Source organism: Haliaeetus leucocephalus, unplaced genomic scaffold, assembly GCF_000737465.1.
Source record: "Haliaeetus leucocephalus isolate CR32 unplaced genomic scaffold, Haliaeetus_leucocephalus-4.0 Scaffold101, whole genome shotgun sequence".
In the NCBI taxonomy this organism is placed as follows: domain Eukaryota; kingdom Metazoa; phylum Chordata; class Aves; order Accipitriformes; family Accipitridae; genus Haliaeetus; species Haliaeetus leucocephalus.
The window spans coordinates 269,136-383,652 of NW_010972537.1; the positions used below are offsets into that span (position 1 = coordinate 269,136).

Genomic DNA, 114,517 nt, shown 5'->3' on the forward strand with positions numbered 1-114,517 from the left:
CCCGCAGCCCCCGGCCCCCTGGTGTCCCCAAGCCCAGCCCGGTCCCGCTGCCGGTTTTGAGTCTTGCGTGTGGTTTTGGTGGCAGAGCGCGGCGGCCTCCCGCCCCATGCAACTTCTCTTTTGCTCGGCTGTGATTTCGGCTGGAACCACTGCAGCAAGCTCTGAGGGCAAGGCGTGGAGAAAAAGTTGTTTTCTCTATAGGCAGCCCACCCCCCCCCCACACCCTGTTCTAGTGCCTCTAGAGCAGAGACTTGGCATCAGGCTGGTCCCTCGGGCCCACAACAGCTGCCTTGACTGGCAGGGGTGCTGCTGGCCCGCCGCAAGCTCCCATCGGTTTCACGCACTGCTTTGTCTGAGCGCTCTCGGTAGAGGCCGGGACCTCCGCACCAAAATTCCCTGCGGAGCCTTTGCACTCCGAGCATGCTCTTTTGCCTCACCACGTCGGCATGAGCCCGCTGCATTCATCTTCCCAACAGAGCATGTCCTGGCACAGGACAGGAAAGGCTGAGCAGGCCTTCCCCTGCACCGCTGGCTCCAGCTAGGGCCTGCCAGGGTGCGGAGCACAGACCGGCCATTAGATCTTCCTGCTGTCAGTTTTTCTCCTGCTAGTAAGGAGTCAGAGTAGATGGAGGTGGGAGCAGACTGATTTGAATGTGCTGGCAAGAAAAGGAGAGCGGGGAAGGAGAGAGCAAGGCAGAGCAGAGGGATAAGGCGCTGGTGGAGGAAGCAGCCTGCTGTGCATTGAATTAATTAGCGGTCGTATCGGGGGGGGGAAATGCATCTGATCGTGTAATAGAGGATCCTTATGCAAGGGAACTGGGTGGGCTTGACGCTGCAATTTTAGGGCACTGGTAACAGAGGGCTGGGGGGTGGGTACTCTTTTACATGGTGGAAAGGGGAGGAGAACGTGCTCTACACCTCTGTTTGGGTGGAAGGGAGATATATGGGAATAACTCTAAAACTTCTTTTGAAAATCCCTCAAATTTTCCAGCATCAGAAAGAGCTGCTAAACCCTTTTCAGAAAACAAGTAGTTGTATCTTAAGTTGTTATCATATACTTGCTTGATTGTAGGAACTTGGAAAAAATACAACATAAGTCCCCTTCTGCTGTCTGCCTACTGCTTTGGGCCAGACTATGGGACAGATGATAGCACAGAAAACCCTAACCGTTTAAAAAATACACCTTGAATTCATCAGTATTGTACCTCTTTTTGTGTTCTTTAGCCCTAACTGAACAGGTTAACATAGTGACTGTTACGTGATAGACATCAAACTGTTCTGCCAGGTCACTAAATGTTACGATGTTTTGGGTCTAGACCCTTAATAACTGATGGCTTACAGGGACGGATTTTTTGTAACCTTTTATGTAAAGCTGTCACCACATGCACAGTGCAAGGCCAAGGTGTGTTACTGCACCTGATTTTTGTGACTATGGGTTACAATTCTGGAAGTGAGTCCTAATTTTGACAAGAAAGGACTGGGGCATGTCTTCTTTTAACCTCAACAGGCACACTGCAGGCAACACCAATACCGACTTTTTCATATACTAGCTGATGGAGTACATTGCACTTGTATTTGCTTGGCCTTCTTCAGTTCTTGAGGCCCCTGTGCTGATGTCCTGCTCACTGCTCCCTTTCAAATTGGAAGCGAGACTTACTCTCCTGTCCAGAAACTCTGTTTCATGAGTTGCCTGGAGATTCAAAGCCAGATGCAGATTGGAAGTTGCTATTTCAGGGTTAGTAGAAGAGAGCTTGCAATCAGATGCAGTCTGCATGTTGCTGGCAGCTTCCATGAGGCACTTGGACCCAGGATTCTGGACCAAGGACAGCATTGTAACAAGTCCAATGTGACAGAGCCTGTACTGGAGAATCCTAAAAATAAAAACATGCTAAAAAATCTTCTCCAGTGCTTCGTCCCCACACTTACCCCATTTCAGACAGAAATAGTCTAGAACAGAACAGAATAGTTCCAGTTGGAAAGGACCTACAATGATCATCTAGTCCAACTGCCTGACCAATGAGGCTACTCAGTTTCTAACACTTCCATCCTCCTATCTGATAGACATGCTGAGTAGCTAGGGTATCAGGATGGACTTTCAAGTATTTTTGAAAACTAGGATCATGAAAGGCAGTAATGGATTTAGACCTGGGCTAAAAGCAAACAACTGCTAGACAACCAGTAGTAATGGTGGTAGTTTCAAAATGATTTGTTGTTTGGTTTTTGAAGAACAACACAATGAAAAGTTCTTGGCAGTTGCTTTCTCCCTCAGACATGTTACTACTCTTCTGTATTTTAATGTGTATCTTTCTATCTAAAGCTAACTTTTAAAAAGTCTGTATTCATGTTTGTATCTGTTAATATTTGCCTGTATTAAAGATCTGTGTGGGATGAAAGAAAATTCTGTTCAAGACACAGAGTCAATGAATGAAAATAATGCTTTAAAGCTCTACTGGGGCTTCTGGGCAAAGATCTTACACATGTAGCTTCAGTGTCTCTAAGACAAAAAAATGTTAGTAGCAACAAGCTCTTTCCAGTTCTACACCTAGGCTGCTGAACTGCCAGTGCAAATTTGATGTATTTCCTTCTTGTGCTTTTATGTTATACTGAAATGCATTGCTTGCCAAAAGTCATTCCATGAGTGGAAGTTCATATTAATGTGTAAGCCATAACTCATTGCAAGATAAAAGCTTGACATGGTAATGTATCTGTTTCTCTATTTGATTACAGTAAGAAATCCAATCCAGTTTTGTCTTGGAAGACATTTTCTATTCTTGGTCTTTCGTTTGATTCCTAGTAGATTCTTTTTTTTTTTTTAAAGAAATTTTAGTTGAGTATTCTTCAGAGGCAGTGACTCTTAAACCTAGGCAGGATCACAGGCCCCGATTTCAGCCCAGCAAATCCAGTTCCATTCAATACTTCTGCCAAGTTTTAGGATAAGCTGAACTATTTGGTCTGTACATGGTGTTCTAGTCAGTAACTACTAGCATGGGTGATAGAAGGAGAATTTATAGTTGATTGTCTCAGGCATTTTGTCAGCACAATTCTGTCAAATGCACAGACTTGAGGCCAAAAGTCACTAGCTGGAGAGGATGCTGGAGTGACTGCAGGTTATGGACACCACAACAGAACTTGGTTGCCCTGACCCTAACAAGTAGTGGAGAGCTTGCACAGAGTCAGGAGGTTGTCTTAAATACATCCTAGAGGTGGCTGGAGCTGATACGGGGTGGGGCTTGCACTGAAATGGATGGGGAACCCTCAGAATATTCTGTCCTCCTCAATACCATGGGAGTAGAAATCTTCAGCAGTAAACAAAGCACCGTGGGAAGGCCAGAATAGCAGAGTTTCCACAGTGAACATCTAGCCACAGCCTTAGCTGTCTCACTTTATGATAAGGGGGATCTCAGATTTCTATTTAGGAAGGGCCTAGAAAGGCCAGGATTTGCAGCAGTACCCTAAGATGCAGCATTTTAGCTCTGAAGCTGTTTATTTCAGAGAGTTTACCATAAGAACTGAGCCATATGGATATTACCAGAGACAATAATCAAGAGGATCATCAATGTTAAGCATCAAGGGATGTAAATCTGTTTCAGGTAGTAAGGCAGCGTAGGTAACTGTCACACCATTTCTCCTTCTCCAGCTTGGCAGTGACAAGGAAAATGTTAGTAATGTACTAGCTAAGGCTTTTTCTCCCCAAGGAACCAATACAAACTATTTCTGACCAAGAACACCACTCTACGAACAGCTTCTCATTGTATTTGACACAGTGGGTCAAATTCTTTATTTCTTATGTACAGAAAGACCACAAGTGCTGAGGGGAGTGTGCCTTAGGAATTTGCTGAGGTGGTAAAGCAGCTAGACACTGCAGACTGGTATGGTTGGAGAGTTGACTGATGTACCATTTTCTCTGAGAAGTTTCAATATTCTGTTTTGCCTGCCTTGTAGACTTTTTGTCTCACCCTTGAGCCTATTATCAAATCTGGGCCTGATGGTCTCAGTCAACCCAGAGTCTTAACATCCATCTGTTAGCGCTAAAGCCAGTCTGCCTGGCTCAGTTATTAGGATTAGGGCAAAATATCTTGTGACTTCAAGTTATGTTCTCAACTTAGTCATCATGGGCCCTGGTGTAAACAGTAACTTGCCTTGCCCTTTCCCTCTCCTCCCACTCTAACCGTCAGTTAGGCACATACTGGGACATTTCTGACATGCAGGGCCAAATGCAGCTGCATGTCTTACCCACTTAGTAGCTGCATTGCTGTTTGCTGGATAAAGCAGTGCATTAATTGTAGGCTTTATTGTCTTTGCCAGTTTTACTGGTAACAGTAAGGAAAGGTTATGAACTAACTTGCTGCAAAGGCTGAGCACAAACTAGTCCTTCATTTCAATTAACAGTGCTTCACTGTAGTGAAAGGCCAAGAATTAAGGCCAACTTGAGACACTAGTCAAAATTCCAAATTTGTACCTTGTTGTGGTTTAACCCCAGCCGGCAACTAAGCACCACACAGCCACTTGCTCACTCCCCACAGCAGGATGGGGGAGAGAATCAGGGGGGTAAAAGTGAGAAAACTTGTGGGTTGAGATAAAAACAGTTTAATAATTGAAATAAAATAAAATAATAATAAATTGTAATGAAAAGGAAAATAACAAAGAGAGAGAAATAAAACACAAGACAGCCAAGTAATGCAAATGAAAACAATTGCTCACCACCAACTGACCGATGCCCAGCCAGTCCCCAAGCCATGCCCTCCCCTGCCCCCGCCAACCTCCCCCCTAGTTTTATTGCTGAGCACGATGTCATATGGTGTGGAATATCCCTTGGGTCAGCTGGGGTCAGCTGTCCTGGCTGTGTCCCCTCCCGACTCCTTGTGCCCCCCCAGCCTGCTCGCTGGTGGGGTGGGGTGAGAAGCAGAAAAGGCCTTGGCTCTGTGTAAGCACTGCTCAGCAGGAACGAAAACATCCCTGTGTTATCAACACTATTTTCAGCACAAATCCAAAACATAGCCCCATACTAGCTACTATGAAGAAAATTAACTCGATCCCAGCCAAAACCAGCACATACCTGCATGTCCTACATAAGACACAAAGACATTGATCTTAATTGAGCAGAACAAATTTAAAGGCTGTACAATTATTTTCCTGGATGACATTGCGGAAGACACAGACAACAAGAAATGAGTAATGTTTCTCAGTGGAGAAAATCACCACAGTAGGTAATCTACTTCAAGATCCACATAATGGCCTATAGCTTCAGTGCCTCTGGATCAGGAAGGAATTGAAACCAAAAATGAGGTTAAGTTCTAAGTATTGCAGTGTCTAACTTATTCTTGGCCTTTGGACTGGAATCTTGAAGCATGTCTTTGGTGCCTCAGCTATATGTACAGGTGCACATCTGAGATTAAGACAGACAGACAGAGCGAGCTAGATACTTAAGAATGGGCTCCAAAACAGCTGGCATGCCGTGGGAGAAGGGCACTGCTACAGCTGAAAAAAAAAAAAAGTTGTTTTAAAGCCATCCCTTTCTGGAATTCCATCTCTTACTCTGTGATGTAGGGTGATAACCCGAGACACTTTTTCCTTTAAAGTTGATCTTTCATATAAATATTTAGAAGCTAGTTTATTTGGTGAGGCTGGGGCACCACAGGGTTCCACAATTGCCAGTCCACACAGACAGCACACAAAGTGGACCCTGAGTCACTGGCCCTGATGTTTGCTGCAAGTACTCTTTGTGCAGTTTTAGATGATATAGCTGGTTAATTAATAAAAGGCGTCAGCAGCCATCACAGCAAAGACCGGAACTTGGGTTTCCCCCAACTTTCAGACGGCATTTAAGCCAATGTGGGCGGAAAAAATAATAATAAATAATGTCCTTGGAAGTGAGAAGTCCTGTACAAGGCAGTCCATCTGTACACCATCAGTCAGTCTTCTCCAAAGCTCTTTTGAGCTTCTCTCAGATTGTCGTTGCCATGTGACATGCACAAACTGGGGCAAAGTAGTGCAAACACAGTTATTTAAAACATCGTCGTCTTTATGGAAGCTATCGGATTAGACTGTTGGACTTAATCCCATTTAATGTCTTTAAAGGCTGGGCTCAGAGTGGCAGGGCTGACAGGTGCTCTGCATCGCTGGGAGCAAGCACTCCCACTCGAGCAGGGCACTTGGCACTTGGCACAGCCAAACTCCGTTCCCAGCTTTGAGCCTCTGCTTTTATAGCAGAGGTTATTTTATAATAGGACCTACAGTGGGCATTGGTCTATGTGAATACAACATCTATCCCATATAGTTCGTCATGCAAGCTAAAGGTGACATAATGATCTGCAGGAAGGGGAGGGAGCTCTGTGTCTTCATGATGAGCGAGGCTTGGTTTAGTTACCTCTTGCCTCAGAGGCGACTGCCGGTGTTTTGCCCTCTGCGCTGCCTGGTGAGTGAGGCAATGGTGGCACGTAGCTCCTGTGACAGGAAGAGACGATGACCCTGAGGGGTACTGCTGGCCCAGGGGGTGTGTGAAGCTGGCCGGTGCAACGAGGTCAGTACAGCAATAAGCAAAGCATTTATAATAATAGTGCTGTACTGCTTCACGCTGCGTTCCTCAAGGGGCGCTCAGCAGGCCTCCTAACACCACAGACACGAGCGCGGCGGGTGACTAAACCCGCCACGGTCCTGAGTGGCTCCCCTGAGGCTAAGATGGCGGGGGAGTGGCAGTGGGGGGGCAAGATGGCGGAGGGGAGGGAGGGCCTCACCCCGCCGTCAAGAGACTAAGGAAACCAGGGCAGGAAGCCTCGCGGGGGCATATTTAAAGTTTCCCTGGCAGCGCAGTGAACAGAGACGGGCAAATACGCCCTGAGGTACCGCCACTTCCCCCAACGACAACGGGGGCTTCGCCTCTCCCCCCCCCGCCAGCTTCTGTGGGGCCGGTGGGTCGCCCCATCCCCTGAGGAGCCTCCGGGGCGGGGCTAAGGCGGAGACCCCGCCCCTTTCCCCAGCGCGGGGCGGGGTCTGTCCGGATCGACGCTACTCTTCCGTAAACACCACCCAGCCCTTCCCCCGGCCTTCCCCCGCGGGCAGGGCCCATTCAGCGCGGGGGAGTCCGCGGAACCGTCTTCCTTTGTCATTTCGTATTTCTGCCCGCTTAGAGCCGGGACCCTGGCGGAATGAGGAGATACGGACCGTTTCTGTGGGCACAGGCGCAAGTTGACCCAAGTCCCTCGGGCTAACTCGCCGTTGGCAGGCAGGAAAATGTTACGGGCTCCCCCGTCACCGGCAGAGATGGACGCGCCCAAGGAAGACACTAATAGTCCGGGCTGGGTCTATAAATCGGGGGGGGGCCGGTTAAAGCCCCGGTGAGCGCCGGGCAGGAGGGTGAACTGCTGCTGCCGGGCCGCGGTGAGTGACCGGGGTGAGCAGGGGCAGGGCTGCAGCTGTGCCGTCCGACGGCGGTGCCCTCCGGCACGTACAGGCCGTGAGCTGCGGGGTGAGGCCGGGTCAGAACCGGCCCGGGGGCTGCTGCCTTCCGGGGGGGGGAAGAGTGGCGGGCTGGCGCTCTGCTCTGGTTTGCTGCCCCGGTGGGGCTCCCGCTGCAGCAGGAGGGTTTCGCAGCCCTGTAGTGCATCTCTTGTCCCGTGTCTCCTGGACTGTCGCCGTCCCTTAACGCCCGGTGTCCGCCAGGACGATCCGTCCCGACGGGCACAGCCGCGGCGGTCCGTCCGTCCGTCCCCCCCCGCAGCCCCGCTGCGGCAGCGCAGAGCAAGGGCACCCCGGCTCCCTCCCCGGGGCATGCGGGGTCGGGACGCTTGGAGGCGGGCAGCCTTCCCCGGGGCTGGCAGGGAGAGGGTTCCCCTTTCCCTTCTCCTCCTCCCTTCCTCCCCCCGGGCCTGTCCTTGGAAACGCTGTTTGTTTTGGTCGGCGAGCGCCAAGCTGCTGCCTCTGGTAACTGTTAAAAACATGGGGCCGGGGGAGGAGACAAGGCAGCGAAACAGACGGAGGAAGAGGAGGAGCGGCCGGCGGCGCTGAGGGGAGCCGCCGGGGGGGGAGGGCGGGAAAAGCGTCCCCGGCCTCCCCTCAGGGGAGTCGCGGCCCCTCGTCACGGCCCGGGGCGGTCGCGTTGCCTCAGCGCCTGAGGGGAGGGTCGCTCCCGCCCGCGCACAGACCTTGGGGGACACGTACTCATCTCGCCCTTGCGTATTTTTAAGCCTTCGTCAAGAGAAGTCCGTGTGTAGAGGGAAGAGCTGCGGAACGAGGAAGCTAGAGGAGAGCCATGTCGGCTACAAGTGACAGGGGAACAGAGGCAGCGCGGGAGACGGGGGGCGAGGGGTGCGCGGCAGTCGGCGAAATGTCAGAAATGAGGCGTGAGGGAATTCTGTAACTCTTAACAGAGGCTCTTTGCTGCTCCTGTGCCGCGAGTGCTGGCAAAGGTGGAGTCAGTGAAAGGGAAACTCGAGTCCAAACGAGATTCAGTCGGTGCCAGCTTGAAGATAGTAAGAATGTAAGCCTAGGAGAATAAACAAAGTTAAGGTATTCGTAGTGGTAAAACTGGACAGAGCACTTGAAAGGTGTGCATGGATGGAGGGGCTTACTGGAACAAAGCAGGGCTGTGGAAAAACTTTTCTTGAAGATGGTATCTGAAGGAAAAAAAAGCCTTCCAAACCGTCTTTTTTTTTTCCCACAGGTGCTTCATAAAATAACTTCTAAAGGAAGCCTTCAGGAATAAAAGGCGTGTTTGTGTTCTCTAAAACTAATCTGATCTTGCAATCTTGATCATTTCTAAGTGAATGATCGGGTTGGGTGATGTGACTGTATAAAAGCAAGATGCCTTTAGGCATCTACAGTGTTGCATTCATTACATTGTTACTAAGAAGAATAATCCAAAACTGTCTAAATTGCAGCAGAAACCATGACAATATGGTTCTTAAATTAACTGGAATCTTGGGGTTTGTATGTTTAGAAAATACTTTTTAGCTCGGTGTCCCATTTAGAGTTTATCCTTAAAAAACTGCAGAATAGTACTGATCAGAAGAAAGCAAACAGTGTAATGAAGCCTACTGTCAAGGTATCCAACCTAATATAAAAGCAGACATCGGATTTTTTTAATGCAGGAAGAGTAAAGCAGGTTGTAACCACAGGCTGACCCTTTAATAGAATAGGTAGGATATTAACTGTGTATTAAAACAACAGCCTAATATGTAATACCTAATGAACAACTCAAAAAATAAGAAGATGGTATTGTCTATTCAAGATGGTGAGTTACAAAGAGATCTTGAAAGGCTAAAGGGCTTCTGAAATATTTTTACTTCAGAATGACATTAATCTAAACTTAGAATTACATGTGAACTTGGTCCTTAGTAATTTATGAGAAGCTCTATGCTGTTTACAAAAGCATAAGGAAAAGCAGCTCTTCCAGTCTATGCTACAACGAAAGTATGAACTTGGTTGTTTATTGTTGTAACTAATTAGAAAAGCCTTTTTTTGGTTTGTGCTTCCCTTTGATATGCTCAGTGAATGTACTTTTCTCTAAGCCTTTTAGCTGTCAGGCAGCATATTTAAAAACTGTAGATAGCGTGTCTGGATTCTGCTTGTGTATTCACGTATGTTTACTTTGATGTGCTTGCTGCCTTGTTTATCTTCTAAACTTAGAATTCAGCAATAATGTTCTGAATCTCCAGAATACACCCATTCTTCCTTACCATTCCATTTGAGGCATCCTACTAGGAAATACATATACTGTGGCAAAGATTGCAGTGTTTTTTCAGTGTATCATTTCTTGTTGTATTGTTGAAAATTCTTATTTAAATTAAGCCTTCTGAAGCACTCTACTGACAAGTCTGCTATCTGTACGTGTGCATGTATTGTAGGAACAGGCATGGTCTCGATACATCAAAATATGTCCTGGGCCTCTTTGAAATGCACGTTATTTGTTGCTGAAAGATCCTGGGACGAGTATGTAAAGACTTAATGTATACAGAAATTAAAATTCTACCTTAAAGATTTGGTCTTGGGAATCAAGATTGGGGTACAAAATGGCAATGCTGACTTGCCCCCATGGCTGGTTTAGTACTTCTGTGAGGAGCACCTTGCAAATTTGAATATTTATTAGAATTATACTGACAGTTAAGAGGAAGTTATTGAAATGATGATGTGTAAATTGTGTGAGAATTTGGGGGGTGTTTAATGTAATTTAATTTCTTCCATGTTCTTAACACCTAGACTCAAGCAGCAGACACATCTTGAAGCGCTCTTACTAGGCGAGTGATTTACAAGATCTTTTGGGTCAGTGCACTGCTAACAACGTTAATCAATTCTTTCAATGGACCACATGCAACATTAACCTTTCAGAGGTTAGTTATATATAAATAAAGGGGTTTTAGACATGATTAAAGCCTGGAAATACGGTGTTCTGATGCTGATCCAGAAACAATAGCGGGAGCGTAATAAAAGCTTTGCAGGCTCTGTAGGGTTACTGTATTTAAGTGAGCGGTTCCACATCAAGAACCTGGAGCACATTCTACAGTTAGGTTACTCATCACAACTAGTTTCTAGTCAGTGCTAGCTTTGAGATCTGTAACACTAATCTTAATCAAAGAAATAGTTTTAGTGTCTTGTGTAACATTAACTAGTGACTCATTTCTAATTGTAACTTAAACAAATACAATTTCCAGGTAAAAAATATCTCGGCCTCCTGGTTTTCTAGGTTGTCTTGCAACTCTCAGTCTTGTTTAGTCAATACTATTTTAAATACCTGCGTCTTTTCAGTTGCTTGTTAGAAATTATAAAATTGCTGTTCTAATAAGAGTTACGATGTTAAGGATCACAACTAATGCTTTAAGTCTTGAACCCGTGACCTCTATGTCCTGATCAAAAGTCTCTCTTACCAGCTTCTCCAGTAAAGTAATAAACTGTCGGCTGTGCTCTTGCTGAAGTGATTAATTCTTTTCACAAAACCCAGCATAAAACATTACATAAATAAGGACTCAAATACATCCTCTTTCCTCTTGGGAGAGGAGGAGGGGTAAACATACGCTTAACAAATGTTAATCATCTCAGTTAACAGGGGAGTACTCATCAGTGTAATACCTCATCAAGTTATAAAGGCTTATTCAGGATGAGCTGGTACCCAAGAAATCAAATGCTCGAAGCTGTAACTAGGCGCTAGTATAAAGAAATCTTCATTCTTATTCCCTTTTGTCTATCTCTTGACCCCACAATATGTTGTTCACATAAGTACACACAAAGATCATCCTTTTGCTGCCAAAAGTGGCTTTTTCAAAGTTCAGTAGTTGCCAAGTGTAGTATTCCTTGCCTGCTGAAGTTGATGCAATTTAATCATAAATGAGGTTTTATTACTTAAATTTGCTGATGAAAAGCATTGTTGGCTATGTCTTTTTGTAAAGTCTAGTACAGAATGCTTCGTGGCCATAATCAAAGATGGGCAGCTACTTTTGGTATCTGGGCCAAATTCCTTTGGTGGTAAATATGGCTGACTTCCAGTTTCTCATTTTAATATGATTATGAACATATTTTTCACTTCCTGTCATACAACTATTAATCATCTCTATCGCACTATGCAGCTGTCCAAATTCTCTGCAGTTGCAGATTATCTGCCTGGGAGGCAGTTTCTTTATGTAGACAGAAGCACTGTGAAGCATGACACCTCTCAGTGTTATTTGTCCTCTATGCTGAATGTAATGTTAGAGGCTCAGAGTTACCATTTGACTTAAAACAGAAAACCCATCCACCCTCACCCCTAGGAGGAGTATTTTTTGGGTCTATGCCATTGTTGATCTGATTCTGAGTAAAGACCCACCTAAAGCAGCAGGCCAGACTTTCAGCTACACCCTGTCAGAAATGTAGTTTTCTGAATTATTTGCCTGTTCTCCCCCAGCACTTCTGTGTTTGCTTAAGAGTTGTTACACTCAGTGTAGTCTGTTTGTGGAAGGAAGCTAATTGCTAAACATCACTTGTTGGTGAAGTCAGGTGGGGGATGGTAACATCATGAGGTGCCTTTATGGATGTTGAGAACTTCCAAAATTCTGACAACAAGCAACTTTAGGGGTTACTGTGGGCAGTCTTATTTTTAAATATAACCAATTTACAGACTGTCTCCAACATAACCATTAAGGAATGAAACAGCAGAAGGTACAAAACTTTCTTGCGGAACAGGTGTAGTTTGTTAATAACTGTATGATTTGCATGTCAAGCTAGATCCTTTCTGTAACACCTTTTTAAGAAAGGCAACTATTGTTCTTCATTCACAATATAATGATCGGTATCTGACTTTTGAGAAACAAATGAGCAAGAAAATAGTAAGTGCTTGTTTTACAGGAAGTGTATTTGTCTTTCCAGGTTGTTTACTGTAGCAGCTGAAGTGAATCAGAATGCCTCTCAATGATGACCAGAACAGTGATTCAGATTCTTCACGCCTCTCTGAAAGCACAGCTTCTTCTAGCGACTCTGAATATTCAAGACAGAGCTTTAACAGTGATTCTTCAAGCAAACCCAGTTCCCCAGCGTGTAAGCCTACTTCAACCTTACCTGCATTGTGCATAAACAGATAAGGCTAACTTATCTTTTCTTTTTGCTGTCATGGGTAGAACCTGGGATTCTGAATCTCTGTTTAAGAGTATTAAGAGAAAGGCATGACTTTCTCTCTGTTGTGAAGCAGTGTGTCTCCTTGTGTGCGGAACGCCACCAGCAGCTGTATCCGTGGGGGTCTCCCTGTGCACTCCTTCCCTTCAGAAACTGTAAGAAAAGTGTGCCACCATGGACGTCCTAATCTTGAGCTAATCTTGATGTTGGTAGCAGTCTCCCACTCAAACAGATACAGCTTTGTGCAAAGGGTGGGTTTCTTCTGTTTGCTCCATACACTTAAAAATTAAATCTGTAACTTACAGATTTATAGTATTTACATCAAGTTACATGAAATTAATCTGAAATTCACACTTTTCTCTTCCATAAATATTAGGATCAAACAGAAGACACACGTTTGCACAAGGAAGGTATTTTGAGTAATGATAAATAAAACCTTGGTTAAGATGTGCTTCATGTTCACATCTGTAAGCATTCTCAGACCATGCATACTTTTTAGCGTCTATGTAAGTGAAGTCTTACATTAAAACAAGCTTGTTAGCGGAGCTGCAATTGGCAGCTGGCTCTTTGTCTTTCTTTCTTACCAGTCTTCAAAGGCTTAATTCCAAATACTAAATTAAATGACAGAATTTGGGTGTTTAGAAACCTTGGGAATTTACGCTTGCTTTCCAGTGTAGAGTTTCTGTTATGTTGTTAATACTTATTTGTAAAAAGGGAGTATAACTTATGGTGCATCTGCTATGGAATACAAGTGGGGGGTTCTCAAGCCAGTAACTTCAGAACCTTCTCTACAGGCAGTAAAACCACAATATAGCCATTGTGTGCTCGGAATTATAATGGACATCTGGTATCTGTTATTGCCCATGCTTTTGATCTGGTGGATCTTACAGAACAGTCAATAGGAAATCTATGGAATGCAAGATCCTGTTTCAAAGGAAAAGAAGATACCTTAGTTACGATGCAGAAATATGAAATTGCTCCTCAAAATGTTATGAGGTTTGTGTGGTATTACCCACACACACACACACCCCCCTGATAAGCTGGGAGTTCCCTGAGATGGTGTTTTAAGAAGATATAAAGACCTGGTAATCCTAGGTTGTTTCTTCTAGAGTACTAGAGTCCAATTAGCAAGCAGTAAAATTTAGAAATTTTAATATTTTCAATTGCACTTATCAACTATAGGTATTTGGCTTGAATTGATCTTGTTTGTTCCAGCAGCAAGCCCTCCCAAGACTGTTATTACATTTGATGAACTGATGGCAGCTGCAAGAAATCTGACAGACTTGACTCTAGCTCATGAAATTGCTGTAAATGCAAATTTTTGCATAAAACATGAAGACTTCCCACAGAACAGGTAAGAGCCTGAATTTTGCAAAAAGCAGCACTGGGGCTGGGCAAGAGAAAAGTGAATGAAGCAGCAAATTAAGAAAACCAACCAAAAACCCTCAACCCAAACCATCTTGGAAGGCTATGGATTTTTATCCTGCACCTCCAGGAGCCACTGTCAAAGCTGTCTTGCTTGGAACAAGGGTTGCAGTCCAGCTGAGCTGATACACTGTCCTGGAGTATATTGCTCTGTCTTGAATGTCATGTGGAAGATAGAAGGCTAATGTAATATGAATGCCCATAGTGAAGATGAGTATCAGTCTGTTCTGTGCAGTTCCAAGCCCTGTGGAAAAGATGAAATGGTGGCCACCTATGCAGTTGTATGTAGCAGTGCATTGGTGCCATTAGTGCTAAGAAGACAGAGCTCATCATGAACATATCTCTAATATTAGGCCCAGAAGAGATGCAGAAATACCTGGAGATCCAGAGGAAGTGAGAAGTAACTTCCCTAATGTAGGTAGCTAAAATGTTCTTGCTTACAGACATGTCCATTTTAAAAATGACCCTGGTCTTTACTTTGAGAAAACTTAGGTTAAAAAAACCACAGGTTTTTAATTGCTTAAGTCCCTTAACTGATAATTGGTTATATGACAGAATAGTTTTTGGGAAAGCTTAGTACACAACATGCCAGGTTAGGACAATGAATATAAATTCAGTAAGGAACCTTACATCTGAATTGCCAGGACCACTTTATAAAATACAGGTGTTTTAGGAAAGACTTGTCAGTCTAGACCACATTTTGGAAGCTGATGATCCACAGCCCAAGAAAGATATGGTTGCAGGGCACAATAGCTGGTGAGGTGCGTGTTTCCAACAAGCGATCAGCCTAATCTAAAACACTTCTGCCAAGGATGAAAGCTAGCTGGGAGTCTTTTCTGTATCTAATTGACTTATTCCACAGCTTCGCAGGCACAGTGAAACAAATTGTACACAAGGCGTTTTGGGATCATTTGGAATCGGAACTGAATGAAGATCCTCCAGAATATGAACATGCTATCAAGCTCTTTGAGGAAATTAAGGAGGTAATGTTCCTCCTCCCCTGTGCCCCAGTATTTTTTTTGTGTCAGCTTAGGTACGAGTGTCTCTTAATTCACTGAAGGGTCTGCTAACTCAGTCAAGCCATCACCTTCAAGTTCGTTCTTTCAAGATGAAACTGTGATTATTCAGAACTGCAAATAGGTGTCTTATAGTATATTTATATTAACTGTGAATATGGCCATGAATGCACAGTGTCATGTCCACTCAGCTTTCATTGCATGACAGCTAGTTACAAGACCTCTCCTTTCTCAAAGCTGAAATCTCTACTAGCATCTTTCTAGCAACATACTGTGAGCTTAGGGCATGAACAGGAGTATAAATGTGACTGCACCTGCCCGTGTAGACTTTGATTGTTGCACAAGGGAGCATACAGACCTTCAGTCCTGGCACAATACTAAGTCTTTCAAAAAATTTAAGTTATAAATGTTTGTTTTACAGGGCAGCTTCCCAGTTTTTGGAAGAGTTTCATTGTTGACATGCTTTCTGGCTTGCTGGCTTTGAGCATTTTTGCAGAACTGTGCTGTGATCCTTTTAACAGTCCTTTTTTCCTGGTACCTTAGATAATGTTCAGTCTTAACATGTCTTGTTATAGCTGGTCAGCTACATACACTTGACGTTAATACTAAAATCTTACTTCAGAGTGTTTGCTAAGTGGTTTGGTTTTTATTGATAAGCTTTTCCTTTTTTTTTTTTCCTACCTTCTATTTTAGATTCTTCTTTCCTTCCTGACTCCTGGAGCAAACAGGATTCACAATCAAATTTGTGAAGTTCTAGATACAGATCTGATAAGACAGCAGGCAGAACATAATGCTGTTGATATTCATGGGCTAGCTAACTATATCATCAACACTATGGGAAAGTTATGTGCTCCAGTAAGAGACAACGATATAAAACAGTTAAAAGCAACTGACAATATCGTAGAATTACTGAGGTTGGTATTTGGGTGTTTTTTAGAGGGAGAAACCTCTTTTCTGAAAGAGTACTAGGTAGTAGAAGAGGGAGGTAAAGTCTTGGAAGTTTTAAATTGTGTCAGTTTACATAACACCTGTTTTCAAATTATAGGAAAACTTATTTTTATATAGAAGCACTAAAGGGGAGGAGCTATGACACACTGTGACCAGAATATTATGTGTATCTTTTTAATGAAATGGGTAAAATGCCTACATCAGACACTGCCAGCTGTGAGTATCTAAGGCACTGAACAACAAAATAAAGCACTCTTGCAATAATCTGTGTTTCAGAGACTGCTTTTTCAGTCTTGTTCATCCTTACAAAATTTAAGCAGCACATTTGTACTGTTCCTTCTCGAACTGTTTATTGCATGCTTCCTCTAGGAGGCCGAACTTTGTATTTTAAATCTCTTTAGTTAAGATCTTATTACTTGAATAAAATATTTGCATAAAAGGGCAGAAAACAGTTTACTACTCCTCAGTACACTGAAATAGTAAATGGTAGTTGTTCTCCTGTTTTATTGGAGTTTGGATCATATACAGGAACCAAAGCAACTGGGTTAGAAGAATTGTTTCTCTTGGTGCAATTGGAGTGACTAAAAAATTAAAATCTGTTCATTTAGGCTGAACTGTACCAATTGATACAGTTCTTGAAAACCCTTATCTTTCTTTTACGGGGTCATAGCATTTAGTGATGCTACATATTTATCCTGTTCTCTATAACTTATACCAAGCCTTATAAATAATACTCCTTCAGATATCCTGGAAGACAGGTAATATACCTGTTACACTGAAATACCAATGAAGGAGTTTACTTCTCCTAGAATTGAAATTAAAGTGCTGATATAGGTGTGCCTTGCATGTGGTGGTTAAAATCAATGGGCTATTGTAACTGTTGAATTTTAAACTCCTCCTTTCAGACAAATATTCCGTGTTTTGGACCTGATGAAAGTGGATATGGCTAATTACACAATTCAAAACCTTAGGCCATACCTTCAGCGTAATTTGGTGGACTATGAAAGAACAAAATTTCAGGAAATCCTTGAAGAAACACCAAGTAGGTATCATGCTGTATTTAATTTAAACCTTTCTTTAAAAAGTGGACTATTTAAAGATGTGCTCTAAAATCTATCAGTGGCAGGTAATTTGGAGAAAAACTTCAATTTCTTGTCTGGATCTAATGCAAAAATTATTTGACAGACAAGCTACCAATGGGCAATTGGTTAACTTGCTATGAAGTATGTTTCTTTGTAATCTGGGGTGCTTTCAGACAAATCTGTATTTTCTAAATTGGTTGGTATCTGAAAAATAAACAATGGCTCTTAGCATCTCGAAGCAGAAGCCCTGCATACTGAAGGATGAGACTATGTCTTTTGTACGCAGTGAGTCTGTTTTTAGTCTGAAGTAAACATGTAAAACCAGTTAGTGTGCCTGAAAGCTGGTAAGGGACAGGATTGATTTTTTTTTTATTTTTTTTTTTTAATAAAGAAAAGGTAGGCTCTGAGGAAAACTTAGGTGATGCAAAGTCAACTTGATCCACTATTACAGGTTTTGTATTATATGGCTAAACAGTGCTCAGGAGAATATATTTTCCAAGAAGAAAAAGTAAACTTACTAACATCTGAAACAGGGGCTTCTAAAATGGGAACCCTGAGCCACTGATTCAGCCTGCAATGTTTATATATACAGCCTGAGAAAGAACTCTTTAAAAGCATTTCATTTGCAGTCAATACAGTGTATCTCCCTTCACCTCCACTTTTCAGTCCTGTGCCCCAACTATTAAGTGGCCTCCCTGAAAAAGGGGAAAAAAATGCTTTGTGAACTTGGACTTTGAAGCTTTTTTTACCCCAAAATCTTGGCTGAAGTCTAACAATTTGTTGTTGGGTTTGTACAAGCTAGCTAGAATACTAAGGTGACCAATGGAAGATGCTCAGTGGAAAAAAGTGAGGGAGACAATTTACGTGTGTGAAGACTCAGCTGTCCACTATGTTTGTTGAGTCTTCAGAAGTTCAGTACTCTTGTTTGTGCACAAATCTTTCCCTCAAGCTAGTGCTCATTTTGATGGAAGTGTGCACTAAATTTCTGCTGATTTGCAATGCTTAGGTGCCCTGGATCTCACAACAGAATGGATAAAGGAATCAATAGAAGATGAATTGTCATCTATTTCTGATGAATCTTCATCATCCCCTGGTGCTGATAGTAGTTCTAAACCAACTATTAGTCCTACACTGGTGCTAAACAACGGCTACTTGAAACTGTTACAATGGGATTATCGCAAAACAATTCCAGAGGTAAGAAGTGTATTTCAGTGTCTTCAGATCTCTAGCTATATAAAAACATTGGTGTAGTATAATAATCCTGCTACTGATGACAATAGGTGAAGTATTCTCTTGCACTGCTTAAACTTCTGAATAGTAAATTTGGAATTTGGAGAGTATATGCTAGTCTAGTTTCTGAAATATGAGATGGGCAAGTGAACAGCTAGAAAAGACCGACCTAAAGGTTGTTTTCCCTCTATCCAATCATAGCTCACTAGCTCCACCCTAAGAGCAGTCTTGGCCATGGTCAAAGGCTGGGCCTTGTACTGACAGCACTTGGCTGTCTGTATCTTTGAGAGAACTGACTACAGCATCCTGTTTTCCTAAAAGCAGCAGGAATTGGTGGGATCACTCTCATGTTAGGAAAGGATCAGTAAAAACTTGAAGCCCTCAGAGTAGATATTCACCCTTTCTCAGTGCATGTAAACTATTGCTTCAAGAATCAGTGTTCAGTTTTTTCCCTCCAACTCCTGATTACTGACTGCTGCAACTTTCCATAAAGTGAATTTGAAATTGGCCATCAGTCAGGGCTAAAATTAGCATCCGCAGTGGGTGCCTTAGCTATACTTAGGGTGGCCTGGCAGAGAATTTGCGAAATACATGGGGATGCTTTAGTGCTCTCGGTCAGTGGATGGAAGGGAAACCACCTTATTCTTACCTTCCTTCAAACAGATTTGAATAGGAGTTACACACAGGTATCCTCTGGTGGATCTAGTTTGTCATGCTATGAAATTACTACCAAACAGTTGAATGTTAATGCCCCTGTGCTTCTTAGGAGAGGGATGTGGTTAGGATGAACTCTTTCTAACCTAAAACAAGTCACTCCAGCTACATCTTGCTGTGGGAATTACTTAGATTCTTGGTATGATCAACTGGCTTTTTGCTGGTAGCAGGTTACGTATCACTTGCAGAACCTGCTCTGGTGATTGAACTGGTGGTTGTCAGGCACAGTTGTTCATCACTGTCTATCAGTTACAGATTATGGCATTTTTCAAAGGACAGCTGAATCCAGAAGACTATTCTGTCTGTAACCTTGATCATGACAATGTCCTCCAGATCCCCTGAGCGTTCCACATCATGGGCTGAATTGTTGGTTGCAGATTTGTGAGCAGTGATGAGGAATAAGGTGCAGTGTCCTCAATTTCCTCTGCACTGAAGGCATTACTTTTCTTGCTGCCACAGACTTACTTCTGGTACTCATACATAGTGCCACTTTGTGCAATACTACATATTCGGGGTACTTCAGCTGCTGTCCCTTCTGACTTTGCATATTTGTGATTGAAAATATTAATGCTTCATGACTACATCCTATATATGCCCTTTTACCTGCCTCTCTCCCTCCGTATTCCTAAATTAGTATTATTGTTTCAATTCTAGACTCTAATAACAGATGAAGTTCGTCTTCAGGAGTTGAGAGAAAAGCTCAATCAATTAAAAATCATAGCTTGTGTTTGTCTCATAACAAACAATATGGTGGGTGCAGCAATTGTAGATGTGCCTGATTTTGCTGACCAACTGAAAAGGATCTCTGTTCCTCTTCTTGAAGGCATGAACAAGAAGTAAGGCCTTGTTTTTATCACTTCTCATAATTTTTTTTTAACAGGGAGTACCAGATGGATCTGAAAACCCTTGGAAACAATTCAAATATCATAGTCGGTGCTTGTTAATAGTAGGAAGATAACAAATTTTAATAATCTATATTCCCTTTACAGTATAAGTCTACTGTATGTTAGGCACATGTTTTCAAAGTTACATTTTAATGAAATCTTAGTCTTGATGTTAGTCTACAGAATTTGGGGCCTAGTACTAAAGTTCATTCATACACTCCTAATATTGGAGAGCCTGTGGCAATACATTCACTAAATTGTCTTGCCAGTTGCTTCAAACTTGTGGTAGGTAGGTTCTGCTGCCACTTGCATTACAAGCAAGTCTGATGGGATCTGAAAGGTGTCTCATAAAATAGTTTTCCACTCTGCTTTTTCTAATGAAATGCTGTGCATGTGGCCCAGGAAAACGCCTAAGTATATGAGCAAAATGAACTGGTGTCACTGCTGCACTCTTGAAACGATTTTTCCTGTTTGAATCACAATTGGGTCGTTATTTTATCTTCCATGTGGAGATTTGTCCTGTATCTGGAGATGTACATGAATCTCCAAAAGCAAAAGATAACTTTTCTAAACTCTCTCATTACAGAGAGCAGGTTGAAAATAAAAGGGAAAAGAGACAAGTGAGGTTGCCTTACAACCTATGCTACAGAAACTGCGAAAGTTAACACTTTTCTATTTCTTTCTTCCAGAACTTTTGATTTGAAGGAGGCTCTGAATGCTATTGGTGTCCAGATTTGCAGCAAAGTGAACAGGTCTCTAACTGAAAGAGGTCTTCCCACTCTTAATGAAGAAATGCAGAGTAATTTAATGGGTCAAATCGCTCATATTGTTGAGGAGAATAATCCCGTCAGTTCCTTGATTGGTTAGTAAGATAATACATGATTGTCTTATCATATGTGTCTGTATATAAACTTAACCCCAGCAAGCTTAATCAGCTGTCTAAATTATTTTTAAACACTTCCTTACTGCAGTAAAATACTGGGTCAACTAAGAGTAAGGAGATGTTGTTTACCTATAGATGGTGTTCTTGGTATGCTGCAGAGCATGGTTAGTCATAGCTAGAAATAATTTTAAAAGTGTCTGTACAAACAAGGCTAGACGTGCTAGTATTTTGGAGAAGAATTTGGAAAAATGAGTACTATTCAGTCTCCCTTCTGTCAGTTCTGTGTTTAATCTTAGTGGGTTTTATTTTTCTTTGAGTCTTACTTCATATTAGGTAATGTAACTTGTTACAGCAGGCTTATGCTGTGTCCACCTTGGAGGAACCAACTTTAAGAAGCTTTCAGTATTGTTTCCCACTACAACATGGGATTGGGAAAGAGTAGTTACCTACATTGTTGGATTTTTTTTTCCTGTGCTGATGTGCAGGGTGCTTACAAAGCAAGTATGGCTTCATCCTGGGTTTACATTTGTTCTGAGCATACTTCGTATTCCATTTCAGACAAACGAATCCAGTTCTTCATGAGAAGTTTGCTTGCTCTTCCAAGTTTTCAGAAGTCTATGCCTACTATGCCAGGAGGCCTCTCTGTGATTCAGACGGAGATGGAGTTCATTGGATCTCAGTATGCAAGCATTGTAAACTTTAACAAACAGGTGTATGGACCATTCTATGCAAACATACTTAGAAAACTACTTTTTCCTGAGGCACCAATGGGGAAAGCAGAAACAGAAACACCTACCACTTAAAAACTATGACCTATTTCTGTACCCCTTTTTTACCTTCCAAGACAGTGATCTGACTTCCCCACTAAGAACAGCCCACTCCAGTGACTATTAATGAGAGAGATTTTGTAAAATGTATGCAGATACCTTCTGCAATTCACTGGAAAGAAATTCATTTCAAGGACATATATATTTTAATAGACTAAATTTGTTTAATGGATTATGTCACTTGTAATAGCCAGTGAATTATTAGTTTTCAAGGCAAGCATCTATTACGATTTGCAGTGGGAAAGAGCTGGCAAAGTACTTACTGTTTACCACCATTAAAACTTAATGTTATTTTTCAACTTAAATATATTTACATATAGCAATGCAATTATGAAATGACAAAACAATTGTAGATAAAATGTACTATGCTTACATTGTATTTTTGTAGAGCAACATGTAATAAAACAGTTATGTTTCTGAAAAGACTTTGAAGGAAAAAAAGTATAGCATAACTGCTTTTGTAACCAAAACCAGGTTCATACTAGGCCAAGTTCTGGTACTCTTGCAATTACTGGAACCAGAACTTAGCCTTTGCTATGTTAAGGAATGCCAGTATTAGAAGCTGTTGGGAGTATAGCAGTTACAGAAGAAGCATTCACCACTTACAGTAGGAATCATTCAGAACTTCTCAACTGTAATTGAGATTAATGATAAACACCTAAGAAACATGATGTTGGCAGGGGAGTGGAGTAAATTTCTGTATATAATGTTTATAAACATTTTGTTTATTTAGTGAAGGTCATACAGATCTTAAATCTAATCCCTAATATGTGTATGTACTGATCTTTGATCTTAATGGGTATTAAGTATTGTTAAGTTAGGTCTTTCTGACCTTTATTCCCAAAAGCACTTGAGAGTGACCTTACAGAGTACTATAGAGCAACTTCCCCTTTTATATTCTGTTGGATGAGGGCATAAGCTTTTCAAAACATATTCTTGGGTCTGAAAGAAAGAACCCAAATGATTAGTCATTCTTGAAAATGTGATTAGATTCACTTTTGCTGAATCTGTGAGAAATACTGCAGTTTCCTTCAAATTCCTTTGGAATAGGCCCCAATACTTAATTCCCACTTAAGGCAACAGGAATCTTGCATACAGAAAACGATTAGGCTTGAAATTGAGAAATGTGGAAGTAAATTTCTGTAAGTCTACACAGGCTTTATTTTGCATATTTCAGATTACTGGGAATAGATACTGCTGGAATACATATTATAGACATGTTCTTGTCTTTGAAATTGAATCATAATTTACTTGAAAATGATCTTTTAATATATTACCATATAATAGTCCTTTAAAAATGTCATATATATAAAAACTTCATGTGGTACAAGTTATACAGCTTGTTTTTAATATTTTATATTACAAACTATTTTTATGAAGAGACAAAGAATTGCCCATAAAAGCTTAATGTGTTACACAAACCGTATGTACATTACTATGTCTATCATAAAGGTCTAAAAACCTGGGCATTATTAGCACTGTGGTTTTGTAGTCCATTTTTACAGAATTGTGTACTCTTTTTAGTAAGGGAAGTGACTTCAAGTCAGTTGTTCCTCAGTGTCCAAGGACTTTGGTCACATGTACGTGATAAGAAAAACTTTCTTCAAAATGCCTTTTTAGAAAATAAATTTCTCTAGTGCACTTCTGCTTTATCCCTTGTAAAAACATTGCACAACAGAAAGGTGAATATGTATTTTAAAGGGAACTGTTTCCTGAAGCCTGAAAAACCTGAGAGAAAGGAACTCTTAGAATATAGTAATTGTGCCACTAGGTACAACAGGCTTTCTCAGATGAATATGAAATTTTGATCTGCAATTCAAAATCATCAAAAGAATGCATTTCAAAAGCAATTATGGGGAATTAAATCTTAGTGATTTGCTACATCTTTAGAAATACCTAAACTATTTTGAGCTTCAGCGAAAAGAGGATTTTATGAACATTTGAACATGATTTATAACATGATTATGAACTTTTTATCGTAATACTTTATATGCATTCTATTGTAAAAAGTATCAAACTATAGATCTTTAATGTACTGGGGAAACTGTCATACTAGTTTTTACCAGTAAATACTCAAAAAATAAGGATTCATTGGGTTTTTTTCATGATTTTTAAGGTGACTTGCAAAGGGCATTTTATAGCATGGCCTATGTTTCAAGTGATTGTTTAATGTATCTTAATTTTTATTTAATGTTTCAAACATGGACACTGCATCTGTTTAATGTCATGTGTTGCATGCTGTTTATGCTACCGTGGCTGAAACGTACTTGCCTCTATTCTGAAGTTGTCCTTGTGAAACAAGATGCCATTCTGTAGCAGCTTTCTTTGTTGAAATACAAATATTTGAGGTTTTGTATGCATTAAATTTTGTTTGTGATACCACTGGTGGTGAAAAGTCATTTATGCAAACTTGCTTAAATGTAATGGATTGTTAAATGCCGAAGATAAATGACTGCACTAATAATACGTTGTGACTCTCTTCTTTTTCTGTAACTTCCCAGTTGCAGCTGGAGTGTTAGAGTAGTGACTTTAATCCAGCTGCACAAATAACATGCAAAACAGTCACTTGCTGAAATTGGACTCCTTGGAAGAAGGTTGTACTGGGTTTGCATGGCAAGATTTTGATATGAAGCTGCTAGAACCTACTCCCCTATGTCTGATAGAGCCAATGCCAGCTGGCTCCAAGATGGACCTGCTGCTGGCAAAGGCTGAGCCCATCACTGGTAGTGGTAGCACCTCTGGGATAACAGATTTAAGAAGGGGGGGGACACACCTGTGCAACTGCAGCCAGAGAGAGGAGTGAGAATATGTGAGAGAAAGAACCCTGCAGACCCCCAGATCAGTGAAGAAGGAGGGGGAGGTGGCGCTCCAGGCACTGGAGCAGAGATGCCTGTGGGGAAGAAGACCACGGTGAGGCAGGCTGTCCCCCTGCAGCCCAGGGAGGTCCACGGTGGAGCAGATCTCCACCTGCAGCCTGGGGAGGACCCCACGCTGGAGCATGTGGGTGCCCAAAGGAGGCTGTGATGCCGTGGGAAGCCCATGCTGGAGCAGGCTCCTGGCAGGACCTGTGGACCCGTGGAGAGAGGAGCCTACGCTGGAGCAGGTTTGCTGGCAGGACTTGTGACCCCACGGGGGACCCACGCTGGAGCAGTCTGTGCCTGAGGGACTGCACCCCGTAGAAGGGACCCATGCTGGAGCAGTTTGTGAAGAACTACAGCCTGTGGGAAGGACCCACTTTGGAGAAGTTGGTAGAGAACTGTCTCCTATGGGAGGGACCCCACAGTGGAGCAGGGGAAGAGTGAGAAGTCCTCCCCCTGAGGAGGAAGGAGCAGCAGAGACAATATGTGATGAACTGACCCCAACCCCCACTCCCTGTTGCCCTGTGCTGCTGGTGGGTGGGTGGGAGATAGAGAAAATCAGGAGTGAAGCTGTGCTTGGGAAGAAGGGAGGGGTGGAGGGAAGGTATTTTGTAAGATTTGGTTTTATTTCTCATTACCTTACTCTAATTAGCCTAATTACATTACTACCTAATGTAGTAGGAACAAACATTTTGGAGTAGCTGACTTTGGAGTAAACTTATGTCTGAAAGCTTGTCCTGTCTGATAGAGCTTAGGTTTCCTGTAAGTGACAGTAATAAAAAAAATGAACAAAGAACTTAACCAAACTCTAACAGGTGCTTGGTTTGGAAAGGTAAGAAGGAACTCTTAATCCTCTAACTCCCACTTTTAATTTATGATAGTTTTCTATTGTGGAAGTAATCATGATTTCCAATTACATACCAACTGCAGCTGATGGACCACATTGCAGGGTAGTGGGTCATCGGACTGAAATAGTTGCTTGGTGTGCATGTAGTTAGTTAGATGGAAGGCCATGTAGGATGTTCTAAGATTGCCATGTATTAAACAAACTCTCCAGGCTGACTGTCCGCTTTAGGCAGCAAACTGAATGGAAGTGGTCTGAAATGTTGCTACTGTCATGTTTAACATGGGCCTTTGTGTCCAGGATGTGTGGAGCCCAGAGCAAACTCTTTGAACTTTATTGATGCAGAATCTGAGCCAGAGCAGATGTATGTCCAAGTACTGTTTTCACACTCCGCTTTTAAAATGTACTTAGCAATTACGATATGTGACCTGGCAAAAATTTACTGCCACAGGAACGTGCAAAGATCACTAATGTTTAATCTTCAACTGGAGAAGATGAGTAGTCCTCTATTTGACTGAGATTTTGGTGTCTCTATAGCACTGACACTTAAAAGAAAAAAAAAAGAGTCAGTTTGTAGGTGATCCAGCTACAGCATTCAACACTAAGATCGGAAAAAGACAACAGTAATGCTAAAAGCTTATCCTCCGCGCTCCTTGGCGTGCTAAAAATTGTAAAAAAACCCAGTTTGTACCCTAATTGCTCCGCGCCCTCCTCTCTCACCCCCGCCTGCCTGCTGCCGGCGGTGGGGGGGCGGGTTATGGCTGCCGGGGCGGTTACCAGCTCAGGGATTCAGGGGGGAAACCCCCAAACGCAGGAAGGTATTAAAGACCCCTACGAGGAGGCAGGGCGTTGGGAGGGGGCGGTCTGGAGAGCCCGGCCGGGCAGGGAGAGGCCTGACCGGCCTTAGCAGAGCCCCCGGCCTCCGCCCCGTTGCCGTCTGTGTCTGTGTCTGTAGGGGGGTGCCTGTACTCACCCCCACCAGGGCTCCGTGGGCCCGGAACCTTTGGGCGCCGGGCCGGTGCGGCGGGAGGACGCGTTTAGCTGTTACACCGCAGGTCCCTCGCCCTCAGCCTCCCTTGCGGCTTCTCTGCCGGGCTGGTGATGGAGGCGCTGGCCACGGAGCTGGGGGCTCTGACTCCGGAGCAAGCGGCGGCTCCTGTGAACACGGTGGAGGTTAGCGGCGGGCGGGCGGGCGGGCGGCAGCGGGGGGCGACGGGCCCTCCCGGAGGGGAGCGGGGCTGGGGGGAGCTGAGGTGAGGTGGAAGGAGACCACCTCTCTCCGCGCATGCGCAGAGCGCCCCCACCTGCCTGCGCAGGTGGGCGCGGGGGGGTCTACGGCGCATGCGCGGCGCCTCTCGGCGGGGCGAGGCGGGTCTGTACCTCAGGGAGCTGAGCTCGCCCTCCTGAGGGGCGGCCGCCGTCCTCTGTGTTTGCCCGGCCTGTATCCTGCAAACACGGGCAAAGAGGTGTTTGTCCTCGGCGGCGGCTCCTTTAAAGGTTGCTAATTGCCTCGCGTGGGGAGAGGGAGGAGACGAAGGCCGTGCTTCAGGTCTCTTTGGCTGGACTGGGCTTTTTGTGTAGAAAGAGCGTGTCAGACATGGAGCCCGAGAGCCCCATGCTGTGCTTTGCCATGAATTCCTCTACGTGCTCCTGCACTGTGAGGGGCAACGTTACACCACAACTACAGCATTGCCATGTACTTCTAAATGCTGTGTCAAACTAAGACGATGAGCTGCTGATGCTCTGTGACTACCACAGTGTACTCTCTTCTGGATCTAGGTGATGCAGCCTCATTCTGCGCTGTCTGGTCCTCCTCGCCTTTGCCCTCCACCTGCATCTCTCATCCCAAATGTGGGGTGGGCTCCCCATGCCATGGGGGGAGAAGGTGGGGCTGATACAGGGTCATGTTCCCTGTGATCATCAAAGAATAGAAATGGGGAAAAGTTTGTAGGAACCTTGATATGCTTACACTTGTCAGTACTTTGTTTAGATAGTTTTGCTAATATTTGTAGGAGTTAGGGTACTGGTAGATTTTACAGAGACTCACGTCTGCAAGTGCTGCTCCCAGGACTGAGATTCTTGCATGTATTTTGTGAAGTAAAAGTTGTAGCAAGTCTTCCCTTGCTAAGAATATAACCTACAGTGTTAACAGGAAAAAAAAAAAGTTATCTGTACTTAAACAAGGACATGGTAGTAGGGAATTTTCTAAGAAATATGTATTCTCACATAAGTTGCTTTTAGAAAAGACAATGTCCCATTGTGTCCTGAGTAAATACGGCATAGTACGTATGGCTTACCAGGATGATGCAATTCATCTCCCTGTTTTGTTTCTACTCATCTAGGTTGGCTTTAGACAGTCTTTTTTTTTTTTTTAGCGGATCTGATTTTAAATAATGTTGCTGTCTAATAATTAAAAACAAACAAACAAAAAAGCTCAAGCATCTTAGATGTTTGGTCACTCTTTGGAAAGATATTTCAAACTGTTTTTTGTTTTCAGGAAAAATGGAGACTTCTTCCAGCATTTCTAAAGGTTAGTGTTATGCACTCATTTCATGGCATGAATACTTAGTCTCCTTTCTAACTTTACATTACCCTCTTCTAACTTTTGCTGTTTCCCAGAATACCTGTCCTCACCTTCTGTGTGGTTTTTGCGGGTTTGTTTTTTTTTTGTGGGGGGGGTTTTTTTTTAGTTCCATGCAATTATGGGTAAACTTGTTACACAGATTGGGTTCTTGGTTAATTTACAGATTAATTTGTGAAGACATTGTTTTAGAGGTCGGCATTTTTGTATGGCTGTTCTCAAGGAACAAAGTATATATGTAATGTTTCTAGATTATTTTACTGTTGTAGTGGCACTCAGAGACCATATTCATTGTCTTTATATAAGACGGTGGTGTTAGGTTTGTAGTTGTCTTTGTCATAGGAAGCATATAACCACAGATCTGAGTTCTGCAAAGGCTTAAATATATGTATAGCTTCCCTCGTGAAGTCAGATCTTGACTGAACTCAAAGATTACTAGTGTCTTAATTTCAGTGCTACTCATATAATCTTGTATTAGTTGAAGGCACAGTTCTATATAAAATGCCATTGGATGTAATAACAGGACTAGTTGGAACTGAGGAAGGAGAAAGGCAGTAATGAAATTTGTATCATAAAGGCGACAGGTAAAGTTTGTGATGTACATAGGTACCTTCAGGGAATTGCAGCCACCTTTGCACCCGTCGTCAGGCTTCAGAAATGTTGCCCACTTCAGCAAGGTTCTTTTCTGCCTCACTTTGTTAATTCCTTTCCTTCCCACTTTCAATATGTGCACTCCTCTCTTCGTTGCATCCTTGAGTGTTTGATCCTAGCAGGAAAACAAAGTTCAGAAGTCAGTTACAGATTGTGTACATGTTCACTTTGGTTGAGGACTGTGAAGATGCTTCAGGGCCCTAATGAATCCTGTTTCTGTGTCTCTCCTAGCAACCACATGAATTTCCATCATGAGCTTGAGCTAGTGATATTGTCTGAATTCTTGACACTGTGAAAAAGGGAGGGGTGCTGATTGTGCGGTGCAATTTACTGTGTGCTTTATGCCAAGTGTATCCATCCCGCATTATTTCCAGCTGGTGAACCCTTTACTCTAGGGCTGCTGATGGTGGTCTGGCCTTTCTGTTGCATGTTAGTTTATTTATGCCAACAGTGATACAGTTATACAAAGCTGATGTTGTGCATTACAGTTTCTATGGTGGAGTTTTCTTTCAATAAAGCTGTAGATATTGCCTCATAAAAAATGGAAAGAACTACCAGCCTGATTTCTAGACATTAATAAATCCATAATATTTTCTTGCCTATATCATATGACATGCAATGTTTTTGTAAATTAGGGAAACTCTTATCTAAAGAATTTTTCTCTGGAGTCATTCCTCCTTTGTCTTAACCCATGGAGGCTTCACTAAACAGCTGGATTTGTCATTCTAAGCTTCCCATTTCTTTCTAATAATTGCAGAATGAACTGTTGCCTATCATGTAAACTATATAAATGCATGTTTTCTGTATGAAGTTTTAAGTCTTGTAACGTGTTAGTTGTTACAGGATGTTTCAAAGCTTAAAGCCCTCTGTGAGCATGTAAGCATGTGTCTCGATATCAGCTAGCACTCCTTCCTTTTCAAGGCTGGATTTTGCACTGTAGTTAGGGTAGTTACACCTTTTATTTCTGCAAACACCAATCTATTAAGAAAATGAATGCTTCTTTTAGTATTTCTTCAAGCCATAATCTTTCTTTTTTTCTGTAATCCCAGATCATTTTACTTAGTATAATCTCCCTTCTTTTGATTGCTTTGGACACCTTAAACTCAAATCCTTAAAATGTACCATATCAATTCATTACCTGGGGGAACGGGGTACTGTTTATTCTGTGTGATATTACCCCAGGCATGTTCTCTCTCTTCCTGCCTACAAATCAAACTCAGATTTCTTATGAGTGTCCTGCCCTCCTGTGACTGTTTCCTTGCTTATTGACTTCTCTCTTTCACATCCCACTTCTGTTCTGTCTCCCCTGTCTCATTAGCCCTCCCTCTCATTCTTCTTTATGCCAGCTGCTCTTGTTAGGGTGCAAACAACTTCTTTCTCAAGTAGCACATGTAGTTAATTATACTATAAATGATTAAAATTATTTCAAAATAATGGCAAACTGATAAAATATTTTGACTTGCAATGGCCCTTGTTTGTTTATATGAATTTCAAAGTCTATTGGGTGTTTACTTTGTACAGTTACTGAATTACTTTTCTGACTCAGAGAACAATGATAGCTGTGGTGTAAACCTGGAAATGTACAGTGTAGAACCTGACCAATCATCCAGGCAGTTCTCGGAAGTTTGCCAACTGAAAGAATTTAGCACAGAACCAAAAGCACTTATAAATGCTTGTATCTTAATTTCTGCCTTGTGTGATTAATGTTATTGAACCTAATTTTATTTGCTGCATGCATGTATTTTCCAGGTGAAAGGACTTGTGAAGCAGCACATAGACTCATTCAACTATTTCATCAATGTAGAGGTATGCTTTCTTGGTGGGAAGAGAGTGGCTCTTAGTACTCAGAAAAGGCACATGATTCTATTTTTATTTTTTTTTTCCCTCCAGATAAAGAAAATCATGAAGGCCAATGAAAAAGTTACAAGTGATGCTGACCCAATGTGGTACTTGAAGTAAGCATGAAATGATTTCTATATCAGTAGTAGCATGTGTACTATCTCATGGGTTTGTTATTGGCTATAAAATAGCCAATGGCTGTGTAGGTATAAATCAAGAGAGTATTTTCCATGACTTATCTCTTATTTGGAGCATTGAAAGATGGGAAGATTTAAAGAATAATCATGTGAAGCAGACTTAATAGCCAGCTGTTAACAATAGCTTATGTTACCATTTTTCTGTAATTTAGTAATCTCAGATGAAAATGGGAATTTCTTTTTGTCTATTTGCAAAGGTAACTTGGGGTTTATTGCATGCACAGTTTAAATTTTAAATAACTAGAACACAGCTCAAATATACTGAGTTACTTTGGGAAGAATCATTGCTCACTATTAATCAACTTAAGTTCATCAAAGTAACTTCATTTTTCAGTATACGTAGAATTCTGCTTCCTTCAGGTCACCTGAAAAATATTTGGCTCATTACTCATTTTGGAACTGTTTGTTTTACAGGTACCTCAATATCTATGTGGGTACTCCAGATGTGGAAGAAAGCTTCAATGTGACACGACCTGTATCGCCTCATGAGGTATTAACGTTTGCATCTGTCTGATCTTGGGAACATCTTGGGTAGTAGCTGCATGTAACTTTATTTTGAGTACGTGCCTGCTGCATTAGGTGATGCAATGCATTTGACCATCACTGTATAAAGAAGTCTCAGAGATTTAAACATGATGTAATAAATATGACATTTTTTTCTTTTACTTTTTTCTGATGTGCGAATGGCTGTATTCAGTGTTTCATGGTAGCTGTATTTGAGTGGGTTTCCATGAAAGTAGTGAAAAGTACTTCTCTTGCTTAATCTTGTTGCTCTGCTTGTGACAGAGCTGAAGTCCTCACACTACAATGTAGTGTTCTTTGATGTTTTTATTAACTTCTTTTTAATATTAGTCCAGCTACTGTCTGCACCATAGGTCACTTCAGTCTCCCTTTCCCTTCCAGTCTTCTTTGGGAATGCATCTCTCATTTTTTGCTCACAGTTTTTAAGTCTGAGTCATAGAGCAAACATGAAAACTGTGAGCAGAAATGGATGGAAGTTGATAAAATAATAAGAAACTGCAAAAGAGCGTTAACCTTATGGGGAACATGTTTAACTTCTTTGCACTGCTGTAACCATGTAGGTTAACAAATGGATTGTGTAATTCTGGAATAAAGATGCATGTCGGAGAACAAATGCTGCTGTGACTGACATCAGAGTCTGTTGCTTTTGGCAGGGTATAGGGTAGATTCTGTACATATAAGAAAGCAATAAACTAAGGTAAGGTTTGGACCTTGCAGGATTGCTTCCAGGTATCTAAAGCCATTCACTTCCCTTCAGAGATTGGTCAGGAACGAAGTATTCCTCTCCTGCTGCTATGCTTTGAGATTTATACCGCTGCAACAGAAGTAATGACAACCTCTTTTTGGCCTCAGAATGGGAACTGAGCTTGAAACTTGCAACTTTTTTCCCCCATTTACCTACATATAGCCTGTTGTCAACCTAATAAATCAGTTCATCTATCAGACACTTTTTTCCTTGCTATATAGACTTGATACTTGGAAGTTGGATTGTGGGGGGGGGGGGGTGTTCATGTAGTGTACGTGGCACACTTTAGATTCTGTCACAAAACACATTCAGTGCTTTGGAGAAATTCTGTTTAAAAAGCCATCTAGTGGCTGCCTCTTGTGCATAGCCACGTTTTCTGTCTCCAGTGACCTGACTCAAATCTCATTTAACTCGATGGAAAGATTTTAAGTAAGGCCAGTAACTCAGCCATCAACAGTGCAATTAGATGTAATACAGGACAGTTCATGGATCTCACAAATGTGTAGCTAATGTTGAATCACTAGGTACAAATGTGCACAAAATGCAGTGGGAAGTATTTTCTATGTATGAATGAAATTGCATGCAAAAAATTGTTTGTAACTAACAACTCGTATCCAAGAGTGAAGGTATTAAAATGCTTGCTTACTGTATAATTTTAAAGTATATGAGCAGAAGAGGGCAAAATAAATGCTTCATAGAGCATATTGACCTTTAATTTAGAATAAACTATTCTTGCATCTCAGGTATATCCTCATTGATGCTTAATGCTAGTGCATCATTTCCTCTTTTTTTTTTTTTTCAGTGTGTTACACGTACATGAAGGCCACAGTTATTTTCTTGAATAGGATGCTGATCAGGTCAAACTAGGGGTGCAATTTAAAAAACAAAAAATACCAAACAAAACAAAGGAGATTGGATACTTATGAGTATGTCATTACATTTCTCTGTTAGAGGCTTCCCAAAGACACCTAAAATGATCAGATTTTCATAAGGGTCTTGAGTATTTTACCTATTTTCAATCAAATTTGGGAGTTGTTATATCCTTGGTTTCCTTGAAGATCAAGTTATGCCTGTCTTTGATCTCTAAGTGTCTAATGTAAGGAGAAGTTACATCAAAGAAGGCGATACAAAAATACAAATGCTGGAATATTACAGTATGTAATTCTGATTTTATATCTGTGTCTTGTGTGGACAAAGCACGCACAAAGAATCCCAAAGCCTTTTTTCCCCTAAGTAATAGTAATGAAGCTATCTAACTCTCCTTCTTATGCAGTCCTTATGGGAGTTTCATCAACTGTTCATACAGATGAATTTAAAGTAATTAGAATGAAATATTCTCAGTTACTTTTAAATTCAATGAAATTGCTGGGAGCATAATGGGACCTAGTTTCCTACAAGTCACAGCTTGAAAACTGCTGGTGCACATCGGTATTTTATTACTAGGGAAGTGGTTTACTTTTTAATGTGGAGAGAAGGAGCATACAGTTTGCAATGATTCTTGAGGCATATTTTTCCATACAATTGCATCTTCAATGCACAGCACAATCTTAACTGCCTTTTATTAATGCATAATCAATACACTGAAAGACTATAGAACCATAAATGTACAAGTCTGAATACTGATAATCCTGTAATCCTGGAGCTCAGAGGTATAGAATGCTCAGTGAGGTCACAAATGACCTGCTGTGAGTTGCTCAGTTGTATTCAGCAAACGCAGTAAACCTTGTCTTGCATGAAGATATGCAATACCTTAAGGGCTAGCAACAGAGTCATAGAGTGAGGCTGAGGAGAGCAGACCAGAAAGATTGGATTAGAAATGATTGAGCCTTGAGCTATATAATGTCCTATATATGTATATCCTGCTTCTCTTGCTATCTGAGGAATTTGCAAACCAATTCTGGGAATCTTTACAGGAGGGGATGCTGTAGTGAGGCTTCTGTAAGTCATCTTTAGAAACGGTACCACACAGTGAGATTTTCTCATTCTATTAATAAGGTAGCACAGTGTCTCTTTTACTCTTGTGTGTTTACCTTCTATCAAACTTCATATGACAGCACAACTCTTCAGCTGTTGAGAGTCTTCTTACAGAAAAGTCCCTGAGCTGAGCAGTGCTCTCGGAGCCTGTGGCATAGTATGGTCTTTGTGTCAGCTCTGCTGATTAGGCCTGTTTGTTTACTTGAACAATTTAGAAGTTATGTTCTGCAGTGCTGTCATCTGAAGACACAGATCCACTAGCTGCTTTTGAAACATCACAAGAATTTTATTTGGGTTTTTTTGTTTTGTTTTGTTTTAAACTGGAGACTCTGTCAAACATAGTTCAGGTACCATGAAGAGCTTGGTCAAGCTTCGCTTTGCTTGATTTCTTTGTGAGGACTTACAGGAGGCAGGGCAAACATGGGATGTTTTAAGAGAGACTCTTCAGTTTGTAAGCTAACATCTAACCACGTGACTGTTCTCCTTTTAGTGCCGCTTGAGAGACATGACTTATTCTGCCCCGATTACAGTGGACATTGAATATACACGAGGTAGCCAGAGGATCATACGCAATGCATTACCCATTGGCAGGTAAGATACTGTACGTTGAGCTTCTGGTATTAGTTTTTATTTGCTGCTTTGTTGGGAAGAGTTTTTACTGCAAAATAAACGTGGGCTAACCTTGCTTCCTTGTTAAAAGAAACAGTGAGCATGCAAATCTTGATGAACAGCTCTTCAGGATGGGATTGTTAGGTTCTGTTACAAGATTTCATTTTGCAAAAGCTTTTGGAAATCTGTCTCCTTCCAAAGGATGGATGATGTCTATGTTTGTATTGATACAAAACCAAAGAGGGAAATATATGAAAGAATACTGAATCTGCAAGTTGCATTATTGCAAAATGAAAATAATCATGTTTTCTTTGTAGCCAAATTACTCAGTCTTTCATACATAATATGTAGAGATGCATCTGTGGAAGGTGGATGGTAAAACCAGCAAAGCAAGCTTTAGTTCTTCTGTACAAGGTTAATCTCTCTTTTAAAATTGGTTTGGTTTAGAGCCAAGGCTGAGCTTTGTGGAGAAATGTGAGGATTTTTTTCTGATTTTGTTTTTCTAAAGGCTGTCAAATGACTTGAGGTTATTAGTATTGTGAAGGATATGTAATTTCTTAAAGAAAAAGTAGTGTGCCTTAGGGAGAAAAAGAAGCTCTTAGCCATACCAAAAAGGCAAAATACCTGGCAGTTCTAGAATTTATTGAAGGCAAAATTCCGTTTTAAAGGCAATAAAGATGTCTGTCTTTTGTAGACAAGGTTTCTTAAAGACCGACCCTGCGGGCTTTGAAGGTCGGTGTCTTACAGAGATTGTTTACTGTGTGACTGTGCGTCTTACCAAAGGTGGAATACTGGCAGGAAAGAGAAGATAGATACCTAAGGAGCTACCCTTCTTGTAGTGAAGTTTTAAGTTAGTATATAAAAAAAATATACTTTAACTCTGTTTTTAACTCCTAAGCATGGAAATTGTTTTTAATTTCTTGGAATACTTTTCCACCACTTCATGTTGCTTCACAAAATGCTTGCTGCAGGCTTCTGTACAAAGGCACCAGAGAAATCAGAGCTACTACTGGGGAAACTTCATACCTAGGTTATGCATTAGAGGCAGTATCTGTCTGCAGCCATAATGTGTGATTGCTCTGTGGGAAATCAGATCTGAACTAGCTTTTTCTAATTAAAACTGGTAACAGTGGATCCGCAATGGCATGTTCTTCAGTGCAGACTGTACTGGTTTTGGGGACCAGGAGTCTTTGTACTAGTAATCATTGGCCTTGGTGACAGTGCTTGTCATGGATGCCTGTAGTAGCTGCATAAAAATTAAATAGGAAGTCTTCAGTCTCTGCCGGTAGATGTCCATTTTCAGGTCTCTCTTTTCAAACTACATGTTCAATGAAATAAGGTGGGATTAAAGGAAAAAAGTGTTGTTCATAGCTTGAATGTATTCTAATTACCTTACACGTGTTTTCTCCAGTTTGTTCAGCATGGTTTTTGTTCTGAATTTGACTATTCATGTTTTTCTATCTGAATCTAAAGTAAAAGTGTGCCTGGTTTTCTTGCAGAATGCCTATAATGCTGCGTAGCTCCAATTGTGTTCTTACTGGGAAAACTCCAGCAGAATTTGCCAAACTTAATGAATGTCCTTTAGATCCAGGTACATTTGCATTCATGTTCTTTTTTCCCATCTGTGCTTTTAGTTTTAAATCTTTTTCAGCAAAGAAATACCCCATTGGTATGTTTCCTGCCACTGTGAATTCATTGTGGGAACTTCTCAAGTGTATGCTTGTAACCAAAAGAAATCAGCAGGCTTTTGAAAATAGTAAGAAATGGTTGACAGCATGGAATGTTGGTATTTGAAGGTGGAGTTTTCAACCACAAAAACAATACAACAAAATTTTGAAAAAGTTGAGAAGTGTATATAGCATTGTACAGTGATGTGTTATATGGGAACAGAGATGGAGTTTGTTCATGAAAATGAAGAGGTTCAGGGGAGACTGGAGTATAATGGTGTCCTCCAGAGCAGGCACACTCATTTGTTGCCTTTTGTAAAGCAAGAATAAAGTATTACATGATAATATTTGAAATGTAGAGAGGAGATGAAGGGTTATAACAGGCAACTTCTTTGGTTTTTATCTGCGGCCTTTGAAGCATGCACTGGACATGTGCTGTGCTTGCATGTGATGGCAAGATACAGTGACATGATGTGCTGTGCTGGAGAAACATTAATAGACAGCTACAATTTAAGAGAGGAATCTGTCATGGCTCGTGCAGATTCCTTGTATTGTCTTAGATACAGCAAGGGCATTAAAATAATTTTTTAAAAGTAATACAAAAGAAATTTCTCCTGGAGTGCTGGAGAGATCAAGTTGGTAGTTACAGAAGACTTACTCTCTTTATTTGATATGAAGCATCTGAAATGGCCAGTTCTTTTTTGATGTCCTTATGATACACTCTTCTGACAGGCAATATTTTTACCTAATTTGTAGAACTAACAATTCTGTAACATCTTTTAATAAGTATGGTTACCTTAAGGTTTGGGTTTTTTTACAGCTTTGCAGTTTTTGGTCTGCCTGTCCGAGTACTTCCCAAATAAAGTTTTAGAGCCCAGATACTATGTGTGAGCCTAGCAAAAGTTCTGTTTAGTCCAGTGGAACATTTTCATAGTTACCATTGGTTCCACACAGAGTTTGTTCTTTACTCTTTTAAGGGAGAATTTACTCTCCTGTTTTGTCCTTTGTGTACTTACTCTGTTTACTTTCTAATAATTTATATTCAAAGGCATATTGAAGGAGGTGAGTAAGGTGCAAGGGTACTGACATGCAAAATCTTTCTTTTCAATTGAATAGGTGGCTATTTCATTGTTAAAGGTGTAGAAAAAGTCATCCTTATTCAAGAGCAGTTATCCAAAAACAGAATCATTGTGGAAGCTGATAGAAAAGGCACAGTTGGCGCTTCTGTTACCAGGTAAGTGCCTGCAATTACATACAGGAGATAAAACCAAAGCTTTAAAAGTTCATTGTTGTAGTTGAAGTAGTCACATAGTTTTCTTCCTAGTACAGTTTAACAGGAAAAAACTAGACATTCAATGCCCCTCTCTTGCTACTGTCATTTTGTACACTAAAACATCAGTCCCAAAATCAGTTAGTATAGTATTCCCACAAAAATCAGTGGGAGTTACTCATACACTTCAGGATTCATCCCAGACTAGAAAAAGCAAGTTCTAATTTTTAACATAACAAAGTGCACTTCCTAATTGATGGTGTTTGGTCTCATTTTGCAGCAAGTAACATGGACATTACTGCAGTGGAAAATGGGTGTAACCTTTTGTCTGACTCTAAATCAAATTGGTGTAAAAGTTTTTAAAGGCAATTGAGAAGGAAACAAAAATCAAATATTTTTGTACAACACAATTTATTGAAAATGGCATGGTAGTCTAAATTTGGCCTTTTTGTTGGAGTTTTATTTACATTTTGTTTGCCTTTGGTTTTGTTTTTAAGCTGCATGCTGGTATAATACGGTGCTTGTCACTGTTCGGTGTGAGGGCTGTTTTTTAATTCTCCACAGGCCTCTCACATCTCTCCTAGCTCCTTTACTGTTCCACAGTAAGCATAGATGAGGCTAAACGTACAACACAAAGTACTGTTATTTCATTACTGTTGTTGCCACAGTACCTGTGCACAGTTTGACCTTGCTGGTTATATCCAAGTTGATGATAAAAGCATGCAAAGACGATTTTGAAAAGTACAGGCTTCTACTTGCTTAAGTCGAATATTGACCTTCCCCATCACAGGTCATAATACCCTCTTACCTTGGAGTTACAGGGTGATGTCTGGCTGTTTTAATGTAATTTTAAAAAGAGGTGAAAGTGGGATTAATTCAGCTGAAAGATTGCTCAAGCTTGGTAAGATTTATACAGAAGATTCTAGGAATGTCAGTGCAAACTTTCTGTTGGACATAATATATTTTTTTTTAACTTCAGTTCCACTCACGAGAAGAAGAGCAGAACAAATATGGTTGTGAAACAAGGAAGATTTTACCTCAGGCACAACACTCTGTCAGAAGATATTCCCATTGCTATCATATTTAAGGTAATACAACTGTTGGTTTGGAAAAAAAAAAAGCTGTGCTATAGCTCAAGAAGGAAGATTGGCGGCAGCTCTCAGAAGTTAGTATGTACAGAAGGACTTGGCAGGGCTTAGAGAATGCAAGGTTTTTTCTGCAGGGAAGTCATCCTTATTGTACAGCAAAAAGGAGAAAAAGTGCTGCATTTTTCTGCAAGGAGAGCATTGCTGCGGCAAGACAAATGCCTGCTACCCCCTTACTGTTTTGTAAGGTCCCTCTGCACTGCTGCCTGTGCTCCTGTTGCTACAGAAAGTCAGAAGGCTTTTGGTTTCTTTTGTTATGACCTATGTTGCAAACTTGTGTTAAGGGTCTTTGTTTCTCGTTTTGGTCCTCCTCACCTCCAACTTGTGGACTGCTGAGTAGCTCAACACCCTTTGTTTCAGATCCGGGGACATGACATAGCCGGGAGCTTGTTATACATGACTTCCAGTCATAACCATAAACAAAACCGATAGCCTTTGGGGAAGTCTTGCAATTCTTAGACATATTCTTAAATCCTTTAAGATTACTAGTGAGTTGCATTTCTTGGCAGTTCACTTGCTTCCCCTGTGAATGAGCTCGGCCTCAGTCAGAATACTTGAGAATCCCTGCCTGATTTAGGAGCACTCACCAGTATCTTCAGTGCAGTGAACATATGGACAGGCATCATAGCTTTGAAGCAATCTCCGGTGGAACTGATAAAGGGCTGTGAGAGGCATCAACCCTTGATTCTGGGCAAGAATTGGGGAGTATTTGCCCTGCCAGCTGAGCTGGTGACAGTGTCATGCCTTGGCTGTCATTGCCTGTGAAACTGCCAGAACTGCTTTCTTTCGCCCTCTGCTTCTCTCTTTCATTTTAATTCACTCAAGGGTGCATGTAGCTGAAGGCGTAACGATGATTACTCCCTTTGTGCCCAACAGGACTGGAAGCAGGCTGGTAGCCCATCTGTGTGTGGTATTGAACGCATTGGGCTACAGCCCGTTAAGGTGGGTGGACATGCACTGTCCGACCGTGCCTTAGGCTAGGACCTGTCCTCCCAACAGCTGGTAGCTCCTTCCAGTCCTGTAGGCTTCGCTGCTGCCTGTAGGTTTGCAGCCTGGTGCAGTGCATGTGCAGAAGGAAACTGGGCAGCGCTCTTGGAGGCACTGTTCACAGGGAAGGTGGCTTAGGGCACAAAAATGCCTCTGACTGGATCTAGCAACCAATAGAAGTAAATCCTATAGCTCCCCTTTGGTCTTCACTGTAATGGTTTACAGCTCGGAAGGTTTGGGGAACAGATAGTCAAGGAAATAAATTGCCAGGAGAGGGCAGCACTTGCTCACAGCATCCAAGCAGTTTCTGCCACCAGTGCTGATCTGTTTGTGTTGGCAACTACAGACTTTTCTGTGTTACCACAGCTCTTTGGCTGATTGAGAGTTGTAAGAATCGGTTTTCTTGTAGGAAATGCTTTGGGTTTGGTACTAGAAAATAGTTTAATAATTGGATTTAGACTTGAGAAACAGATGTCTGTTATCTCTGATGAACCTAATCTCTTCAAGTAGTTGGAGAAGATCATCTGGTTTTAGTGACCAATGTTAAAGGAAGTTGAGAAATTATTTGTGGACAGAAATGCACATAGAAGTGTCAGAATTAAGTTCACAAATTTTCTGTTGCAGGAAAGTGTTAATGTGGCTCTTAATCCATTTGCTCAAGTACCAAACAGCTGGATTCCACCTTCACTTACAGACTTTTATTACATTTTGTCACCCCCTGCTGGTATAGATAAATACCTGCTCACAGAAGAGTAACTGCTCTGGGTTATTAAGCCTGAGGAGGTGGTTGTTGGGGTTTTTATTAAGCAGCATTGTACTGACTATTTGATCATTTTCTGACAATGCTTGCTGTAATTATCCCCCTGCCTATATGTATCTTTTATATTCTAGATAACATTGCATAATTTTTCCTTTATTTATTGAATAAGGGGTTACAGTTGTTAGAAGCTCTTGGCCGTAATGCTTTTCAAAGTTTTGTATTGATTTAATCCAGTAGCAAATTAGCTGCACCCACTTCAACTATGCTGAATGTTCCATTCTTGACTGGCACTTAACTGTACTCATGAGTGATCATTTTCTTTACCTTTCCTTTAATGACATGTGAACTTCAGGGATCTTCTGTCCACTTTTGATGAGTCTCCAGCTGGAAACTAAAAAACCCAGACAGTCTTTTCAATGGATTCTTAGGCAGGCACCGGCCTCTGATCTTTCTTTCTTGGGCATTGCTGTAATGCAGTATTACTTTTGTATTTAACTACTAGAAGCAAGCTTACAAACACTATAGCCCTGCAACTGGAAAATCCCTAACTTAGGGATCTCCCTGTAGCCTCAGCTCTCCCACATGGCAGTAGTATACATAGGAGATTTGTTGGAAAAGCAAGGAGAATAATTCCTTTCTGCTGAGACCCAAGCCGTGGGCATGGAGCATGGGTCTTCCTCATTACTCGTAGGTGTTTTGCTTCTTGTATAGATACACATCTGCAAGGGGCAAAGTTAAGCTGTACAGACAATCTAAGGTCTGAAGTTTTGGTTGCCTTTGCCCCCTTAACTTCTACTGTAGCAACTCTTTGTATAATTTCCAATTAAAAAATAAACTGAGAAAGCAATGACAAAAATTTATTGCTCTGCATTTACTCCCAGACCAGCATCCAGGCTGCAACCAAGTTCGACAGACCTCTGTGTTTTGACTAAGAAAATAACTAGTAATTGGTAGAGGGCTGCTATCCAGTGCATGGGCCAGCTAGAGGGGACAGTTTTGTCAGGGACTATCTGAGAGTCAGTGGGAGAAGGTTGGGCAATTTTGGATTGTCTTTCTAGTCCCAATAGCTTTAAATGGCCCAGTGTTCCTGCAGATGACGTAAGGTGTAGAGCAGGTACAGAAAATAATTGTAACTTTACAGAAAAGAAAGCAAGTATTGGAGATCTATGATGTAATGTGGATTTAAAGCTACCGCAACTGTGAAGTGGAGGTGTACTACTATCCCTTAGACATCTTTGTCAAAAGCAAGGGCTGTGCAATAGAGAGTATTACAAACACTACCCTCTGACAGAACTGCGGCCTAAAATTCATAAAGAGCTCCCTAGACTAGAATCTAAGAGCACTTTTGTGTTTCAGGCATGAGTCGTGGACACTTCTTAGCTGCATGCTAGGGTGAGACCTGAACATACAGTGTTCCCCATAATTTTTTTTCTTTCATGGTGAGGAAGGAAACCCAGGTGCATGGGCTGTGGGGAGGGGTGGAAATAGTGTGGATCTAAAGGTCCCTTGATCTGGATAGGTGGGGGGACTGGACTGTGTAGGGTCACCTTAAGGGTGGCATCTGCCTTGCAGTTCATCCTTATCCATAGTCTCTTCTGAACTGCAAGCCTGAATGACCTTGTTCTGCAGCTTTGCTTTTCTGCCAACCAGACCTGTAAGGATCTTTGTGATTGGCATATTCAGTGATTTAACAGCTAGTTGTGCCAAGCACATGTAAGTTGTAGTTCTGTGAAGTTTAACCCACTGACAACAGATAACTGAAATTTGATAGGCTACAAAAGGCATGGTCATGGCACTATTCTGGGACAGGCTTGAAGAGTCTGCCCTTCAGATGTGGGCGAGTTAGTGCTTTGTTGCTGTGCTAGCTTAAACACTTTTTCTTAAACACTTTTAACCTTTCTTCTTGAAAGGACAGAAACATTTGTGCAGCCCATATATATATGTAAATGCAGGTTTTGGTTTGAAGCAGTGATATAAATTGGACAATTTTGCCCCCAAAGTATGTATTTGTTGAGGTTTTTAAAGGGCTGTCAGCTACCTTGTAATGGGAAACAGACACAACTAATTTGCTTCCTGCTTACTGTGTAACATTGCTTCATTACTTAATATACACACGCAACCAGAATGGTATTTAGGATGTCCTGAGTTGACCTGCAACCCCAAGAGACCTTTGTTTTAGCTGTGTGTCAGTTGAGCACAGATCATAGGGCTGTGTGAACTGTGTGGATGGGTTTTTTGAATATGTCAGGCTATGAGCTATGCACGTTTTATCTGGGGGGCTTGGACAGTTTTAGGTAGCAATGAGCATTAGAGGAGGTGTGGAATATTTGTGTAGTACTTCAGGGTGTTTCTATCCTGAAAAACATCAGGGTTACAGGTGAGGTAGAGCTGCTGCTTTTGCAGGGAGCTTCCTACATTGCAGTGAGTTAGAGCTGTTTTAAGGTAAGGGCTATTTTTCTTTTGGGTTTGTAATCTTGATTCGGTAGACTTGAGTGAGTCCTGGGAGCTGAAGTAAATGAAGGTTGCACGCTGCACCAAAACTGGCTGGGGAAGGAAGAGAATTATAAGTAACCTAGGGGGACTTAAAAGTCGAATTTTACAACCTAATTGCTAGGTGAAGTATCTTTAGTTTATGTGGGAGCTATAAGGAGCTGCTCTAGGACCTGAGGCAAAAGATTTGAACAGCAGGTCAAGTTTCATTTTTACAAACCTATGTTAGTCTTGGAGCTGTTAAGAGGCAGCTCTACAGGAACAGCTGAATGGTGGTCTTACTGGATCTGTAGAATTACAGGTTCCCATGGCTGCAGTTTCATAGCCCGTATCTTTTGAATTATGAAAGCTCCAGACCAATTCTGTCTGTGATGTCAACCTTGAACTTCCTTGACATCTTTTTAATCCAGTCATCTGCCTGTCTCCATTCTGTAATTTAGCCTGATGGACTGCAGAACTACATTCTAGGCAAGTGCCATGGAAACGCCTAGACATCATCATTAAGACATGAGCTGGGGGAGGAAGAGCTGGGCTCGCAGTCTCCCATGCACACTCTCTTATATGTACGTGTGTGTGTGCACACACGGGCACATGCACACACACAACGTTTTGGGCAGCAGGAACCTCCCCAGTCCTAGGAAGTGGCTTACCCCAGTTGGACCACTTTCTCCTACTCAGGATGATCTGAATAGTCTGAATGTTCGCTTTGACTTGTCTGCCTTATGTCCATTGACTACTAGCCTTCCAACCATGCTCTTCAATGGCCTGCTACTGTCTCCTTCCTCATCCCTTCACTGCTACTGTTAAGTTATCCCTTTGCAATGTCTCCTTCCCCTCCACTGCCCCCTAAAATTATCCCTTTGTGACATCGCCTTCCAATCAAAAATAAACAAGACATCTTGTCTCCTGCTATGCTTTTATGTTAATTCCCTTTCCCTTGGCTTTGTCCTGGGATCATGAGCACTTTAAGCATAGGACCCATTCCTACTTTGCATGTCCTCAATGTTTCTGTAACACAAGCAACAACCCAGGAGTATTTTATTACTATCCTAGTGATGTTACAGGCTAATTCTAGAGTACTTCTTTGGTTTTGTTTTTTTTTTGTAGAAGTGCAACATCAGGGCCAAATTTACTAAAAAAGAAAGTGTTAAGATTACAAATCTATCTGATATCAGCATGGGCCTGTTGCTTGCCCTGTTAGTGTTGCATGTAGGTGGATTTGCATGTGCAGCTTTGCCCATGATTGTTGAGAGTACAGAGGAGAAGAAATGGGTTTACTTTTAGGCTATTGTATCAGCGCATCTTTTTCAGTCATTTGCCTAGGTTTATAGTTATGACTTATAATTTCCCCCAATTTGCACTTATCTAACAATACAACATATATTTGGTGGTAGATCCCAGCCTTTCCCACACACAAATTCAGAATGCTCAAGTGAGTTTGCTGCTACAAACTTCAACTAGAAAATCTACATGGGCATAATGATATGTCCTGTTCTCATCTTGTTGTCAGACTTTTGATCAGAGAATTCATCAAGTTAGAAGAAATCATCAACCCTTTTTAATTTACCAGGGCTTTCTGTTTTTTGATGGACGAAAGAGCATAGTAAAACTGCAGCTTGACTTTTTTTTTTCCCCACTTGTTTTGTTCACTTTTTACGCGTCTCTTACGATCTGATTGCCATCCTAAAATTAACCTGGTGGGCAGAAATAGGGTTACATCTTATCACCTTGCATTTGATGTGCTTTAGATAAATGTATTCCTGGTATACATGCCTAGAGTGGCACAAAGATTCCCTTAATAACATTTTGTTCTTCTGTAGGCTTAGTGCAATAATTGTGTGAATCCAGTTGTGGTTCTTAAACTGGTTTGCTGCTTAGCTATTTAAAGTTCTAGACACATGGAAAATTACTGTTGTGAAGCTTTCATGGTTTTGTAGAGTTTCTTATGGGTCTGGCTCTCAGGTCATGAGGGATTTTGTTAACTTCTCTGCTGAGGTTTTTAAACTACTGTGTGACCTTATTTAAAAGGGTGAGAAAGTATTATAATATTTGAAAAATGGAGATCTGAACTACAGTAATATCACTTGGGCAAATCCTGGTTCTGAAAAGAGCCTTGAGATCAGAGGGGTGACTACTTAGTGGCAGCAAACTATGATGAAACACTCTTGTCTGGTGAAGTAACTTGTGTCTTGATTTGGAGTTCAAGTCTGTCCGAGATGGTGGAATTGTCATCTGTGCTTTGTGCTAAAACGGGAATGTTCTCACACTGTTATAGGTGTCTGCTACTTTTGCACTGCTTTTAATTTCTAGTAAACCACAAGGTGAAGAGAGAGAGTTTTAAGTTAAAGGAACTTCAACCAACCACTTCTTTGTTGAAAAAGAAAGAAGAAATGAAAGAAAAAAAGAAGAAAAAAAAGGCTGGATACTTCACAATTATAGCAACAGTTTTGCAAGGGGATAGTGTTAGCTAGGTGTTAAGCAAAGTGACACCCAATGAAGGCAATAAGAAGGGAAGGTATTTGTGCATTTTTGAGGAAAATGTGACTTTTTGGGATTCTGCCAGTTTTTAATGAGAACCAGAGTACTAGGGTCTACATAGGCCATTATTTACAATGGTCTTTGTGGCAGGCAGTTTGAAGAATAATATGAATGCAAACGTAACTTCCTCACAAAGTTCTGAGAAACATATTATAACTCAGCCAGAAGAGGTTTAGTGAGATTATTCCATTTCTTGATATGGCAGAGCTCCAGGCAAATGTGTGAAGGGGGGAGCTTTAGCACCATCTGGAATCCACAAAGGCCTTCACTGCTGGCTGCCACCTTGAAACACTTACTGATAGAGAGATTTTTCTAAACCTGTTAAGCGCTTTCTTAGTTTATTAAGCTTTTTCCGCAGTATAAAGTCTAACAAGGTGTCCAAGGATCAGTGAAATAATAGAATGGCTTTCAAGTGGAATTCTGTAGTGAAGTCATCTTGTAAATGCGGAGAGCTGCAAAGGAGGTAAATTGTAAACGTTCCTCAAGTAGGACGTGCTGCATCACAGTCTACTGAGTTTGCAAAATTGCTTGTGGTAAGAGACCATGTGTAATCTTTTAAGAAATTTCACCCTCCTTTATTTATTGTAGATTCTGACTTGGGTTTCGTTGTTACACAGGTAGGGTTGTTATTACCTGGTGGTTTTTTTTTTTTCTTAAGAAAAAACATAGAATTTAACTCCTGTCAGTGAAGAAAAAAAGGCTCTCCAAAAACTGTGTGTGTGTTCCTGCTGCTTATCAAGATTTCCATTTAATGTTCTTCCATAGCTAGAATACGTGCTGCCAGTGCCAGATGGCACAGTTTCTTAGAGAAGAACTAGCTCTTGCTTAGTAGTAACGCAGACAAACAATACCAAATTAGCATAAGCAAATGTCAGTGAGTTAACATAAAGCCTGTGCTATTTCTGTCTTTTCTTCTTTTCCTAGGCCATGGGTGTTGAGAGTGACCAAGAGATTGTACAAATGATTGGCACAGAGGAACATGTGATGGCTGCATTTGCTCCTAGTCTGGAAGAATGCCAAAAAGCTCAGATTTTTACACAGATGCAGGTGTGTCTTTTCACATGGCCAGAGGCCATAAAAATCTGAAGACTGTGGGTATTGACCACTTTGCTGTGTCAGCAGTCAACATACACTTTGTGTTTTGAGGTTTGTTTTTTAGGGCTTATTTTAAGCTGAGGGTTTTTAAGTGAAACTTTGCTCTCATTGCCTAACTGAAAAAAACCCTAACATCAAGAAATGCTTTGTTTACAGAAGTCCAGGGTTATGTTTTAGTGTATGTGACAAGTAGTGATGTCCATAAGATTAGGATTTTTTTGTTGAGGACAATTCCCATTTTTCAAAAAGGAATTGCATACCCCGTTTTGCAGAAGCCCCATTGGTGTGGACATGACCATTTCATCATGAGTAGATGTTCTCCTTCAATTCTAACCTCTTGTGTAAAGCCCACAGTAATAGCCACCCTCCATCCTGCTGAAGACTCATCAGAATTCTCTTCAGCTCATACACTTTTTAATTAGCTAGAACACAGGCCATTTTGCTGGCAGCATTTCCATCATGTACATATTAATCTGCTAGAAGAACCTTTGAAGATTAGTCTTACTTCTATTTCATTCTAAACTGTATTGAACCTTTCCGTGTGTGGTGTTGAGTGCTGTAAATTGAATGGCTTTCTAGTTTACATCTTTTGGGGCTTTTCAGGGTTAGAGGTAGCATGAAGGCCTCCTAATTCAGTCAGAAGAGTAAAATGGTGATGCTGGAGGAACATAGAGAAATGTGAAGCATCCAGGAAAGAAGAAAAACAGAAATACAGAAGTTAGTCTGTGGAAGAAGTGTCAAATGAAATGAAAAAAAAGTGAGCTATTTGGGGAAGAAGGTAACAGATGGAAAGGATAATCTGTCATCTAGTGGAGAGGGTAATTCTTTGGCATAGGGGGCATGGCTTCATTTCCAGGCAAGAACTTCCTGTGTGGACCTGGGTAGTTTCTTTGACTCATGTGACCCTAAATTCAGCTTGATCCCATTTCTTGGACACCTGATAAGAAAGTAAGAATCCATTAATTATTGCAAGGTACTCTTGGAGACACATGTAGATGCCACACAGTAGAGTTTGTGCCTATTAAACAGTGAGTGCCACCTCATGGTTTAATATCTGAATGAAACTTAGCAAATACACAAAAGAACTGGAGATGAAAAGTCAAATTAAATGAACTAGATATTTTTGGAATTTTTATAATCCTTTTTCCTATATCTCTGCAATCCTGTTTCTTTTAATATTGTAGTAATCATGTTCTTTCACCAATTCCCATTCCAAATGTTATCAACATATGATAAACATGTTGTATATTTAATTATAATCAATTGTGTCAATTTTCAAGTTGGTTTTTTTTTTTTTTTTAGCGTCACTTATGTGTTTGGTATTTTTCACTTTGTTTGGAGTTTGTATCATCTGTGGCTAGTGGGATTGCACTGACTGAGGAATATATACAGATATCCATGTGTGTATATTTGTATAGGTTACAATTCTGATATTAACTTAATTGCCCCCCTTGACAGGCATTGAAGTACATTGGAAACAAAGTACGAAGGCAAAGGATGTGGGGAGGCCCAAAGAAAACAAAGATGGAAGAAGCACGAGAGCTGCTAGCATCAACTATTCTGACCCACGTTCTTGTATGTAATGCTTTTTTTTTTAAACTGGAGTAAATTTGTGTGGTTATTTATGGTGTGAGCTTTGTTGGCAGGGAAAAATGATTGCTTTGTAGCTGAGATAAAGTAAATCATCCTCAAAATAAAGGGGAAGATTTGGATTGAGTCAAAAGTAATCTTTATGTTTATGAAATGCTGTACCATTGAACTACTTACCATACGATGCATTTTTTCTGCATAGTCAGGTGGTATCAGCTATTAGTTCAGGACCTTATTCTCATGACCTATACCTTTATTCTGACTTGTTTTCATTTACTATATGTTTCAATGTCACTAATGTATATTACTTTTTAGCATTTTTTAAGAAGGTAAAGTGCACAAATCCCTTTTGTAACTCCTCGGTCAGCCCAGATAACCCATTGATTTAAATGGATGTGTTTGTCTGAATAAGAGCTAAGGACCTGATCCTGAAACATCGGTATGTTTTTCTTTTTTGTTGTTTTGTTTACAGGTGAAGGAATTCAATTTTCGTGCCAAGTGCATATACACAGCAGTGATGGTGCGCAGAGTAATTTTGGCTCAAGGAGAAAATAAAGTAGATGACAGAGACTACTATGGAAATAAACGTTTGGAGTTGGCAGGGCAGGTGAGTTTTTACTTCTGAATGAAGTGCTCTTTTGGGGTTTTGTTACTATCTGCTTTTAAAAGTTGCAGAATAAGGAGCATTCCTGTCTTCTTGATTGAAGTGTTTTTCCTCTCATTTTATTTTTGTTGGCTTTTCTGTGTTGACTCATAGATATGCTTCCCTGATTGAGACTAATTATATCCTCACTTCTGTATTGCCTCTTTATACCAGAAAAAAGGACAGAGCAGTGTAAATACGGCATCAGTTCTAGTTCTATTATAACACTGTTAGTGCCAAGAAGGCAGCAATAAGATCCATCTTCTGGTGTCCCCCTGTAAGCAGCTGGGTAAGGGAATAAACTGGGACTAAGTAGGTGCTTGCATCTCAAGTCCAGACTGTCCCGCTATGGAGAACCCAGCTTGTGCAACTCACAGAACAGCGACTCAAGCCTTCTGTAATTTGGAGAAGCATGTAAGATTGCTTATTTGTTGTCAACTGCCTTTCTAGTCTCTAGAGTAGCATGAATTAACAAAGTAAGTGGTTTAATGTTAACTTGAGCAACTAATGAAAGTGGATTGCATAGACTTCTCTGCTTGCAGAATTTTGGCACTGGAGGTAGAAGCAGTAACAAAGGGCTGTGAAGGAGGGAATGGTTTGAGGTGTCTGACTGGCACCATTCTTTTGCAGAGAGGGTGGCAGTTCACAGCTGTTGGCCAAACTACATTCTCCTAATTGGCAATTTGCCTATCAAGTGAAGGCACTTCTTGGTTACCGTGGCATGGATTTTTTCTTGCCATGTGTGGTTATTTGATTAACCAGTTTAGATTAGGATTGGACTTCTTTGTTGTGCTCTGTATTAACTTAAGTTGGAGTTCTGGCAGTCAGTATCATCTCTGGTTATTGACCATGCTTCAGAAATTCAGGCAAGTATAGATAACTCACCAGATTGGAGAAACTATGCATCTCTGCTCCCCCCATCATTTGCACTGGGATTTCTGTTGCAGCGCAAGTAACAATATCCATTCCTTTTTCTTCATATCCAGTGGGAATTCTCATTGTACTTTTTAAGATGCGTGCTTGCCTATTGTCTCATACTCCTATTCTCCTTCCCACTGTGCCCTGTCCTCTGTACACACACGTGAACACACTCATGGGGCACGCAATCATTTCAGGGTAAAAACGTGTGCTTTGCTTCCTAGTTTTCTGAAGAAACTAAGATGACACTCTTGAACACACTCCAAGCACAAATACAAAGGAAAAAAAGCTTTTAACCTGTTAGGAAAAAAAAATCCTTTCTTCAAACTAATATGTTGACTGTTCATCAAACTTTTATTCTTGTGCTGAAGCAGAACATATTTCTAAAGTGTAAAGAGTAGTAAGAAGACATTAGCACAATACTCTAATGTGGCAAATATTTTAAGCTGTAATGGATTTATTTGGTTTCTGCCATAATGTTGTTGCTGTAGTTAAGTGTGTAATCAGTAAAATCAGTTGTTGCTTTGTCATCGTATTGTTCTTATTTAACTGGATTGAAGGACTAGTTTGTTATTTCCTAATATTTTTAGAGGCAGAAAGTAGAGCAGGTAAAAAGTTTTCTACAAGCTGTAAGGGAAAGGCCTCTGCTCACACTGATGTTAACAACCAAAGTCGTTTTAAATTAACTGGGAAGAGGTTTTAAATGTAGAGGATCATCATAACAAAGCCAATGCGTATTTTTTCTACATCAAGGAGAGCTATGCGGGGGGGGGGGGGGGGGGGAACAATTGTTTAAGAAGGATTTGTGGCCCCCTTGGTTGTTTTAAAAGCTCATTTCAAGCTGAACACTTGAATTCCTCTTTGCCATGTTATCAGTGTAATATTAATTTGATTGGATTACAGACTAAAAAGTGTAGAGATTTTGTTGCCAGTTTCTAAATGTTTGTGTTTAGCTAAAGTTTGTGTGGATAAAATGGTTGGTGGTTTGTTGTGTTTTTTTTTTAATGCCAGCATGTTCCTGGAATAAAAATCCTGTTGATTTAAAATTTGAATAAAGAAAAAAAAAAAAAAAGAGAAGATTCCCATGGGAGGAGAAAAACATAGCGGTCTAAACAATGTAAAGACATAAAAGGCATTGTGTTTATAAAAATGTGTGAAAACAATAGCTGCTAATTTCACACCCCATGGGACAAGAGAGTACGAAATGTGCTTTAGCTTTAGATAACAGAGTTGTATCCACTAGCCAAGCTGGTTTACAGAGCTTTCTCTTAGTCTTTCTGCCACTAGAGGCTCTGTAGGCCAGGTGCCAGCTGAGGTGTTAGCAAAACCTACCGATTTCAGGCTTAATCTTTTCACCTACCTTTTCTCTTTCCTTAATGTGTTCATTATTTGCTAAGCATTACTCTGTTCTTTGTCCTCATTTTTTTTTTGTTTCTAATGCAGCTTGCTTTGTATGGGTGAGATATGGAACAGCACCAAAATCCGGCACCCTGGAAAGCAAGGGATTTCTACCCTGTGACAAAAGAATACCGCCTTGACTTCAGAGATTGCCTAATCCCAGCTGTTCTGATAATATAATTAAGGCTGCCTAATGTCTTTAATTTTGCAACCAGTTTGTGTGAAAGGGAGAATTTGGCACTCTAAAGGCTTAAACGCTAAATAGCAATCTCAAGGCGCCTAATTAGAATTCTCTGACATTAAGCTAATTGGTGAAACTGTATTTCAGCAGCTTAACTTCTTTATTAATTTTTCTTAGGATTTTCAATGAAAATCAATTGATGAGCTGTCAGTATGGTTTTTTTTCTTAAATATAATTTGCTCTTTAGTGCTCCTGTCTGAAGCGGTCTGAAAGGCCCTGGTCTAACTATGAAATCCATTGAATATTATCATTGGCATTCCATCCTTTTTCTTTAATCTCTTGCTCTTGACCTAAATAATGTAGTTATTGTGAGATTCTGCTTTGCCAGATAGTCAGAGCTCTTGCAGACCGAGTGTCTGTGAGTGAAATTAGCAAAGTATGATGCTTTTCAGACTGGCACATATTAGCAAGTTGGTGTACTTGGTGTGTAACTTACTTTATTAGTTCAAAGGAAGAGGAAGGATGGTATAGCTTTGTACTCCCTATGGCATGTGGAATTAGGAGATTTTTTGCAATTTTATGGTCAAGAAATATGAAAACATTTTCTGAGTTAATTTTTTTAAATGTTCTGTTAAATGTTTAAGACCTGCCCAAACCTGTTGAGATCAAATGTATTCCATGATTGATTTCAAAAGAGTCTAGTTCTTATTTGACAAGACTGTCAGACATCTTAAAACTGCACATTCCTTTCTTTTACTTTTTCCCTGCTTTTGAAATACTTCCCTCATGATCTAGTTTTTGGAGACTCCCGGGGGATCTCCTTCCTAATATGATGCTTCCTAAAAGATGCTTTTATTTCTGATGGAAATCTGATTTAAATGAGCTGTGACATTGCAGGTGAGTTGCAGGGGACTGGATTTCTTTTGACCACAGTGAGAGGGTATCACCTTGTAAATGTTAATGGTACTGCAAGGATCAGGAAAGGAAAGAGGGTCTACAACACCTTCCTTTCATGCCAAAGCCAGGTCTAAAAAAAAAGAAACCACTTAAGCAGTTTTCAGCGAAAACTCTTATGTCCAGAGTGGAAATAGGATTCCATTTTTGTCAAGGGTTAGCATACAGTGTGTGTTATCGCTGGTTTTACAATTTGGTGACTGAACACTAAGTGTTCCATATGTCTTGTAGAGTAGACTGTCAAAAATAATCCAGTCTTGCTCTCCATGAAGGCCAGTGGGAGCATTTTATTGCAAATCAGATGTCTGTCTTGAGTTTCCAGGTGTTATTTTTTTATTCCTAAATGAATTTGTGATGCCAGTGAAAAGGGTAGCTTATAATTTAGTTAACTGCTTTACATCTGTCATTTGCCAAATGCTTTGGTCAGCCCAGCTGGGACATGTAGGTAGAAGCAAGCAAATAAAAGCTAGTGGCCCATCCCAGTGATAGAGAAATGAGTGGTCTGCTGCCTTGTTTCCAGAAGGTGAGGAAAAGCTGGGACTATGTCTGTTGGAGACAGTTAAAATTCAGCTTAATTCTGCACATACAGAAATTAAATTGTACAGCTGACTCCAGAATGTCTTGGCTTGTGATGGCTGAATACCTAGCTTGTTCAGCCCTACAATGCTTTGTACACTGGGAACTACCATTTCTGGCATTGGTTAGCTGCCACATTTTCAGTTCTGCTGACACTTGTAGCTGCTGTAAAATAGATTCCCAGGACAGGACTGCCAGGCTTTAGAATTTACACTGCTTGCTTGCAAAACTAATCATTGTGAACACTTAAAATGTATCATGTAATGCAGATTTAAATGTTTTGGGAAGCTATTAGTGTCTGCAAGGAGAGGTTGAGCAAACTGCAGAAGCAAAGCAGTTGGAGAATAAAAAAAAGTCAGATCACAAACTTTGGTAGCCTTTTCCTTGTATGGCTATTTTAAGAACTAGAAGTAATTAGTATCCATATACAGAAAATAATTGGCTTAAATTGCAGCACTTTTGAAGAGTAGTATTGCTGGTATTTTTTTTCAATTCAGCTGTTACATAGCTTCTTTGCTTAAGCTGTAGACTTTTTTTTTTTTTTTTTTAAGGGAGAAATGTGGAAGAGCATTGCACTTCCCAGATAGTAGCACTTCTATATAAGGATGGCAGGTGTTGAACCAGGTGGACTCTCTCTGGGTGTAATTGGTTTTCCGTAGACTGTGATCGGCAGAAAGTAGCAGGATAAAAGCGTATCTGAGTGAGGAAGCTGCGTATGTAACCTGAGATACATCTTGCCAGCTGTCAAGAGCAGAAGTTGCTTCTGGGCCCCTAAAAAAGTCTTTTCTAGTTCTGCTTGTCCAGAAGCAATGGTAACTGTGCACCTTTTGTGCTTAGTCTGGTCTTGCAAACTGTGCACGGCTTCCAAACTCTGTGCTGCTGAGTTGCTTCCCCTGAGGGCCCCTTACAGTCAGTTGGGTGTCTTGTCCATTTTAAGTAGCTCCTGGAAGGGGGCACTTTAAACAGCCTTTTTCACTTTTAATAATAGAATATCTCAAAGTGACTCTTCACTTACTGCTTTACTGCAGTTATTCCATCCAGTATTAGAATAGAAGCTGGTCTTGTCTCCGACTCTTACGTGTGATTCAGGGTTGTACATTTAGGGTATTAAATCTTTAAAAGAGTTTGTGACTCTAGGAAGGAAGAAGTAGATCAGGTGGATTATAATGTAGTAGATTAGGGAAAACAGTAAATGGATAGCGTAGAGATGGATGGGTATGCCAAGATATTGTGAAGGAAGTATTAAAGCAAACCAAAAAGGGATAAATGCATAGGCTTAGACCATTCTTCTACTTAATTTGCTTTCTATTATGAAATAATTTCTCTAATATTGCACCTTAACAAGACAAAAAACTTGTGAGAAAAATATCATTTGAGAAACAGGGAAAATATTTTTTAACTGACAAGAAGTATAAAAGGTAGAAATATTAAAATGTGTGTTTTCCCCCTGCCCCATTTCCCAGACCTGGAGAAGTATAATTTTTCCCTTAATCCAATTGGTTTGTTTTTCCAGCTTCTATCTCTTCTATTTGAAGATTTGTTCAAAAAATTTAACTCTGAACTGAAAAAGATTGCTGACCAGGTAATCCCCAAGCAACGTGCAGCTCAGTTTGATGTAGTGAAGCACATGCGTCAAGACCAAATCACCAATGGCATGGTCAATGCCATCTCCACAGTAAGTATTTTTGTTTTCATTCTAGTATGTAAAGTTTTTCCACCATAGTGAATGATGGAAATGTATAAATTTTGTTCTGATGACTTTACTATCTTTGATCGTAAAAGCAAATCTATTTAACAGTCTTTATAGATTAAAATTGCAAAACTTTGTCATGGGCAGGGCCTTTGGAATTCACTGACGAATCATTGATTATCAAACCACCTTTTATTTCACCATTTATTTCAAAGTGATGATTTAGTGTTTGTGAAGGAATGGTAGAAACAAGCAAATTGAAAATAGCGGTCATGTTTGTGTTTATCCAACTTGCTGTCTTCTAGGTTCTACTTGACTGTGTGGTTGATGGTATTTTTTATTACCTGGATTTAGCTAGGGTCAGGTTACATCATACGTCCAAAAGGTGGTTGAAAAGCAGCAGGAAAACATTATGAGCAGAAGATAACTAGGGGGCAGGGGGAGGGCAGGTAGGCCAAAAAAAAAAAAAAAAGCTGAATTTTGAGTTCTTCACAGGCAGTGCCTTTTTATTCATCTGAAGTTGCTAGTATGAGCAAATTTGCAGCACAACACAGAAATTAGTATTTCTCTGCTAATGATACTGAATTATTTAACAGGGAAGACTGCTGCATGCTGTATTATCGCAACCCCGCCCACCCATAATTAAGCCTTGAAATATTTGTCTTGGTTACATTTTAGTCTGTGTCTGCCTTCTGCTAGAATGGATATTTTAATTTGTGGACAAGAACAAAAATACAATTACTAACTTTGTCTCTTACCTCACGCATCTGCAAGAGCAATTTGTGAGATGATTCCTGAAATCTAGCTACTAGCTTGTAAATGACTTTGAAATCCATGATTTTTTAAGAAATTAGATTAGTCTAAGTATTTTAGTAGCTGGTGAAAATTGTGCAACTTAATTTTTAATCTTTGGAACTCTTGAGAGGGCTTTTCTGCCTAGCATGAAACTGAGGTTTTTCTTCAGTTCTTGTAAACAGAATTAACTCCACAAATTGCATCCAAAACAACCAACAGTCTGTTACTTACAAATCCCAGTGTTAAAGCTTATCACTATTTAATTTTATGAGTGCCCCAAATGTAGTTAAATCTCTACAGTGCACGTAACCAAAACAATTGACAGATTTGTTTCTCTAAATGCTAGTGCTTTCTTCTAGCCGGTGCCAGTTTTTCCATTTGGACTGACAGAGATAAATCTGCAAACTATTCAGTACATATTGTAAAGTCTTCCTTCTTCCACTATCTTTGGACTTTTTTTTACTGCCACATAAGCAGTTAAACACCATCTGCTCTTAAGCATTGAAAATAATTTCTCAGGAACAATGCCCAGTGCATACTATTCAAGAGATTAAGCAAATACCATAAAAATCATTCTTGGAAACGACAATCTCCAATCTCACCAGAATGCTTCAACGATAGTCTCAAAGAGCATGAAATAACTCAGTGGATTCATAATTACACCAGTAGCATGCAAAAGAATTCATAGCACTACTGCATCAACAGTACAGTGCTGTTCAGTGATATTTGCTATAGGTCTTCTTTTTACCCTGGAAAATACCAGAAGAGAGAGTAGGTCAGGCAGTAATGCCACAGACCTAATAGACATTTCAGCATCTGCAGAATCATCCGATGCTGCTGAGGGAGCAACTTTCAGTTCACAGGAGCTTTCAGTAGGAAATTCTCCACTGGGGATGGTCTCACAACAGCCCTGGCCCCATTTTGGGTTTTTTGGACAACTTGTGAAGGAGTCAGTCTGTCACTTCCAACGCACAAAGAATTTTTCATATTATTATATCTTCAGGCAGTGTTTTTACCTCCCCTTTCCTCCAGTCTTTGAGATTTCACAGTCTTCTGGGCAGTGAAGAAGAAACCACATGCTAGTTTAGACTGCAGATGCAATCATTTCTAGCATGAGGAAAAACTACTCATTTATTATATTCTTCCACTTTTATTCTGATAACTCCCAGTCCTTAAAGAATGAAATGGTTAGTGAGTGAACCCTTCCCGAGAAGGTTGACCAAGTGGACAGGTTTCTTTTTACTGACTTAGTGTTGGGCGTTATGTCTTCCCACTTTCTATAACAAGGAAAAAGGAGAAGTTCTGTAGACTATTATATAGTCTTTCCAGTGGAAGCAAATATCAGAATCATTCGGATGGGTGGTGGTTTCTTGCTGTTCATCACAAAATGGGATTGTGCTGTTAATGTATAAATAAAGAAGCCAAGCAAATCACCCTCTAAAAGGATTTCAGTATAGTACAGCAAGTGAACTTCAAATTATTTGTTAGCATTGGTGAGCTGAGTTTATCAAAAGGCTACAGGAATTAGCAGAAGGCAATCCTTGGAAAGCGTTACCTTTGAGATGTTCATTGCATTTGGACTGACCAGTAACACGGTGGCTGGGGTAAATATTAGTAACTGGGACAGAAACTTGCTGTATCCACTGACTCACGTGCTGGGAACTGTACCTGGAGTAGATGTCATGAAGTCAAAAACTGTAGCACCAAATTTCAAGATCTTACAGTAGAGATTATTAAATCTGCTTGGCATGGAGACATAATTGTGTCCTAGAACATTCTCAGAACTCCTCTGGTCTCCTAATTAAAACAAGTGATACTGCCTGTGACAGTCCTGAAACAGGAAACCTCTGACATGTGCATGGATCTTGCATTTCATATTTGGTGTAATCCTACCAAAGAAGTTGGATAGACCTAACCCCCCATGCTCTTCTTCTGTGAGAAGACACATCAGTGAGTCTTCTTCATCTGGATTCTAAAAACAAAAGGCTTCAAGAAGGTACAGATGGCTTTGATGTCAGACTTCTCCAGCATAAGTGTTTATTTCCTGCAAAATTTTCCTGCAAAATTTTCCTACAAAAATAACAAATCACGAAAAAGGCAGAACTGAAAGTTTGTCAGATCTATTGTAAAAGTGTATTTCACTCATACCTTTTTTTTTTTTTAAATACTCGAAAAAATCTCTAAAGGGAGAAGAGAAAATAATTTAATTTAGCTAAATTTGAGTGTTGATTTACCTGTGAGGGACAGATGATGAAGAATCTTTGTGTGATTGAATATACAATAGCAAAAGTATCCTCTTGTTTGAAAGAGCAGTTCTTTTGTTTAAACTTTTTTTTTTTAATACTTAGTACAAGTATGTTATAACTAATAGTTTATATGCAGATAGGTAATTGTTTAATATAAGTGGGCAACATTTGCTGTGCTCCTCAGATAGCCTGCCTAGATACTGAAGAAAGACATGTAGTGTTGAGACAGGGATAAACTGCAATAACTTTTTTTATTTTATTCTACAGGGAAATTGGTCTCTGAAGAGATTCAAAATGGACCGCCAAGGCGTGACACAAGTATTGTCCCGCTTGTCTTACATATCTGCTCTGGGAATGATGACTAGAATCTCTTCTCAGTTTGAAAAGACAAGGAAAGTGAGTGGTCCTCGGTCACTACAACCATCTCAGTGGGGCATGCTCTGCCCATCCGACACTCCTGAAGGAGAGGTGAGGAACTCCTGTTTTGCTTTCAGTATTTCTTGTCCTGAGGAATGGAGACACTGTTTATTTTGAAGCAGGTGATCCTCCATCAGAGGAAGAATACTGATGAGGAGGTTTCTGGAGAGATAAATTATCCTCAGCCTGATAACACAACTTGTGTGTCTTCTCACATCCCAGCTATTTACATCCTATATTGCCTGTATTTACATATATTATATTGTCCTTTGTCTCCTACCTGAATGGACTGGCTGAAAACTGTTCAGAAATCATTTGGCTGCATGAGAATGACATGAGGCCTCCCATTTTTGCAGCAGAGCTACTTGCTCTCTTTTGATCAGAGCAGAAAGAGAGGAGTCCTACACTCTTATCCCTTTGTTCTGTAATAAATGTCCTGTTTTGAAGTTGCAGCATCAACCTGCAATTTTTCTAGAAACATACATTATTATTATTATTATTATTATTATTATTACAGAAACAGCTTTAGCATTTAGCTTGAGGAGGAAAAACACCTTTGTGTGTTTTACTTTAAACACATCATCCAGCTATTTCAACCAAACGATTGATGCTGATGGTCTTTTTTTTGTTTTCCTTTTTTCTTTTTTTTTCCTAAATACAAAGTACTGGGGCAATTCTGAACTTTCTAGCATAAATATGTAGTCAATATGAGCGAGTCTCATTAAGCAGCTGAAATAAAATTGCACTGTATAAGATACTTGGATATTTTTCATTTTAAAATGTTAAAGTTTGTGTTAGAACATATAGGATACCTGGCAAATTGATAGACTGATTTCATATTTCCATTATGTTTCTAAGTAGCTATTGCTTTGAAGAGAGAAATACAGGGTTATACATGGTTGGATGACTTAAGAACTACAACTTCATCGCCTATATTTTTTATTAGTTTATAAATGCTAAAACATTACATTTCAGTGTGATATAGAAAATTCTTCCTTTCTCCCTCCTAATTTTCAGTGTAGTTAATTTGTTTAATTTCTTTGACTTTGTTGTTCATAAGCATGGTTTTGGAAGAAAAATGTATGTATAGTATTAATACTTCGGAATGAAATGGATAAAAGATGTATTTTTTTATTTTAGGCTTGTGGTTTGGTTAAAAACCTTGCCCTCATGACTCACATTACTACAGATATGGAAGATGGCCCAATTATTAAATTAGCCAGTAATCTTGGAGTTGAAGACGTCAACTTGCTCTGTGGTGAAGAACTTTCATACCCAAATGTGTTCCTTGTTTTCCTAAATGGTATGTAACTCTTCAGCAGTCTTGACTCTGATTTGTTGCTGATGAAAAGTTAGGCTTCAGAAACCTTCCAACAATTTTTGGAGCACAGTCAACCACAGATTCCGTTTTCCACGTGTAGATAATTTCATCTGTAAATATTTCGGTAGCGTTAGGCAGTGTAGACAGGCCAGATGATGGCACTTAGTTGTCTGAAGCTGTGTCCTCAGAACTCTGACTGCAGATGTGTGTAGCTGGGAAATTGAAGCTTTTTCAAATTTCAGTACTGTTTTTAAGCACATTTGCATAAATAGGCACAAAAATATGTATATTCTCTTACAGATTTGTTTGCTTTTCAGGCATTCGCCAAATGAGGTGCTGTTCATAAAGTACTTTTAAGAGACTAACGCTGCTACATGTAATAACTTTCATTTACAAATTCAGAGCTTCATTCACATGAAGTATTTAATTTTACAGTAATCTTTATGTATTTTTATATATATATTCATGCAAGTTCATTTAAAAACAGAAAGCAAACATCAATTGTTTGCAAAGTTTAACAATGCTATTCTCTTTAAAACTACCTTTTAAAGGGCAACTTGCTTTGTGAATTATTAGAAAAAATTAGACTTTGGAAAACAGGCCTCTTTTCTTTGTTAAAGGGATGATTCAGCATATGTACTTTGCATCCACATGCTTATGTTCCTTTACAACTGATCTTTTAGTGTTTCTAAATCAACAGGTACTATGATACCAGATTTCAAAATACTGACTTTTAAAAACTACAGCAGTGATTTAAAAATAGCCTTTTGTCAACACCATCCACTTCCAGGGACTAGTATTTAATGTCTGTCACTATGAATAGTTCTCCATTTACCTTTGAATTAAACAGCAGTTGTTCTTCAATCCTGCCTTTTCCCAGTAATATAAAAACAGCACTTGACCAAACTGCATTCCTTTGTTCTGCTTTTCTGTAGCAGTATGTTAAAGATAAGGTTCAGTGAAACTACATGCACTCTTTTTTCTGTCTTTTTATGGCCCAAAGGGGAGTGCAGAGCAGAAATATTGGACTCTTCCTTCACAAGCTCAATCGGTGGTATGGAACAAGATAGTTATGTTCCCAAATGTAGATGATCCAGTACTAAGTGAGGCAAAACAATTTACTGTTCGATCTACTAGTTTGTGGGTTTAATCCATTAAAAAAATTGAGGCTTGTGGATGGCTGACTTGATTCTGATTTAAACTTGTGACCTAAAAGGGCAGCTAATCTGTTAAGTACAAATCCTTTAAGCTAGGAAGACCTTTGTATTGTCTTATAAACTCCCTAAACTATCATGCTTTGTCTCATCCTTTAAAGTTTTGTTTAAAATGACACCATACTTATTTTTATTTTATATATTAAGATGGCTTTGGTCAGGTGACTCTTTAAATGAATTTTACTCTCTTGTTTGTTCATCATGCATCAGAATACTTCAGTATGTGCTGAAGTGCCCTGCTAAGATAGCAATAGCTTGTTGAGCTAAGTTCCTGGAGGAATTCGGGTGCTGTTGTGAGGGATCACATGTATCAAAAATATCAGGTCTTTATAAACTTAATGACAGGGCAGCAGGACAGTTCCTTGGTCTGTTCTTGGAAACCTTGGATCCATTTCAGTACAGGTGAAATTGCAGGCTTCAGAAATGTGTTTTGCTTGTACATTAATTGGTGAATGGGCACCTGAGCAGAAACATACTTGAAGAAAGCTGGATGAAGCATGCCATTTGGTTTCTGAAGCTATTTGGAGGCAAACAGATAGATGACCTGTAAAATTCTGACAGGTTTTTTTGTTTACTAAGAGAAAAAGAGCCAATTCTTATTCATGTCAGAAGAAGGAAATTTTATGACAACTCTTATTATTTGCAAGAGTAGGAAGTATTTCTGTGCATACTAGACATGATCAGAATTTGTAAGTCGAGTTTTGGATATGCAAAGAATGCACTTTCTGAAGTGAAAATGCAAGAATGCACTTTCTGAACTCTTTCTGAATAGGTAACATCCTTGGTGTCATACGTGATCATCAGAAATTAGTGAACACATTTCGGATAATGCGTCGAGCGGGTTATATCAATGAATTTGTTTCCATCTCTACAAATCTTTCTGACAGATGTGTCTACATTTCCTCTGATGGAGGGAGATTGTGCAGGTAAACATCTCATTAGAATTATCTCACTAGTGAACTTAGTATAAACACTGTTTTATGCACTGTAAGTACACTGGGCTAAGACTTTAATAAGTACAGATTTAAGCAAATTCAGTAGGACCTGAGCATCTCTTTTCTCCTTAAATAGCCCTCATTCAGAACAGACAGATCAAAATCAAACCGATTGGCAACTCTAGCAATGTCCAATGTCCTTGGAGGAGTGTTTTACTTCCTGTGAAGCGAGAAAGCAGCAGACACTCACCTGATATCCCATGGGTGTGATATCACATTTTAGAATAAGAAGCTACATTTTGTCTTCAAGGGCCTTTATTTCTGGTGCAAAACTTCCTCAGGCATGTATACCTGTTTACTATGATACCAAAAAGTATGTCTCACAATTTTGGTTTATTTCATTGCTTACCCTTAAGTAGGTAGGGAATTCAAGAAATATATAAGGTAGGTCTCCACCTTCAGGTGCTTATGCTCTTTGTTAGACAGAAAGAGTGCCTGAATAACAGTTATATCACAAAGGAAAGCAAAAAGGAATTGGGTGGCTAAAATGAGAATGGGTGGAACATAACAGTATTTAGAGACAGAAAATCAGGTTGATTTATAGTAGAGGCTAGAGACTCCGGTCAGATTATGGCAGCACTGTGCTAGGTTATTTACAAGTAAAACATCTCTAGGCCCAAGTGATTAGGCTAAAGAACAAGGTATAAAGGATGAACAAAGCAGAGATAGGGAGAGGCAGAATGAGTTAATAAATATATGCATTTTTTAGCATTGACTAGCTGTGTGTGTATTTTGTGTGTAATTTAAAGAAGCAGCAGTCATAACTACAGTTGGCATTCCACCTGATTCATTAATTGAATCTCAGAGCATGTGGAATGCAGTATGAGGTGTGCTAGAGGCTCCAAAATAGTACATGTACAAACCATCAGTTAATCATATCTGGTCAAGAGATCCAGGGTAGGGGCATATCCAGTGGCAGAGAAATCACTTTTGCAGTCAGGGCTAGTATCAGCCATTCTGCAAGTTTGGAGATGCAGCAAGACTTCCGATTTGTAAAATGAAGACAAGTGAAATCGTGGATTTCCAGGAGTTTACCAAGTTTGCTTTGTGGCACCCCCCACCCTGCAATTGTTAGATACCTCTATTAACCATTTAAAAGTGCTCATTAGTCTTCAAACAGTTATTTGGACTTCAGAGTGGACCCCACAAGTATCTTGTAGCTATTTGCTGCTCTTTATAAGAGCAACTTGTCCAAATAGCAACAGCCCTTGACGTTTCATTCTTGCATGCCATCCTTTGTGTCAGTGTTTTCTTGGGGTAAGGAAGCCTTCAGAGATCCATGTGCTGTTGAAATTTATGGATTCATCTGAGGTCACCCATAGTAAATGCCTGTACTTTACACCATGTAAGTAGCAGTAAAATACATTCTTGCATGTGGACACCTGAGCACAAACTGTTCACTCAGTGTTGTACGAAGTCCCTGCAATATGCATAGAACTTAATGCTGTCCTTAGCTTTGTAGTTTGGGAAAGCTTAAATCTTTTAAAGCCATCAACAAAATGTGTAGGTAAAACTTATAAATTGTTAGTTTAAAGATTTGGGGGGCATGAGGGGAAGGCTTTCTCCTCAAAATTGAAATCTTAATTTTTCTTGTACACTTTCTGGGTACTTCATAGACAATATGTCAGTTCAGGATATCTGTGTTATCACACCAAGGTCTGAATAATTACTGATTATATTTATGTGGCTGTATCAGTTAAAGGTGGACAAATTTTAAAAGTGGTTTATAAAATAGATTGTGCATAGACAGGGTTCTTATTGTAAGCATAAATTAAGTTACCTACCTAAGCATTTGCTATGGTAATCTTTTTTTTTTTTTTTTTTTTTAAATTGTAGACCCTACATAATTGTCAAGAAGCAAAAACCTGCAGTTACAAACAAGCATATGGAAGAACTGGCTCAGGGATACAGGTACACAATTCAAGTGGACCATATTCATCCTCACTAAGTAAATACTGTGTGGAAGTACTTCAGTCAGTCAGTATTTCACAATCTTGGGGTTAGCTATGTAGAGGAGAAGTCTACTCTCCTGTATGAATTAATAATCGGTGTATTGGACGTTTTCTGTTTAAAGCCAAATTAAGTCTGGTGGTCTTAATTTGTTACTGCTATGAAATTTGATGGTTACACAGAATAAATACATCTCACAGCCTCATCTCTCTGCAAATGGAAGGCCTGAGGCAGTATCATCCTTCTCCTGATCAAAAAATCAAACACTTCAAAGGAATATCAACTTTACTGCCCTAAACTAGGCACACTCAGAATTAGTTTTGAAACTCCTTGCAAATTCTTAGGTTGGGTGTTTAAAAAAACACACACAAAAGCATTTAAAAGCATTTAAATTTAGCTTTAACTAAATTTTGCAAAACCATCACAAAAACTTACTAGATGACCCTTATATTTGCCTACATTTTTAGGGATGATGAGTACATACAGGAAGATTTTATTTAGTTGTTCAAATAAGTAACATTGGTCAGTCAGATTGTGTGAAGCAGTGAATGGGCAAGGGGATTAATTTAAAAAAATACAGTTTTCTTTAAACACGTAAAATACACAGAACTTTTCATGTAAAAGTATTTCTCTAGCTTAACTTCTACACATTACATTCCTTCAATATAGGTATTATGTAGTTTTATTTTTGCAGAAATATAAGAAAAGACAGTACTTCTAGTGTAATTTTTTTAACTTAACTGCAGGAATTTTGAAGACTTCTTGCATGAAGGCCTTGTTGAGTATTTGGATGTGAATGAAGAAAATGACTGTAACATTGCACTATATGAACACACAATTAATAAGTAAGTATGCATTCAGACTAAACACTGGTACAGTGGGTGACTCTCTGAAATGCAAGCATATTAATAACGTTACTGTTTTCACACATACACACTGCTCCTTTGCTAATGGTTGAAACAACTCCAGATGAAAGCTAAAGAAAGAAATCTGTTTACATACATCCTAAATTATCTATGGGATAGTTAAAAAAATGGTTTAGCTTTTGGGTTTTGGGAGATCTGTTCCTGCTTCTAGCCCTCAAAAATTTGACATATTTAAAGGTATATCCTTTGTTTCTCTGGATGTGGCTTTTTTTTGTTCTAATCATTGGGCTGCTCATTGTAAGTAATTTTATACAATAGGAATCCAGAAGGCAAATGGTTCCACACATTAAATGATGATCTTAGCATGCCATGATTGTCATTTGGAAAAATATCTCTCTCTTATGGCTGTAGAGGGACTCTAGACAGCCAGCTTGCATTGAATGCCTGATAGGCCCTGATAAAAATGTCTGTATCATTCTGTTTATTCTTTACCACATATGTTAAAGCCATTCCTGGTATGTGATTTTCATTTAGAAAGATTTCCAGATTTGTTGTGTTTTCTACATATAGGAAGGACCTGCTGCTTTGTTTTTTTCCCTTTCTCTTGTGACTATGATTGAAGAGCCCACATTAAGGAAGGATTCTTTTAAATTTTTAAGTCCTCCTATCTTTTTACCTTTTTTTAATGTTTCTCTGACAATATCCTGTCAACTGAAGACTTCATTTAAGATGTTAGAGGTTACCTCCATGAAATGTTTGATCAGTAGATTTATGCAGAAAATGCATTTTCTAAATGTTCTGTCCTGGTGAGGTACTCGTGGAAGCCAATAGAAATAAATCATTGATTTCAGTGGAGCTGGATGAGACCTTCAGTTATCTTTAACCTTTGCCAGACGAAATGCATTAACTCTGCTAATTAAATTGTATTGCTCCTGCCCAGGCTTTTGAAGACTTTATCACTTTAAGAAATTACTCTCGCATGCTGTTGGCTGGCTTCTGTATACATGAGCAAAGACGAGCACACACAATTGCTGTCATTTGAGCCAAAATTAAATAACTTCTACAAAGCACCAGAGCTGAAAAGTTTGAGTTTCAGGACACCTGACTCAGCTAGGAAGATGAATGGGGGCATATCATGTGATATCACTGTTTAGTCAAAAATTGGAGGAGACAGTGCACTTCCAATGGACAAGAGTGAGGAAATGACTCCACAATAACCACCAAAAAGTTTGGGAGATTTTTGTGTTGTCCATCAACTTGTTTTGAGTTTAGCTTCAATACTTGTAGCTAATAGTGCCGTAGGTATCTGAGCTTGCACTGTGTGAGCACATTGCTCCTTGTGTTTAGTAATGATACTCCCGACGTCCTGAATTGTGTACCCCCTTCCCCCAGCTGATCAACTTGCATTTTAAATGGTGCGACCATGTTGGTACAACTTGTTCTGGTAATACAACTGATACAATCCACTATTGTGAAGCATCCCATTAACATTCCTGCTTTTGTAATGTAGGCTTCTTTTAGCTACAGTATTCTCTCTTTACCTTTCCAATCCAATTAGGGTTTTTTTCTTTGGAGGATTTGACTCTATTTAATGCGTTCAATTTCTTCCTTACCCATTTGTAACTCTGATTTTCAAACTCAAGAGGTTCCCTTCCTTTCTTGGGCCCATTTCTGCCAGCGGCATTTTGACTTGCAGAAATTGAACTGGTCTGTAAAGTCTGAAGGTCTCTCATTAGCACTGTGGAATACTTCATGAGATACTAGGATCCACATATGTTGCATCTTCTTTGGTTGAAATAGGATTGACCTCAATGGAAAAATACTTTTGTTAAATACCCTATCTGAAAATGTATATGTAGTTCCATGCACTAGTACCTTCTGAAGAAATTCGCTAACTTCACTATCAGTAAGTCTTAAGTCTCTTGTTTTATTGTTTGAGAAGGATCAGCAGTTCTGTGAAGTTCTACAGAATGGGGGAGCAGTCTGTGCTTTAAGTTTGCTACTGGGTCTTGAGACTATTTTGTATTTACTTGACTGCAATTGGGATTCTACTATTTGTATTTTCTTAGGACAGGCTTCAATTAACATAGCTGCTTTTTATCAAGTGGAGAAAAATAGTGGCTATCCTCCTCTGGCCAGCAGGTAATTTTTAGGTTGCTCAGGCATATTTGTGATTTATAAAGATTTCTGGGACTGATAGATAATTTCATTAGGCTTGCTTCTCAGGGTTTCCAGATTTTTTTCAGATTTCATTTTTTCCAGTAGTACATACATTGTTTATGTAAGTTGCTGCTGGTCCTTGTCTTCAGTCTGTATGTACTTGTGGGTAATTGTTCAGCCTTTTTGAGCTTGTGAGGCTTTGCTGCCTTTTGAGTGTTGTCATAATAAAGATTTTTCCAGTCATTTCCTTTGCAAGGTCTTAAAGTTTAGTAATCACATTAATTTGCTTAACTAATTAAAAAAAGTCTTCCAAAAGACTTCCAAGAGAAGTCAAACATTAAAGATGGGATTTTCAGAATGCAGTGGGTTTAGTTGTGTGTGGGAGAAGCAATGTGTGCCTAAACCCAGGCCCTGTGTAATAACTTCAGAACATTATGAAAGATATGCTCTGGATAGGTTTAGTTATAATTATCTTTATTTCAAAATTCCCCATTTCCTAGTTACTTATCTTGATTTTTAAAAGCAGCTCTGGTCCAGCCAAGCTTTATTGTACACTCCATCCTTAGTTATTAGTCACTCTACTTGCATCCCAATGCACACTATGATTTAATTATCTTTATTGAGCATGGGCTTTCTCCTCTGAAGCTCATGCCAGGTAGAACAAATTTTGTTATCTCTCAATCTTTACTCATTGTCCTTGTCTTTTTACTTCTCATCAGTATTGCCTTTTAACAACATAATCACTTTCAACATATTTGCAGAGCTTTTCGAATAGTGTTTCATTATGCCGTATCATCCATGGCACTGGATCTGGTTTGGACACAGATGTTTTCCCTCTATCTGATACTATATAACTGACCTTGGAAAACTAAAATTATGCTTTTATTTTTTTCAATACCTGAATCTGTCTTGCTCTTCCTTCCTCCACCTACCCAGTGGATTTCTAGATCTCTGACATTGGTAATTTGATGTGGAAGACTCTCTCTACATGAGAAGACATTCCTTAAGGCATTTTGAATCTTACTACATAAACTGATGTTTTATTGTCTTGCTGAGCTTCTTCCGCTTGTTGTTATCTGGAGGCTTTTTCTCCATGATGGAAATTCATAAACCCTCATTTATTTCTCCTTCATTTCTTTTCATGTGGAAACACTTAAAGCCAAAAGAAAGTTGTGTGGCTTTTTTTTTAAAATACAAAATAAAAATCCCATAGTGAATCCATATTTTGAGGTCCTACTGACTTACATTTTTCTGAACAGAATTGAATTGAAGTATTATGAGATACTACTAATCTAAATAAATGCTAGTTAAGAAGTTTGTTCACAAGGCTGTTATAATTGGTATTCTTTCTTTTAAGAGATACAACGCATTTGGAGATTGAGCCTTTCACGCTTCTTGGTGTCTGTGCTGGGCTGATTCCATATCCTCACCACAACCAGTCCCCAAGAAACACTTACCAGTGTGCCATGGGGAAACAAGCAATGGGTAAGACTTTTTTTATTCCTTTTTGGAGTGTTACGTAGTTTTTGAAGCTATGTAGAGAAGTGACAAAACAGAGAAATTCTTTCTTTCCTAGTTCACGTAAAAGCTTTGCTAGGAAGAGGAAATGAGCACTTCTTTAGCTTTGAGGAAGAAAGAATTTACCTCTGCAAGTTGGAAAAATTAAAAGGAAAAAAATACCAGTCAGTTTCACTTAATGGAGACCATATCTGCAGGTCTTAATACTTAAAAGAAAAATTGGAGAAACTGGGGCACTATTGCTTTTTTATTGGTTTTTTTTGATAATTGTCATGACTTTCAGGTTTCCAGTGTAGCTGCAGGATTGGCAGTGTTGGGGTTTTTTTTTTTCTTTATGCTATGATGTGCTGTGGCTTTCCAGACAAAAAGAGTTAGAAAGAGTTCTCACAAAGAGACACAGAGCACAGGGAGGAGAATTTCCCTGAATAGTTGAGTAGGTGTCCTGAAAATAAATAAATAAATAGTTACATTGACATTAGAGAATAAGAGGAATCAAAATGTGAAACAGAGTGCTTAGTTACTTGAACACTTCCCACAGCCATAGTTTAGATTTTGGGCTTTTTCTGTTTTGGATGAAGAAGGCAAGTAATGGCCTCTCAGCAAAATGACTGAAATAAAATTAATTTCCTGAGCACTTAATGATTCTTTTTACAAATGCGATAGGTGGTCATTAAAAAACAACCATTTTGTAAATTTGCTGTTGTGGGTAATTGACACTAGGTAAGTTCTAATCCTTCTTTTAATACACAGCTAAACTAGCATTAAAGCATCCAAGTCATATGGCCTGTGATAAAGCCAGAGTGAGTCCCAAGAAGAACCTGCCCAGTAGTACATCAATTCAGACAGCTGTATTCAGACTTGTGCTGTATGTGCCAGTTTTATGTCTTGTATCGATGGCTTGCTTGCAAGTTGAGAGCTACAGTAGAACAACTCTGCGTCATAAAAAACTACCACTTCTGTTAGGTTTACTAAACCATTTGTTTTGTGCTGTGTGTTCAAAACTGAAACACTGCACCTTTTGTGAGACTTCTCCAGCAGAATTGATAGCAAAGTAACTGCCTTGTGCTGAACTGTCATGTTCAGTGCACCAAAACAGCAGAAAATAGCAACAGATGCATGTCCTCCCTTTAAATTAAAAAAAAAAAAAAAAAGGAGCGATGCAATCTTTTCCTTACAGTTCTCCCCCATCCCATTATCCTTCCCCCACCCCTGAGTCTCTATTTTATGACTATTAGTCTCAGAAGGTTTGGTTAGTTACCACACACAGTTAAGCAGGATCAGTGTGTACAGAAAGCCAATTCAGTATCTGTGGAGTTCTTTTGTAGTTTTCTGTGTGAAGGTTTTTTTCTCGTTTTGTTTTGAGTGTCATTTGCAATTCATTGTCTGTGTTTTCTGAGGTTGGTGTATTCAGCTGCTTTGACCCTAGGTCTTGCACATTTAGCTCCTTGGATACAATCCTCTGACGTTCCTGCTGACGCTAGGAACACAAAAGCCATTGAATATCTTGAGCAATAAAAAAAGCCTTTGTTTCGGTTTGTTATGACAAAACACCTGACTCAAAGAATAAGCAGCTAGATAAAAGTACATTTTAAAAGTTGGCACATGATCTGAGCTATATTTTGCCTTGGCTGTAGTATCTGCAAACACCTGAAGCTTTTTGTAATAACTGCTTAAAAAAAAGCCACCGTAAGTGGCAATATGTAGGGGCAGAAAAGATTTTTCTCTGCACGTATTGACCAAATGAGACCTAGAGGATATTCCTGAAACATTACACATACTTTTTTCTGTTTGTATTTATGAAGAGATGTGATATGTAGTGCTTCAAACCCCCACGTTGAACTAACCATCCACCCTTCTTGCTTTCTTTCCCCATCCTGAAATTGCAGAGCAGCTCCTGGTCCAACATTGCCATGTGGAAAGTCTCATGTCCAAGTCCACTGTGTCACTCCCTCCACTGTCAAGTCCTGGGGGCAAGGAGGGAGCCCCGGGGCTCAGACTGGGAAAGGAGAGCCTTGTGCTACTCCACACTGACCCCCTCTGACCACGTCACAGGGCTGTGCCGGCAGCTTTGGACAGTCTTTGCTCTTTTTTGAGCAATATCAAGCTGGGGAAAGGTGTGAAAGCAAAAGTAAACGGAGGGTGGACATCAAAGCTTGCAATGGGGTCTGTAATCCAGTATCCCTGACAAGTGTTAGGTATTAAAATATTAATGTTTCTGCAGGATAACATTAAATGTCCTGAAAAATACGTCCCTTTCATGGGCAGAATGAGACATCTTGTTGGAGGACTAGGGCTGCGCTTAGTGACCAAACTGGATTTCAGTGAAATTAAATTGAAATGAAGTCCCTCTGTTTTGGCATAGATAATTTACCATATGTTCCAGGTTGAACTGTAACACTGTGGGGAAGTTATGATTAGATGGCAAATACAACAGCAGCTACAAGGACCTCAGTTGAACGTTGACGTTTCAGTGCAAAGTTAACAGTTGTAGCTTAAAATCTGAGAAGTATTTAAGATTAAAATACAAGAGTCTGCACTGTTTGCATTCCATGTATTGCTAAATTAACGTTTAAGAGGATCAAAGGCTCCTACAATTAGAGAAATAATTTTAAATGGAGCTTTTCAGTTCCATTAAGACATAGAGAATCAGTTTTACACACCGTACCTCTGACCGTGAAGTGTTGTATAAAAGCCTAATGTAAGAAATGAAAACATACAATTTTCCTGCCAGTAATCCACCATATCGCACGTGTACATGCGCATCTGTGAAAGTGGCAGTGTGGGTACACAAAGCAAGCTGTACGCTCTCACAGCCCAACTGTGCAATGCAGTTTCAACCCAAATGTCATAATGCAAGTCTTGAAGTAAGGAAAGGAGGGTTTGGGTGTTAATTATTACTTTAACCTGTGAAAGAGCAGAAAGTATTTGAGGGGCGGGTGGTAGGTGGGTGAGAGTTTTGTTGCAGAGGTTTACGTTGAAGCAACTTCTTTGATATTACAAAAAAAACCCTCTTACTGTATCACGGACGTTCTGCTTTGTTTCTGTGAAGTAGCAAAGCCCTTTATATACTGCTTTGCCTTGTGCTATAACCAGTTGAATGTGTTAAAATTGAGTTGAAAAGACAAATGTGCTTCAAGGAACCAAATGCTGGGGGTTGTTGGTTTTTGACAGTTGTGAAAGGCTTGTTGGTGGGCTGAGAGCTAAAAGTGCTCCCAAATTTTGTATGGCTAGCCTATTGGCAGGGAATCAAAACAAACGTCAAAGCAAAAGCGGCTATTGCTGGTCATCACAGCTGGACCTGGGTGCTTTGTGGCCTGGGCTCAGTTCTGCCACTGCTCTTGGCGGAGCAGCGTTTATGCTCTGTGACACGGTCTCTTTTAGCCAGCCCTTCTCTCCCTGGTAGCAGGCACAGAAGTGCTGAGGCAGAAATGAGCCAGACTGCTTCCCCCAGTTTACCAGTATCTTTTAACTGACTTCTTAATCTTTCTACAGGGAAAAGAATATTTCAAATGCTGAACATCCAGATCACTTAATACATGTACTGTGGCAATCTCTCTGAGCTGAGTTGGAGCCCCCTCCACAAGGTTCAGTGCAGTGTTTAAAAACTGTACTGCCTTCTCTGTTGGTTTGTGCTCATATGAAAGGACAGAATAGTAGAAAATCCATGGTGATATCAGGAGAAATACAGAAGTACAGCAATTCTTTTCTTGGCATGTGCAATAATAGCTTTTGGCTCATATCTTCAGTAGATTAATTTTGATTGTACAGTTTAATGTTACTGTAAGTAATATACCAGAGAATTGGATAAACACTTCATTTAGCTGGCTGTTTGTTCTGGTGAGTTCTCAAAACTTTCTGGATCAGAATAACAATATCCCATTTATGCTAAATATCAATAGATAGCATTTTTATAGTGATTACTTCACACTGAAGAATGATCAAATGATACTTTAAAAGAAAAAAGAACTTGTCAGGAAATGGAAAAAAGGAAAAAATGCACACGTGCACTGAGAAAAACAAGAAAATGATCTTTGTTGTATCCAGGTCAACCTTGTGTGTTTTGCTTTAAACAGGGCTAATTACCAATGAAAAAAATTGGTTCTTGCTGTTGGGATAATTATAAATGTGGGTCATTGTGAGCAGGGTTTGTTATGGTGAACTTTAATTATACTTTACTTTTGCTTGGCTGTTTGGCTGAAGCAAACAAGGGCTCTGTTCTTTCAGAGAGAAAACAGAAATAAAGCTAGTGACTTCCTTCATTTCAACGCCCACACAGAGGTCTCATCCCAACACACCAGTCCTCAGAAGAAGAGAGCTGCTTCTTAATTTTAATAAGCAGATTGTGGTTTAAGGCTGTGGTTTGTTAGACCAGTCTAAAGAAGGCATTATTTGTATAACCATTAAATCGTAGCAATTAGGGCAAATATTGCTGATATATGATATGCTTTTTGGCTAATTTATTTCACTTGTGCTCTTGAATCGTTCTCTAACCAGTTTCTTGCCTGCTAGGATATCCATTGTTGATATATCTGTATATGTTTTCCACTTGATATGATACAGTATTCAAGCTGTATCATATTCTTCACCATTCCTGAAGAATTGCCTGAATACAGTTTATTATGGAGGCTCAAAATCTCAGTAATGTCAGTTGCTGATGGCTCCTGGTCTGATACAAACAGTAACAGTTCCGTTAGGCTCATCTGAACCTCTGATAAAAATGCCAACTTTGAAATATGTGAAGCATCTGAGAGAGAAATAATTTGCATTACCTGAAATAAGTAAAAGTGTCATCTGTAATCCTTGATACATAGGGGACCTAAACAGATTGTTACTGGGCTATAAAGGACAAGTTTAGCTATGATCAGGTGCTCCAGACTTCATCCCATTTTAGCATCCCCAACCAGTGAACCATAGCAGGTACAGCATATAAGCATCTCGGAGGAGAAGAAAATTGCAGGCATTTCAAAAGTGAAAGTTGGTGTGGCTTACTCAGGAGAAGATTTCTCTCAACGACAGGAAAATGCACTTATCCATGAAACGTTAAAGATGAGCTCTACAGCAGACAACCTATCCTGAAAACACACAGATTATTCATTCTAGGTGCAGAGGGAAAAAATGGTCTAAAACTCTTTAAGTTTTTTATTTGGAAGCCTAATACTTAGGCTAAGAAAATATCAGAAGTAACAGGGCCTTCAGATGCTTGGCCTTACGGGCGGTGATGAGGAAGGTCTTCAGTGTTGATGAATCCACGCCCTACCAGCTTGCTACTTACTGGAGACAGAAGATAGTGCTCAGGGATGATTAATTCCCTTCTCCAAGAAACAGACAGAAAAGCAACTGTTCAAAAGCAAGAGACAAGTAAAGCCTGTTAACTCTACCAAATCCTCCTCAATGTTTGAAAATGCTGTGCCCTTTGCTTCAAATCCACTTTCTAGAACCAAGGAAAGTCCAGGCATGTAAGAGCCGGCTATAACTGTTATTTTCAGATAGTATCTGTTGAACTATCTCCCTGTTCTTGTCCTTGGGAAGGGTAGACCTGTGGTGGTTTAGGAGAGAGAGCTTAGTGCCAAGGACAGGATAGGTCTTTGGAAATGCCCATGATGCTGCCTGGTTTTAGATATTTGATTTTCTAGACATTTTATTTAAATGCAGGCATTTGGAAATTGCAAGTAGATGCATCTAAAACGTGAAGTTGGCCTCCTCTAAGGGCAGATTTGTGTTAGCTGTACTATATTCTAGCTGTGTGAAGTCTTCATTATACACTGGCTATTTTAACCTTTCCTTGAAAGCAGCTAGACTCTGAAATTGCAGGAGAAAATGGAAAGTTTTTGAAAGACTTACCTCCTAAGCACAAGTACTGCAGAATATTTAGCACTTAAAACTTTAACTTTTCAGACTATAATTTCTTAATTGCTTAGAGACATAGCATAGTCCTGGTGCAGCAAACTCTAATAACATACGATTGCCTTAACTTTTGTTCTGCTACACAACGGTTTATGTTTCCCTGCTGGGTGTTAATTATTTTTTCCTCAGATTTCAGAAGACACTTTGGCAGTCTGATGGGACAGGGCCAAAAATTTCAGTCTCAAGCTGGGAGGTCTATACAAAGGATTGAATTCTGAACCGTAAATTTAAAATTAATTTCATGTAAAAAGACAAATATATTGTGAGTGAACTTCTACTGTAGTCTTTCTAGCAATGACGCCTCTAATTTCAGAAAGTAAATCAGTCTTGGCTGCTGCTAACTGTATGCTTTGTTCATGCTTTGTGACATTCTAACACAGGCTGCTGTTGAACTAATTATTGCCCAGAAAAGGAAGGAAATATGATGTGGAAGACACAGAGCTTGATCCACAGTTCCTCTTGAACTCAATGGGAGTCTTTCTATTGATCCTCATGAAATTTTGCATTAGGTCTATGGAACACAAGTTCAGCTTTCCAAAAAAAACCCCTATGGCTATTAGAACAATAAAAGCAAACTTCATACTTGCAGTTTTATTCAGTGTCATGATTAAAAAGAAATCTTTTTTGCATTCAGTTATATAGGACCTGACTTTGATTTCTTTTGTTGTTGTTCTTTTTGTCTTGATGCTTAGGTTTTCTGTGTTTAAGAAAAAATAAATAATTCTTTCTGGAAGCTTAAATTAAGAAGCCACTTACATCTTTATTTAAGTATAATAATGTGAAATTGTTTTGGTTCGTTGTCTTATAAGATTTTTTTTTTTTCCCCTTCTTTTCTTGAAGAGTTTCTATTATTAGATGAAATTCCTCAGTTTGTGGTTTTAGTTAATTTGCATTTTGGTAATTTTTTAGCCAGAACATCCTAGGAAACTCACTAATGTTCACACACTTTTGTTTTTCTTTTACACACAGGTACTATTGGATACAATCAAAGAAACAGGATAGATACTCTTATGTATCTTCTAGCCTATCCGCAAAAGCCAATGGTAAAAACAAAAACAATTGAACTGATAGATTTTGAGAAACTGCCTGCTGGACAGAATGCCACAGTTGCTGTGATGAGCTACAGTGGTTATGATATTGAAGATGCTCTTGTCTTGAACAAGGCCTCTTTGGATAGAGGTAAGAACCATCAATTTTTTCCCACTTCTCTAGTGTGTGTTCTAATAAATGTTTTAATAAACTTACTGTGTCGTGGTGTTGTCCTATAATAACTGTTATTGCAGTTATGAACAGTACATCTCTAATTAAGAAATCGAATTCCAAAACTGCTTTGAATGCTTTTGTTTGTTTTCTGCATGAATAGTGATGGTAATTCCATGCTTCCAATAGTGTGGTGAAGTTGCCAACATGTAAATAAACTTCTGCGTATGGATATTATAAGAAAAAATGGCTAACTTTTGACCTCAAATAAGAAAGTGTAAATGGTCCCTTTTTGAAAACATTTAATTTACAAAAAGCGTAACGTATTAGATAATCTGTTCCGTTGGGCTTGCTTTTGAGATGGTTACCTGAACCTTTGTTTGTTACTGTTAGAGGGGTCTCATTATTTTCACCAGTAACAAAAGCAATAGATTAAATTAGACTTCTGAATGTATTTGGGAAAGGAATGGAACGTGTGGCAATTTGTGTCATTGTGAACTTTTGATGCTCTGAGGGAGCAATAGCAGTATTGCCTACTTTCTGAGAGAAAATAATAGTATTGTCTAAAGCAAAATAATTTAGTGTTTATTCAGAGATAAACTAATGACCGACCTCCTTAAAAAAAAAAAAAATTCGGTGCAGTGTATTTTAAGGAAAAGTACATAAGTACCAAATAGAATGTAACCAAGTGAAACCTATGTTTGTGCCAGTCTAGCCTGTCTCGCTCTCTCCATAATTCTTCAGTGCTTTATGTTAATGCTGCTGGGGGTTGGAGGAGAGTTGCCTGAAAACTTAGTCTCTCTTCTTTCTCTTTTCTAAATAAGTTCCCTTGAGAGAAGACATAGTGCAGTGTGATCAAATTGGTTTTAGTTTCGGGTGGCCAAAATCAGATTCTTCCATCCCTTTATTCCCGCCCCCCCCCCACTCCCTTCCTCCTAGTTGCTAGGCAGCAATAATAGTATTCCTAGACATGTATCTTTGGCATTAATGTCTGCCGCATTTAATTTATGCCTCCTTTTCTAAAACAACAACAGGCATGATTTAAAACTGAATGTTTTCTTTTCTGGTAGACTGGTAACATTTACCGGGAGAGCTGTGGTGCTTGTCAGGACTTACTTGACATAATCTAAAGATATAGATGTACTGTATGTGGCTGCAACCATCTTTCAAATGAACTAAAATAACGTAGGATTATTAGAAAGCCTTGCTCTTGGCTGTCTCTAATTCTAATGTGACAAAAGAGTTTAGTATTGTGGCTAGTTGCTGTGCTTGGAGAGAAATTCTGGAGAGGCTACTTTTCTCATCTAAAACCCAAACCAAACCTGTTTTATAATAATATATGCAATTCAGAATTCTTTCAGCTGGGAAAAAAGTGAGTAATGGGGTGATTATATGAAACAGTCAGTACTTTCCTGGTAGGCTAGCTTGTGTCAACCACAAACATGAGTAAAAGTTCAGGTTTCTTAGAACTTCCGAAAGGAAGAGGTGCTGTGCTCATCCTGTTACAGTCTCTTCTCCTATGTTGTATCTCCCTGTGGACCGCCAAAGGTAAGAGAAATGATGCGTGTGCGTGTGTGCAGAGGTATAGAAGGAGATTAGCACAACTTCAGAATTGGACCGTTGTCCAATGTCTAAAAAAAGTAGCATGCATGATCTGATTTTATAAATTGTGAGTTACTAGGTATCCATGTACAATGTTATGCATATTCAAGATAATGAATAATGTAACTAATAAAATGTAGCTCAGGAGGTGGATCAGCATTCTTGTTTTGTTCTGATAATGTGTTATAAAGAATCTTTGAATGCCTAGGAAGATGAGTTTGTGTTACATTTTAGGTTTTGGAAGGTGTCTTGTATACAAGAACGCCAAGTGTACACTGAAGCGTTACACAAACCAGACATTTGATAAAGTTATGGGTCCGATGTTGGATGCAGCTACCCGTAAACCAATCTGGCGCCATGAAATTTTAGATGCTGATGGTATCTGCTCTCCAGGTATGTCAAACTACGTGTTCAGTCATGGAATGCTCATAATCTGAGGTAGAAATTAATGTTCTGTTAATATTTCTTGTGCACCTTGTTTTATACTTAGTGTAATCATGTTTTTTTCCTTGAAGGTGATAGTATTGTATGGAAAATTTAAAAATGTTAGTTTCTGAAAGCAGTGTGGTACCAGTCGTTGAGGATTTTTTTGTGCATGAGAAAAGGAAGCTTTATATTTAAGTAGAAGAGTGAGTCTTTAACAGTGTGTATCTATTGAAGTATTAGAACTTGTATTCTTACATCCCCAAACTGGCAAACTTTTAATACTTAATTTTTTTACTGTTTGTGTCTCATATGTTCTGTCGTTGTTGTTTTTTAAGGATAGATTCCTTACTATTTTGATTTTGTGTCAAAACCTCCTAGCATGCTGTCAGTTAATGCAGTTTTTTGAGGAAGTAAAACCTTGTGTTTTTAACACTTTAGAAATATGTTTGGAGGGCCATAAGAAGCTAAACACAACTACATTTAGTTATGAGGACAGGTGTGTAACTTTCCAATGGAAATAAGTTTGAGAAAGAATCCTTCCATACTGTCATCCTTCAGTTAGGAAACAGCTTAATAGATCTGCTGAGATCTAATAAGAAAGGTGCTGTAGAAGGCACTAAACTTAATTCCATTAGAGCAACACAGTTGGGTCACTTTTGCTCTTTAACACATCACAATGGAGCTTTCAAAGTTAATTAAAAAAAAAGGGCAAGAATCTTCTGAAGTATTAGGATAGATAGCACTATCCTATCTGAGAGATGAGGGCTGTTCTCAGCGTGTAGGTAAATACTCTCTGAAATAGTTCATGTGGACAGAAGAGACATAGGGTGAAGTTCAGTGTAATTTTGTGGAGGAGGTGGGAGGCAGGTACTTGATGTGCACTAGTATCATTGGGCATGCTACTGATCTGGTTTTCTGTGTGAAGAGCAGGATAAGGAAATGGGGGGGAAAATAGCTGATGTGTGAGACCAGAAGCAATAGGAAAAAGTAATTGCAAAGAGAGGCTGAAAGTAGTCTTGCACAAATCATTGTGGGAATAATGCGATGTCCCGAATTTAGGTGTGCATTTCTAAAATTTGTCAGTTACAGTGTTGCTTGTTAATTTTCTCCATACTTACAGCAGATGACTTCAGATACTTTTGTGTATTCTTTAGACCCAGAGTATGTTGAACAGCTATTCCCATAGTGCACCCAGCATGCAAGCTGTTCTGTTTTGGTTTACCAAAAAAAAGCCAGTTTAATGATTCCCTTACCATGCAATATTTAATAAAATAACATGGCATGCTTCCTGGACATGTTCCTTCTGGTTTGTCTTCCAGATTACCTTTTTTTAAAGCTTAAAATGTATTTCTAACATAGGTAGCCAGATAAGTTTTCATGGTGCTTTTTTTTCTTGTTCTTTGTAGGTGAAAAAGTAGAAAATAAGCAAGTCCTTGTGAACAAATCTATGCCAACTGTGACCCAGACACCTCTGGAAGGAAGTAGTGTGCCTCAGCAGCCACAGTACAAAGATGTGCCAGTAACGTATGTTGCATCATAACTTTATAGTTGGGGAAGGTACATGGAGGAAAGGTATCTGAGAAAATATTCAATTCTAGAAAAGTCAAAGGAATAAACTTCCCTCTGCAAAATAGACCTAGTTCCCTAGGTCTTGATTTTTCACAGGATTTTTCAGAGCCTAGCTTATTTTCACAAGTGCCTAGCCAGTTAATCACTAATAAGTTAGATTCTGACACCTAGATTCTGAAAGGCTGGAATTGCAAAGAGAGGGAGGAACCCTCCTGAAGATGTACATATAGAGAGGAATCACTGAGTAGATTCCCAGGAGAAACTGAGGAGAGAGCTAAGACAGTGGTAGAGGGGAGAGGAGTCGCTCATGGATGAAGAGATGGAGAAACAGGAGAAAAGCAGGATGAGTGAGAGGGCAGAGAACATGTGTGTACTTAGTGAGGGGGCACATCTTCTCCATACCAGCTCCCACAGAAAATGGCCAATGCTGACTGGTGCTCAGTCTTCACTTTGCCAGGCAGAAGGCCAGGAGATGGAGACCTTCCTGTCTCAGAGGCTGACAGTCAGCTCATTCTGGCCACTCTAGTTAGACGTCCTTTACCAAGGCACCAGTGAATGGGAAAGGACAGTCAGTAAGAGTTTTTCTGAACTCTTGTCCTTGTCCTGAAAGAACAGGAGAGGGCTTCTGACGTGTGAGGTGAAAATTTTGCATTAAATGTAAAAATAAAGAAAGAGGGAAAGAAAGAATAAAGGGTTTTTCACTGTTTTGTCAGGAATAGCCTTGACAGTTTGGTAAATTAGAGAGCAAGGCAAGCAATTGGTACCCAGATCAGAAAGGCAGAATTAGCTTTGCTGCACTTCTGTGTGTTTCATAACCAATAGAAAGCTCTAGGTTTACTCCTGCAAGATATTAATAGAGAAGTGAGGCAACAGTGTAATTATCAAGAGCAAAGAAGTAATTCTGCCAGATAGAGGCATGGATCCAGTGCTCCCAGTTTAGGTGTCATAGTTTGACCATCTCAGCTCCTACATAAGGTATTAAAATCTCCTCTACCCTTATTCTGCAATACATATGAAAAAGCTGATACCAGAATAATTTCCTTCCTGCTCTGTCATGCCTATCTTTTTCCTCTCCTTCCATAATCCCTGCATCTTGGACTCTAGAGTTCATCTCTGTATGTGCCTCATACTATGTTCTGCCCTTGGTTCATTTCCACACCTGCACCTGATGCATAGTTTCAGTCGGGATATTATGCCTTAATTTTGTTCTTAAGTACTCATGGTATATGCCTTAAACTCCCTTCTTCAACTATAACTCTCTATTTGGCTTTTGTTTGTTTAACTGAAGATCCAGAAATTTGCACTATACTAGGAAGCTTTTTTCCATGAAGAAGAGCCCACGTGACAAAAAATACACCTTGTTCTTTAAAAGTTCAGCTTAATTCTCCCTTTTTTTCCTATTGTATCTCTTAAGCCTTTTCTTTTCCAGAAACATACCGTACTTTGGAACTTTTTATATATATAATCTTTGCTCCATTGGCCTCCCATATATAAGTTCCGTGAAGACTATAGTTTGGCCAGAAGCTTACCAATACACAGATACTTGTTTGTAACTTATGTTTGGTTCATAGATGTAAAACTCATGTTTTGTCTTCTTGTACTAGCTACAAAGGTGCGACTGATTCTTATATTGAAAAAGTAATGATTTCATCAAATGCAGAGGATGCTTTCTTGATAAAAATGTTGTTGAGGCAAACTAGACGTCCAGAAATTGGTGATAAATTTAGCAGTCGTCATGGGCAGAAAGGTAAGCTACACATTTGATAAAAATAAACACAGGCTGGGTATGCCTACTATACATACATAGTATCATCATGCATGTTTCCATTGATTGGTTCAGATCTTTTATGAATGCAGTGGTAGAAGACCATATCTCTTTTTTTGGTTAACTTCACCTAATTTAGCAATGATGTTTCTGGAACTGAGGAGAGGAACTGGCAAACACAACTCTCTGTTGACTTATGAATCTGGAAAATACTATAGTTGCCCATTTTAAGCAAGAACAGGGTTTTGAGATTTGGTTGGGGTTTTTTTCCAAGTGTGAATTTGGTTTTAGGTGACAGGTTTGTCAGTGGGTTATCAAGAGAGAGATTGGAGGAAAGAGTGAAAGGGCCTATTCTGAATGGACAGAAAAGACCAGGGACGGAATGGGATGTCTGCAAGTCATCTCTGCAGACATATTGCTCTAAATACAAGACTGCAGATAGACAGCTCAAAGCCATGGTGTAAAAGGGAAGCAAATAGGAATGCAACTAGGAGTACACCAGCAGAGTCTGGAAAGAAGGGGAAAATGTTTTTGAGAATACACCTGGGACATGATCTGGGGCACCTCTAGATCTTCAAATCGAGAATTGAAAATGGGTACCTACTAGGAAGCTGTGTGGTGGCAAGTAGCTCTCTAGTGTTAATGTTAATAGTAAGATGAAAATCAGGAGCCTGTTTCCATATCTGTTGAAAAAAGCAGTGGACTCCCTTTGACCTTAATGGCAAAAAAACGTGACTCAGACCATCCTCTCTGAATCTCAAAAGGCTGGGAGGTGTGGGAGGGGTGTTAAGAAAGAAGTGACTGAAAACAGTCTGACTGTAACTGACTTAAAATCATGGTTTGGTTCCATTGGTCTCAATGTGGGATAAGTTTTGACACGTTTTCATCTCTCTGTACACTTGGAAAATCTAGATTATTAGTACTTTCAGCATGACCTCCTGCCTTACTCTATGTGCTGTGCTAAACCTACTACCTGAATGTTGTAATCTTGTTATATTTTTACGTCTTATTTTGGTTTGAGAACATTGCTCGGTCTCTTGTCAGATGTGGTGGGGAGGCAAAGAAGTTGCTGTTATCAAATCCTTTCCATTGCAGCACATACACTCCTTTCCTGTTACTGGGCAAATGTGATACATCTTAATAACTACTGAAGCAAAAAAATTCTTACTCCATTGCTTTGATTTCTGAGGAACTGGAACCGAGCATCGAGTGTAAAGCACACCAGCCTATTATATCTGTAACACAAGTATCCACTACGTCTGTGTGGAGGGCAGAGGGAGGGAACTGAGGAAATAACAGAGGACGCTGTTTAGATTTGAAACACTAATACTTAAAACTAGTTGTAGTCAGTGAACTTTGCAGTAGTACATCAAATTACAATACTAGCTAAAGGATGTCCTGCAAACAAACTGGCCTTTTGTGAGCAGTGTTCTCTTTGTCAGAAGACACGTGGAAGAGAGAGTGCTTTTTGTTAGGAGTAGCTCCCTGAAAGCGTCCATTTCAACATTTTGTGATGTGGTCCCACTCTACTCGTAGCATAATGTTGGGTTTGACCTTGGAGAAGAACCAGAGAACTCTGTGGGCAGATATGCCCTGGAGTCAGTCAGCAGGGAGCTGGTACTTACACAACATCCACATGTAGATCTGAGCCAGTGAAAAGAGATGAAACTGCAACAAATGTCACCAGCACACATCAGTATCCAGCTCTAGAGCTCTCTTAAATGAAGTTTAAACAGAATCATCTCCAGTGTATTCAGTGCCTGTGTGATTGGAAGAGGTATGAAGAGCAGTTGCTTACAGGTGGACCCCAGGCACAAGTACGAAGTCATTTTTATAATGCTCCATACCACTGTTTACTTCTTTACTGACATGTGTAGCCTGAAGTCAAACTTGAGGTCCTTTGTGACCTTCTGGGGCTATGGAAGTACATAAGCATCAGTGGCAATGAGGTGGCCTTGCATAACTGAAGTAAAAGACTGCATCCCCTGTTGTGACATGCAGAGCTAACCACAGTAATCCTCATTTCTGTAGCCTCCAGGTTTGGTGATCAGGACATCTACCTAGAGCAAACCTATCAATCAATAGAGGTGAAATGGGTGCAAGAGGCAGTACTTGATCATAATGTCAGCTGTTATCAGATGTTGCCTCAAGTTCCTGTGTGTTTTCTATGGACTACAGTCAATGCAGGCTTTCTCAGTACATCCAGCTCTCCAAGATCACCCTTATTTCCACAGTGTCTTTCCATAGACCCATAAAATTGGTTCTTGAAACTCTGTATTCTAAAGAAATCCCTCCATTGTTTCTGCTGTCATTAATAGAAACTCTTCTGATAAGCATTGAAATATTTTTCCTGATTGTATTTTCAAGATGGCTTTTGATCTAAAAATAGAAAGCAATTCTCACCGAGTCCCCAAGTAATTTGGAAACCAGTACCTGTTGAAGGCTTCAAAAAAGTAAAGAAGCAACAGTACATTCTTGACTTTCTTTTAAAATCCAGTCTAGTTCTTGCACTACAGCCATAGGATAGTTCTGGTAAGTGAGGGGAAAGATCTTTAGCTTCAGAGGCAAAGAGAAAGAGTTGAGCAGTTGGAACGGTTCAACTGCCCTATTCCTTCCTTTGCTCCAGGAAGATTCTCCTTCAGGAAGATTTTGTGTAGAGTCTCTTTCAAATAATTTTTTAATCTCATACACCATGAAGATGTGCAGTACTTTTAAGCCTATGACCACTTGTAGAGCAAAGTCCATTTCTTAATGTATTTTGAGTATAGAATAAGTAGTCCTTTCTCCTTATAAGTGGCATGTGGCATTTTAGCTGCAAATAACTATGTAACAATACAATCAGTACTGTGCAGGACAAATTTTCTTAACCAGAATTAAAAAAAAAAAAAGCCTACAAATTATATTAAACAAGATGCTCAGGCATTTGCATGAAAAATTTAAGCAGGTAAGATTTTTCTCCTAGTTTGGGCTATTGATGTGCACCTGTTGAAATAGTTAGTTGAACAGGATTTAAATGGAACTGATTTTTCATACCTCTCCAAAAATCAAGAAAAGTGTGCTCCACAAATCTCGGACCATCAGAGGAGAAAAGGTGGAAGTGGAAGAATGACAGAAGGAAACAGGATTGTGTCAGGCAGGCTGCAGTATGGCTTTAGGGAGCAGAGGGCCTTCAAGACCACTAAATGCACATAAGGCATCTCAGTCTAGAGCGAGCTCATTTAAGAGGTCTTGAAGGACGGACATCTCATGAGTACTTTTGCTAGTCATCACCCCCTGATACTCATGGTCAAATGCAGAAACAGCTAATATGCACTGTTTTGGAATCTGGTGGTATTTTCTGTAATATCCCAAAAGCCATAGAAAGCTAGTAACATTTTTTTTTCCAAAATAAAATACCTGTGGAAATCCCATGGTAATGAAAAACAACATCCTAAATGCTCTACGGAACTTTGAGGGTATCCATAATTATGCCTGGCGTTGCATCAGGTTATAATGACGGATCCCCCATGTATCTGTGCTTTGGAGCTGTAATAATAATAAGCTGAAACCATCAATTATTCAGAATAGCAAATGTCCCTTTCAGCTTGGTTCTGGAGATAGGAGTGGGAATGCTGCAACAGTTGTGTTAACAGAGTTTGCAGGCATGTGCTTGTTAGCTGTCCAGTACATCAGTCTGTAGTCATCTCTTGTGATCAGGGGAGTGATCATATTCTAAATTATTACATTCTACTAGGATACATAGCCTTCCTGGTAGTAAACCTCTCAGTTCACTGGCTTGTAGTACATCATGGGAAAAGATGTTACAATAAATGGGAGAAAGGAGAAATGTGCTTAGTGGAGGGGATATATGTATTGGATACCAAGAAAAAAAATACTGACAAGAACAGTGCAGTTCACTGTTTTGCAGCTTCAGTATACAGCAAAGAACCAGATACTGATGGTAATGTTAGATTACAGGCCATGATAGCACTGGAGAAAATGCACGAAAAGGAAAGGGAAAGTCTCCTTTGCTAGCTTGTTTAAAAATACAGCTAGTGTCATCCTTCTCTGACATCAAATTGGGGGAGGATCAGTCATAACAGAGGAATATAGACAATTGTGAAACAGAAATCATAATACTAACAGTTTAGTGTTTTCCATTGAGAGAATTTTTAATTAGCCCTGAATTTGTTCTCTTATCTTCGTCTGAATGCAGGCAATTGCCACTTCAAGTTTAATTTGTGAGTGTTAGCTTTAAGCCCATCATAGGGCCATTTAAACTGATGATGAGCTTAAACTAACAAGTACCTTAATTCAGTGAGAAGGAGAGAAAGCATATTTCTCTCTGTATTATCAATCTTTTCTATGAAATATTTTTATTTTCTAGAAGGAGTGCATGAAGATGAGATTTGATTTTGCGGAATTGTAGTAGTAGTTTTAAAGTAATTAAATATGTGCAAAGTAAGAGATTGCACAAACACATTTCTCAAGTTTTTTTCATAGGCTTTTTCCTATATTCCAAATTGATTTGTATTTCAAAGCTATACTTCGTCACTGGAGCAGAAGGAGGCAGAGTAAGAGAATTGGAAAGTGTCTGGGATACGACAGATTAAATGTCACAAACCAGCTGTAGCCTTTTGTTACAGAAGAGCCTTTTGGTAAATATGTAGGTAGATTTTGTAGGCCTCTGTAACAATATAGATCTATGCCACTGCCTCTGTATTTGCTACCATCTTTGAGTCCTCTCACATGTCAACACGGTATTGGCAAGGGTCACCGCTTCTGGCCTGTCCACCACACCCTCTTTTCATGCAAGTCCGTGTTTTAAGTACACTTCTTCCAAACTGCTTGTAAAAGCTAGCCTTTCCTTCAAGACGTGTCAACAAAGAAGTATATGGGGAGAAGAAAAAAAACAAATGAGGCCCTCGTGTTCTGAAATGCAAATATTTTGCTCTATTTCAATATGCATCTTCAAACTGGTCATTGCAGTAATATCTTTGGGAATGGGACTGTCCCTTTAGTCTATAAAGCCCTTAAGCTTCTGTTTACAAATAAACATCTACCTTCCAGGGAGGATTTACGCTGAGCTATAGGACTTTGCTTTAACTATATTGCATCATATATTTTCCAGAAGGATAAAGAAATTTTTTTGGTTAATTATTTTGCTTTTTTAATCTTGCATTCTTCAAGCAAAGTCACTTTTCAAAGCACAGAAGGCTAAAGGATTGTTAAGCTAAAGAAGCCTCATCTGAGTTCCATACAAACTAAATTATTATATTTCCAGATTTCCTCTTGCTTTGCTACAAGTCACAATGAGAAAAAAGTTGGGCTCCTTTGATGTGAAAAAAAGCAATATATCACTTCTCTGAAAGAACATTTCTCAGTCTCTCATGTGAAAAAGGATTAACACCTCCAACAAAGGTCCTGTAGATCACAGAACTAAGCAGCAATACTGAACAGTATTCCTGAGGAGTGGAAAAACTGTATTTAAGCAAGAGATTGTTTGAACTGGCAAACAGAAGCTTTTTAATAGCTGAAGATCTAAGATAAAGGATTAAACCTTTCTGAAGTATCTGCACTTAAACAACTCCAAAGACAAGGAAGCGAGTTTAAATTCATGAAAGATGGTCTTTGTTTTCCTAAATGAACCATGTTCTTTAGTGTCAAAACAAAATCCATTGACAGCATTGTCAACTACATAAACTTCATGACAATACCGCCTATCTACCAAAGTCTGACCTTGCTTACTTTTAAAAATTTTTACTAGTTTGAGCATCTGCCTTCTGCTTGCCTAACTTCATAGTTGAGAACAACTTCTCTTTCTCCTTTTAATGGGCACTTGTACAGTACGTATAAGCAGAACATGTAAAGTAAGATGTTAATTTTAAATGGCTACTTGTGTCATTTTCCCCCATGTTACAAGTCAGACTTAGTACTTTATCTCTAATAAAACATCAGTGGGTTTATAGGAATTAAATGGTTGAAGTGGCATTAAAAAGAATTTGCTGTTATCGACTGCAGGAATGTGGGCTGATAGTAGTTATTAGGCATCAGGAAAGGTAGGAATTTCTTACTTTATTTTTATCTTCAGAAGTTGAATATAAGAGAATGAGATGTCAGAATGCCATTAAAACTTCTCATACCATTTTTTTTCTATTTATTTTTAACAAAACCACTGCTTAGCTTGCTGACTTAAGAAGAAAATTACAGCATTTTTTATCTCAAGCAGCAAACAGGTAACCTTCTGACCTTTTCAGTAAATCCTCAACTGAACCTCTGAAATTAGGGTGATTTAGCATTTTATGGCACAGAATAAAAATCTCTAATTCTGTTTCCAAATAGTGTATCCTGAACACACATTTTATTAAGCTCTTGACTCATTCAGCCATGTGTATTTTGTAAAGTTCCTATGGTTATTGTTTTACAATAGCTGCTTCCAGAAGCATTGTAAGGGTTTCAATTAATCAGCTCTTTGTGTGCTTCAGACTATGCAAATTTATCACATCAGACCATTCAGCAGCTCATGGGAAAGCAGTGTACAAACTGTATTGTCTTCTAGCACCTCCTCTCATTTAGAGTGATGTTTTTAATAAGAAAACTAATCAAGTTTACTTATGCATTATTTATCTGTTAATTTTAATTCTGTTCTTTACCTCTTATGTCAAATGGGATGTAGCAAGTGATATGATAGATCAGTGAATGATTCAATATTGAACAAAGCTTATGTGATGCAGCACTTTTTTTCTTCTGGACTTGTTTTATGCTTAGTTAGCCAACACAGTATGTAATTAGAGAGTTTTGAAGCAGATGTACATTTTTGTTTAACCTTACTAATTTTTGCACGTCTCTTTGTCACTTGTCCACAATATACAGCGCTGCGTTACAGCTACAACTCCTCTTAATTATGTGACGTAGTCTTATGTCTCAGGAGTATTTGCAAATTCTGGCAAATCTGGTAAATCTAAACCAGACGCCTTTCAAGTTAGTTCTAGCTCTTTTACCACCATATCATTAGAATAAGTAAACAAGCACATTTAGTAATGCGCTTCTTTTTATCTTGCTGATAGAAACTGGTATTACTGCTGCTTCTATTCACTTAGTCTCCTTTGCTCTCTAATGTCCCTCCTGCTGGTAGTAATTAGTTTTCTATATTAGGTTGTTTTGACTTATTTGATGATTTTTTTTCATTTGGCGTGTGTGTGTATAGAAGGCATCTTATCGTAGCCGGTGAAAAACTTTCCCATACTGTTGTGTTTCGTCCCTGCCCCCTCCCTGCCGCCCCCCTTCCCCCTCTCTGCTGAACTGCTGTTTTACCAAGTCTGTGTATGTTCATGTTTGTCAGCAAACTGTAAAAGCAACCACATAAAAGGTATCAAATCTGGAAACCTGAATTTCTCCTGATTAGAAAAAGCAGCTCTTAAAGGACAAAAGTATGGGGGTGAGGGGATCTTTATGCTCTGTCAGGGCCTTGTGGAGGTACATGGGTGTTGAGATGCTGTTGGGATTGATGCAGATAGTGTGTGTGAGGATGGGGGCTATCATGCATAGTCAGAGGGCTGTCATTTATTGGCTGGCATACAATAGCATTGAAAAACACTGCCTATGGCTGTTTTATACTTGCATGTTAAGCCACTGTAGATGTCTGATTTAAGTTTATTCAGATTTAAACTGTTATCCTTGCAGCAAACTGCTGTGCTTAGTAATCTACTTTTTTTTTTGAGAGAGAGATATCTTAGAAGAATTTGCTAGCATTTTGACTAATTTTCATCTAAGCTGATATGAAATTGATATACAAAGTTTTTTTCTAGAATTCAATTTGGTTTTCAATTGAAAAGAAATTAGGTGTAGCATGCTACCGGATCCTTTTTTGCTCAAACATACAAACCGCTTGTTAGTCCATACATTAAAAAAAAATAATAATTTTTTTTTTTTTTTTGTCTGGAAAAATAATTGCAGCCTTTTCTGGTGGTTAATGTTTGATTCTGGTCCTAGATGAGAACTTCAGAGTGTATAGATGAGAGCAGATTCAGCCCCATCACAGTGTAGCATTTAGTCTGAAATTGTACTGCTAAATTTCAGATGCAGCATATAAAAATTGTGAGGGGAAGAGAAATGAATGAAACCAAATTATTTTGTATGTCCTGTGTGAACGTTGGCAAACAATTTTCATGTTATGTCTAACTCAGCAACGATTAGGAAATCTTAATAACCTGTAGTAAAAGCCACAGAGCAAAGTTACCTACTAGTTTGACTCTGTCCTATTTATGAATATTGGATGGGGAGTAGTTGAGCAGCTCAGTTGTGAAATGCAGTTTATACTTGGACAGGGCAACGTTTGGAACTTGAGGCTGTCTTAAATCCAGCCTCTTCTTTTCCTTTACTGTTTATTAACCAGTTGCAAGTGATAACTGCACTTATATGGATTAATTCACTTGATCACTTTTTCGCAGCTGCTCGGGAATGCAGAACTGCTAGGCTTGCCTTTTACTGCCCTGCTGCAAACCCTGGCTCAGCATTCAAGGCTGAAAAAGAGTAGCAAATTCAGGAGCTTACAGTGCAGACCTGCAAGGATTAGTCTCTGAAGAGCTTCTGAAGGCAAGTGACTGCAAAATGAAATAATTTACATTTTTAAATGAATTGCAGTTACTTGCTTTTAGAAGTAGCATTGTATATAGGAAAGATTTCTTTGAGCTTTTTAAACAGTTTTTTATGAGAAGGAGTGAACTTCCATAAAACATAGGGGAGGAATAAGCTTCTCTGTCCTGTTCTCTAAATACACATGGGCATGCTATAGATCTGTTATAAACTCAGTGACTTCTTAAAATACAGAAGCTTAGAATTGAGGTTTTATAGCTTTCTTTTTTCTTTTTTTTTTCTTTTTCCCTTCTGCAAAATAGAAACTTTATAAATGGCCTAGTTAGCTTCACATTGCTGGATTCTGTCTAAATATTTTGTTTTTAACTTCTAAGCTCATTATGCTGTCTTTGTGTTAACTTGTATTAAAATCTGTCAGCTATGACTGGTCTCATAACCACAGTCAGCGGACCAGAATAAGTTAATTATTTACTTGTGTCACTAGTGCTCTTCATCTAATGAAATGCACAGCTGTGTTAGATCTGCAGTTGGGTGTGTAGGTCCCATTGTTATACAAGTCAGCGGAGGGTAGAAGCCGCTATGATGGAGAGCCCTCAGTTCTTTCTGCTGTTCTGCCTTTCTGTGTCGATTTCATGGATCTTTTATCATTCACTTTCACACAAAACAAACAACACAGTGGCTGTCTGCTATGGGAACCAGCTTGGCATATAAAAGGTTTTCAGAGCCTAAAGTAATTTTAAGTTAGCTAAGATTTAATTTTTGGCTTACAGGTGCCATGAAGTCCAGATGCAACCTAATACTTTCTTAGAAGTAAATGCGAATAAGGCAAAATGTGTGTGTCATAATACATATATAATGAAGTATTTATGTATGCAATTTTAGGATAAAAAAAAGCTGTGTGCACAAGAGATAGCGGGTTGGGTTTTTTTAATTTTCAGCAAATTATTGCTGCTTGGTGGGGAGGGGTAGGAGGATATTATTGATTTATCATAATAAAACAATGAAAATTAGTTTCAATAGGTTTAAAAACTATATATGACAACCCCCCCCCGCCCCTGGCCCCAGACACTCCAATCACTCCAATCCTTTTTTTTTTTTTTTTTTTTCTGCTCCCTTCCCCCATACTTACCATCCTCATTCTATTAGCTACTGTCCCATACACCTATCCCTGTCTTGCTTGGACAGTGGAAGAGGAGCTCCCTCCTGAGCAGACGCCAATATCCCCCTGTGAACTGGCTGGTCGGGGGATGCCTTTTTAGGGATGTAACCAGCACCCTCAGTCTTCCAGGAGCCCCCTCCGCTCCAGGACTGTTCCCAAAGCGTGCTCTGGCAGTTGCAGCAGGCTGATTGCAAATAGCTTGCAGACTTTTTCAGCTCTAACGGCTTCTGGAAGAAATTGTCCAACTGAAACAGTAGCTTTGGTTCAAAGGAGTATGGGCTTAAGCAGCTGCATTTTAGCACCTGAATTTTAATGTTAGATCTCGTGGTCATTTATAGCTGCAGTATTTTGATCTGCAGAATTCACTGTAGAAACAGTTGTAAGGGTTGGAAGGAAAATTTTGGGATGTATGATAGACTATTTTAAATGAGTTATCATGTTTCAGTTTAATCTTTCCTAAATAGTTTTAGAGTTTGGCGGTTTAGTTTGTTTTACATCCAGTACTGATGGAGACTGAAAAAAGCTTCCAGAACTTTTAAAGGTACCATTTGTGTTCATGGACTGACAAAATACAAGGAGTCTGGGGAGTGGATTATACTTTGTAATTCACTGAAAGCATTCTTTGCTCAGCAAATGAATGCTACCTGAAAAAATCTTTGGTTTCGGTTCTTTTTTTTTATTTTGCCCTACTTACCTCCTCTCAGTCCCTGTCGAAGTCCTGACTTGATTTGTTTTCATTCACAGTATTTAGCAAAGATACATATGATAAACAAATTTTGAATCGATAATAATTTTGCATGTCCAAAGAGATACTGTAAGAGGCCTGATTTCTTCATTTTTTTGCAGGAAATTATAGCATCAGCTTTAAAAACTAGGTCTCCCTTGAGATGTTCTGGTCTGACTGGTCAGAAGTTTTTGGTTGCCTCTGAAAACTGTATCTAAAGCTTTCTTCCCTAATTTGCTAACTCACAAATCACTGGGAGCATTATGTAAGGGTATGCTAATTTTGCCAGTCCTGTCACAAGGGCTCTCTTCTAGGCTGCAGGTTGTGAGCACTGGTCATGGTAATGAATCTGGGTAAAAAGTGATCCATGAGAAAGAGAGGAGGAGGAAAACACTAAAGAAAATCTGGTGATGAGCGTCAGCCCTGCTGGTGGTTTGCTGTTTCTGAATTGAAATGTTTTCTCTTCTGCAGGGGTGTGTGGACTGATTGTTCCTCAGGAAGACATGCCATTTTGCGATACAGGAATCTGTCCAGATATCATAATGAACCCTCATGGCTTCCCATCGCGTATGACGGTTAGTGGTTGTGTTACGATTAAAGACACAGTGTCCCCCAATAGGGAAAGTGAAGTAAATTAGCCAGAAGAAACAAAAAAAGTTTGAAACATGGTTTCACTGAGAATATTCTCCAGTCATCATGCCACACGCTTGCTCTCCTTTAAGTATTCAGCCCTCTGTTTTGCATGTTTTGAAACATCCTCCTGTAAAAGGAGTAGGGATGCGGGCTGTTGGTGCATCATTTTCATTTTGTTCTGTATCAAGCTAATAGGAAAGCAGCTGAATACCTCACTTGCACCCTCTCTCTTTGAAAATTTCTCACTCTCCCTCTTCCTTCCCTATTGCCTATGCCCACTAAGCTGGCTGCGGCAGACTGTGAGGTGAAGGTTGGAGTGGAGTTTCAGTAATAGTTCTAGACCTATATAACTTCCTACATTACACACGCCTCCCTGGAAGTGATGCAAGTCTTGCACCTGTGCTGCAGGGTCACACTAAATACCTCACAGCCTGGCCTTTATATGGGACCTCCACTGATTACTTCGTACAGCCTCTGATGTTTTTTTCTTTGTTAGCGTCTTCCCTTCTGTTCCCCCTGCTGCACTGTAGCGTGTCAATCTCTGAGGCTGTTTCTTAGAGCAGAAGGCCACACTGGATCCTGCTCATTTTCCAGACAACTGGAAAAAATGGAGCTGCCTGACTGGACCTTAAAGGTGTTCCCAGATCTTGCCATGAGTCTGATTTTCCCCTTTCACACAGGAGTACTCCCTCTTCTTGGGCTTCTTTCACTCCTCCCATTGCATGCAATAACCCAAGCTGCCATTTCGGACCCTTCGCCTGGCTAACTTATGCTGTGACCAATCCAGCAACGCGCCCATACTAGTGAGCAGGCTGTTAACTCTGCTTCTCTTTGCACAGGTAGGAAAGTTAATTGAACTCCTGGCTGGAAAGGCTGGGGTCCTCGATGGCAGGTTTCACTATGGAACAGCTTTTGGAGGCAGTAAAGTTAAGGATGTGTGCGAAGATCTTATTCGCCATGGTTATAACTACCTAGGGAAGGACTACGTAACATCTGGTATCACTGGGTAAGAATCTGCTGTATAGATTTAGATGTTTCAGGGGAGTGGGGAAATCCTGTTGAGACACATCCGAAAAATCTTCTCATGTCCAGAGCTCAGGAATTTTCTGTTATTTGCAAACTCCTCTGTGAGATGGAGGCAAGGGGCTTGAAGAATGGTGCAACTTTTTTTTTTTTCCCCCTCCTTCTTAGAAGTATTTTGTGGTTCCACTTTTTAAGAATTACTAGTATTTGCAAGGCTGTAATGTGAATGGCCCTTGTAGTACATATGAAAATTTCCCAACTTCTACTGCATGACAAAAAAAGGTAAAATCAAGGTTTTCTTTCTCAGAGATTGTAAGAAATTTCAAGTTTCTGTTGGCAGCAAATCTTATATATGCTTGGAATCTGATAAGCATTTTCATGTTGACTTTTATAGTACTGTAAAATATGGATTTGGAGGCAGGTGTCTGTTCCTTGGGAATATTTCGTGTGCACTCTTTTTTTCTTTTTTTTTTTCTTCTTTCAATTACACAATGATTCAGTCTGGCATAATACTCTAATCTGCAAACTTCCTGCTGTGTTGATCGGACTGGCTTCTGAGACACAGAGTTCAAAGAACATAAGATAGTTTAGGAACAGGAAAAGGCCATATGGCTTCACATGCCTGCCCTTCCAAAATGTATCTTAATCCTACCTTCCTGCTATTTTTATGATCCTCCCAGTTCCCTTCTTCTCAAGGAACAAGTTTAGGTCTCTTTTGTAAGTTTTTGGGGTTTTTTTTTAATACTTTTTATTTTAATTGCTTTTCCTACCAACTTATTCCATATGTTGTTTCTCTTTTTGTTTCAGAGAGATGATTTTGTTTTCTTTACCTACTCCATATTCCGTAAATCGTTATCAAGTATCCTGGTGTTTGAAACATTTTCTGTTGATACATCATGGTGACTTTTAACAAATCTGACTAATCTTGTTTGCTAGGGAGAATAAAATCATCTAGCTCTAAAAATCCCCCGTCCTCAAACTTCAACTTTGTAGTACCCTATTTAGAGACTTTGCTTTAGGGTACTGATATTCTTCCAGGCAAATTTCACATGCTTAATCTATTTGTTAGGAAATTTGAAGGCAGATTTCATAACAATGTGGAAGTTTGCAAATTCCAAATGTCTAGTTAAGTTTTATTGTTTTCTTCAATAGGCAGCTTTTGGAATAACATTGCATCATGTTAGTAATGACTCTGAATGGGAGGTGCAATACTGTTGTCTCCCACTTGTTTTTACGTTGCACATACATTTTTAAAAAATAAATCAGTGGAAGTGCTGAGTTTGTGTTAAATCCGGTCATTCTTAGTGCTGAAGGTGGTGGCTGGGAAATAACTGAGTGCTTTCAACTGTTGCTTTCTGATCTTTAAGCGCATATGCTGTTCTTACAGTTGGGGGTGTTTTAAACACAGACTCTTTAGCCATTACTCCAGCTTGTAGAATGGAGTAACACCCTCTGTACTGCTTACAGATGTTCCTAAGTTGATGCCAGTGCCTAAACACAGTTCTCAAGAGCCCTTTTACCCAGCTCGCCTGAGCCCCCAGTGCCAGCCAGGGCAGTGATTTTTGTCCTATGGACACAGCTGCTGAGCAGTGTTGCAGGGGCAGCTGTGCTGATGCACAGCCGCTCAGAGAGGGCTTTCACCCATCTGGCTCTTGGGTTGTGCTTCAAAGTGGTGTGCAGGGAGAATTAGCAGATGGGAAGACTGTCAAGCTCATAGTGTGCCAGTGCTAAGTTATCCTTGGAAATGCAAATTCATAAAGTACTCCTATAAAAATGGTATTTTGAGCATTTATGCTGCATATATTTGTTTACATATATGTTTACCTTTGTTTTTTGTGTGGATGATGTAAAGCAAAGGAATGTAAATAGAAATAACTTAAGTCACTCTTCAGGGTCTGACACATTCAGTCTTTATTGCTTACTGATGACATTGTTGAAACACTCCTGCACAGACTGAGGAGGGACTTAATATGATATAGCTGAAACAGGTATCTGCAGCTATACCACCATGTCTGCGCAGCGTATGGCCAGAGTTCAGGAGCTTGTTCCTTGCTAGCGTGGATATAGCAGTATGTGGTGCTGGAAGTGTGCTGCTCTTGTGTTCAGAGATGTTCCCTGTGGGGTTTTCAGATTGATTGCCCTGAAAGCCTAAACACGTTTTTGTAGGACTCATGATTCCCAAATTGTTTCAAATTCCTCCTGTACATGACCCTCTTGTCTCTCTTAAGGTAAGTATGTGCTAACTGTGAATATTGGTTTTGTTTTCTTTGTTTGTTTTTATTCCTTCAGGGAACCTTTGGAAGCATATATCTATTTTGGCCCTGTGTATTACCAGAAACTAAAGCACATGGTGTTGGATAAAATGCATGCAAGAGCTCGAGGACCCAGAGCAGTGCTCACCAGGTATTGTGACAGGCTAAGCACAAAATTCTTGTGTGCATTCAGAAGTGTACCCAGCTGACTGACGGGTATAAACAAAGTTTGTTTACCTTTTGATACTTGACACAAAATGCTATTACCTGTTAATACGCTGTTACAGACTAAAAGCTCTCACAGTAGACTGTGGCAGAAGGTTGTTCTGAGTGTCCAGGTGTGCTCTATGTGGTCCAAAACTGAGTTCGCTTCTCAGACTTCTGTTAGCAGTTGGTAAGAATACCATCTGCTGATTCACAGTGCACACTGTGGCCCTTTCCTGTCATATCGTAGGTATTTTAGGAGGAATTTTTTTTTTTTTTTAACATTTGTACTTTTACAAAATTGGGTATGAGTAGAAGGAAGAAACTTCTTTAAATATTTCAGCATCCTTTGGTATTTAGCAGCTTAATATTGATGCAGCCCATGTCTTCACCTGTCAAGGCAAAGCAAATGCATTGGCCCTAGTGTAGTGCAAACAAGCATTAGAATAATGTGCAGCCCTGGTATACTGCACTTTGCCTTGCAGACTCTTCCATTCAACTTCAACTCTAAAACAGAATTTAGGGTTGTATGTGCTGGTCCACAGTTATCATTCAATACAATGCAGGAGAGTAACACTTTCACACAAAAAAGTTGCAAAAGTTACAGAGATGCCAACAGTAAATCTCCATTTTTATTTGCCCAGTTAAAGATACATGCTCAGTTGCTTTGGAGTCATGATCATTGCACTAAGCCTGAACTTGGTTTTCTCTCCAACAAAAAGGTTGATTACCATGTTGATATCTTCTGGTGCCAAATTTTGAGGTCAAGCAGAGGTACTCTTGGTAATAGGTAATATAAGCCCCTGAAGGTGGGCTTATATTATCTGGACCTTTGGGGAATTTGAAGCATCCTGCTTTCACTGATGTTACTTACTTTTTCTCCTTAAAGCCAAGCTCTATGGCTGCTTGCACTCATGTTCTAAATTGCTGATATTCCTGCCTCACAAGAAACAGTTTAGTGGCACAGACTTATCTTTGAGGAGGCTTCTAGTGGATCATTTAGTTTGCCTCTCTCCATCACAGTAGGACTACTTGCTAAATCTTGCCAGAAAGTTAATTGCCAGCTAGTCCTGAATATTCTAGCAAAGATTCTTCCAAATGTCCTTTGCCAGTGCTTCTGGACTATCACGTACGCCATTTATACATCACCTGCTGTATGGTGGTACTCTTCTTTTTGACCAGTCCCTTTTGTTCTGTTTTTGGGATGTAAGCACAAAGTCATGTCTGTCCTGCCCTTACTCTTCCCTATAACAAGCATGATTCATATTCTTTGATTCTTAATTTATTTTTATGCCTCTTACCATGTGCTGATCCAATTCTCTTGCATTGCCTGACTGCACAACAAGTTAGCAAGTCTGTCCTCTTAATAAGTGCACCTTCTACCTGTTGATGTGCCATTAGAGAATAGAGGGGCAGGTATCTGCTTTACCTGATACAGAAGTATCTTTCTCTTTAGCTTTTCATTGCGTATTTCCTATGCCTTTTGGCTTTCCAACCTCATGCTGTCTCTAGGACAAACTAAAGTTGTCTCACACTTTCCATGGAAGTAAATACCAGTGGTTGAACTGGGAGAGAAATCATGAGAATTTTTTATAATTGTTGGCTTAACTTTTCCACCAGCCACATTAAGAAGAGCAAGTGTAGCACAACCATTATTTCCTACCACAGCTGCTTGCCTATATGAACATATGTGATATTCCCAAATAAAGGGCTGTCTGCCCTGTTTTCTGTTCTTCGGTGTGTTAGTCATGGTATTGGTGCTTCACATGAAAATGAAAACTTGCTGTTTTAGCTAACAGTGCATGCAGTTGGTTTACTGGAGCTCCTAGCTTACCCAAATCCCTTGATCTGCTTTTGTATTGTGTCCCCAACTTCTCAACTGTTTATTGATATTGAATTTAAATGAAACCTAAATCCCAAGTCGAGGTAATGTTTACATGTAAAGATGAAGGTGGTGTGATTTCCCCCACCCCTTACTTTCTTTGGATTCTTTGTTCCAGTCAATAGCATCATACTATGTAGCTAGCACTCTTTGACTTTCAGGAAAGCTAGTGGATGTTCAATTTATGCTGCCTCTTGACTAGTCTTTTAGGAATTTTCTTCTTTCCTCTCAACTAATTAAACTTTTGTTATTGCCATCGCCTCTGCTGAGAGATTCTGCTTTGCCAGCTTTCATACTCACTATTGTTTTATCATCCATTGCACTTCCTGGAGAGTAGATTGCCTCTAACATTGTTTTTTGCTTTTAAAAGTAATCCTGTAACAGCTTCCAACATGGAATTTTGCTGTCGTCGTCTTGAAATGTGTTTTATTATATATCAAATGTACCTTAACTGACAGAGCAAAGCTGTATTTCCATCTGGAATAAAGCAGAAGACTCGAGAGTTTTCTTGAACGTCACTGATGCTTGATATTGTTCTGATTGAAACAAGACTTTGTAGAATTGCAAAGCAGCACTCTTTGTCAACACAGTCAAAAACCACCAGGATGTTGCCCTCTGAATCGGTATTTGTTAAATGAAATACAATACTTAATTTATTTTGCCGTGAGTAGTTGACAATTAGTTTAAAACACAGCTCTATATAAGGTGTTGCCTAGATACCCAGTCCTGCTAAATCTTTTTAATAGATAAACTGCTTTTAGTTTTCCTTACAAGAGATCAATATAAGCTTTCTGCATGCGTAGTTGTTTTGATGGACATTGTCAGAGTTGCCACCTGCATGTCTTTTGAACTTATCAGATATACCAGTTCCTGTTATACTGCAAGTGAGTAATGTGATGACACTGGTCAGGGCTCCTCTCGGCACTCTGGGAGCACAGTACGCCCTCCTCCTTCAGGCAGTGTTTTTTTAGGTAATACTCCACTTCTTGGAGATCAGCGTTTCAGCTGATGACTCCATTTCGAGTTAGCCACTGGTTTTCCATAACAGGCACAAGGGAGATCTGCTGAGACCTACAAGGCCTGCTCTTATTCATGGGGATAGACTTATTTCCCCCCACTGGCCAATGAAACAAGGAACAGGGCCATAAAGCTGAACCCACTGTTCTTCCAGAAAATGCAGAATTAGTGCCAATAAATTCTTAATGTCCTTAAAACCACTAAAGTTAATTGGTTTTTGCTTTTTTCTAAATGCAGCGGTTAAATAGTATGAAGATCACTTGGCCTTATTTTTTTATTTAAAGAATCACTATGTTTTATTTAATATTTAAGAATTTTAAGAACTTACTTTTTTTTTAATATGAAAAATATCTCTTTTTAATGATATTTCCAATCTTATTTTCAAAAGTCTGCTTTGTTTTCAGAATGTTATATTTAGAATAAAGAATGAAAGTAGTTGCTCAGGGCAACAGCTGCAGTGTACATGTGTATAGCCACAAAGGGGAAGCACAAATGCTTTATAAATACTGTTTTAACATTTTAAACAACCTTTGGTGTGAGGAATTTTCAAACTCATGTGAGCCAGAAGAAGAATCTGATAGACTTCGGGAGCATAAGATAGACTCTTTTCAAAGGCCCAATCTCAATATTGAAATTTTTGGTACTTTAGAAAACTGCTTTTTAGGGAGGGAGGATTTTGTTTGGTTTGTTTTTTAAATTAGGTCATTTTGACAGTGGGAGTGAAACACTTAAGAGCTTAAGACTCAAGTTAGGGATTTTTGGTTTGGAGGGCTTTTTGTGGTTTGTTTTTTTTTAATGGTTTTCAGCTGCCTTAGAAATCTTCATCCTGTATCTGTTGGAAGACCCATGGCATATCAACTCTTAAAGGGTGGGAGTTGAGACCCCATCAAGAGGTTTTATCCTCCCTTAATTGGACTGAGATTTTATTGGGGCTGACATTTATAAAGCTATTTTGTCATCCTGCAGAACAGCACCTGGTGAAACTTTTGGAAGTAGACTTGTGCATTAACTAATATTATAGAAGTCAGCTGGTAGAAGGAACTCAGGCACTGTTAGCATTGCAGCAAATGCCTCTGTCTTTGGAGGCCCCAATTGCTTTCAAAATCTGCCTCTTGGGTCTTCAGAAGAGAAACTGCATTCACCACAGGTTTAGTCCTTTAAAACAGCATCTAAACAGTGACGGTGCCATCATCTGGGGAGGGGGCCCTAGGGAGTTTAATCAGGATGTAAACAACTTCTATCCATTCTCCCAACAGTGGGAAAAATAGAAGGTTATATGAATGAAAAGGACCATTTGAATTACAAGCAGATTAGTTTTAAGGTTCCAGTGTGGTCAGAGTAAGGGAAACTACTTCCCCCTAAAAACAAATACAACTTGCATCTTTAGAAGTTACTTTGGTCTGGTAATTAGGTTTTTTTTTTTTTTTTTACACTTGTTACAAAAGATTATTAGATGTTAAAGGCTTTTATAAATCCTTTTCTCTGAGTTGCAATACGTTGGCAAAAACTTATTTTTAATATATTTGGTATGCTTAACAAATTTGGTTGTTTGAAATAATATAAACAAAATATACTCCAAAAGTTATGGGCCAGATCTGTCACTGGATATTCTAGGTGGATTACACTGCTGCAGGTATCAGAAACAGCACATAAACATGGGGTTTCACTGAGCAGTGAAGCCTCTTATGATTGCCAATAACATTTTTTTTAATTCCTTCTCTTTGCTGTCATGTTTCAGGGAATATACTAAGATGGAATTTTTTAATAAAATGCATGCAATATATTAGTGCTTCAGGAATTTAAGATTGTTTTTGCTTCATAGTTCACTCTAATGTTTGCAACCTAAGTACTACAGCATTGTGCTAGTACATGAGAGTAGAACTGATACTGTATGAAATTGCAGTATGACAAACAAGAGGTTAAAAGTTTTGACAGTGTCCAATAAAAAAAATTGGCTTAAACAGTCATAATGTTAAATAATATATTGTACCTTGCCTTTTTACCTCAGAATCTTTAGTGTATACTTACATTGCTTTGTTAAAACTTTCCTCTAGCACCATGAGGACAGGAAGTCTTTCCAGACAGAAAATGAGAGTTTGATTTGTGCTGAGTAACTAGAAAACCAGGAACCTATACAATACAAAAATTAGTCTATTAACAGTCAGATATGAAAAAAAATAAAAATGATAAATAAAAAAATAAAAAGAAACTAGACAAATGGGAAAAAAAAAAAGTAGGATTTCAATGAGTTAGTAATGTGCGTGCTATTTGTTTGCTACTTTGTTTTGGTGTTCTCTCCCAGATCAAAAATTATTTTATTTTAAGAATTTAGTCTTGGCTGTCGTTCAGCTGAAACGTCAGCTTGATGATTAATTCATTAGCTGCTGAATATTGTTTCATTTAGTTACCTACAAACTATACTGAATGTCTCATCAAAAAAGAGTACCAAATCTGTGTCCAGATTGTCTTGGATACTGTTCAGTGTCTTCTTGTTTTCACTTATTCAGCTACATTCCAAGAGGTAAAGAGTTGTGGCCTGACGCTGCAGTTGCCTCTCACAGAACTACATCATATTGCTAGTGCAGGAGCAAAGATTAATTGCTTCAACTTGAATAACGCATTTGCGAGATCAGCAGCTCTGGTTTGTAGAACACTGTTGTCCATTGATCCTGTACTGTTCCTACATTTTGAAGACAGGCATTCCCAGAGTTGTAGAATGTATGTTCTGGAATACTTACTACATTTTTTCAAATATTTATTTCAAAGGCAACCCACTGAAGGTCGATCCCGTGATGGTGGTTTACGTCTTGGAGAGATGGAACGGGATTGTTTGATAGGTTATGGAGCCAGCATGCTTTTACTGGAGAGACTGATGATTTCAAGTGATGCCTTTGAAGTGGATGTTTGTGGGCAGTGTGGCTTGCTGGGGTACTCTGGCTGGTAAGTTTTCTAACTGTAATGCTTTTTGTAAATCATGGTGTCCCCTCCTCACTTTATGCATGTGACATGTTTCATATTTTAAAAAAAACCTTTGACCTCAGGTGCATAAAGCAAAGTGGTACAGAATAAATGTGCCTCTGTAACAGAACCTTGCCCTTGGTTATAGTGTTTCTCAGTTTAAAAGTGCTCACAGACACTGATTAACAGTCTCATGCACCTTAATCAAAACCAGTGTCAATGTTCAAAATTGGTATTTGGAAAATTGGTGACAGGGGATGGTTCTTCGTTGTGGTCTGATTGAAGTTAGGACCAAAGTGAGTGTGTAGTCAATGGACCATGGGTCACTCCTGTTGTGGGAGCACAGGTATTGTCTTCCACAGCCAGCTGTGCTTGTGGGAAAGGTTACCTTCACTCTGCCTGCTGCCTTCCTTCCCACCCTTGCAGAGGATTAGCAAACACCCAATCCTCTAGATCATCTATTTTTTGAAAAGGGGAAAATGGCTGTGTCGATGTACTTGACTCTTCTGACATCAGAATTGAGATTACTAGCTAGGCTAGTCACAGATCTTCCTGGTACAGTCACATGTTCAACCTCATAAGGCTGAAGAGAGAGAGTGGGCACAGAAGAATGGGAGAAGAAAGCAACATCTCCTGCCTTCTTGTTCTCTAGCTATGGGGTTCATAATCACATGCATACTGCTTTCTTTGACTGTGTCCCTCCCAAATGTCTTTGCTTTGTAGTCTTGTAAAACAAGGAGCTCCTCTTTGAAGCATCAGACAAATGCATCAGTCCCATTTTGGAGCATGAGAGAAGCAGCTGTCTGGTTGGAAATTCAGCTGGCTTTTGCCCAACTGCCTTGTCCATAGGAAATTTATCTCTATACTAGCTAATGGTCTTGCTGTCTTACTCTGGGTCCTAAGCCAGTACTGATTTTATCTCCTGCAAACAAACTGGTTTTCCATGTAGGGGAAGCACAAAACTGGATGCCAAAACTGTGTGGAGCTCACCATGTGTAGCACTATGGGCTTTGCTCTAACCATCTTTTCTCTACAGTAATTTTGAGATGCTAGATTTAAAGTTGCCCTGTAACATGCTGGAAATATACCACTATTATCAGAAGTTAGGGAAACTTCTTTTTATGTTCTTTAGAGGTGAGGGAAGTGTTTTGCTTTAGCTTGGTGTTGGTTTAGCCAGGCAGAAAAAGAGACTTGTGAGACCAATAGGAATTTATGAGTTACAACATTCTTGCAAGCTTTCTGAAAACAGGTGACCTGGAATCCCATGACTAAGGGAGGAAAAATAAACTGTGTGAGTTCAAGTTACGAGATACTCTAATATTTATGTTGGGGGAAGATGGGGAGTCGGAAGGAGGAGGAGAAAGATTCATTTCTAAATACCTCAAAAGAACGTTGTTGGAAACTTGCCGCATCTTGGATATCAATATCAAATCTATTGGGAGGGGCAGGAAATTGGACTTCATTCACTTCAGTGCTTCGAGAGTGATTTTTCCATGATATAATGAAGTAGGAAAGTAAGGTCTGTTCTCAGTTTGTACATGTGTAAAAGTGACAGCTACCGTTTCTGCCCTTGGTCAGACCTTTCTTCTGAAGCGTATGGCCTCTGGCCAGAAACCAAGCACCACGTTTATCTGCTAACAGAGCAGCAGTTCTGCTCCTTGTGGAGCAGAAGTTCAGACAGAGGTAGGTAAACACGTGTGAAATCCAGAGGAGAGACAAGGCCTATTCTGTGCATCCTGTTGTGGTTGGTGATTTTTAGTTGGACATTGTCCTGCTCGCTTTTGTGCAGTAAGTATTTTTGAGCGTCCAGTTTTTCTTGAGTGTGTGTGCACTGTATGTAACAAGTGAAGCCTTTTTCTGATCCAGGTCTCTTAAAATTACTGCAATGCAAATAACAGTTGAAGGAAGTTGTCTGAAAGGAAGGGCATGCCATAAGTCAACCAACCAACCACTTCTAACTGTGTAAAGCGCTGCCTTAAAAAAACCTCACATGCAGATGTAGCTCAATTATTTTTTTTATAAGACCTTGGCTTTCAGAGCAGTCCTTGAAGATTTTCAGAGACCACAGGAAGTGAGGGCGCCTTGAAGAAAATTAGGAATTTCAACTTTAGAGATAGTACTACATTTTATTCCTAAAGTCCTGGTAATATATTTCATATTTTGAACTTTGTAACAAAGTTTAGTAACTCTTTTTAAATAACTGTGAAAGAAACTACTCTCTCAGACAGTGAGACATTCTTGCAATCTGATTCTGTGAAAAGCTGTCTGATGTGTGAGAGTAATCAATAAGAGGTAGTTTCTGCTAAATGATATGCTGTGTCTACTAGTAGCTGAAGCAAGTGGCCCTATAATGATCATCACAGTAGAGACCAAGTCATTAAAAGAAACTTCCAAACAGGCCTTTTCAGTGATTCTGGCATTAATAAGACATTGCTACAAGAAACCTTTTAGAAACATATTGTTTGGTGGCTAGCATTAAGGGCACTTGTCTTAAGGAGGATGAGCCCTTCCTCCCAGACAAGGACTAGCCACTGGGTAATGTTCTTCTGCAAGATAGTAACAGCAGATTAGTGCTGGGGCCTGAACTGGTACTTTCGGAGGGGAAGGGGACTGTTGTGGCAGTGACAGAATTTGTCCCCATAAAAAATACAGTAGAAACTTACTGTGACGTACCAGTTTTATGCAAATTTTCCAACTTTGCTCTCGTACAGGTGCTCAGGGGCAGGACTCCACTGAATGCAATGAGCAGAATTTGGTCCTTTTTTGGTGACGAGAATTTCTTCCAATCCCTAGAGTCTGAATATTTTACAATATACATGAAGAAAAATTTTGTTTCTGACCCAGATTCAGCCTTGGCACCGTTGCCTTTTCCTGTCCAGTTTACTACCAATTCTAGTACCAAATGGTCTTTCACATACTTCAGTTTCTGTGATCTCTGTTTGACAGAGCTTTGTGCTTACTGCACCTCAACCTTTCTGGGTCATCCCCATCCAAGTACAAAGCAGGCCCAGAATGGTGTAGCTTTGAACCTGGGTGTAGTGGTGTAGTGAGTAGTCGCTGCTCCTCAGTCCCTAGTAGCTGTAATCAAATGCCAGGCTTTTGGTCATAGCAGAAAAGTTGTGCCTCATTAGGCTTCCAGGCCTTGCAAGGCTTCTTCTGTTGAGAACAATTACTTGCTATGTTATCACTGGAAAATGGCTTCTGTTTAGGTCACTTCCTTTCACCATAAAAATATACCTACCCCTATAAATTTGGACTAGGGGAGTAGTTATAAACCTGCAGTTGAGGTCTATTCTGTTTTAAAGGCATGCTAGCTGTAACTTTTCCCCTGTGTGACAGAGTCTACAGGAGAAGCCTGTTTCAGGGAAACATCTAGTTCAGTCTATTACCTTCTTACTGCCTATAGTCAGATTTAGGCAAAGCCAAAGCAATTGCTGGGAATAAGTGAAGCTTCGTTCCTCATCATGAACTGTAGAAATGTAATTAAGGCTTCTGTACCATTGGTTGAAAGCTTTCTTGGTTTTTAAAAAAAAAATAAATGCTGCAAGTATGGAGCATATGGAGGTCAAGGCAACCACAGTTTTCTTGGAAAATAACCAGCTCTTCAACGTGCTCTTTAAGTATGTCTGTAAAAGAGAAGTAGTAGACTCTGAAGAAGTAACTGGAAGACTAACGCCAACTCTCAGAACGAAGAACCTTATTAACACTAACCAACTCTATTGGACCTGTCCCCATTGACTTCCACGTGCTCTAGGTCAAGTTCACTGGTAACAGAAACAAGTGACTAAGCATTGGCTTTACTGTAAATGTTGACTCTCAGCCTCATTCCGTACCACAGAGGCATGTAGGAATTTTGCTAATTCTTCCTTTACTGGATCTTCAGACTGTTACGACTTTATGCCAGAAATATAAATTTGAAGTACAGAAGCAGAAAAAGAGCTTTGTTATACTGTTAGGAAGTGCTGAGTCACTCTGTGTTCCTAAAGGCCTGGCTTTCTGAACTTTACAAAACCAGAAGATGGAATATACAGGAGAATGAGGAAATAGGGAGGTTGGAAAATTATATTTGTAAGAAAGATTTTTAATTTCCTTTGTGTGTGCACAGAGTATGAAGTTAAATAATTTAAACAGTTGCTACCACCACTGAATTTGAGTCCCAATACTGGGAAGATGGCTGAGTGACCAGGCTATATATGCCTTATATGGACAAGGTTATATCTATATGACAAAAAAATCCCTTTCCCCCAGAATTTTAAGATCATTATTTGAGTAAAGAATGCAAAGAATATGTGTTAAAGCAGTTTTACTGGTTTCCCATCTTGACTAAAGCTCTGGGTATTCACACAGAGAGATGTAAGACAAGAGATGCCTCTTTTCTGAAATACAAACTGATTTGAGACGTTAAAGGGTGAAACTGCATATAAGGAAAAAAACCTAAGTGTGAACCTTCTTTCTTCCTGCCTCTTTTGAGTGACATATGTAAGACAGAAACTGGACCATTAACGATGTTTTCAGAAATATTTAGCTTTGTTCACCTCCTTTTTCTCATTATGCAATGCTGAATTTGTGTTGGCAGTTATGTCAGTGGTGAAAAAATAGAAGTCAGTCCTGTTAACTACTGAGCACTGTGATTCTCCTCCAAGAAAAGTGCAGGTTTAACATTAAGGTCCTATTGACTTCAGTCAGATTATTCAAGGGCTTAAAGTTATGACTTACTTAAGTGCTAAAATGTGTCTCAAGCACTTGGCTCTTTCTAGGACTGAGCCCAGTGTTTAAATGCAAGTGGACAAAGAAACCAGTGGATAGTGGCAACTGGTTTTTTTCTGCAGAGCTTCATTTATGCACCAACTCTGACTTTCTTTTTGTTTGTTTCCCTAGGTGCCACTACTGCAAATCATCATGTCATGTGTCTTCTCTGCGCATACCTTATGCCTGTAAACTCTTATTCCAAGAACTGCAGTCAATGAACATCATACCTAGGTTAAAACTAGCTAAGTACAATGAATGAAAAAGATGGAAGAAAGTACTTGACAGAAATTGAAATCCAGCATATATAACTGGAAGACTTTTTTGGTGAACAGGTATAACTCTAAAACCTGAGTGGGTAGAAGGGTGGTGCAAAACAGTGTAAGAAGTCTTTCTTACATATCCTACCTGTTTTTAAGTTGAGAGGGGAGACTCTGTTAGTAGAATACACTAGGAGAAGTTCCTAAAGCCTTGATTAGTCTGAGTGAACAGGACAAGTGGGAATTGTGGATTAAGGCCATGATCCAGCAAACTACTTGCATCACTTCAAACAACCCCGTGCTTGGTTTTGAAAAGTGCTTTCCTAGACTAGGGCTTGAGCCAAGCTAAATGCACATCTTATTCATAGAGGTTAAAAACGTTTTCCAGACCAGTGTAATATGAAAGACTAATAAATGTTTTAAAAAATACTGCCTGAATATGTGTTGATGGTTGTGTAAGGATGGTAAAGCCTTCTTATAATGTCAAAACCATTTTCCTATTCCTAAAGCATTTTGTTAAAGCATTAAAATTTTGTTAAGTAGTGTCAGACTTGGAGAAATTGAACTACTTTCTTAAGAACTTGAACTCAGATGTTTTGAGTGGGATTTCAATACGCAGGTGCATTTGTGGGCGAGCAATGGTGTGATTATACAGTCAATCTGCTTTCAGCTAAACATGCAGTTTCCGTGAAGTTCAAGGGAGGTGACTGCATATGCATAGTGCATGATACAGCTTACAGATAGCCATTCAATTCCTACTGAGTACAGCAAATTTAATAATACACTGGCCCAAAGCCCTGAAAAGACAGGCTGCAAACACTAGGTACTGATGTATGCTGTCCTAGGACTTTAGAACTTTCTTCAAATATGGGCATAGCTAAAACTTTTTTTAAGAACAAAACAAAACAAAAAAAGAACTATGAAGAACAACAAATCCTCCACTGACAGTGAAGCAGGTTTGAATGACTCAAAAGGATTTAGAAAAGGAAGAGCTGAATTTTTTCATGAGATCCAAGGCCTAGATCTAAAGCAGTGGATGAACTGAGAGTCACTTAGTACCCTAAACTCACTTGAGCCCTTACTCAGCAAAGCATACGGTTAACTTTTTAAGCAAAGGAGTAGTCCTGCTGAAGTCGAAATGAAGTATGTGCGTGTTCAGGTGCTTCAGAGAAAGGCAGCAATCTGGATCCGTGAGGATGCAATGATCTGGAAGTCCTGAGGTGCTCTCTGGCTCCTCGTATGGCTGAATTGCGCATGCCAATCCTGACACTGTTCTTGCAGTCATGCTGCTGCTTGTCTCTTAGCTGCATCAGAAGCACAGATGAGTATCAGTCTAGTAGGGTTGCTTTTCAAGCTTCTGCCAAAATGCTTAAACTAGTAGTTTTGTGTCTGGGCTTACAAATCAAGTCTGAAGGGATAGATTTTACTTTTTTTTTGCAGTTGGACTAATGACAACACAGATGTCAGTGCAGCACATTTGGATTGGAAAAGCTCTTGAAGCACCTCTACCAGGATCTGAACAGCTCAGGGTTATTTACAAAGAGTTATAAGAAAGTGAAGTGCTCCTTCAAACTGGAGGAAGAGGTTAACCCAAAGCCCCAACCAAATTAACAACCTTTGCTTTGCTCCCTGAGATTGCCAGACTGAGGCTCAGGTGCACCAGCAGAGGGAGTGAGCCTCAAAGGCTACGGTCTACTGGTGGGGAAAAGTCTTGACCTCAATCAAGGAAACTACGCTGAGGATGGGGTGTTTTTGCTAGCTAGTCCTCTCTTAAGTGGTCTCCTAGGTTAGGTGGTCAGAGCTCCAGCACATTAAAGACTAAGCAATGTGTACAATTACACCTGAGGAAATTTAGGCAGACATAGCAGAGATGGAGGCGGAGCAAAGGCGTGTGCTCGTGAGTAACCCTATTGAGAGAACAGGTCTACGTGCAACCCTGAGAGGTAACCTTGCTGCTAGTTTACCTCAAGCTGATAAAAGTGTGGGGTTGAAAGGTTTTGTGAGGATGAAGGAAACCCTCTGCGATAGCTGAAATGTAGGAAGAAAGGGGCAGCCTTGGCAGTGGTGGATCCAGTAGAACACAGAAACTAGACATGTCTGGCAGTGAGGGTCACCCACTATCAGCTGTTCTGGTGACGCCTACATCAGTTCCATTTACACATCATTGCTGTCTAACCTAAGCCTGTGCATATGCTGGAGTCTTATTTGAGTGCAGGTTTGAGTTGAAACGCTGATTTTTACTTTTTGCCTCTCTTTAAGAGGCTACCTAAGTTCCATCGTGATAGACACCTGCAAGTAATCTTTTGGCAATGGAATATGCATTACAAAACTGGCAGGAGAAACGGATTCCTGGAATATGGTTGGTCAAAGTGGCAATTGAAGGAAGGAATCCTACTGCAGCCAGGAAAAATTATGACGCAAGGACTGATGAAGTAAAATACTTTCTCAGAACCCCAGAGCTGCCATACTACTTTCCTCTGGTGAGCCTCATCTTTGCAGCCCTTTGAGTTGTCTTCCTAGCCAACCTCCCCTCCCCCCTTTTTTATCCAGTGAATGCCTTCACAAAGAGGTCTTCTGTCAGCTAACGTGGCTGTACTGCTGTAACTAGACTTGCCCAGATCAACCCTGCCATGACTCTAATTGCTGAAAGAGATACAATATTCTGAACAGCACTTGAGAGAATCTTAAGGCTTTGGTACAAGGAGCTGTGGCTAGAAAACTGCCATAAAGTTTTCATTCCATTGTAACTCCTTTATCTCCTGTATTTAGTGTCCGGGGGGGCTTTCTAGAACTGCTATTCAGCATGAAGGTCACTAGCATTAGTCTGAGGTGAAATGCCAAATACAGTCCACTTTCCGAGATAAGCTAGAGGTATATGCTGCTGTTGGAAGAGATATCTAACTCCATATAGTATGTTTAAGTTGCCATTTACTTTGCAGATAAAGGATTAAATGCTGTTAAAAGGTAGAAGCATTTACAGGCCTAGAATTCAGTAATCAAGTCTATTATTTCACTGCAAAACAAAGACATTAATTAAAAGCTACCCTTTCAAACACGATACCTGTCCAGCTCTACTGTTCTGTTGTGAGAAACAGAATCAAGCTGTGGATGGGCTGCAGGATGCTATGGGGCAGAGCAAAGCACATGTCTTTTAGCCAGTTCTGGAACTGTGGGCAAGGTAGGTCACTTGTTCAGAAAAACAGCTTCACTTCAAATCATTCACATAACCCTTATGACTTTTTTACCTTTTTTTTTTTCCTTAAGGTAAATGTTTCCAAGCATAGAAACTAGAAAAACAAACTGTAAGGAAAAATGAAACCAGACTGGCCAATTTTGGCATTCAAAGAGGCTATAATATGAAATATAGGCTTACTGAGATTTAATAATTTTAAGATGTGGAAAGTAAAGGGCTCCCACTAAGCATATTGGGTTTGTTTGTAATGTCCATATCTCGTTCAAAGTTTCACTTACAAAGAAGCTTCAATGTGCAGCAAAGAGAGCTTTCAATTCTTTGGGCTCCCTTCTTGTTGCTTAAACAGGGAGGAAAACCGATGAAAAACAGACCCCTGACAATGAAAAATTACTGTGTGTCTTTTCTCAAGTTTTCTGATGGTAAATAGAAAAAATACCTGTGGTTTATAGCAAAATGGGAGTACATCATAATTAAAAGCCTAAAAAGACTGAAGGATATTTCACCGGTTAATGATAACAAACGGCAAACTAATGAATAGTGCTGTGCATCTGAAAATGGGTTTGCAAGCCCTGCTCAGAACACACCTGTAAAGCCTGATGGTAAGAATAACTGGTGTCGCGCAGCTGTAAAACCAAACCAGAGGGGCTGAAAACTTGTCTGTGCTTCCTCTGTCTCGAGGCTCTTGAGGGCTAAGATGGCCCCAGCGCAAGGGAGCACAAGCCCTGAATCGACCTGCATGGCTTGCAGCCCTCCCGCAGGAGCAGTGTGGGGAGCGCAAGCCCTCCTCAGCCGTGTCCCAGCACAAGCATCTCTGGGCCGTGGCACAGAGCTGGCTCAGTGCTGCCGAGAGGCCCCTCCAGCCGGCCTCTCCTCCACTTGGAGCTGAGGATTGTTTTACAGCCCGTTGCCGATTCCATGGGGCCATGGGGCACTTGATGAATTCCCTCCTCCGAAGAGGACGTGACTTGCCCAGGGCCACAGAAAGACTGTGCCAGAACTGGGATCAGGACTCCGCACTCCCCAGGTGCCAGACACGTGCTTGCCTTAAAACTGAGCACTTCATCAAACCGTAAAATCCAGCCAGATGGTGACTCTTTGCTATTATCTGGACCAGTGCTGGGAGGCTTAACGTGCGCAAGGCATGGGTGAAGATCTGGATTCCAGTTTCTGTGTCTAAGGCTCAGAAGCCCAGAAAATGGATCCGTGTTTTAGACCTAAATGCTGCTAGAAACTTGAGCATGTTTGAACCCAAGTTCTGACTTTGATCCATCCTTCTCATCAAATGTTTCCATCTCAGCCTGGACCCACCAGTTTCAGTGGGGGAGTTCTTTGGGAACGGGTAGAGAGGCGCAGGAGTAAGGACTGGCTACTCTGTCAACCTTACTGTGCCCTGTGTATGTGGCCCCAGTCAGACTCTTCTTCCAGGTAGGAAAGACTGCAGGAATTGGCCAGTGGATCAGTTTTGCCTCTCAGCAGTCATTTAAGAACTCACTGTGTGGACCCAAGAGGAAAATGCACCCTCTCTGCCTTCCATATGTATGAACGTATGTCCTAGAACACCAGAACTCTCAGTTAAACTCTCCAAACCCAGGTCAGAGCCAATACAGACATCTTTTGCAGTTGGAATTTTTAAAAAGCAGTTTATATGGTCTTATTCCTGTCTCGAAGTCAACAGCAAAGATTTCTGTTAGCTACCCTGCGAATGGACTTGGGGCTTTGTCCCATCTTCCAAAAAATCCTTCCAAGCTTGTAAGCAGCCCATTGCTCTTTGCATCTTGCTGCTGGGGAAAAAAAAAACCACCAAACAACTATATAATTCTCCTAATTATAGTTACCCCTTTATTTGTGTATTTCCTGAGGCAGGTACTTCTGAGGTGGTTCCAATGACCATGGGATTTTTTTTGATAGCTTCATTGTGGATGTCTTTGTCCCCTCCTCCCAGTCAGTATATCAACAGTGTGTTCGTTCCAAATCAAAAGCAATTCCCTGCTGCGAACTGCAGCGGAGCCTTTGTCTTTCATTAGCATGAGTTTTGGGGAGCTACTTGACCTATGCATATGTTTTACCATTCCAGACGGTACATGGTAGTTATTGTCTGCTCAGACTTAACAACAAAACATTATAAACAGAAAAATAATGCAAAAACTAAGAAAAGAAATCAGTGTGCTAAACAGTAAAGTTCTAATTTCTTGCTAAAATTGCATTCTAATAATGGAAATGGTTTTCTCTTCAACTCCTAGTGAATTGGAAACTTAAACTCTGCATTCAGGCCTCACCCTGCCAGTCAGAGGCAGGCACTGAAGGTAATTCTCCGTGCTCCAGGCGGATCAAAAGAAACTCATTATCAGTCGCTCACCTAAAAGGATATGACAGCTTCACATCCAGTTGTTCAGCAGCTTAGATGCAGTCTGGAATGGATCTTTTCTGTGTCTGTTGTCTATAATAGCTTTTAGGGCTGGCTCTTCTTCCAACACACAGTGCAAATCCTCTGGTAACTAGTACCAGCCACACACAACAAAAGCCAGCTAAATGTGGTGTAAGCTCAGAAATCAATGACTGCTTGCCCCTTTCTTATACTTAAGTCAGCAAGAGTCTCCCAGGCCAAGTGTTCTGGGCAGGAGCCCTGAGGGCAGGGCTTCTTCTAGACTGCTGTGGACACTGGTACTACCCAGAAGAGTGAATTCCCTTCCTCGGTGCAGACTGAAGCTGACCAGGGTGAACAAGACTTTTTCACTGATTCCTTTTGGCAACACTGGCACTGCAGTTCTCCATGAACCTGAGGACTGGAGCCGAGCAAAATTCCTTTCACAAGCATTAATAAGAGAAGATCGTTTAAGGCTGACCTATGCTCATCTTCAACAAAACTTGGCTTCAGACATGTCTACAGCTACAGCAAGCCAGCTGCAATTCATGTTACTTTTCTTTCAAACTAAAAAGAAGGTACCCCCTGCCCAGTGCATGTGCAATCCATCATTTGCATGCCTTGGCTCTTCTGCTCGTTTTCTCCCAGATACCTGCCTGTGTGCCTGCCCTAGCCACTTTCTCTCAGTGCTTGTGTCAATTAAAGCCTTTTGAAGGAATCGGTGCATGTGTTTACCTAGGCAGCCTTTTGATGTTCCTCTTCCAGTTCCTGCATCTGTCAGCATCACGCTCCCCAAGCACATACACAGAGTTGATTCCAGAAGTCATCTGTCAGCTTACTCCATATCCTGTCCTTCACCTATACGTATAGCTTCCTCAGGGGTGTTCATATATGTAAAATAAAGTTAACATTTCCTGTTCTGATAATAAAGATGAGTAAGTGGGAAAGGGAAGCCAATACAGAAACAAGATCCTTCTGTTTCTTCCGCGGGATTTGCCCAGTAGATGAAGATGGCAGAAACAGAGCTGGGAAGGAGGGTGGACAGAAGTGTGGGTTCATTCGGAGAGGAGGAGGCTGCTGGCTCAGGCAAGTAAGAAAATATGGAACCACTCAGAAACTGCAGCCACCGCTAAAATACTCACTGCTAAAATACACTCACTGAGTGTTTGGCTGCTGCCAGCAATCTTACAGTCTGTGCAGAGATACATCGGATCCAAAAGGATCCCGAGTCGCTGAACTCAGTCAGGTCCCTGGTATTGCAGACAACCGTTGTACTTGACCTCTTTCACGAGCCATTCACACTCGTTCCTAAAACTAATGCAGGTTCTTGTCCCTGACAGTCTACAGGAAAACTTCCCTAGAACTTCAGACTAAAGCTGCCTCGGATAGTCTAGTGAAATTAATAGGTAACAGTTTATACTTTCTTGTTCCTGTGCCAACAGTTTTCTGTTGTTGAAAAAGCTCTTCTTGATGTTTACCCCCAAAATATTTATGTTAGAGTCTAGTACGAGCATAAGGTGCTTTTTATGGCAAGGAAAGTTTGTGTGTTCACAGCCTATGGGCACAATCGACTGCAGAGTGGAAGATGGTCATAGAAACGTGTTTTTGAAAGAACTCAAATTATCTGGGTGGTAAGTTGATATTAACTGTCATGCTTCCACTCTGCCTCTGCTTTGCTAAACCGTCAGAAGAATCTCATTATCAGTCACCTAAAAGGATACGACAGCTTCACATTCAGTTGTTCGGCAGCTTAGATGCAGTCTGGAATGTGTCTTCTGTTCCCTTGATGACCCTGCTCTTCTCTCCATGCACCAGCACAAGTTTGTATTCTTTCTTGAAAAAAGGTGTTCTTCCTTTCACAATAGCAACAGAGTCCCTCTCCACTAAAAATACATCATGTGATGCAGTGTAGGGTTATACTGTTTATTTTATGGCTTGTAGATGTTCTGCGTAGGCAGGAACCTGGAGTGAAAATTCCCAATTGTATACTTTTTGCATCCTTGCTGAGACCTGCCCTTTACTCTGCTATCAAATCAAACCCTGCAGTCTACACGTGAAAAAAAAAAAAAAAAGGTGAGTGACTCGCAGTGCTTCCATCTGTAAACGGCCAACCTGCAGTACAGGAGGAGGTGCTCCACACTTCCAGAAGAATAAAGTACTTTATCAACTGTCACGTGGGATATCCAGGAGCATGAGATGCTTTTTAAAAAGGTAAGCAAAACCCAAACGAGTAAGGATGGCTGAGCTATGGAAGTCCACCAGGGCGATCTGACACACTGAGGGGGGATTAGGGAAGCGGGAAGACAACAGCACTGACGTATTCCACAAGAATGTGGGCAGAGGAACTCATCTGGAGGGGCAGGGAGTAAGCAGATCGCAACAAGTACCTCTGGTCTAACAGAAGTGCTGCCGATGATCCTGCCCATGCACCACCACCTATAGAGAACATACATCTTTGCGTCATGTCAAAGAAAAGCCCAAGCCTCTAGACGTCCAGGCTGCGCTAAACCCCGTCCTTCTCCACCCCCCTAGAAAGAACATATCCCTACGTTCACACATCCTGTATTTTTATTTTGCTTATCTCTGGGACACCAACCACACGGAAGCAGCTCTCCGAAGCTTTAACCTGGTGCAGACCGAACTTCCAGGAGCGCGGAGTGCCTGCAACGGAGGCCCGGCAGCTGCCCCTGTCGGTCTCTGACGCTTCCAGAGTCAGGCCCCTGCCTGCCGCCGCCCTCCTGCCCGCAGCCCGGCTTTGGCCGGTGTCCGCCAGGGCTGGGTGCCTCAGGCCCAGGGCCGCGGCTGGAAGCCATTCGGGCACCAGGTAACCTCCCTGCTTACAGACGGCTCCCCGCAGCACGGTCAGCATTTTCCTGTTTTTATTTTTTTTTGTAAAGTTAACGCTGGTTTCAAAATCCCTCAGAGAAGAGCCCGGCTCAAGGCCAAAAGCGTCCCTCATGTTTTCGCGGGTGCCTACCCCAAAAAGGGCGGGCAAGGCCCCAAGGGCCCCGCACCCCACGGGCTCCCCTCAGGGCTCGCGCCACTCCACGGTAAAACCTTAAGAGGAAAGGAAGGAAAAAAATAAAAAACCCCAACCCTTAGAAGGGGGGAAATGCCCCCGGTTTGGCGGCGGCAATCAAAAATTTCCTCACACTCCCACCCCCAGGGGCGTTTGGCGGCGGGACCGAGCGTGTCCCCCTCACTGACAGGGCGGCACTGCCGGTCCCTGAGGAGGCGGCGGGAGCGGGGAGGGGGGGATCAGCGGCGGCGGCAGGCGG

At 40.0% G+C, this 114,517-nt stretch overlaps 2 protein-coding genes across 12 annotated transcripts; both read left to right on the plus strand.

Moving 5' to 3' along the window:
- The first annotated feature begins 7,035 nt into the window (after positions 1-7,035).
- On the plus strand, positions 7,036-23,666 carry TCP11L2 (t-complex 11, testis-specific-like 2). Of its 8 annotated transcripts, XM_010585342.1 has the most exons (13): positions 7,037-7,377; positions 8,950-9,040; positions 10,195-10,325; positions 12,331-12,498; positions 12,650-12,728; positions 13,789-13,927; positions 14,861-14,981; positions 15,708-15,928; positions 16,868-17,004; positions 18,051-18,238; positions 19,643-19,824; positions 20,562-20,734; positions 21,314-23,666. In XM_010585342.1, the coding sequence occupies exons 4-13, from the start codon at positions 12,373-12,375 to the stop codon at positions 21,556-21,558; spliced, it is 1,611 nt and encodes a 536-aa protein (XP_010583644.1). In that variant the 5' UTR covers positions 7,037-7,377; positions 8,950-9,040; positions 10,195-10,325; positions 12,331-12,372; the 3' UTR covers positions 21,559-23,666. The 8 variants fall into 8 exon arrangements, with proteins under 8 accessions (XP_010583647.1, XP_010583644.1, XP_010583646.1 ...); XM_010585344.1 differs by lacking the exon at positions 8,950-9,040; XM_010585346.1 differs by lacking the exon at positions 12,650-12,728 and having other exon boundaries at positions 7,038-7,377.
- A 2,695-nt stretch (positions 23,667-26,361) lies between these two features.
- On the plus strand, positions 26,362-107,683 carry POLR3B (polymerase (RNA) III (DNA directed) polypeptide B). 4 transcript variants are annotated; one of them, XR_775493.1, is made up of 29 exons: positions 26,362-26,457; positions 27,782-27,814; positions 30,266-30,322; positions 30,407-30,471; positions 30,967-31,042; positions 34,284-34,384; positions 35,902-35,993; positions 37,186-37,303; positions 38,319-38,427; positions 46,184-46,306; positions 47,813-47,929; positions 48,417-48,551; positions 54,128-54,289; positions 57,613-57,813; positions 58,903-59,065; positions 61,070-61,223; positions 63,129-63,203; positions 63,989-64,087; positions 67,626-67,753; positions 74,660-74,869; positions 76,727-76,885; positions 78,325-78,442; positions 80,092-80,234; positions 91,181-91,284; positions 92,182-92,348; positions 94,655-94,768; positions 100,487-100,660; positions 105,557-105,759; positions 107,125-107,683. XR_775493.1 is itself a non-coding variant. In XM_010585351.1 (28 exons), exons 1-28 carry the CDS (start codon positions 26,386-26,388, stop codon positions 105,684-105,686), a joined length of 3,399 nt encoding a protein of 1,132 aa, XP_010583653.1. In that variant the 5' UTR covers positions 26,362-26,385; the 3' UTR covers positions 105,687-106,105. The 4 variants fall into 4 exon arrangements, 1 of the variants encoding a protein (XP_010583653.1); XM_010585351.1 differs by lacking the exon at positions 107,125-107,683 and having other exon boundaries at positions 105,557-106,105; XR_775494.1 differs by lacking the exons at positions 92,182-92,348; positions 107,125-107,683 and having other exon boundaries at positions 105,557-106,046.
- The last annotated feature ends 6,834 nt before the right edge of the window (positions 107,684-114,517 follow it).

Coding starts and splice junctions, on each gene's coding strand:
- TCP11L2 (XM_010585345.1), top strand. CDS start 12,373: ATGATGACCAGAACAGTGATTCAGATTCTTCACGCCTCTCTGAAAGCA. Junction 13,928..14,860: donor GAAGACTTCCCACAGAACAG/GTAAGAGCCTGA, acceptor CTTATTCCACAG/CTTCGCAGGCACAGTGAAAC. Junction 15,929..16,867: donor AATATCGTAGAATTACTGAG/GTTGGTATTTGG, acceptor TCCTCCTTTCAG/ACAAATATTCCGTGTTTTGG.
- POLR3B (XM_010585351.1), top strand. CDS start 26,386: ATGGAGGCGCTGGCCACGGAGCTGGGGGCTCTGACTCCGGAGCAAGCG. Junction 26,458..27,781: donor CTCCTGTGAACACGGTGGAG/GTTAGCGGCGGG, acceptor TTTTGTTTTCAG/GAAAAATGGAGACTTCTTCC. Junction 48,552..54,127: donor GTTTGGAGTTGGCAGGGCAG/GTGAGTTTTTAC, acceptor TTGTTTTTCCAG/CTTCTATCTCTTCTATTTGA.